At 37.9% G+C, this 144,179-nt stretch overlaps 3 protein-coding genes across 7 annotated transcripts in view; 2 read left to right on the top strand and 1 right to left on the bottom strand.

Moving 5' to 3' along the window:
* The first annotated feature begins 13,846 nt into the window (after positions 1 to 13,846).
* CALB1 (calbindin 1) lies at positions 13,847 to 37,102 on the top strand. The gene is made up of 11 exons (XM_045454305.1): positions 13,847 to 14,161; positions 14,694 to 14,770; positions 18,983 to 19,057; positions 28,038 to 28,121; positions 28,236 to 28,292; positions 31,493 to 31,570; positions 33,799 to 33,854; positions 33,938 to 33,977; positions 34,106 to 34,159; positions 35,010 to 35,081; positions 35,412 to 37,102. Exons 1-11 carry the CDS (start codon positions 14,083 to 14,085, stop codon positions 35,523 to 35,525), a joined length of 786 nt encoding a protein of 261 aa, XP_045310261.1. The 5' UTR covers positions 13,847 to 14,082; the 3' UTR covers positions 35,526 to 37,102.
* A 7,002-nt stretch (positions 37,103 to 44,104) lies between these two features.
* On the bottom strand, positions 44,105 to 83,865 carry DECR1 (2,4-dienoyl-CoA reductase 1). Its single transcript, XM_045454306.1, has 10 exons — positions 83,717 to 83,865; positions 71,721 to 71,923; positions 69,372 to 69,429; positions 69,160 to 69,246; positions 68,052 to 68,199; positions 52,537 to 52,636; positions 47,167 to 47,239; positions 44,884 to 45,030; positions 44,362 to 44,424; positions 44,105 to 44,261 (listed from the first exon to the last, which is right to left on the bottom strand). The coding sequence occupies exons 1-10, from the start codon at positions 83,765 to 83,767 to the stop codon at positions 44,202 to 44,204; spliced, it is 990 nt and encodes a 329-aa protein (XP_045310262.1). The 5' UTR covers positions 83,768 to 83,865; the 3' UTR covers positions 44,105 to 44,201.
* A 24,963-nt stretch (positions 83,866 to 108,828) lies between these two features.
* Positions 108,829 to 144,179, top strand: part of NBN (nibrin) — a 52,243-nt gene continuing 16,892 nt past the window's right edge. The window contains exons 1-12 of one of the 5 annotated variants that reach the window (XM_045454312.1): positions 109,091 to 109,899; positions 110,641 to 110,771; positions 112,307 to 112,455; positions 112,913 to 113,072; positions 115,590 to 115,693; positions 126,510 to 126,627; positions 127,636 to 127,829; positions 134,502 to 134,599; positions 137,452 to 137,578; positions 140,020 to 140,292; positions 142,216 to 142,660; positions 143,247 to 143,553. In XM_045454312.1, the coding sequence (XP_045310268.1) occupies positions 109,770 to 109,899; positions 110,641 to 110,771; positions 112,307 to 112,455; positions 112,913 to 113,072; positions 115,590 to 115,693; positions 126,510 to 126,627; positions 127,636 to 127,829; positions 134,502 to 134,599; positions 137,452 to 137,578; positions 140,020 to 140,292; positions 142,216 to 142,660; positions 143,247 to 143,255 (1,938 nt within the window). In that variant the 5' untranslated portion in view covers positions 109,091 to 109,769 and the 3' untranslated portion in view covers positions 143,256 to 143,553. Of the gene's footprint in view, positions 109,900 to 110,640; positions 110,772 to 112,306; positions 112,456 to 112,912; positions 113,073 to 115,589; positions 115,694 to 126,509; positions 126,628 to 127,635; positions 127,830 to 134,501; positions 134,600 to 137,451; positions 137,579 to 140,019; positions 140,293 to 142,215; positions 142,661 to 143,246; positions 143,554 to 144,179 lie in introns of those variants that run through there. The other 4 variants (XM_045454309.1, XM_045454308.1, XM_045454310.1 and 1 more) reach the window with 4 other exon arrangements.

Genomic DNA, 144,179 nt, shown 5'->3' on the forward strand with positions numbered 1-144,179 from the left:
TATACAATGAACTTTTCTCCATTTGAGTTTTCTGAATTGTGTTTGACAGTTAAAGCAAGACAGTTAACATTGTTTTAAGAATTACTAATTGAGGAACGCCTGTGTGGCCCAGTTGATTGAATGTCTGACTCTTGATTTGCTCTTAGGTCATGATCCTAAGGTCATGGGACCAAGCTCTGCGACAGGCTCTGTGCTGAGCATGGAGCCTGCTTAAGATTCTCTCTCTCCCCTGCTACCTTCTGCCACTCCCTCCCCCTCTTTGTGCATGCCCTAAAATGATTAAAAAACAAAAAAAAAACTAAAAAAATTACTAACTGAACTGAACATGTATATTTATTGAAAACCTGCACACACAAAAATCCGGTTTTTAAAAAAAATTCAAATTTAGGAAACAGCTTAACTTGAAAAACCTAAAATGTTGAAGTAAAAGGACTCTGACACCAGTAAAGTATGACATTTTACTTCGGTTGAGTCATAAATATTTAGAAAAGGAGTAAAGAACTAAACTTTAGCGATGGACAGTGTGGAGAAAATTTAGGGTTCAGAGGATGCTGAAAAATGGCAAGTGGCTGAGCTGAGCAGGACCGAAAAAGATACATAGGCTATACACCTGGCTCTGCAACTATTAACAGTAACCTGAGATTCAGTTTCCTGAACTCTGAAAGAGCTGTGCCCACCAATTTCAAAGATCCCTTCAAATTCTATGATTCTTAGTTTCATCCCCCCACAGAACTCAAAATGTCACATAGTAAAATAAGCTCCCGATTTTGTGAGTGTATAGGTACACAGTGGGGTTGGGAAGGTGAGGTCCAGTTAAAACCTACAAAAGTTTACTAATAAACTACTGATGAATTACAATAGCAAGTGAAACTGACTCCCTCTCTCTCTAAAGGCTCCATCCTAGTATCAGATCACCAATCAAGATTTAGTCTCTAGCTGCTGTGTGTTGGACAGAGTTGGCTTTTACTGGCTCTCAAGAGCCAACACTTAAATGTTGAGGAATCTTGAAAGGTAATGGTTAAACCAGTGGTAGCACGAAATTGGCTATAGTGGGAGTATTTACATTGCAGAAATGGACAAACAATATAAAACAGATCATTTTATCCATAGAGCAGCTTACCAGCCCACCACAAAACAGCAATTCTCATTCCATAGGTTTCAGATTTATTCATATTCTAGCCCCTGCATATGTTTCTGGCTTCATCTTTTACCATCAACATCTCTCCACTCACCCACGTTAAACCCTCTAAAGGTAATACTTAAAATGCGCCAGGCTGCAAGCACTCTATGCTCTCTCTCACCTCTATGCTTTTCTACATACTGTTCCTTCTGCCTAGAACACCCTCTACCATCACCAACACCACCATCCCCTTACATCCAGCACCATCACTAGGCCCCTTGTATTTACCTTCAATTCTACTCTTGCCTAGAAAACTCTTTCTTACGTTTATATACCATCTCCTCCAGGAATCTTTTTCTGCCTCAGCTGACTGAATTGGGTACCCTCTGCATCCTCTCATAGTACTTAACATTATCTTTTCATAACATATATTACATTGTGTTGAGATTCCTTGTTTACTTTTCTGTGTCTCTAACTTAAGAATAAAACCCTTGAAAATAGAGAGCTTCTGATTTGGCATTGCCTCCTCAGCTTCTACAGTGGAGGGCACATAATGATTGTCGAAAAATTGCTGTTGAATAAAACCTTTATTAACAAATTCCAGACCAGTATTTGCTTCTCAGCTTCATTATCTTCCAGAGAAAACACATTTCCAATTATATGAATAGGATAGATTACAAAATAGGATTTGCTTTATGGAAAATCATTTCTATTTTTTGAGGGGGGAGGGGCAGAGAGAGAGAGAGAGAGAGAGAGAATCCCAAGCAGGCTCTGCACGGTCAGCAGCATGGAGCCGATGTAAGACTCAATCTCATGAATCATGAGATCATGACCTGAGTCAAAATCAAGAGTCTGCCACTTAATCAACTGAGCCACCTAGGCACCTCTATGGAAAAATCATTTTAAATTCAACTTCATTAGCATAAATATATTTCATAAAGAGAAGAAAGGCTGTTTAACTACATATGCTTTCATACATATGCATGGATATATATACTTAGTGCCTACTTCTAGACAAAGTTCTGTCTACTCATCTTCAAATAATTTTTTTAACAATGCTCATCATCATTAACGTTATGACTATTGGTGCTTTAGTTAATTTGCATTTTCATGGCACCAAACACCATAGTGCTGAGAGTAGTATCTCTAAGTACATTCTAATTGCTTCTTATCTACCTATCAAGGTATTTGTTTAACTGATCATCACTGCTCTCCCTGGGCACATACATAATGTTTTAAGGGGAAAAAATTGTAACAGCATTTTCCTAGAGGAAATTAAGAGTATAGTGTAAAATCTCTCAGTCTGATTTAGCTCTTACTATACCAAAGCTCTATTATTCCAAGAAACAAACAAGAATTCAATTTTTAAATTTTCCCCCCTGCTAGAGAACATTCTTAATGTTCTGTTTCCAGTAGATACACTCACAAAGGCACTAGAATAAAATTTGTTTTGTGTAAGGTGGATCCTTTTTGTTTGCTTTTGTTTTGTTTCATTACCAATTCTCTTTTTTTACTCTCATTTTTGTGGAGACCTTAAAATACTCCTTTTTTTTTAATCTTCCATGAGAGCATTTTTCCCCAGGAGATTTCTTGATTTTGTGTCATGGTTAATTGGAAGGGGATATCCTCAAAGTCACTAAGACTGCGCTCAGCTTTAATAATCACAAAGTACCTCAGAAATATAAAGAGCTCTTACCATGATCAATTGCTCTCACCTTCATGGTTTGCTTCATGCTGGCATTGTTTGCAATGCAAAAGTCAAAATGTCATTTAAAACAGCACCTCTAGTTAATGAATTGTGACTCATGGATGGAAATTAACAATAACAATCTAATAATCATGCACCAATAAAATTGCCATGGAGTTTTGCTATCATAAAGGACATGGGAATGGTTTCTCCAGTCAGTTGTAATGGATTGGGATTAATGCATCTTAAGATAAGAATCTTGAATATAATTGAGCACTTTAATATGTTAACCTTAATAGATGTTTATTATAACTGCATTAATTGCTAACTACTTGATCTAGCCAGTACCCTACCAGGCTCTTTACCAATGGCTCCTTTTGAAATCTCACAATACCATACGTAGAATAGATATCATCATTTTTACATATTTTAGAACTACTCTTAACCAAGGTCACAAAATTAACCAGTAGCAAAATCAGGTTTTAAACTAGTCTTCCAACCACAAAGCCTATGCTTTTCCTATTATCCTATAGTTCCTAATAAGAAATATGTTATCACTTAGTGAATAGTAAAATAATAGTAAAAAGAGGTTGACTTTTTTTTAACTCACCATACACTGGAGAAAAAGAAAAAGTTGTCAGATGGGATAATAAAGCAAAACCCAAGAACATGCTGGCTAGAAGAACCATTCCTTAGATTCAAAAACTACAGATAGGTTGAAAGTTAATGTATAGAAAACACATATATAATATGCAACAGTAACCGTAAGAGTGGACTGACATATTAACATAAAATTAATTTGAAAATAAGAAATATTATGAGACGAAGAAGGAAATTTTATAATAATAAAATCATCAACATATCAGTAATACATGACAATCATAAGATTACGCATAAAAACAGATTGTCTAAATATATGAAGCAAAATCTGACAAAGTTAAAAGGAAAAAGGGATAACTGAACCATAGTTGAATATGTCAACAACCTACTCTCAATAATTGAAGGAACATCTACATAGAAATTCAACCAATATATAGAATATATGAACAACAATATCTACCAATTTGACCAAACTTATAATGCTAAAGCAGACCATTCAATGACTGTGAAATACACATTTTTTTCAAATGTATATGAAATATTATTTAGGAAAGTTCATCTGATGGGCCATAAAACAAGTCTCAATAGATATAAAAAACTGAATTTATGTAATATATATTTTATGTCCATAATAGATTTAAATTAGGTATCAAAAACAGAAAGAAACAAAATAAAGCTGACAATATTTGTAAATTAAACAATGCACTTCTAAATAATGCATGGCATAAAAGTATCAAAGATGAAATCTTAAAATATTTTGAATTGAATGAAAACAAAAGCACAACATATCAAAACCTTTGGGATGCACCTAAAGCAGTATTTAGAGGGATATCTATAGCTGCAAACACCAACACCTAATTAGAAAAAAATCTCAATGGGGCGCCTGGGTGGTGCAGTCGGTTAGGCGTCCGACTTCAGCCAGGTCACGATCTCGCGGTCCGTGGGTTCGAGCCCCGCGTCGGGCTCTGGGCTGATGGCTCAGAACCTGGAGCCTGTTTCCGATTCTGTGTCTCCCTCTCTCTCTGCCCCTCCCCCGTTCATGCTCTGTCTCTCTCTGTCCCAAAAAAAAATAAACGTTGAAAAAAAAATTTAAAAAAAAAAAAAAAGAAAAAGAAAAAATCTCAAGATAAACTTCTACCATAACAACTGGAAAAAGAAAATTAAACTCAAAGCAGGCGGGAAGAAAATCATAAAGATTAAATCAGGAACAAATGAACTAGAAAATGAAAACCAATAGAGAAATATCAATGAATTCCAGAGTTGGTCCCTTGAAAATATCAACTAAATTGGCCAACCCTTACCTAGAGTAATCTAGAAAATAAGGAGGAAAATGCACATTGCCAAAAACAAAGAATGAAAAGGGAACATTACTAGCATTACAACCTAAATTAAAAGCATTCTAATAAGATATTATGAACAATTTTATGCCAAGAAATTAAACAACTTAGATGAAATAGATAAATTCCTAGAAAGACACAAATCACAAAAAACATTATCAAGAAAGAGTCGAAAATATGAATAAACCTATAGTAAGTAATGAAGTTGAATTAGTAATGAAAAATATTCCCAAAATAAAATTTCAGTCTTAAAGGCTTGGGGCGCCTGGGTGGCGCAGTCGGTTAAGCGTCCGACTTCAGCCAGGTCACGATCTCGCGGTCCGTGAGTTCGAGCCCCGCGTCAGGCTCTGGGCTGATGGCTCGGAGCCTGGAGCCTGTTTCCGATTCTGTGTCTCCCTCTCTCTCTGCCCCTCCCCCATTCATGCTCTGTCTCTCTCTGTCCCAAAAAAACTAAATAAACGTTGCAAAAAAAAAAAGGCTTTATAGGTGAATTCTAGAAAATATTTATTTATTTTTACTTTTTTAGGTTTATTTATTTTGAGAGAGAGAGCAAGCACACCAGCAGGGGAGTGGCAGAAAGAGAGAGAGAGAGAGAGAGAGAATTCCAAGCAGGCTCTATGCTGTCACTAACCATGACATCTTACTGAATGTGAGATCGTGATCTGAACTGAAATTTACAGTCCAACGCTTAACCAGTTGAGCCACCCAGGTGTCCCTCTTTCAAATGTATAAATAAAAAATAATACCAATCCTTTACAAACCCTTTCAAAACAGAGGAGAGAATACTTCCCCAATCATCCTATAAGGCTAGAAGTACTCTGATACCTAAAGCAAATAAAGACATCATAAAAAAAGAAAACTACAGGGGTGCCTGGGTGGCTCAGTCGGTTGAGCACCCAACTCTTGGTTAGGCTTGGTTAGACTCATGATCATGCTCAGATCATAATCTCACAGTTCGTGGAATCGAGGCCCACATCAGGCTCCACACTGCTGACAGTGTGGAGTCTGCTTAGGATTCTCTCTTTCCCTCTCTCTCTCTCTCTGCCCCTCCCCTGCTCAAACTTTCTCTCTCTCTCAAAATAAATAAATAAACTTAAAAAAAAGAAAACAACAGACTGATATTGTTCATGAATATAGATGCAAAAATATTCACAAAAATATAAAGTATTAGTTTTTTAATTAACAAAATATTAGCAAACTGAATTGAACAATATAGTAAAAGATTATACAACATGACCAAGCTGATTTGACCCTCAGAATGTAAGGTTGATTTAACATCCAAAAAAAAATCAATTAACATAAATACCATATTAATAAACAAAGGACTAAGAACCATATTTGTGGTTTGTGTGTTTATGTGGGTCATCCCAATTGATGATCCAATTCATGATTTTTTCCCTTATAATTTTTTTTTTTATTGCAGTATAGTTGACACACAAGTTTACATTAGTTTCAGGTGGACAACATGGTGATTCCATAGCTTTATATATTATGCTCTGCTCATAATAAATGTAACTACCATCTGTCACTACATAATACTGTTACAATACTATTGACCATATTCCCTATGCTGTACCTTTCATGCCTATGACTTGTTCATTCCATAACTGGAAGATTGCTCCTGCCACTCCCCATTTTGCTCTTCCTCCTCCCCTCTGATAATCATCAGTTTGTTCTCCATATTTATGGATCTGTTCCTGATTTTTTTGTTTGCTTCTTCATTTGCTTTTTTTAGATTCCACATACAAGTGAAATCAAATGGTATATATGTCTTTCTCTGTCTAACTTATTTCACTTAGCATTATATTTCTAGGTCCATCCATGTTGTAGCATGGCAAGATCTCTTTCATATGGCTAAGTAATATTCTGTCACACACCCACACACCCACACACACCACATCTTCTTTATCCAATACCAATTCATGATTGTAAAAACTCATCATATAAGGAATAGAAATTAACTTTAACTGATAAGAGATATCTGTGAAAAAAAATCTATAGTTGATGTCATACTTGACGGAGAAATACTGAATGCTTTTCCCCAAAGAAAAGGAACAAGGCAAAAATGTCTGCTGTCACCAGATGTATTCAAATTGTTCTGGAGATTCTAAGGAGTGCAATGAGAGGGGAAGGCAAAGGTAAGGAGGAGTGGGAGAAGGAAGGGGAAAGGAGAGGGAAAAAGGGAGGAGATAGAGGAGGAGGAGAAGAAGGGGGAGGGGGCGAATGAGGAAGAACTGGAGGAGGAGGGAAGCACATATGCAAATACCCTAGAGAAAAAAAGACTCCCAAAGAACTAAAAATGATTTGGTACAGATGGGGCACACAATATAATAGAGCAAGTATACTGGAAATAAACTTATTCTAGAAGAAAATCAGACATCAGACATTGTTAATGACTTTGAAATTCTTGAACAGTACATACTCATTTCATTGATTAACTAGTTATCCATTTTCAATTTCCTAGGACATCTGTTAAATTCATTGCATGTATTGAGAACTTTCCACCTTGCATACTTTTAAATGTTACAAAGGTCTATTGGAGAAAAAAGTACAATTATAAATTCAAAGATATTAACATATAATAGCTTTCTTCTAGTCAGGTATTAATTCAGATTAAAATCAAGATGTGATAAATTTCCTGCCTGTTAGTAGCCAAATATAGTTTCTCAATATAGTTCCTTTTATCTGGGCCTTTTAAACCACTTTATAAATAACTGCTTAATCCAGTTGAGAGGCCAGGCAGAGAAGATAGAGAACAGTAAGCTACTCAAAGTTACTTTACAGACAGAAGCATTATCTCTTGGTGAGAGACCAGTAAAGAGCAACCCAGCAAGAGCTATACCTGTGGGGAGCTGCCCCAACAGAAAAATACTGGAGAAGGGAAAAGGCAAATTTCCCTTTCATCAAAAGAGTAACATAAGCAAAGATATACTCCAAATACATAGATTTTTGTGGCTGGGGAGTTGAGTGTTACAGGAATGGAATTGGAAATAAGGCTCAAAGTATACCGTATAGGTGTTTGGATTCTAGGCTGAGGGATTTAAGTTCTATGTTTCATGTAAATAGGTACACACTAAAATTGTCTGAAGGAAGTTAATAAATTTCATCAAGTTTGAAATACCATTGATTTAAGACACACGATTATCAGGTCTTAGCTTCCCAATTGTGGGATACTAGCAGACTAACAGAGATATTAATTAGCAGAGATATTAAAATGTGAAAAAATATTGAGTTTAGAATTGATGAAAGTTATCAACAGCAGAAGCCTGAAGACTTTAGATATTTAAAGAAAAACAAAAAACTTGATAAAATCTGTCTCCCGTGTTTTATATGTCTTTCTTTCAATAAATCAAGGGATTCTGTGTCCGAAGAAATGAAAATACTGTTAATGTAAATGAAAATATTTGTGACAGGGGCGCCTGGGTGGCTCAGTCGGTTAAGTGTCCGACTTCCACTCAGGTCACGATCTCGTGGTCCGTGAGTTCGAGCCCCGCGTCGGGCTCTGGGCTGGTGGCTCAGAGCCTGGAGCCTGCTTCCGATTCTGTGTCTCACTCTCTCTCTGCCCCTCCCCCATTCATGCTCTGTCTCTCTGTCTCAAAAATAAAAATAAAAAGGTTAAAAAAAAAGAAAAAAAAAAAAGAAAATATTTGTGACAATATTTACTAGTATTTGTAGCTCAAAAGGTTAAATCATGAGTTTAATGAAGCCACAGACTTCAGAATTATCCTAAGTAGACCAGTTAATCACTAAGAAAATCAGTTCTGCTGAAGGTCACAGCCAATACTCCTTACTAGATATCTATTTTGCAAATGCACACTATTCACAAAAACAACAGGCCAAGCAGAATCACAAAATTATAGGAGGGAAGAGTTGGGAGAGATGACAGGAGTTATAAAGTCAAATCCCCCAGGTACAAGTATTCCCTCAACAACCCTTTTCACAGCCTGCCATTCAGCCTTGCCCTCACATTCTTTCCTGCTAAACTGTAACGCCCCATCAAGACAGATACTCTGTCTTCTTCACCATTGTAGCATGATGAATCATATATTGATGTCAATAAATATGTCTGAACAGGGGTGCCTGGGTGGCTCAGTTGGTTAAGCATCTGACTTTGCCTCAGGTCATGATCTCACGGTTTGTGAGTTCAAGCCCTGTGTCAGGCTCTGTACTAACAGTTCAGAGCCTGAAGCCTCCATCGGATTGTGTGTCTCCCTCTCTCTCTGCCCCTCCCCCACTCAAACTCTGTCTCTCTCTCTTTCTCTCTCTCTCAAAAATAAACATTAAATTTTTTTTTCTTTTAAATAAATATGTCTGAACGAGTAAGTGCTCTTGTGGGGGAATTGTACAACCCATGCAGTGCCCATCTTTGTGGAAGAGCTCAACTCAAAAGAGAAGTCTGTTGAAACTGCATGAAAAGCCACCTCTGGTGCCTTTTGGTAAAGTCTGTCCCCTCTTCCTTATGTAAGACTTGCAAATACAGGCAATTTCGTCTCCAAGCCAAACTTTGCCATTTCATTCCACAATTTGCCACATATCATTGTTTCCAAGACTTTCTACTGTCCCCTATGTGAGCTACATTTTGTCACTTATTTTTCTAGAACCTGGGGCACCCAGAATGAAATATAATTCTTTCCCATTGTTGCCTACCTGATCCAAAGTACAGAATTTTCTGTGACTAAATCTATGCAAATCCTCCAGTCCTTAGGAAAATCATATCAAATAGCAAGATGATTCTGAGAAGGTGTCTTTCAGAGAACATAAGTAGGTAAAACCATGAGCACTCCCCTAGAAGTCTTAATTCATTTATTAAGGACACTTGTAGGAGGGGCTGGAATGCAAAGAAAGAGCGATGCACTATATTCCCCCTTGCAACTAGAGCCACACTAAAAGATTTCTGGGAGTTTTCTTTTCTGAATGGAAGCTAAATAAGCATTCATTAAACCTGGGAGGTTCTGAGTCTTCTAATCTGCATAGTGAATTGGATATGCAGTAGCCTGAATATGAATGGAGATGAGGTAATTCAGTAACATGAAATGGGAAATGCAGTTTAATTACCCTGGAGAATTTTTTTTGCAAATAAATTGCTTCTACTTTTATGACAATACTGGATCACGAACCCATTCACCTTAATGTTGGGCAATGAGGACTATAAAGCAAGTCATAAAAATGCTTTGTTAGCAATGCTGTTTTTAGAAACTCCAATCTTACAAAAAAAATCTTTCTTGCTACTAAAATCATTTGTAATTCAAAAATCCTAGAAATGAAAGGATTCCCATGCATTTTAGAAGATTCTTCCCACCTCAATTAAGGAGCCAAAGAATTTGGAAACAGTAGTGGAAAGTATTTCTCAAGTTACTTCAAATCTATATAGAACATACACTTCTTAACTGGAAACATAAAATCTAATTTAATCAAGAAGTGGCTGAAAATAGTCTGAAAAAAGATATTCTTTGAAGGTGAGAGTCTGGGACAATAGATCAATAATAGTCCAAAGGAAAAATATTGTCTATGGGATTATATTTCTGCTACTAAAAAAATTCTATATATAAAGACAGAGCACACCTGCATGCGAGAGGAGTTTTTATCCCTTAGAAAAACAGAAAGTAAATTTTAAAAATAGTGAATGCAAATTAAGGGAAATAATACCTATTTTTTTTACCCATTAGACTAACACAAAGTTTAAAAGCAGTAACATTTATAACTAGTGAGTATAAGTCCTCAGACTTGGTTCATTTGAGTAGGAGTTGCTACATACTGGGAGGAATGATCTCGAAGTGTGAATCAAAATTTGAAATATGCAGGGTGCCTGGGTGGCTCAGTTGGTGATTTTGATTTCTGCTCAGGTCATGAGATCAAGCCCGGTGTTGAGCTCCACACTAAGCATGGAGCCTGATTAAGAGTCTCCCTCTCCCCCTCTTTCACATCCCACATGCTCCTGCTCTCTCTATCTCTCTCCTAAAAAAAAACTAAATATTCATACTTCTTCAATAATGTTCCCTTTGGGGACTCTGTCCTGTTGCAATTACAAACACATGTATCTAAGATAAATGGATAAAGGTGTTTGTTGCGGCATTATTTGTCCTACTAAAAAAAAAAAAAAAAAAACAGAAATAATCTAAATGTCTATAATGATGGCTAATGAAAAAAATACTTATTAAAAAAAGTAGGAATTAGATGCTGATGTTAACATTAGAGGGATTTCCTTGAATTAATCATAAAATTTACAGAGTAATATACAGAATATAGCCCCTTTTCTGTGAAACCAAATAGTGTCAACAATAATAAACCCATGTGTGTGTATTGGCATGTTTGTATAAACACAGGGCATTTAATATGGATTACTTCAGGGTAGCGGCAGTACTAAATGGTGATTTAAAAGTGGGCTTTAGATCTCCATAATCTACATTAGTTCCCTTAAAAGCCACTGCACATGAACATAAAAACTAAAAAGTGTGCTTGCTATTTGAATACAGCTACAAGAAAGATACCCATTCCTTTCTTACCCTCCCACCATGAAATCACCACACCTAAACATTGCCACATGGAAATTCTAAAGTCATCATAACTTCAGAGAAATGAAATGGCAAAGAGATGGCTTTCTCATATACATCTTTTTTTTTAGCTTTTTGTTTTCACCGGTTTGTATTCCCACCAACAATGCAAAAGAGATCCTCTTTCTCCGCATCTTCGCCAACATCTGTTGTTGCCTGAGTTGTTAATGTTAACCATTCTGACAGGTGTGAGGTGGTATCTCATCGTGGTTTTGATTTGTATTTCCTTGATGATGAGTGATGTTGAGCCTTTTTTCATGTGTCGGTTGGCCATCTGGATGTCTTCATACATCTTTTTTTAAAGCCATGTAATATTTTAGCAAATTAAAATGAAAGTCTTAAAAAAAAAAGTTGTGGTGGAGCTATTTAAGAATTTATACTAGGCTGTGTGTGAGTGTATGTGTGTGCCCGTGGGCATGTCATGGGGGGTGAGAAGTGGGTTTCAGGAAGGAAATTAGATGTAATTAGTGAAAAGCATAGAAATGTTAGTTTTCTTTTCACTGTCTTAACTCATGTTCTTTTACTGCCTAATTGTCCTTTTTGTCTCAGAACTGTACCCAGACCCTAGACATTGTTAGTCTTAGGACCAGAAAGGGTCAGGGTGCCTCTTCAAATCATTCCATAGCAAATACTTTCTCACCCTCTTTTCAAAGTTTACCCTCTAGTATTTCCTTCCAAGTTCACATACCATATTTTTCATACAAAGACCCTGCCGCTAATACAGTGACAAACAGGACATTTGTTAGAATTCGTTTTCCAGGAGTTATGATGAGCTTGCACCAGCTAATTGGTCTTTCACTCCCATGACTGGTTCGCCTTATAACCAGAAGTGCCCATCATGGAACAAAGTTTTCTCTGTGCTTGTTATCTAAGAAAATTTAGATAAATTAAGCTTCAACTATCACAGGCAGAAAATCAAGGAGGCTTATGCAGACATTAACTGATGCATAATACTTCTATTATATTCATATGTACCGTAATCTGTGTGAATGTGACTGTATCCCTATAAGTCTAAGTTTCAGGAAGGCAGCCACTATGTCTTTTTATCTCATTACTTTCCAGTGTCTAGCAGAGTGCTTTATGTAATAAGAAGTATCAATAAATATTCTCTAGATGAATACAAATACAAACAACTAAACATTTAATGAATGTCTATTTACTCCACGAACAGTTATTTGCCTCTTGTGTAAAATAAGAATAATAGTATTGCTCTGCATAACAGTCTCAGTCACTAAAAGTGAAAATCAGGTAAGGTAACTGAAATTAAAATAATTTGTGTACTACAAAGTATTACAGAAGAGAGAACTTTATTGACAAGATTATTGAAAGAGACCAGCTTTCAAATGATGGGTCTCTGGGAAACGGATACACACAAAAAAATTCCATGAGTCTACTACTGGGTAGAGTCATAATCTGAGAAACAAATTTAAGGGTTCTCATAATTACAAGATTAAAAAATAGAGCTTGGTGAATTCACTTTAATTCACTTGAAGTCTATATTTGCTATATTTGGATTTTCTCTTGTTCTTTCATTTTGCTTTTCTACCATTATAAACCCCTTAAGATATACCTTCAGAGGACTTCAAGGTCTCAAAAGATTCAAAACTAAACACTTCAGAAGCATTTATGTAAATAATAAATTATCTACATTTGTTACATAACATGTATTCAGTTAGGTAGTTTTTTCCAACTCTGATGGTCACTTCCAGTTCCTGAAAAACTCTTCAACAAGGATTGCTTCGCATAGAGAGAAGAGGTATATGTGTTAAGGCCTCTGAATAGGGCCTTGGCCAGGTCACTAACTCACCTAAGTATGAACTTGGACCAGATTCTTGGTTGTTTTAAGTAACCCTTACTTTCTCTAACATTTGTATAACTTAAATCTATCACTTTCCAATTATAAGTCTACTTCAAGCTAAAAAAAACCCACATAATCCTACTGTATCATGTTGGCAAGTCTTGCTCATAAAAACCATTTTAAGAAACATGCCTATGATGACTCTCCAGCAAAAAAATAGGGTGGTTGATATTAAAAATTAATCGTACACATTAATCAAAGTAATTTAATACTTGCCAAGCTTTCACCTGATTTGTTTAAACAAATACTAAAATGTCTTGGAGAAATCTCTCTCCTCTCCTTCTCTCTCTCTCTCTCTCTCATTCACACACACACACACACACACACACACACACACACACACACCATTTATATGCTTGTATTCTTTATCAGCTTTCCTTTTGCATCTGAAAATCAAAACCCCTCTCTGTTATTTCACTGTAACATTCAGGAATAAAGATATTTTATGGATTAGGAGAATGTGGGGGCAAATGTGTCTGTTTCCAGCCTCCAGTCTCTGAGCTAAGGATCTCCCACCACCTGCTGCTTCCTACACTCCCAAACTCCTGCTCCAGCTAGCTTTTCTGGGAGGAGAGGAGAAAACTGGAAGGGAGGGGAAGAAGGTTTGTGTGAGCAAGAGGCGGGAATGAGGAATGGGAGGCAGGAGAAGGCGTGGCCCAGCTCGGGCCGTCAGGATAAATACTCAGAACTGGGTGCGGGGTGTTGAGAGAGAACTCCGGAGGAACGCCTGAGCCGAGCAGCACCGAGGACAGCTCCCGGCAGCGCCTGCCCCCGTCTTCCTCCGCAGCCCAGATCTCTTTCACACACACACTGAGGTTCTTGCTTACCCCATACTCGCACGGACACACACACACACTCACACGCACACACGCGCACACACACACACACACACACACACGCATACACGCAGACACATACTCGGCTGTACAATGGCAGAATCCCACCTGCAATCATCCCTGATCACAGCCTCACAGTTTTTCGAGATCTGGCTTCATTTCGACGCAGATGGTGATTATCTTCTCTTTTTAACTGTTTGAAGACCCCTTGTTCCTGCCCTTTTCCACCTTTCCCCTCCCCTAAGCCTCCTGATCCTATTATCCCTCGTTTCTTTACTTCTTCTCCCACCTCCCTAATCTTGTCTTTCCGTCTGGCTGCCAAACCATCAACTTGAAAGTTTATATATATTTTTTTCTGTTATCCCAAAACCTTAAACTTTTTTTCCTCTCCAAGAACGTTAATAGTAGAAAATGGGGGGAGGGGGAGGGGACGAGGAGGAAAAGTGAGAGAGCGAGAAGAGATTGGGGGACGCTGCACCCCAAAGTTTCTATGGCTACACTTAACATCTTTACCATCCTTCTTTGCCTTTAGTGGGTCTAAACTTTGACACTCAGAAGGCAGGGCTGCCGCCCTTTCAGGGTTAATCAGTGTAGAGGCAAGAGAGAGCCTTGCGGGTGGCCAGACAATAGCTGTCATGGAAATTGAAAGGGGATGAAACTCAGAATGAGATGTCTGATACCTGGGTGCCTCTTTGTCTTTGCAGGAAGTGGCTATCTGGAAGGAAAGGAGCTGCAGAACTTGATTCAGGAGCTCCAGCAAGCACGGAAGAAGGCTGGATTGGTAGGTTTAAGTTTGCAACGGAGGAAAAAGACCTTCAACCTTTGATATATAAATATTCTAGAGTTTTCATAATGAGCCACCGAGATCAAGTGGTTTCCAGGGAATGTAGACAGGGGGGATGTAGATTTATTGACTGAGAAAGGAGAGAAAAAGCGCCTTTCCCAATTGTGTAGGGGGGAAGATGAGATCAGGCTTAGGGGGTGGGGGGTGTTGGAGGGAGAGAAAAAGAAATCCCCTAAAGGGAAAAAAACAACAACAACAACAACAACAACAACAACAACAACAACCTTACATCTGAAATCAGAGCTTTTAAAATATAGACTCTATACTTGTACGTGCTTTAATAACGCTTAAAAGGAAAATGTGGGTGCATGAGCTCTTTTAGCAGATCACCACCTCTTCGATTGAGTTCTATTAGGTCATTTTTAACTTCTCCTTAACTCCGTGAGAGATGGGGGGTAAAAACACATTTCTGCCCCTTGGTGGTCAGGAAACAGATCTGCAGATTATGGATCTCTTTTTCTATTGCCACTTATTGTTGACGTGGTTGGACAGATAAGAAAATGTTCTGTCTTGACCTTTCTCACTGGGGGAAAGTTGAACAACTTGCAACCTAATAATGAGCAAGAATTTAACAAGAAAGGTATTGATTTGTGTTGAGAGGGAGAAACCCAAAAGTCAGAGATGTAACAAGTAAAACAATTTTAAGAATTTCATGTATTTTTAAAAAGCAAAGTTATATTCTGATGGGAAACAATTAATGGGGTCTTGAAAACAAGCTATATTTGTGATTTAAGCAATAGGTAATTAAGTAAATGACAGTTCTTACTAATTATGAATGACTTACTTTTGGGCATAAATTTACCTGTTAAGAAAAGATGTTGTCAGCATAAAACTAAAATATACCCAGCTTTAGAATACAGAGGAGATGATTATGCAGAGAAAAATAGGATAAGAATTTTACTAATGTACTGGAGTTTATGTAAGACTACATTTCCAAAGACTGTTGGATTTGGGCTAGTTAGATGTTAATGATCTTTGGCTTTTAACTACTGGTTAGAAAGAGATTTTACATTACAGATTAGATACATCTTTTATGTCTTTAGAGGAAAACATAGGTGTATGTGATTCTTTAGCAGATCAACACCTTAAGCACTGATATATATATATATATATATATATATATATATATATATGCCTATTTACATATCTTATAAATATATAAATAACTAATAGAATTACCTTTTTTTCCTATCTAAATTGAAAATTGTGTGATACACAGCTCTATACAACATATTCAAAAGACTAACAGAGGACTCTAAAATGTATTATAATGTATTGCAGAACTATCAATTGCTAAAGCATGAACCAAATCAACACTCTGGGAATTGTTTTACCCCAATTTAATATTATATGAACCTGAAAGTATAATAGAATGAGATCAAATAAAATAGAAAATGTTTTATATACTCTCTCCACACCCTCCCCTCCTTATATATATTACCACATATAGATTCCTGTAATATTATCACAGCTGTATATATCTTTGACTAATAAAGCAAAAACAATTCCTTCTCTCATTTAAAAATATATGTTTAAAATATCTGATTGGAAAATGTTACTAGCCATAAAATTTTGAATTAAAGCATTGTAAGATGCCCCAGCAGCTAAATGATTGTATTTTAATTTTTCTAGATATGATTTTAACATTGTGATTTATTTTCAATTTAGAAATTCAAATACTTAGAAACTATAGTTTTTCAGATGTTTCTTTTCCTCTTCTCATTTTAATATTTGCACTTTTTTGGTAAATAAATAACTTCATGCTGGAGTTCTAAAGATTTTAAAGTTTTTTCTACTGTCCAGTCTCTAATAGAATATTAGAAATTCTATATATTAGATATTAATCCAAACATAACAGACTTGAGCACAGGTACAAGATTATATCAAGTTGCTTAATATTTTGATTATTGCATTTTTTCTGGGTTATATATATATACAGGCTTTGCATAGTTAAAATCTAAATTGAGATCTAGGTTGAAAGGTTCACGTACTAGACAAATATTTCACTATACTATTGACCCCATTGTAGTAAACCTTTACATATTTCTTCTCTTTTTTTAGGACATAACAACCAACCTTAAAAACCAGGTTTCTTTTCATTTCTGGCCACAGAATAACAAATTTCATTGTATTAATAGACACATTGTTTGGTTTCTCAGATTAATAATGTGAAATTTTAAAAATTTCACTAATATTAACTATAAGTGAATATAACATTAATGAAATATAACAACCCAAAATATGTTGGAAAACTACATTTTATACTAAACACAGTATTTAGTCTTTAAATTTGCATTAATTTTTACAAAGCTTTATTTTATTGTCATCATCATTACATTTTGCACTGTTTAAAACATAGATTTTTGACATAGTTACAACCCAAGAAGTTCACAAACTAAATGCCAAGTCTGCTAATTGAGGCACCTGGGTGGCTCAATTGGTTAAGCGTCTAACTTCAGCTCAGGTCATGATCTCACAGTTCGTGGGTTTGAGCCCTGCATCAGGCTCTGTACTGACAGCTCAGAGCCTGGAGCCTGCTTTGGATTCTGTGTCTTCCTCTTTCTCTGCCCCTTCCCTGCTCATGCTCTGTCTCTCTCTCTCTCCTTCCACCCCCCCCACCCCGTCTCTCTCTCTCTCAAAAATAAATAAACATTAAAATAAAAAGTCTGCTAGATAAACTAGTGGTACTATACAATTTTAAGATTTAAAATCAAATGCTTTGGTTTTTGCTTAAGGTATGTACATAAAATATAACTGACAGTCCCATTGTTGTCAAGAGGTAAATGCTTTCATTTTCTTACAGTTGTTGCTGTAATAAAATTTAATAAATGCAAGTTACAATTAATCCACAGAAGAATTTTGTTTTAAAGACTACATTATAATTAAGTTGCTTGATTACTATTTACTACCTCAGTTCTACTAAAGATATTCACTTTAATTCAAAAAGGATTCTATAACAACTAATAGTAATAATATTTAGCCTAAATATAACTCTTAAACTGTATTAACCTATCTATCCCTAAAGCAAATTCATGTGATAGATAGTACCACCATTTTGTTAGTTATAACAAAAACTGAGACTTTAATATACTTTCCCAAGGACATAGAATAGGACATTAGTAAAGGCTGACCTATTTTAAATAGGCTTCAGTTAATGCAACAGGGCTATTTAAAATGGGCTATGTTGGAGACCCAAGGGTATAAATGCAACTTCCTGAATACTAGTTCTATATTCAGATCACTAGTTTACAGTTCACGGCCCTCTAATCTGTCAATATGTGAAGAGATTATGTAAGCAATAGATTAGAAAAAAATAATTCAAATGAGATCCAAGCATTCACTTTGTCACTATTAAACATGTGTTCTCATACTAAAATACATGGGAGAGAAAACATCTCAGAAAAAAATGGAAACAAAGAAACCCTGGAAAATGCTCCCTAAGTTATTCTTGGAGGCAAAGATCTAAAACATATAACCAATGGTTTATAATAAGGTCATTAGTATTGTCTGTCTCTAATGAAAGTACAAATTGGTCAAGTCATTTTTTTATCTGACTTATTTTTTTTATTTAATTTTTCAATTTATTTAATCAATAAATGCCACTTCTATGTTGGAAACACAGAAGACACTGGAAACGCTGAAGAGTGACAATGTGAGTCACTCTTCAACATTCACATTTTTTGCTTGTCCAAACTGAAAATACCTATTATTACTTTCCATGGATAAAACATGTTAAAATAAGGGAAATGTTATAGGGCAATTAGTTGGAGCAATATAAAAGAACGTTTCTTGAAGCAAGCAATGTTTAAAGTACATCAACAGTGATCATTATATTTGAATTCACTAACAGTTATGAACTGAATAAATCTGACTATATTTTCAAAGTATAGCATATTCTCAAAACTAGTAATAAAAGATAACTCAGTGATTGAATCAGAAGTGATCATCGTAACCCTTTCATTTGAAACCAGTAAATACTGTGTATCAGCTATGTCTTTAATTTTCATGAGAATAGTTAATTGGTATGCATAATTATAAATGGTTTCAATTCCAGGTGGTTTTTTTTTTTGCATATATCATTAACACCATCACAAGCATAATTGGTATTTTATTTAGATAAACTTCTCACCTACTTTTATATAATTTTAGGAGTTATCACCGGAGATGAAAACCTTTGTGGATCAATATGGGCAGAGAGAGGATGGAAAAATAGGAATTGTAGAGGTAAGAAACTTATGCATGTTTCGGATCTACTTTTAATAAGTGAGCTTATTGTAGTTGCGACCAACTCAAACATGATGTGGCAAGACCAATTTGGAGAGGGTTATTTTGCCTAAGTAACATGTTCTTTTCTGTTCAAAACTATGAAATAAAAAACGTCAGAAATGTGGGGCACCTGGGTGCCTCAGTTGATTAAGTGTCTGACTCTTGATTTTGGCTCAGGTCATGATCTCACAGTTGTGGGATCAAGCGCCACACTCAGCATGGAGCCCACTTGACATTCTCTCTCTCCCTCTCCCCCTTCCCCCCTTCCCCACTCATACTCTCTCTAAAATTTTTTAAAAAAAAAGTTTAAATGCTCACAAATGAAAGAGAACCTAGAGTTTGCCTAATCCAGAGCCTAAATTTAATACATTATGAAACCAAGACATGGAGAGGTGAAATGCTTTGCCTTCGGTCATGTGCATATTTGCTGGCATCGATACAGTTAGAAGCCCAGGTCCCAGACTTCTGTATGAGTACCTATGCCATTATGTTACCCTGTTTCACTTGGATAAAAAACCAAGTGCATTGTTTAATGGTATTTTTATTTAATAGTGTAGAATTTTCTATTAAAATATAAAGTGACATATTTGTAATCCCTATGACGATGGCAAAAGCTGCATCCTGGTTCCTGAAATTCTATTCTAGATTGGCAATTGACCTTAATAAAAACACAAGAGGTAAACAAAGTTAGTGAATATTTTATGATGTGTTATAGGTAAGGATTTCCCTTGAGTCTCTAAAAGTATAGCTGTGGGTGTCAAATCTTATCTTCTGACAATGACTATTTCTGTGGGGGACAAATATTTTTTATGAATCAGGGAAGCAAAACTTTGATTATGCCTCGATTCTTCCGCATTCTCAGATTTGTGCAAGAGCTGTTGCTTCACTTACTTGTACTTTTTGAAACTCTGGTGTCCCAGCTACTCTATCTCTACAACCTCTTAGAGAAATTGAGTGGACAGCTTTGTCCAGAAAAATTAATAAGGTCATATTTTAAAATATGCCATATCAAAAGTATAATAATATTATTATAATATTCTTAATAGATTACGTTGTGATGTACTCTGGTTGCCAACAACATGTAGTTATAATTTACCTTTGATTCAGAGAATTAACCTGGTTTTCAAATACTTGATCATATAGGACATCTTTCATGTCAATGTGAAATACTTATTTTCAAGCAGCTACTACAAATGGAGTTAAGGAAGGACATACTATTATTATCTTTGTAATTAAAATATTTCCCTGGAGTATACACATTCCCCTTTGCCTATGTGTAACTCATTACTATATAAATAGATAAATTAACAGTACTGGGACTTACAGATTGACATAGAGGCCAACTAATCAAGGTATGAAATCATTGAGGACAAGAAAATAACATTTAAATGAACATAAATGATATGAGGTAAATCTATTTAAAACTAGTTGGAAAATCTAAAATCAGTGAAATTATATATGTGCCTATCTCAGAGTTTGGTACACTTTATCATTCCAGTAGAGGAAGGGCCATCATTTTATATTTAACATATTTCACCTTGAAAGACTCCAATGGTTTCAGCTACTTATTTTACTTAATTTCTTCAGTTATAGTAAATTAAACAGTATTATAAAAAAGCATGGATCCAATTCACATGCATTTTATACTTTTTAAAGGACTAAAAGAATCTGTTTTGAATCCAGGTTTTACTATTTATGATACAATCACTTAAGATTATAATTTGAAGTCCTATTTGAATGAGTGTCCAGGGGTCACTAGCAGATGCATTGTCCTGGAGGTATGAGGAAAGAAATTTCTCTAGAAGTTTGAGATAAGAAACTGTTGTAGAAAGTAAAGGTTGCATGTGTGAGAAAAGATAGTTAACAGAAGAGGATAAAGTTAAGGAAGGCTGAAATAAAGAATTGAGGAACTTTTATAGCAGTCACAATAAAATTTACATTAGTATGACAATATACAATTTCTAAATAAATACATTCTCTCATTTGATCCTCACAACAAAATAAAGTAAGCCTAAATACAATATGAGGGTCTATTTTTATAGTTGGGGAACCTGAGACTTCAATAGAATTTGACTAATGTTAAGGAAAAAAAAAGAAATAAATGGGGGAACAGCCAGAACCCAGCCAATTTCTTCTAAACTGGTTGGCCTTTTTTTTTTAATTAATAAATGATCTGTGAATTTTCTGCATGAAAAGAAAATAGTTTCAATCATCAATAGGTTGATTTCTTATGGCAAGGCTTTATGTTTAGCCCAATTGAACAGGATGCACAAAGTATAGAGAAGTTACCAGACCAAAGCACTTGAAACATGATTTGGACAAAACTTTCAGATCAGCTGAAGCAGAATAAGAGAAAATTTTCTAATAAATTCTTATGTGTCTCACTTAACATTCCAGGACACAGAATTTTTTGCTGAATGGGACTCCTGGGAATAACTAGCCAAAAATCCTCATTTTAAGGATGAAGAAACTGAAATCCAGAAAGGTTAAATGATGTGTCTAAGGTCCCACTGGCAGGAAGGACAACACCTGCAGAGAAGCCTAGATTGGACTCGGATTTCAGAATTCTTTTCATTAATCTGAGTTATCAGCCATGGTGTAAGAAGAGGGGAGGAGTGGTAATTAGTTGAAAAGAAGAGAATTATAGAATGGAGAACAGAAAGAGTACTCAATGCAGGAGTTCATAGGCACGTTGATTCGGTCTAGGGTGGTTAAGTAGGAGTGAAGAGAGTAAAGAGAGGTTCTGAAAATCATTGGAAAAAAGAAGTTGAAAGTTGCAGATTACATGTAGAAAACCGGGATGGGAAGGGTAGGGAATGCCTGAATTTATAACATGCCCTCTAGTGTCACTAGGAAGTTGTATAAAATGGAGTTCATCTTTTCTTTTTTCAACTTGACGTATATCACTTGCTAAGAAATCCTATATATAATATGGGACACAAACACACAAATCTTGGCCGGGAAAGGGAAACTCCATGTTTTCCAAAATATGTGATAATCTACCTACTCATATCAAGATACTGTAACTTTGGTGTTCAAACGGAAAAAAAAGTAGATTTGCCTATATATTTAATAGGTGTATTCATGGGTTCATCAAAATCTAATCAAGGTAAGCCAAATGATATTCATGTGGTAGTCTGCTTTCCTGTTGGAAATGGGCTAAAGTGATTTGGCTTTAAGTGAAATATGTTGCTCAAAAGATCAGAAAATATAGTGATTAATTTTCAAAGTTCTGTCCTGAAGTGCACTGACCTTGCCAACAACATACTTTTGCTATCTAGAAATATTTAAAATGAAGGGTAATATATAGATATCTTTCCTCTGGACTTTTAAATTTCATGTCTTTAAATAGATTTTAAAATTCACACAAATATAAAGAGATTCCTAATACGAACTGAAAACAGCAGCACTGAAATTCTGAGAAAATTTAACAAATACCATGACAGTCAAAAAACTGTTCTAAATGTATTCAGACTAATAGCTCTATTTCAGAGAAGGCTGATTAAAATAATTAAAACAGGAAGGCTGAATGATTCAGCAGATAACGTGAGCACCAGAGAAGAAATTTCTAGTAAGCATAGATATTTCCCTTAGACAGATATCAAATATGTAAGCTTTTCACCTGATCCCTTGGGCAACATGTGAGAATCTACCACCCTCTCCAGTTTTATTCTATCTATTTGTCCAGGTCAGTACATCCACTGAAAAAAATAGATCTAAAAGCTATTTTAATCCTAAAACTGTAACAACCCTCCAAGGGAAGCAGACACTTCTGTAGACTTTCCCTCTTTTCTTCCACAGTGGGATTTGAGCATATGAGTTTAGCTCTAGTGAATGTAATTTTTCATGGCAGACTACTTTTCCACCTCAGAATTTGGGGAAATGGTGGACAATGAAATTAGATTAAAAACTTCCCTCTGGCTACATGTTTTTAAATGATTAGGAAAACGTTTTTGATTGAAGATTTTAATGGAGGGTGATGAAGGTTACAGACGAGGACCTAAAAGTGAAGAAAGTCAGACTATCTGATTTCAAACCTGGCTCAAACTATAAACTGTCTGATAGCAGTTCATTTATCCATTCTGCCTCTGTTTCCTTGTCTGTAAACAGGGATGGTATAGGAGGACCAACATCAAATTTGATAAAGCATGTCAAACAAATGGATCAACCCTGGCACACTGTAAAAGCTCAATAAATATATTTGCTAGAATATATTTAAAAAAAAAAAACTAAAAATCTACACCATTCTTCTGAATGCCAACCCTTTTTCCCACTTCTTATATAATTTTTCATATTCTGATTGTTAAACTCAACTTGTCTTAAATTTATATGAGATTATTTGCCTTCCAAATTTCCTGGAGTCACTTAATGGCCTAGGAAAAATACTTCTCTGGTTCCCAAATGAAAGAAGTGAATGCTTTGTTAATATGTGCTGAAGGAGGTTAACAAGTACCATGAATGTCTTCAAGAGTTAAGAATTATGCCTCATATGTGCTTTGACTTATTTAGCTCAGGCATTAGGTTTCTAGTAAAAATTGCCCTTCGTATGTGCTCTCCTTGCACCTAATACTTACCTTTATCACTATATCTACTTTTCTGAAATTGTAGGGAAAATGTTTGAAATTATCTGCCTCCCTATAAGGTTCTTACCAGCCGTGACTATGAATCCCCAGCATCCAGTGCAGTGCCTAATAGGTTCTGAATCACAGCTACATGAGCTATAGCAAGGACTTTCAACCTACTTCAAAATGTAAGGCAGGAGTTCTACATAATACCTAGGAATAAAAGAAAGATGTAAAAAAAAAAAAAACAAAAAAAAACCCTGTGACATGTTCAGATGTTCAGTTCTCTGGGAAGCAGATCTAAGTTGAAAATTAGCAGTTTAAGGAAGTTTATTCAGAAATGCTCTTGGGACCAATACCTATTGAAAGGAAATGAAAAGAACAGGACTGGGCAGAGAGAAGCTAGGGGCTGTGATACAGTCTCAACCGAGGCTTTAGCTGATGCTACAGTGGGCTCTAAAGCTGGGATGGCCACTCCCAAGTTGTGTGACAGGGCTGTGGTTTTTGTTTTGTTTTGTTTTTTTTATCTCCACGTGGATCACTCTTGGGACACTGTCTCCTTGGGAAGGCAGTTCTCTTCAGCCTAGATAATCTCCCAAAGTCACCCCCAAAGGCTCTCTCAAAGTAACACTGTCAGGACCTAAAGGGAGTTCTGGGTGGAATACCACAATATCCATCCCAATCTCTATCCATAATTCAGTAATAAGTTGTTTGAATTATCTCTAAAGGAAATCTCTATTTATATACAGCCTTTGCTGACAGTAGACCATAGTCAATTGCCTTCATTCATAAGTTTAGTAAGATATTTACTGAAATGTTTGCAGGTTCTAGGCAGAGAAACAGTAAATAAGACACAGACACTATCCTCATATATAGTCTGCGTTTATATCTAGGAGAGACAGGCAAACACACTTTTCCTTCCCAACTCTCAGTGACAAGTAACCAGTTCTCACAACTGAAGCTCTGAGGGTTTCTGGTCACAACTGTCTGCCTTCTATTCGTTCCCCTGCAATTATTCTTTGCTCTCTTTTCCAACCCACAACAGAGTTTTGAGAGTTCATAAAAAAGCAGGCAGGTAGCCCAAGAATTAAGAAATTAGCAAAAACCTTGGAACAGGCAGTACCGAATACTTGCACAGACCGCAGAGACTTAGCAAATCTGAGAATAAAGCAGCCTTACTTGACACCTTCAATAAAAGACCTCTCACACTTTGTAGATACGCTCTTAGACACCAGAGTTGGATAGCTACTGCACCCAGCTCTGAAATTTGAACATTGATGCACAGTGTGTTGATGGAAACATCAATAGCAGGACCATTACATTGTGAAACACACCTTTAAAAAAAGATGATTTCTTTGTGTTCACTATACCTACATCCTATTCACATTTATTCCGGTGTCAATCTGTTTTATAACTTTTTTAATGTTTACTTTTGAGAGAGAGAGAGAGAGAGAGAGAAAGAGAGAGAGAGAGAGAGAGAGAACAAGTAGGGGAGGGACAGAGAAAGAGGAAGACACAGAATCCAAAACAGACTCCAGGCTCTGAGCTGTCAGCACAGAGCCTGATGTAGGGTTCAAACCATGCACCTTAAGATCATGACCTGAGCCGAAGTCGGACTCTTAACTGATCGAGCTACCCAGGCTCACCTCATTGTGTCTCTTTTAATGGCTGCTTATAGTAATGTCTTATTATAATCATTTACATGTTTAAGACTCCTTTTTAATGTCTATAAAATGGGATGGCTCTATATTCAGTTTAACATTAATAGTTCAAACTAATAGATTGAATATGTCATATGTAGTTTCAATCTATATTTTTTTAAATAATGAAACCAAGTAGGACCAAAATGTCATGGCAAAAGAAACATACATTTATACTAGATATGGAGAACAATTTTTACCATCTCTATATTTGACATTCTAGAGACGTCTAAACTTAATGCAAGTTATATGAACTCTAATTTTCAAAACAAAGATGGTTAAAATTCTCCCTTATTTTACATTTTGTAATCGCTTGCTAGTTCACTCTTTTATTTTTTTCTGTTTTCATGAATATGGAGGATTTTAATAAGTGTAATTTTTTCAGAAAAATTATTTGTGTTCAAAATACTGAGTTATTGGGGCGCCTGGGTGGCGCAGTCGGTTAAGCGTCCGACTTCAGCCAGGTCACGATCTCGCAGTCCGTGAGTTCGAGCCCCGCGTCAGGCTCTGGGCTGACGGCTTAGAGCCTGGAGCCTGTTTCCGATTCTGTGTCTCCCTCTCTCTCTGCCCCTCCCCCGTTCATGCTCTGTCTCTCTCTGTCCCAAAAATAAATAAACGTTGAAAAAAAAATTTGAAAAAAAACAAAATACTGAGTTATTAAAATACAAACAATATAGAAAATTACAATGGAGATAGTAAAAACGAATACTATAAGTCATGTTAAGTAGGCATTTTTTTTTAAATTTTTTTTTCAACGTTTATTTATTTTTGGGACAGAGAGAGACAGAGCATGAACGGGGGAGGGGCAGAGAGAGAGGGAGACACAGAATCGGAAACAGGCTCCAGGCTCTGAGCTGTCAGCACAGAGCCCGACGCAGGGCTCGAACTCACGGACCGCGAGATCGTGACCCGGCTGAAGTCGGACACTTAACCGACTGCGCCACCCAGGTGCCCCTTAAGTAGGCATTTAAGTGAAATTATCAACCAATCCACAAGCATTTATGTCAGGCATAAAGCATGGCTGAGCACACACTGGGCATTCAGCAGATGAAGGCGAAGAGTGGCCTCTGCCCTCCTGAAATGGATGGTCCGACAACCTACAAAGTGGTATCTGACAAGTTACATACCAATAAATAGAAGAATTGCTATTTGCTATTTCCTATTCCCTAAATGAATGTTTATGTTAATATACAACTATACTAGTGACCTTTGTTTCAAAATAAGAAACGTTTTCTGAGTCATATTAATATTCTAGTAAGATATTTGGGTCTGTTCTTAGTTTCACTTCCATATGTAGTGTCTACAAACTGAATGGATCTGGTTTGAGGTATCATTTTAAAGACCCAAAAACAAGTGAAAGGACATATTATATGGGCATAAAAAAGCAGAGGTTACTTGCATATAAGTTGGAATGATATGTTTTCTATTAAATTTTATTTTTTAATACCCCTCAGTGGATGAAACTTTTTAAAGGAGGGGGTGGGGAGCTAGTCTTTCCTATAATTTAGTAGAAATTTTGGAGCTTATACTGAACTTAAGTTGATCCATACCACAGGTTCTTGGGCTAAAATCCAGGGATGAGCGTCCATGCCTGAATTTCAAGTGAATCATCAACTTCTGGAAATCAGATGAAATATAGTTTGTGTAGGTTCATTCTTTAGTGGTGAAGATGTAGTGATTCTACAAGATTCTCAAAGTCCTTTTGAACCCAGTACATTTAAGAGATGTTGGTTTCTACTTCAATTCCTTATTGTAGTGATGAGAGTACTAAGTTCCAGAGGTGGCTGAGGGAGTTGCTGAGGACCACAGCTAATTAGCAGCTGAGCCAAGAATAGAACCCATGCCTGCATTGAGGCCATCAATCCAGCTCCCACCCTCCCTGCATGCAATAGATAGATTACATTCATCTTAAAATGGGATCTGGAGCCCTTTTATCTTCCAAAAAAAAAAAAAAAAAAAAAGGAGGGGAGCAAGAGAACTGAAGTTATGAAATGAGATCTAAGGAGACAGGTCATAGTGTTGAAATGGAGATCATAAACCGGGGCCCTGGATTCCAACAGTGGGCACCCTCTTGGATGAAACCAACAGTGTAAGAACAGATTTTCCCTCTTTCTGTTTAGTTCCACTGTTCATCTTGAGTTGTCTTCCCACCTCTCTTTCCACTGCCTTACAAGTATCTTCAGTGTATCTTCCTCGCATCTCTAGGCTTTCTCCTCAGACCCGGGAATTCATTGTTTCCCTTTCTTCCTTTCCACTACATTCACATTTCTCATAGTTTCTTTCCTTCTACATGACATGTACGTCCCCACATTGACATGTATGTACCCCACATTATATGCACCCTGAGAGGAACAAGACTGCTCTGTGGCACAGAAGAGGTGAAGGCCGGGATGAATCTGCTCAGATGAGGAGTGGTCCAACCAGTCCTATCTGAGCTTTCTGGGCACACTCGGACCAGCCAGCCAGCCAGCCAGGCAAGGCCACCCAAGCATTGGAAAAGACACCCGCTCTGTGTAGGAACAAAGTATCAGCAAGGGAAGGTCATTCCTAACGTTTTTCCTCTCCCGGCTTTCTAAGCAATAACACTGCTTCGAATAAATATGTTCAAAAAGAACTAAGCAGGAAGTAATGACAGAGGCTTGCTTTCTTTACAACAACTTTTCACAACTTTTTCAGTTGGCTCACGTGTTACCGACAGAAGAGAACTTCCTGCTGCTCTTCCGATGCCAGCAGCTGAAGTCCTGTGAGGAATTCATGAAGGTAAAACAGAGCCCTGTCAATGAGGGAGGTCTTCAGAAAGCTACTTAATGCAGGAAAATGGTGGCTTTTTTTTTTTTAATGTGTTTGGTTTTCCTTATCCCAAATTACTTACAGACATGGAGAAAGTATGATACTGATCACAGTGGCTTCATAGAAACGGAGGAGCTTAAGGTAAGCAAATAAATACGTGTGCTAGGCTTTCTTTTTCCTTTTAAATACAGTTATGAACTCTGTAACATTTTAAAAAGCCTCCCATGAAAGCAACTAACTGTTGAGCAACGGCACACTTTCCCCCCACTCTTCCACATTGTTAATGAAGTACCAGATGAAACAAGAGACTTCAAGTACGTCTTCAGTTCTATTCAGCAATGCAAAAGAAATTAGCACTTTCTGTGGTGCAAATTGTTATACTAGATAGACAGATATAACAGGATACTAAGCCAAAGAAGACACTCCTTTTCATTGAAATTTGCCATTTTATTTTACGAATTAAACAACTAATATAAAGAGATTTCTCTCTCAAGAGAAAGAGGAACGAGTATTGGACACCTACTATATGTTATGCACATTCTTTTACCTAATCTCCACCTGAGTTCTGAAGTTAGTACTACGCTCCTGAGGAAAGAGATAAAGAGAAGTTTAGTGATGCGCTAAGGCGACACTGAATGAAGACACGGGGCTGCAGTGTTCAAACCCAGACTCCTCTGCCTCCAAGTTCCCTCGACATTCCATACCACCTTCTGCCTCTCAACAAGAACGACAGAGTCCTCGCACGATCCCACTTCCGAAAAGTTGCAACTTTGAAAGTGAATTTAGGAACTTACCTCTCACAAACGTACAGAGGAGCTGGTGGGGGAGGAAGAAGATACAAAGGAGAAGGCAAAGTGGTCTAGAAATCAAGTTATTCTGTCTGATTTTTCATCTTTCAAATGGGGGTAATAATACCTTCCTCTCAGATTTATCGTGAAGCTCAAGTAAAATTCTGTGCATGAAAGATTTTGTGACATTCACGAGGCACAATAAATTACATTATTCACGAACTCAGTAATTTACTAGTCTTTCAGAAGTATGGCAACATCTTTCTCTCATTTCCTCAAATCGTCTCCAAGACTTCTCAGTCCAGAAGACCCTATTTTGTCTATCTGCAGGAAATAGAATAACTAAAAGGGAGGCAAATTGATACTTACTGAGCACCTATGTGGTGCTCAGTACTATGTGGCTGGTAGAGTACTAGGCGCTTGAAATGAATTTTGACATTTAATCCTCACAGAAAACTTGCAAGGCAGGTATTATCATTCCCACCACGCAGAGAAGGTGAAATTTACAGAGATTGGATAATTTTTCAAAGTTACCTAGCTGCTTATGAAAAGAATCTAGACGATCTGACAATGTTAATGATGTTTTTTTCCCCCACAACACCACATACTTCCAAGCTTCAGGCATCAAGAGCTACCTCTCCTGTCGTCCTGTGTGGAGATAGGAATATCAAATACCATTTCCTCATCATGGTTTAACACGGTTTAGTCACATACGGTTTTTTTTTTAAGTTTTTTATTTTTGCTTATTCTGAGATAGGAGGAGGGGCAGAGAGAGAGAATTCCAAGCAGGTTCCACAAGGACAGCACAGAGCCTGACATGGGGCTCGAACTCACAAACTGTGAGACCATGACCTGAGCCAAAATCAAGAGACGCTTAACTGACTGAGCCACCCAGAGGCCCCATTCACATACAGTTTTAGAGATGGAACTAGGATGTTTGTACCACTGTAAAATTGCTAAAACACACTCAACAGCAGCTTCTTGGAAATATAAACATTTTAAATGTGAAAACAAGGTCTTTTACACAAACTTGCAACACAACAACCTAGAGCTCACAAGGTGACAGTTAAACTTGTGTTTTTATTCTACAGGACCAAAAAAATAATCGTTTTCAAGTTCATAATGAAAACCTTAGCTCATTTCCAATACTGACCTTCTTTGTTCTACATTTTATTCTCAGAAAGAGATTCTAAATAGAAGTCCTCCTCTCTGGGGAATTTTAAAGATAAGTTGGCATTCTTTTTTAATGGATCTTTCAAGAAAGCTAATTTTAAGATCCATAATAGAGTAAAACATCACTTGCTCTCAGACACGACTTTGAATCTCAGCGTCCCGAGGTTTCTCCCAGGCTATTTTTGTGACCACCATTTTAGTCTCTGATGAGGCTTTTTAACCCAATTAATCTCTGACAAAAGGCTCATAAGGCTCAAAAATAAAATTCACCCCCAATAGATAACTTTGAATTTTCCATGCTTCACTTTGGCTTTGAAGCGCAATGCTTGAAATGAAAATAAATTTAATCAAACAAAGAAAAAGGTCTCCTTTCTCAGAAAGAATGAAGTTAAATCAGCCCAGCAGAACTGGTACATTTGGGAAACAGAAAAACCACTACAGAACCAAAGATACCCAATCCTTCAATAATATCCAAGCATAGTATTTGCTCAGTTTTCCATAACTGCTTTAATTCATATTCTGAAAATAATAAAGAAGTTTCAAATGAACAGCACTAGACAAAATGATTATCATATGCCTGAGTGCTAACACTTTTATGTGGCTTTCATAAAGCTTTTTATTTCTTTTTTTTTTTTAAGTAAACTCAGTCCTAAACTCCCAACTGTCAAATTAATAATCATCTTTTTTCATCCTTCCCACAATAATCTCTATTTTAATATGATTCATATATCCTTCAAGGATTAGATAATATCATCTGTGGCCAGCTGTTTTAGTCTGAACAGCCAGCTGAAGCATTCTCTCCAAGGTGCTTGGGACAGCATCAAGCCTAAAAGTTAACTGACTGGCCCTTCAGTGAAACAAGCTTCCTAGTGGTCAAAAGCTGATGTGAAAATACAGCTTGCAAGGGAAGAAAATCCACTAGAAATTAGAGGTAGTTCTCCATCTGGCTCACTAAGAATTTTCACTCACGTCACAAAGGCATAGAGAGGGGACCTTGTGTTTCTTAGAAAATTCATACGTGCCTTTGTGAAGGTAACATTATGTAGAAATGCATCCATTGGGCTGGTTGGTGTACAAGCTTGTACTCAGATTCCTACGCAGTGCACAACCCAGATACTCATTTAACTGAAGTCACAAGAGCAGTGCAACACAGACTATAACACATAAGGCAGATATACCTGTCAAAGGCAGCGGCATCATTGGAATGCCACGTGAACCGTGTAGAATAATGTCCCTTCTAAGGTCTTCTCCTCGCCCAGTTCTACCCTCAAAAAGAGGCCTTCTTTGCATTCTTGGGATGTTCCATTTCAGGGCGGCCTGAAATGAAAGCAGACTGTAGGTTACTGATGACATTTATCTGAGCGTTCTTTGTCTTAACAGAACTTTCTAAAGGACCTGCTGGAAAAAGCAAACAAGACTGTTGATGATACAAAACTAGCTGAGTATACAGACCTGATGGTAAGACTGATCTTGGAGAGACTGTAGCCCAGGGCCTATGAAATATTACTATGTTCTTGTTAATTCCCAAGGCTATGGAGGATACATGAAATAAACCATGGTATGAGCATCACTTGCACACAGGTATCATTTCACTTGAAAAGTGAAATACTTCAGGATGTTTACACCTTGTGAGGCTGAGTGAGAGCTGTTATCATTGGCTTTAACATAAGTAATCAACACGAGTATTTCTTTTCTTGTGGAAGTGGGTAATTTTTATCTATAAAACATCATTTTTCTTACAAAGCCAGTGTAACTATATCACCAAACTTTGAGTGAGGCATTCCAAATGTACCCTGAGCCTGATGCTATGATAAATAGTATAACCAAGACCTCTTATAGAATATTGATAATAGAGCCAAGAAACTTGCTTTACACATAAGCCCTTAATGATTTAGGAATGAACACATTTATGAAGTTCTAGGTAGAATAATCCAGCCCATGAAGGTCATTAATTTCAAGTGGGTAGTTTCTTCATTTTGACTCACAGAATTAAGACTATGAAGAAAATTCTTTGCCAAATTGATAAAACTATGGACCACTATTTTGGAAACATTTTAATTAGTTTTTGAAATTCAGACAAATTTTTAAATTATCCATATCAGTACATATATGTGCTTTAAGTACTGGAAACGTATGGTAAATTCTTACAGGTTTAAAATAAAAACCCATAAAATATAAGTGTATATTATAAAAATTATGTTATATTAGGTTGATAAAGGGGTTAGACTTTTTAGTTACCCTGGAAAGTCAGCTTATAAAAGGTTTGATTATATTTGATGTAACGGAGGCTTACTTTCAGCCCATCCACCTATTTTGATGTAGGGAAAAGAAAAACACTAGAACTTTACTGTTGTCTTATTCACTATACGGTGAGACTATGGACTAAGACTAATCTTTAATTTCAAAACGATTAAAAAATTTCATTGCAAGGAAGTATCCTTTTCTATCTACTTGTCATAGCATTAGCATACAAATGTGTCACAGTGGACAGATCTGAATAACTTCTGGAAATGGACAATAACCTACATTTATCAGTTTTCTGTTTTGTGCCAGTCTTATGGGATGTCTATTTAAAGTAAAGACTCCTTCCAGGTGGAAATTTGAAGCAGTCTTTTAAAAACCACTCAGATGGGAGTTTCCCCCCTGTTGGATTGGCCTGGCGTATCTGATTCAATGTCCTAAACCAGTTCAAATCTGAGAGGCAAATTAATCAAGAACTAATTAAAATTTAAATATATATGTTGAGAAATATTCCCCTATGGACACTAAATTGTGTGATCAAGTCCAATGTCTTGGTAGACAGTTTGACAATATTAGGACTCATGGTCAATAGATTGTAAAATGTGTCAGTATCAGACCCTGAAAAAAAATCTGCCTCCTACAAGGCATGTTAAAACATCTGAAACCATAGACTCTTCTTTTTCTCCCTAAAGAGACTTCACTAAACCTATATCCATTATGACCCTGATAACATTCCTTTCTTTAAAAACAAAATAGTGTTGCTTTTTCACATGTGTAATGTGCAAACTTTATATATTTTAACACATTTCATCTATAATCTTTCCATGTAATATAGTACAGCAGTAGTTGCTACTTTCTAAAACATGAATGTTTCCTGAATAAGGGTAGGAGTGTATTTATATATCTGGACATGTCTTGGTGTATGATGTACATGTAAGTGCAATGAGGAGGTAGCTAGTATCCGAGGGTAAATAAAACAATTGAGAATGATGCAAAAACTCTATTCTCTAAGAATGTATTCATTCTTCTTCAATAGAAGTCTATTGCTTCTGTCTGTAAGCTTATGCTCTAAAAGAAGGAAACAAATATTTATTCTCGTATCATTCTTTGGAGAGTTTTAGGGTGTGCTATATATTGCCAGACACATTCTCTCTCACATCTTGATACATACACATACTTGCAAGAAAAATAAATGATGGTATTCTAGAATCTAGCTAAGATCACTATTGCTCTGTTTGACTATTCTACATTGTCCTGAGATACTCTGGCAATTGACCCAACTTACAGAACTAAAAATGTACTCAAAGCTTAATAAAAGCTAGTTTCTAGAATTTTGCTGCCTGTATAAGTAATTGATAACTCACAGTGCTTTACTCTTAATTTTCTTCTCCTTCCTGCAATAAATCATTCTTCAATGGCTACCACAATAATATTCTGTCTTTCAGCTGAAATTATTTGATTCGAATAATGATGGGAAGCTGGAATTAACTGAGATGGCCAGGTGAGTTTAGGAAATACATGGATATTATAATAAGTTGATCCCTGTCCGGAAAATCTCATCTATTAATATTTCTCTCTCAAAAGGTTACTACCAGTACAGGAGAATTTTCTTCTGAAATTTCAGGTATTTCTCTTTTCCCTACTGTAAATATTATTTTCCTTGGAAAGTTAGACTGTGGGAGATTTGCCAAGGGAAACACAATGAAATACAATAGTAGCATTTTAACCTTTTCTCTCTTCTCTGTCACCCAGGGAGTCAAAATGTGTGGGAAAGAGTTCAATAAAGCTTTTGAGTTATATGATCAGGTAAAAGTTCATTTTTATCTATAATTTGATTGTCTAGGAGAGTTTGGAAAATGCTCACTTCAGTGAAAAAAAAAATCTCTCAAACTAAAGGTCCATATTAAAAGTAACAGGAGCTATTAAAATTACTCAGCCAATTCATTCTTGTCACAGGAAATGTATTATGGTATGTCCCAATCAGACGAATCTTGATTCCAATCCCATGCTGTAATTTATCTATTTTGAGGCTTTAAATAAGACACCAAACTCCTCTGAACTTCAGTTTCCTCATTTGTAAACAGGAGATAATAATACCCACTTTACAGGGTGGAATGAGGAGTAAGTTAGTTGAAAACATCCAGCAAAATCCTCCCCACCATGTGATAGATGGTAACATCATGCACGTGAGGAAAGTTTGTCAGTAATGTCAATAGTTGATGCCCTTTATTTTCTTCTAATTTCTCTACTTCTGGACCAAATCTGACCTCTTGGGCTCTAGCATAGCTCTGCCACTACCTGCTGTGACATCAGGCTAGTCACATAGCCTCCCCAGGCCTCAGGGTCCTCATTCACATGAACGTTATTTATGACCACTTAATTACTTCAACAGGAGGTGATATTGTTAACATAAGATGAAATATTAAATCTGAAAGTGCTTTGAAAAGTTCAAAGCGTTTTATAAATGTAAGGTGTTGAATGAGAGGCAATTCACATGTATTTTGGACCTCGGGAGCAATTAAGCATCTTGAGGGTCGGACATGAAGACATTGGAATATCTGCCAGTGAGATTTCTGAGGATTTCGATTGTTTCTGTTTATTACATCCCCCGTTATTGCTCAGTTGGTTGTATACTGGTTTTTTTCTGCTCCCTCAGGACGGCAATGGGTACATAGATGAAAATGAACTGGATGCTCTACTGAAGGATCTGTGTGAGAAGAATAAACAGGTAATTTTGTTACCATGCCACTTACTTTTTAGGCAGACTATAAGGATCCATCCACCACACATCCATTTTTGGAAGTCTACTTTAAAGATTTATACAGCAGCAGCAGTAGAATTCAATTCTTAACCTGATTTGGCACTGGCCTAAATCATTGTAACTGTGATAAATATATTTTAAAACAACCTTGTGATTATTCACTTTAGTGTAAGATTTCAATCCAGCTCTTAATGGATTGATGTAGCAAGCAGTTTTCATCCTATGTTTTATCACTTGACAGTGGTTAATTAACTTCCATATTTAACTGGATAACAATGCCATCTATGTTCTATACAGGACCTGGATATTAATAATATTCCAACATACAAGAAGAGCATAATGGCTTTATCAGATGGAGGAAAGCTGTACCGAACGGATCTTGCTCTCATTCTCTGTGCTGGAGACAACTAGAGTTAATGACCATGACCACTTACTAGCGATACATTGTATCTAAAAAATAACTGTGCACTATAAGGGAGTAGGCTGTATTTTCTTTTGTATCTGTAAATTTAACTGCATATAGCTAATTACCCAGGATGTGTGGCACTTTCTTTTCAGCTTGTTTCTACACTGTTTGTAATGTACAGTTTTTGTAACTACATGATTGGAAAAGAACGTCTTAGGCTCAGGCCAGCCAATACACCCAACTGGGAACAAAAAATAACCGAACACATTCTTGCTGTCACAAATATAGTTGGACATGATTTCCCTAAAAATTCCACTAGGATTAATCTCTAAAATTCTAGTCTCTGATGTGTAAATGCACATTTGTCACTGAATAGGAGAATTATACCTAACAAGTTACCGCTTCAGACAATCATAGGTCTGTCCCACAAGATAGTCTTAAGCTGTATTTCCAATTATTAGGAGGAATGTGCTTTTGCATCTAAAACACCAAAATATCAATCAATAGTTAGTTATTTGTGGCTCTATGAGGTTAACAGTCTCACTAGACAAGACTTAGTTAATTAATCAACAACACGTCTACTGCTTGAACCCATACCAAGCTATTGGTTCAAGTTAATTTGATGACAAGGAAGAGTAGCACCAGATGAAACATAAATCTGTCTGATTCTACATCTGTATTTCCAACAAGCCTACTGTCAGAGAGTATGACCTTAATCCATTTTCTAAACTGTTTTCACGTGTTGCAAATTATAATTATTCTAGTCAACTGCTGTTTTTATGTCATATTGTGTGATCTCTGATTAAATCATATATGCCGAGTATCCTGGTGTCTACTTTGCATACTTCCTGGATTTTCTTTCCATGTAGGACTGTCCATTTCCACCAAGGGTATCTGCTGCCTCTGAAAATATTTTTTTCTAGCTATAACAACTCTATTTTTTACTACATAATTAACTTTTAATGTTAAATTCATAGCACCCTGATTGTTGAATGTTATATCATCAAAAATTTTGTGTATTCTGTGAATCCTATATATTTCATATTGAGATCAGCATTCAAAATAGTTCTATTTCTATCTGCAAATAGTTTCAAATGAGTTAAAAATAACATCTGAAGAGAAATACTAATGTAATCATTTATCATACTTAGCAAGGGAGATTCTAAAACATTCTTTTGACCTACATCCAAGTCAGTTTCATATATTTGTAGCTAGAATATCCTATACTGGTTACACCTGACATGTAATGGTTGGTGACTTCGGATTCTTTGATTGTGAAGCAGAGAGCTAAGAGTTATGTGTCCATGAAATTTACAAAGTTACCGCCAAAGAATTAATGGTTCTAGATCAGTTTAAATGTCCCTAATTCTATAAATTCAGCACTACTTTTCTCAATTCATAGAAATCACAACAAAATAAAAGTGAGGTATCTCTTTCCCTCAAGGATGAACAGAAAATAGATCTGTCAAAAAATAAAATTTATCAAAATGATGTATTAGATTGGCTTTGCTTCTAGTGTGTAAATGGAAGCACTGACCTTAGGTTGAATTTAACGACTAAGAATAAAGAGGAAAATAACTCATTGCTTGTATTTTTGCTTCTTCCTCAAAAAGTCAGTGGACATGTAACTGGTAATCAATCCAGGTGGAAATGTAGGATGCTCAAGTTATTATGGCCTAAGAAATCTAAATAAACGTAGATCTGCCTGCGTCAGTGAATCATTGTATGTCTTATGAAGAGAAGCCTCCAACAATAAGATTTACAAACAAAGAAATCTCAAAAAATCCAAATATTTGAAGTTTTTTGCCCAACTGACATAATCAAATAGTTCTTTGTGAAAGATTTTTTCCAAAGGAATAGGAATATACAGAATTTCTCACATTCATCTGTTCATGACAGATGAAAATAGCTGTTAATTACAAAGTATATACCAAAATGAGGGCAGGCTTGGCACTCTTACCATTGTAGCATTGAAAAAGAAAATAAGGGGTGCCTGGGTGGCTCAGTCGGTTAAGCATCAGACTTCAGCTCAGGTCATGATCTCACTGTTCGTGAGTTCGAGACCCACATCAGGCCCTGTGCTGACAGCTCAGAGCCTGGAGCCTGCTTTGGATTCTGTGTCTCCCTCTCTCTCTGCCCTTCCCCTACTCACGCTCTCTCTTTTCCTCTCTCTCAAAAATAAATACGTATAATTTTTTTAAAAGGAAAACAACAGCGATAAAAGTCTGATATCTGGGGTCACTTCCTAGAAAGCCCATAGGAATAATGGTCATGAATCTAGCACTTGGCCTATCATGGTGAACTTGAACTCCTGAGCTCCATCAGGGAAAGAAATTCTTACAGCTCAGCTAAATCAGTCACACTTCCAAGTGATGGGCCTGCCTCCTGGAGCAGAAAACAGAAGAGAGTAAAGGAATCTGACAGGGCAGATGTAAGGTAGCTTATGTACACCTACCTTAGATTACAAACAAAATTCATTCCAGGTACATTATCAACCCATGTGCAAAAGGTATACAGACGACGATGTGTTAGAATACCTTCCATCCCTCATGCATGGAAAGATTCCTTAACAACCAATTATGAAAAAACATTGAGTAATTGGACCCTATTAACCTTAAGAACTCTATTGCCCCCCCCTCAAAAAAAAAGTCACTGTTAAGAAAGTAAAAAAATCCAACATCAGAGTGTGAGAAGATATTTGGGTTGGCTCAAAACCTTGGGAGATTTCCAGGTGAAATCTGAAATTCTTCCCCATACACGGAGGGCAGGGAGAGACTGAAGAAAGAAACAGGATTCCAAATTATAGGTGGCAGAGTAATAAACAAGGGAACTTACTCAGGCTTGTCTTGAATAACCCCAGGACGGATAAATCTTCATACTCACCCACCGGAATCTTTTTTTTTTTTTTTAACGTTTATTCATTTTTGAGGGAGAAAGAGCACGAACAGAGAGTCCAGGTAGTTTCAACAACACATTGCTGACTCGAGGCTTCATGCTTGAAAACCGCTCCAGTCAAGAAACAGTGGGTGCATGGAACCAACATTCCAAGGGGATGAGAACCCTCTGATTGCCCAGGTGCAGCTCTCGGGTCAACCAGCGGTCACGTCCTCCCGATGACCTCCTCCAACAATTTGTAGCACATATAATTGACAAAGGTACTTATCCAGAGATATATAAACATTACTCCAAAAATTAATTTTAAAAGCATAACCCGGTAGAAAAAAATGTGTAAGAAAGTTGAACAGGCTTTACAAATAAAAAAGCTCTCTAAACAGCCAAAATAACTAAAAGTAATCAACTTTATTAGTAATGAGAAATGCAAATTAAAACAAATGAGATACTGCCACACACTTATCAGAAAGGTTAAAATTAAAGGGATGCTGAGGGGTGCTTTGCTGGCTCCGTCGGTTGAGCGTCCAGCTCTCGGTTCCGGTTCAGGGCATGATCTTGGGGTTTGTGAGGTCGAGCCCCGTGTCGGGGTCTGCTCTGACTCTGCGGAGGCTGCTTGGGATTCTCTCTCTCTGCCCCTCCCCCGATCGCACTCTTTTTCTCTCTCAAAATAAAGAAATAAACTTTAAAAAAAAAAAATAAAGAGATCTTAAATGCTAAGTGTTGGTGAGGGCGTGGCACAGTGGAAATTCTTACTGCCGGGTGGGAGGTTAAACTGGGATGATTTTGGAAAGCACTGTGGCAGTGTCTAGTGAGTGTGAACGTATACACGCCTTATATCCCAGCAATTTCACTGCTAGGTTTTATCAACCTAACAGAGAAAGGTCTGCGTTGTCACAAAAAGAATGCTTACAGTCGCGTCGTATTTGGCCTAACCCCAAACTAGAAACCCCAATGCCCACCAATAGCAGGACTAACATATGAATTGTGGGGTATTCATACCATTGTTATGTAGCAATGAGAATGCATAAAGAATTGAGACACAGATAAAAACCAGAAACAGGGTAATACAAGGCATAGGATTCTACTTTATATAAGCTTCAAAAGTAGCTTAGCTATGGTGGTAGAAGTCAAGAGAGTGACCTGTTTTACAGCAGGTTAAGTCATGATGAGAGACACAAGCAAGGCTTCGGGACTCCTGATGATGTTGTTTTTCACCTGGGTTGTGTTGACACACGTGTATTCATTTTGCGATAATTCGGTTTGTGTACCTTAAGAAATCATATATCAAACAAAAAGTTTCAAGAAATTAATGGTGCGTGAGCAGGGATTTAGAGAAGCACATTCCTAGGACAAAGGAGCAGCTAGTGCAAAGGTTGTAGGTCGAAGAAACCCTAGGAACAGAAGGAAAGCTGCTGTGGCAGAGCCTGGGTAGAGGGCAGAGTGTGAGGCAGAGCAGGCAAGATCTCCTCTGTCAGAATCAGTTGATTTTATGCTAAGTGCCATTTATCCTGTCTCCAAACACAAGGACTCTTTTACCTCACAGTTGAGAAATATAAGACTTTAAAAGAGGGGCGCCCGGGTAGCTCAGTCGGTTAAGCGTCTGACTTCGGCTCAGATCACGATCTCACAGTTCATGAGTTTGAGCCCCGCGCATGGTTCTGTGCTGACAGCTCAGAGCCTGGAGCCTGCTCCGGATTCTGTGTCTCCCTCTCTATCTACCCCTCACCTGCTCTGTCTCTCTCTCCCTCTCTCTCAAAAATAAACAAACATTAAAAAAAAAGAAGACTTTAGAAGAAAATTCAAGTTAAAGGGATTGAAGTTGAGAATGAATTCACGAAAGCCTAATAAATAGTTTTATGTTCAATGAACAATAAAATTGATCAAGAACAAAAAATTTTATAAGCTTTTTCCCCTTGAAGGCTTTTGCAATAGAACTGTAGGTCATAAAGACCCTGTTATTGCCTCTTGGTTTTAAATTAGGATCCCAAGAAATGGTCTAATTGGGAAGAAAACGACCTTGACTGATGGAGTGACCTTAGGCATATCATAACTTCCCTGAGTTCTCAGTTCCCTCAGATATAAAATGAAGGGGTTAAGAAGTATCTTCTAAGGTTTTCCGGCTCTAAAATTCTATTGTTCAAAGTCACTTAAATTCTTGCTGCTTTAGTTTTTTCCATAAGAACAATATGACAACTGTTATTCCATACGTGAGACGTTTCCTGAAGGTGTTTTCATATATTAATGATAAGATCGGTGATATTATTACCAACAATCCTTATTTTAATGTACTGAGTATTAACTCTTCCGTTAGTGTGTTGGAAGCAGGACCCTTTGAAAAGGTACTAAGTAGAGTGACAAACTAATAATTCTTTTTTTTTTTTTAATTTTTTTTTTCAACGTTTATTTATTTTTGGGACAGAGAGAGACAGAGCATGAACGGGGGAGGGGCAGAGAGAGAGGGAGACACAGAATCAGAAACAGGCTCCAGGCTCTGAGCCATCAGCCCAGAGCCTGACACGGGGCTCGAACTCCCGGACCGCGAGATCGTGACCTGGCTGAAGTCGGACGCTTAACCGACTGCGCCACCCAGGCACCCCACTAATAATTCTTAAGATGAAACATTGATGTGGTTACAGCCCCAAGGTGGTATGTCATTACATACAGTGACTACTCATCAATAATGTGTCTTGCAGGCTTCCTGAAAACGTTTCTTTCTAGCAAGAAATTTCAATGAATTGATAGCCTCGTAATCTCTCTTTTCTGACCTTCTCTTCCATGCTTGCAAGCTCTTCTTCCTCACTCATCATTTGCAATAGAATATAATAAAGAAGCAAACTCTAAGAGATGATTAATAGAAGAAAAATGTGTCTAAAAACTTGGACAAAACAAAGTTTTTATGATACCCAGTGAAGATACCAACAGGTAAAAAACAAACAGGACATTCAATCGTGTAGAAAAGTATTCAATATCACTAACAAATAAACACATACTTGAAGAGAAGCTTTATCCTTTACTTACGAAATGAGGAAATAGTTTGAAAATCAGACTACCCCATGTTGGCAGGTATTTGTAGAAACTGGCACAATCACACACAGCTCAGGGTGCTCTAAACCCATACAAATCTTAGGAATAACAATTTTAAAATGTGTATCCAGGGTCTTTAAAGGCTCCATAACCTTTGATTAATAATATGACTTCCAGAAATCTGTCAGGAGGAAAAAATTCCAAATTCTGAAAGGTTTTTCATGCACAAAGATGCTCATCATAGTTTTCTATACTATACTGGAAATAAAAATAACCAATTCTGAGAATAAAGAATCAAATCAAGTATGATATATATAAACCATGAAATACAAAAAAATCAGATTTGTTTAAAAAAACAGTATCTGATTTATCATACACTCTCAACTATTAAAAAAAAAAGAGGAAAGTTGAAAAAACACTGGAAAAAAACGATAGTTATGAAGTTATAAAAAATGTAAACACTGAATACTAATTTAAGCAAAATTAGAAATATGGTTTTCTTGGTAGATTTAGTGGAAGGAAAGAGTGTATATTACAGGAAAAAAAGTTTAAAAAGCTGAGGAGCTTACTATGGACTGTGGTAGTTCTCTTTCTGTGCAAATTATATAAACAAATTACTTCCATAAAATATAAAATTAAATTAAAAGGCAAAAGACCAAAAACAAATATACCAAAGTATTAACAGGTATTTTCTTTAGAAAGTTAGTTTTTTTTTTAATTTTTTTTTTTAATGTTTATTCATTTTTGAGACAATGCAAGAGACAGATTGCAAGCAGTGGAGGGGCGGACAAAGAGAGACACATAATCTGAGGCGGACTCCAGGCTCTGAGATGTCAGCCCAGAGCCCGACAGGGGCCGGAACTCACAAACCGTGAGATCATGACCCGAGCCAAAGTCTGACGCTTAACCGACTGAGCCACTCAGGCGCCCCTAGAGTTAGTTTTTAACGCTTCCTATTCATTTGTATTCTCATGTTTTCTATGATAAACAAGTCTTAAAAATGAAAGGGTCAAATGACAGGAGGGCCCACCATTCATTTGTTTATTTTACATTTTACAGTATTTTCTTTCACTTGATCCTCATAAGAACCCCGCCAAACAGGTATTATAATCCTGAACTTTATAACAAGGAAAAGAAGAAGTGATGAAACTTATACAAGTTCATTTATATAACTACTGGCACCTTTTTATTTTTTCCTACACCATAAGAGGTACTGATAATTTGAAAACAAAGATGTAGGCAGACAAGAGGAAAATGAGGGTTAGCATTAAAGGTAAAACGCAAACTGGGTACCTGCATTGCGAGAGCGTGAAGACATGTGACATCCTAAAAGGCCCAGTATAATTGAGAATGTCAAGGCCACTTATTCCAAAACTATAACATTACCCATTTATGTACACAATTTAATATAATTTATGTGCACAATTAACTGTGAATGTAGTAAGAGTGTCCATTCTTACTAGAATGTAGTAAGAGTGTAAGTGGGGCTTACAACATAGATATTCAAACAGGAACACTAGATTCCTTTGCAGATCTGTTCAGAGGAGGTATGATGGAAGTTGGTCCCCTCTCTTGGTAATTTGGGCAATGGGGATAGTCCAGTGAGCATGTTTATGAGAGATGCCTGTGACAGCCAAACAGACCTTTTTTTTAATATAAGCTCAAAATTATAGCTACATAGACTAGAGACTATGGCTTTATTACTTGATCCTCAGGATGACAAATTAGTCAAACCCAATATGAAATGAAATGAAATTACACACAAAAATATTTTATAAGCTTGTTCATCTTCTCTACCTAGAGAAATCTACTCTTCTTTTAAAGCTGAGATGGAATACTATTTCCTAGGTGTCACTTTCTCTAAACTCTAGAGTCAGAATGAATTACTTCCTCTTCCACACTTCAACACTGCTGGAATAGTAATTATCACAATGCATCAAAAATAATTATTTATAGGTCTCTCTATCCTGCTAGATAATATTTCAAGAAGGCAAGGCTGTAGATTGTTCATGTTGTATACTCAGTACCATATAAAATGCCAGGCTATAAAATAGGTCCCGGTAAAATTTTCTTTGTATTAATATTGAGCTATCTAAAGAAGATAATTCACAAGTCCAGTGAAAAGGAAATATAATGGAGGGGTGCCTGGGTGTCTCAGTTGGTTAAGCATCTGACTCTTGATTTCAGCTCAGGTCATGATCTCAGGGTCGTGAGATCAAGCCCCAGGTGGGGCTCCGTGCTGAGCGTGGAGCCTGCTTGGGACTGTCTCTCTTGCTCTCTCTCTGCCCCTCTTCCCGGAGCTAGCATGCATGCTCTCTCTTTCAAAAATAAACAAATAAACATTTAAAAAAAGGAAATATAATGAAAGGCAGAGTCCATTAAATCTACTGTATTCCCTCTACTTTCGTTTTTTTAGGCCCCATCCCCATAGGCATGGTTTAATATGTAACTCAAATGCTACTTTGACCATTAAGATTCTCCTGACTTTTTCAAGTTATAATATCTGTTTCCTTCTCTGCATTTCCAAGCATTTTACCTCCACCAAAGCCTTTACTCACTAGCCTTTTTTATTTTTAAAAAAACTTTTGAAGGGATAATTTCCCATCTTACAGATCTTTAAATATAAAATGTATACCTACAGCTGGCCCAGCACGATACACACCCAGGCTGTGTTTGTTCGTTAACAATTTATTAGACTTGAAAATATTCAAAAGATCATAGACTGTATCATTTCCACTGTAACCAAGATGAAGGCCAGAGTGATCTTAGGAGCCTTTTGTCTTCCTGATGAGTCCTTCTATTGTGTCCCACTGCTCCTTAGTGACCTAACACAAACAGAAAGCCAACTTAATGTGGTTCTTGCATATTTTTAAAGTTTAGTATCTTAGCTGCTAATATTATATTATATTCACAAAACGGCATTACCTTCCTCAGACTGTTGAATTCCCCTGAAATAAATGCTTCCTCTCCACCATCAAATCTAATGACCTGGAGGAAAAAAAAAAAAAAAAAAAGCAAAAATTCTGAAACTAATGCCTTTTAAAAAGGTTCTGAACCATCAGACATTCTCTCATCTTGATTGGATGGAACATCTCCTCGGCACTTTCAATCAAAGCCCAAATTCTGAAGACAAAAGTGATGATTAAACCTAATCTGGTTAACTCATTTTAGAATCCTTTTTCCCCCCATCTCCACAATTTCAAATTCTACCCGATATTAAAAATCATCTTAAAGGCATGTCTTCCAAGGTAATTTGCATTTAGTAAAATTAATTTATCCATGAAAAAATTCCATAGGCTAAACAATCTACATTAACATTTTATATTGTTTGCAGCTAAATAAATATTTTAAATCATATTTACATTCAATATTGTCAGGACTGGTTCCACAACATGCCTTTCCACCCCAAATCCACGTCCCCCAAAAGTTAAGAGAGACAATGCTTACTGCCCCATTAATCCAAGAAGCATAGTCACTACAAAGAAAAGCAGCAAGATTTGCAAGTTCTTCTGTAGTTCCCAGCCGACCACAGGGGATTCTGTCAATCATTTCTTTCTCAAATTCTCCAGTTGGGTCAAGACGGCTAAAGGCACCCTTAGATATTAAGAAAATAGTTAGGTCACGTTTTTTGTTAACGCAACTCCTTTCCTATCTAAGAAACAAGTTTGTAAGAAATGGAATATTACTATGGCAGCCTGTTCATATCTTAGGCCTTGTAAACAACAGAGGAGATTGCCAAATTCTTCCATATTCATTTTAGCTCAAAACAGGACATTTTATCTTATACTGACATAAAAAAAATTACCAGAAAATAGGACCTTTTTACCTTTGTTTTCTTCATCCATAAAATAAGGATACCTGTCATTAGCCACCTCACAAGACTGTTATAAGCATCAAAGGAGAAAAGGTATATGAAAGTACTCGGAAATACCTACAAGCCCAGTGTGCTGGACGTAGTAGTGATATTGTCATTTGATTTAGAAATCAGAAAAGTACCTCAAGTAGGAAACCTTTCAGGGGAAATTCCTTTTCTCCTTTCTTCTCAAAATAATTGGAAAGGAGGAAAACAAGTAGGGAGGAATACTAAATTCAAGTAGGTCTTAAAGAAAAAAAAAACAACCAAAAAACTAAATTTGCCAAACAATGTCTGCCTTCTGTTAATGATATGAAGGTGCGGACCAAGATGAAGTGCGTACGTGCGCGGATCAAAAAATAAATGCATAAAAGACTGGGTTTCTCTGTATCAATGCCTGGGAGCCGAAGTGACAGCTGTCTTCAACAAAACAGGTATGAGACAGAGCAAGCCCTCAGGAGGCTCCTTGGGGGGTCCTCCAGCTCTCCCTGCGCACGAATCAACCGGTGGAGACGAAGGGTAGCAACGGGCTACCTGGCTCTACCAGTGCTTGCTTCAGAGTTTCTAGCCTTCAATTTTCTTCTAAACTCTTTAAAGCTACACGCGTGTTATCTGTGTACAACTTACACCTCTACTGCTATGCTGCAAGCTCCTTGATCACAAGGACTTATACCTCTACTGCTACATTGTAAGCTCCTTGACAGCAAGGACTCTGTCACAAATGTTTTTGTATTTTCTCAGCACCTTTGTATACAGCAGACACTCAATATATGTTAAATAAGTAAATAAAATGCAGGTGATCTTTCCTAGTTAGTGAGGGCTTAAAAAGAAGCTCTGTGACGCCAGGGTTTTCTTCGGATAGTGCTCAGCACAGTGCTGCCCTGAATCACGTGTGTTAATATATGCTTTTGAGTTATTTTTCCATTAATTGTATTAGACTCTTTATTATTGAAGTGTCAAATAAGATAGCCAAGTTTCAGTCACTCAGGTAGTTCTCCTTTCCATTTCCCCCCCTTCAAGCTGCTAAAGAAACTAATACAGCCATTTCCTCGTTGACATTTAATACCCAGAACTACCTACAATCCAAAGGCTCCCTAGCATTATTTTCTAAAGTATTTATTGATACAACTAGAACAAGTGATCACACTTCACTGAGGCCTTCAGAGCTATATGCCAGTTAGTGTTGTGAATTCTTGCTTCACATGAAAACAGAAAGTGAGAGGGAAGTTATCTGGGGCAGTGTGAGAGAACACAGAACCTGTGGACATTCTGAGCAGCAACCGTAACAGCACTAGTGATCATTATAAGTTGCAGTAAGTATCTGTAATGATTATTAATTATAGGTGAAATGCACGCCATCAGAAAGATTTGTAGTCAGAGACATGGGAGTCAAATGGCATGCATAATTGAGTGTCTGAAAGTGAAAGGCAGAGACGTGAGCAAAGAAAACGCTACCTATCGCAAGAGCAGAGAACCTTCTAGAACATCTCTTAAAATAAAAATATACTTCCATTTCCAGGAACTAAAAAAAAAAAGGATGTCAATCAAAGAAAGAATCCTTAAAATACGGTGAAGATTAAGAAATATAGGGTAATAACAGATCACTGAAGCAAATCAGACAAAATACCAAAACCGATGGCACAAAAGATCCCAGAAGATTACGACACTGAAATAGATCTTATCAAGAAATTATATAGCTGCTGTATTCCTGTCCACCTCCTTACTTATAGTGGATAATGGCAAAACCCTCTTCTCTACCACTAGGGCTCCAAGCTCAGACATCTCTGACAAGTCCTGCACACAACAATCAGAATATTTCTACCAATATTTCATTCCTTAATCATTCACAATGAGATACTAGGCAAACTAAACCTTACTTTCGTTTTTATAGGCCCCGGTTGAATCACATTGAATCGTAGTCCATATCTACCCCATTCAGCTGCAAGAGACCTAAAAATTAAAAAAAACATAGATTCTGAAATATTACACTATATGCTAAAAATGCTAACAACCAAGACTCACTGCATGCTCACTACCTGCCAGGGACTACAACCCCGAAGTACGTACTATTATTATTCTCCATATTATAGACAAGGACACTGAGGCACAGAGAGGTTAAATCACTTGCTCTGGGTCACACAGCCAGTAAATCAACTTTAAGTGGTCTAGCTCCAGAATTTGTACCTTTAATCACTCTGTTTTAATATCTACTATTTATGTAGCAGGATTCTCACACAGAGTCCTGACGCCAAGGCTTTTCTTTCCAGGAAGCAACTTTATTTGTGCCAGCATCACTCAGTTGGGTTCATTTCTGAAGAACTGAGCCCCGAACACCACGTGGCATAGTTTTTTACATATTTTTTACTTCTTTGTCTCCCACATATGGTAACATACAGACATGTAGTCTGATTAAGTGTCCCATGTTACAAGGTCATGAAGGATGTTGTCATGTATGCGTATACAACCGGATTGCCTTGAGGTTTTTTTTTTTTTCTTTTTTCTTTTCTTTCCTTAGGGAGGGGACCCTACCACATTTACATTTTAGTGTCCTTCCATAATCACTATGCTCTACTACCCACCATTTACACTGCCAAACCAAGTCCAATATCAAAATACATTATTAGAGTAAGTATCACAATTTAGCATGAAGAGTGAGAGAATCATGCCCTCCCCCACATCTTCTGGAGTTCAGTCCTACATGTACAAAGTCCAAAATAGCTTGACTTATATATGGTCCATTGGATTACAATGTTTACAGCATCACAAGTGCTTTTAAGTAAGAGATGAATTACAAAGATATAAAATACTATCTATATCCATGTTTAATGAGGCTTTAATATAATTGTTGAACTGCACTCAAAAGGAAATAGGAACCTAACAAAATCTTACTAAATGGTATGACACAAAATATAACAATAATAGAAAACATGGAAACTTGAAGCAATCTGTTTTAAAACCCTACTTGATAGACAGGTCTTAACTTTTATTGCCTCATTTTAGGAATTTATATTCATATGTACATTTGTGTCTATATATAATTAATCTAGTTTTAAAAAATGACTTAGGGTAACCATTGAAAAATATATAAATAATGCAAATAAGGAAGATAAAATCATTTGAAGGAAAGAAATAGAAGAAGGAAGGCAGGAAAGAAGGAACGAAGATAAAAAAAGGATAAGGAAACACAAAGGAACCAAGAATGGAGCTAATACCTAAATGTTCTATGGCATTCCATATAATCACAATACGTGGGTCACAAATTTGCATCCATTCTTTCCATGACACTATGAAAAAATGAAACCTAATCAGTTACACACTTTGCAGTGCCCATAAGGAAAAAGCAAGCTAATATCTCAGGAAAAGCACAACTGTTCCTGATTAAAAAAAAAAAAAAAAAAAAAAGATCAGAAAAACATTTCTTTCAAGAAGACTTCTAAAATGAAAATTGTGTAATGTAATAATACAATACTGCGTACTTGCAATAGATACAAAGAGATAAGTCTTATGGAACTACAAGAAATCAATTAACATGACCCAACAAGATCAATTCAAAGGCCAAATCAGAGGGTGCCTGGGTGGCTCAGTTGGTTAAGCCTCTCACTCTTGATTTTGGCTCAGGTCATGATTTCATGGTTCCATTCATGAGACTGAGCCCTGAGACAGGTTCTGGGCTGATAGCGTATGGAGCCTGCTTAGGATTCTGTCTCTGCCTGTCTCTGCCCCTCCTATGTGTGCTCTCTCTGTCTCTCAAAATGAATAAATAAACATTAAAAAAAAAAAAAAACAACAACCCACAAACAGCAATTCAGCAAAATTCATTCTATTGGGGTGGGGGTGGGAGGGCAGGTGCTCCAAACACAGTCTGTTAATCTGTCTTAATCCATGGGTGCATTTTAGAGAATGGGTGGATTGCATCTCTTTGGGGCAAATCATACATAAAGATTGCTTCCCTGAGTGCCACTTTTGACAGAATTCATGACCATACCTACCCTTGGCATGTACTTGTAGTGCATCTGCTCCAAATTGCTAGGAAAGTAGTAACTTCATGTCCTAACAGAATTACCGAGCCAAGCAGAGTTTATGGCTTCCTGTGAAAAACTGAGCAACCTATTAAGGAAACATGCCTAGAGGAAAAGCCATCCAATCTCTGCTGAGAGGTGCAACAGATACACTTTTTCCAGTCCTAACTCTCATTAAACTAGTTTATATTCTGATAACATGATAAGAAATCCACCTCATTAGCTCATTTTGCGTGACAAGATGCTAAGCATAATATACTCATTATATGTTAGCCATTATTGTTGTTAAATCAACAGATGTTTATCGTGTCCTTACTGTGAGCTGATAACACTTTATTTATTTATTTTTTTTAATTTTTTTTTTTCAACGTTTATTTATTTTTGGGACAGAGAGAGACAGAGCATGAACGGGGGAAGGGCAGAGAGAGAGAGGGAGACACAGAATCGGAAACAGGCTCCAGGCTCTGAGCCATCAGCCCAGAGCCTGACGCTGGGCTCGAACTCCCGGACCGCGAGATCGTGACCTGGCTGAAGTCGGACGCTTAACCAACTGCGCCACCCAGGCGCCCCCTGATAACACTTTATAAGTGTTACTTACCCTCAAAGAAAGGCAGTCCCTGCTCTCAAGAGAGCAGTCTTATTCTCTCAAAAGAAGCCAGCTCAGTTATACCACAAAGTAGTTACTCTTCTGGGAATTATGTAAGGTGTGCCATGACTGCTTAAAGGAAGAAGTACTTCAGTCTACTGAGAGTGAGAAGGAAGGCTTCCTGGAGGAGGTGATATTTGAGTTAACACTTGAAGGAGTAGGAGTTTATGGTGAGAGGCAAGGGGGAGGAAAACAGGATGGGAGATACCAGAGCATAGGATGGAAAACAAAAGATAGCCCAGGCATGTGGGCCAGAATGAGTGAAGGACAAAGGCACAAACAACATGCAGTATTTGGGGACTTTTAAGGCCTTATTCAGTAGGACCATGTACCATAAAGTATGAGAAGAGAACTGATGGGAATGCAGGCTGGAGAGGAAGTACACATTTACTGAGTATCTATTTCATGCAATACGCTATGCAGTAATAAAACAAAACAAAACAAAAGAACAAGCAGCACGGAATCATAGACCTTAAAGGACATGAAACTGAAACTTCTAACAAGATCAAAGGTCCTAACAAGACAAAAATATTTTTTGAGAGAGCACACACACGTGATGGGGGTGGGGGGCACAGAGAGAGGGACAGAGAGAGAATCTTAAGCAGGCTCCATGCTCAGCACGGAGCCCGATGGAGGGCTCCATCTCCCGAATGAGTTCATGACCTGAGCCGAACGAAATCAAGAGAAGTTGGACACTTAACCGACTGAGCCACCCAGGCACCCAAGACAAATAGTGATACTGTACAAATGATGCCAAAATAGTCAAGTTCTAATTCCTTATTTTTAATACCATCTGACCTTAAAAAAAAGGTAATTATCTCTATTCACACTAAGACTCGACTTGTAAGTATAGTAATATGTCTTTGTATCTCAAATAAATATATGTTACTGATTTAAACGTTAAAAAGAATTTTGAGACTACTTGGGAAAGAGAATAATTGTGCAGTTCAGCCAGCAAGGAGCAAGAGCTACACATCAGACCTTGCCAAGAAATAAGTATATGGAGATGAATAAGGCTTCTCCCTCACAGAACTCACATTCTAGTGGGGAAGTCAGACAGCTTGGACAGGATGTTAAAAAGGAGTCTTGCGTGTCCTTCCCTGTGCCCCTCATTGGTACACTACCTTCGTTTTAGAATCTATAACAATGGGTGGCATTTATTTATTGGTGTGTTAGTCTTCTCACTAGACGAAAATAAAGTTTTAAGGGTGCACAGAGTAGAGAATAATTCATTCTGTTCTAAAGAAATGAGAGAAGGGGCGCCTGGGTGGCGCAGTCGGTTAAGCGTCCGACTTCAGCCAGGTCACGATCTCGCGGTCCGTGAGTTCGAGCCCCGCGTCGGGCTCTGGGCTGATGGCTCAGAGCCTGGAGCCTGTTTCCGATTCTGTGTCTCCCTCTCTCGCTGCCCCTCCCCCGTTCATGCTGTGTCTCTCTCTGTCCCAAAAATAAACAAACGTTGAAAAGAAATGAGAGAAAACATCACAGAGGGAGTAATATGATGACAGCCTTGAAAGTAGGGAAAATATCACAGCAAATTCCAACAGCAGCATAGCCCAAGCACAGAGAGATGAAAATGCACGGCATATTTAAGGAAATACAGAACAGTTCAATGGAAATTAAAACACAAGAAAAATGGCATAAGACTATACACTCAGGTGGGGGTGAGGACTATTCTATCACTATCGTATCATATCCCTGGTACCCAGCATAGTGTCAGGCACACAAAAGGCACAAAATAAATATTTATCCAATTAATCAGTGAATAAACAAAGGTCAGGGACCAGTTTATTTAGAATGCCATAGTGAGTTTTGGCTTTTAGTCTAAAGAGTCATGGAAAAATGATCTAAGATTTTAGCTAGGGAGTATCATAGGCATACCTGTATTTTTAGAGAGATGATTCTGGTGGGAATATGCATAAAAAATAAAGAGGGAAAAGACTGGTAGCAGAGAAACACATTAGAGGGCTATTACAGTAAGCCATGATGACAACTGACATTACCACAAAAACAGTGGCAAAGGTTGATGGGGAACAGATTCAAAGAGCTATCATATGCTGCTGAGAAAAGGCCACAAGATCTGGCAGTGGTGACTGGTTTATGTTAGTCCTATGAATCTTACACAGCAGGTACAATAAAGGGATGAAGGTGTGTTTAATAGAGATCAGAAATAGACTAAAGATAAAGGTATATGGGAGAACAAAAAGGCTGTACTCCTGTGCTATCTAATATGATAGCCACTAGCTACATGTAGCTATCTAATCTTAATTTTCATTTTAAAGTAATTAAAATTAAATAAAATTTAGGTTCTTAGTCACTGTAGCCACAATTCAAAGGTTCATATGTGGCTGTTGGATAGTGCCGAGTTATAAAACGCTTCCATTGCCGCAGAAAGTTCTATCGGGCAGTGCTGACCTTGACAAATAGGACTCATCCAAGAAACAGAAAGTATGTTTTCAAGTAAATCCAAATTAATCTTTGTTTACTTTTCTCTGGATGGAGACTAGAATGAAGAAATTTAGCTCCATGAACTACCAAAGTACACTGTTTATCTTCAGTGATGGGATTAACATAGGAGTACTCACTTGTTCATGGCCTCCACACCCGCTTTGGCAGAAGCACTTGGTACTACAAAACCCGACCCACTTTCAGCATAGATGGTTGTAATAGCAAGAAATGCTGCTCCTGAAATTGGAAAAGGACATAGTAATTAACAATATGGCCAAATCTACGCATGTCAGGAAAACATGGTTTATAAGAATGGGATCTGATTCAAGAGGATATAACAAAAATGTAGCATTTTGTAAAACTTCAGTAGCCCTAAATTAATGAAAGAGTAATCTCTAAAACTGCTACATCTTGCTAGTAATCTTGCTGTCCATCAAGGCAGCCTAGTCTGTGCTTACTCGACATTCTATACCGGGTGAGTCAATATCGAGGCCCAAACCTCAGAGGCATGGCCCTATATAACCCCCTGCATAGTCAGCTGGATGGGATTTCCACTAACCAAGCACCCACTTAAGTAAGAATGAATTAGAATCACAACTATATTAGCAGGGACTTCTGCTTCCAGCCACGATGGACTTGCCCTCCTCCTGTAAACGTCTGCATAACACATACAATTACATGATACAACTATTTTCAGATACCATACAGCAGGCAGGGAAAGACAGTGAGCCCTGAGAAAAGAAAAACACGTGAAATGAGCCCTAAGGCCACCCCAGATTTTTGTCTAAAGGTACGATACATATACTATATACTCTACGATGTAATATATACCACAAACATACAATACTACACACACACACACACACACACACACACACCGTACACATATACTATACGGACTGTGAGATAAGGAAGAGAAATACAAGTGAAATATGGCATTCTCACTGAGTTGAGGAGACAGAGATCAGAGTTTGGGGAGACTGAGGAAGCTGGAATTTGTGAGGAGAGATCCCCCAAGGAGAGAAGTATGCAGATAGAGAACTCTAGAAATCTGCACAGTGTCTCTTTGAGTCTTTGGTCAAACAGCAAGCTGTCTGTGTCTAGGAGGAGACTTCACGAGGCCAGGTGAAGGACAAGTGCCAGGGAGCTGGAAGCTGAACAAGTCCCAGACTTCACATTGGGCTGGGAGAGAAAGTTCAAAGTAGCCTCACTGAACATCCAGGACTTTCAGTGGAGAATTCAGAAAGGCCATGCCTTACTAGGAGTGTTAAATTAGCTCAAAAGTAAAGACTACCCTACACGGATGCAAATAAAGCTTAAAAATGAATACCGAAATGACCAAGCTGATCCACAAGTAACTGAACTGTTTGCTAAAATCAAATTCAACACATTTCAAAGGAAAATTTTAATAAACACACACACATTCAACAACATAACATTCATAGCATGCAGTCAAAAATCGCTACACAAGGGGGCGCCTGGGTGGCGCAGTCGGTTAAGCGTCCAACTTCAGCCAGGTCACGATCTCACGGTCCGTGAGTTCGAGCCCCGCGTCAGGCTCTGGGCTGATGGCTCAGAGCCTGGAGCCTGTTTCCGATTCTGTGTCTCCCTCTCTCTCTCTGACCCTCCCCCATTCATGCTCTGTCTCTCTCTGTCCCAAAAATAAATAAACGTTGAAAAAAAAAAAATCGCTACACAAAAAAGATACAAACATAACCAGGAGAAAAATCAGTTAATAGAGTCTCAGAAACGCTACAGAAGATAAAATTGGCAGACAAAGACCTTTAAAATAATATTATAAATATGCTAAAAGACTTCAAGGAAAATGAGTATAATAAAAAAATCAATAAAAATACAAAAATAAACCAAATAGGAATTCTAAAGCAAAAAAAAAAAAAAATACAATATCTGAAATGAAAAATTACATGAATGGGCTTATTTGTAGAAGAAAAGATCCACTGTCTTGAAGACATAGCATCAGCAATCAGTGAAAATGGAGGACAGTGAAAGGAAAATAGTTGGGAAGGGAAAAAAATAACCAGAGCTTCAGTGAGCTGTAGAACAGTATCTAGCATGCTAGCATATGTACAATTGGTGTCCCAGAAGGAAGGGGAAGAAAAGTCACTTGGAGAAATAAAGACTGAAAACTTTTCATATTTGGTAAAATCTATATCGATCCAGGGAGCTAAACAAATCCTAGGTAAAATGAATACAAAGAAAACCATACCAAGGCATATCATATCAGTCACTCAAAACCAGTGATAAAGAGAAAACCTTTTTTTTTCTTTAAGATTTTATTTTTAAGTAATCTCCATACCCAATGTGGAGCGCGAACTTACAACCCTGAGATCAAGAGTTGCATGCTCCACCTACTGAGCCAACCAGGTTCCCCAAAGAGAAAATCTTAATAGAACCAGAGGAAAGAGTAAAAAACATAAACAAGGGAACAGATATTAAAAATATTCACTAACAGTAGTACCTGGGTGGCTCAGTCAGTTATGCATCCAACTCTTCATTTTGGCTTAGGTCATGATCTCATGATAGTGAGACCAAGCCCCTGTGCTGGATGTGGAGCCTGCTTAAGATTCTCTCTGTCCCTCTCCCTCTGCCCCTTCCCTCCTCATGCTGGCATTCTCTCTCAAAAAAAACAAAAAACAAAAAACAAAACAAAACAAAACTATTCACTGACATCATCAGAAACAAAGTTAGCTCAGGTCATGATCTCACAGTCTATGAGTTCAAGCCCTGAGTCAGGCTCTGTGCTGACAGCTCAGAGCCTGGAGCCTGCTTCGGATTCTGTGTCTCCCTCTCTCTCTGCTCCTCCCCCATTCATGCTGTCTCTCTCCCTCTCTCTCTCTCAAAAAATGAGCATTAAAAATTTTTTTTAAAAAATGAAAGTGATATTTTCTGACAAAAAAATCTGAAAGAATTCAATGCCAGCAGACGCATACTAAAAGAAATATTGAAAAAGTTCTTCAAGCAAAATGAAAATGATACTAAATAGAAACTCAAATCTTCAGATGGAATGATGAATGTCAGAAACAGTAAATCAGTCAATATTTACAGTTTTTGTTTTCCAAATGTCTTTTGAAAATAACTGACAGTATAAAGCTGTATTAGAAAGTGACACAAAACATACAGTAATCAACAGTGCTTGGGACATAATACATTCTCCATAAATTGACTAAATGAATGAAAGTTTAAAATAATAATCTTTAGCTGCTAAGAAATCACTGATTTTCTATTTTTTTTAGCCACTAAACTAGATAATACTCCAAGTGTAATATATAGTGTACATATATATATATATCTTATAAAACAACATATGCTTTAAGAAATTTAAAGGACAATAAGTGTGAAAGACTACAATAAAAATAATTTGAAGAATATTCAGATAAGTTTTATTCCTCCTCCAAAAATATCTAGCTTCTCTTCCCCTCTGCATTTTCCAAAGTAGCAACAAAACTCAGCACATCCTGGACAATATGGGGGTGGAGAAGGGGGCAGGAGTACCATTTTGAGGACATGAGAAGATAGTCATTATGGTAACTCCTTTTGTATATCAAACTCAGCCTCTTTTAGTGCTGTGAAAATTATTTTCCTTCCAAAATCACTCTGTGCGAAAGGAAGGATGTCGAACATGCATGTACACAATCACACTACACTGACAACAGAGGCTAACCGCATCACTCTTACAGCAAAACCATAAAAGCTACTTTTGCTTATACAAAGCAAATGCTCCAGTAGAAAGTGCTCCAAGGGTGCCTAGGTGGTTCAGTTGGTCAAGCGTCCAACTTCGATTCAGGTCATGAGCTCATGGTCCAAGACCTGCATCAGGCTCTCTGCTGTCAGCACAGAGACCACTTCAGATCCTCTGTCTCCCTCTCTCTCTGTCCCTCCCCCACTCTCGCTCGCTCTCTCAAAATAAATAAACATTAAAAAAATATTTTAATTAAAAAAAGAAAGTGCTATAAGTTCTGATTCACATTAAACAAATGTTTATTACGGTGTGGGAGAAGAGGAATTAAGCCATTTTATATAAAAGATGTTGTCCTCTTCTTTCTCCTTTTAGGTTTTATTTTCTCAACCTAGAAGATCTGGGTCACCCACTGCCTGCAATGAGATGACAGTGCTTCTTTTAATTCTATGAGTGTAAAAAGGAGGTAAAATTTGGAAACTGTACTATTCCAATAGGGTTAATGCTGCACAGTGGAACAATACAGCAGGACTTTAAAGAATGAAAAATAGTGCTAAAAGGTCAAAATAAAGATTGTTAGAGGCACCTGGATGGCTCAGTTTGTTAAGCATATGACTTCGGCTCAGGTCATGATCTCGAGGTCTGTGAGTTCAAGCCCCGCCTCAGGCTCTGTGCTGACAGCTCAGAGCCTGGAGTGGGCTTTGATTCTGTGTCTCCCTCTCTCTCTGCCCCTGCTCTCTCTCTCTCTCTCTCTCTCTCTCTCTGTCTCAAAATTAAAGTAACATTCTAAAGATTGTTCATTAATCGTTGCTACCTATCAATCTTTTACCCTCATGCAAAAAAAAGTGCACCATTTTGAAACTGATAATATCCAGCTTTTTAATTACTAACTGTAACTTCAACTGACTTCCTAGCTACTCTGCCAATTTCACTGAAATTTGACTCCTGGCCTATACAAGGCCTATACAAGGATCTGTAGCCACATCTCAAACTCAACCTCTGTCATCATCTTGGTAGATTTCAAACACCAGGAGGACAAGATTAGAAATCTCACAGCTCTACGATCTCCTCATCCCCAACAAGCTTCCCTGCTACCCTGCCACAACCTGAGCTCTGCCATCACATGCCAAAATATTGCTACAGTACCTCCCTCACTCTCTGGATCCTGCCCTTCCAGCACTCTCACACCCTCATACTACATGTGTTCCTTAAGACCTCATTATAAATTCTGAGTGCTTTTCCTCTCATATTCCTTAGGCTTATAATTCACTCCCGTCTAACTTGCCACGTAGACAATTACTGAATTAATCACTTAATGCCTAGCTACCATGTTGTCTTAAGACCTCAATCCTCAACTCCTCAATACCAAGACTGCCTTCTCCACTCTTAGAAAGGACTGTTACACTGTTACAACTGTGAGTGAATGCCACTGGAAAGATACATCTGCAATTTCACCTGGCTCTCAACACTGCTCATCAGCTCTTTCATTATCCAGAGTAAGACCCTACACCTGTGTTTCTAATTCACAGCTCCAGGGACTAGACCATCCTTTCATTGGTTCTTGTTTCTTTCTCCTTTAACACTTCTCTTAACTGGGCTCTCCCCTCAATCATTAATCATGCTTCAATCTCCACTCAGAACGTATCTCTTCTTAAGATCCTTCAGTTAAACTTTACTAATCTCCAGAGGGTAAACTCCAAACCCCTTACCCTCATTTCTTGCCTCTCCAGGCATTATATGTTACACATATGTAACACTGAACTCCTTATACTTCCTAAACACACAATTGAGCTATTGTTTGTGGCTTTCCTCTTCCATTATTGCCAGCAATTAATTTTACTGACAATCATGGCAAAAAGAGAAAATACTGCACTGCTCTGCCTTTTTGATTAGGGCACAGAAGACCTCATCTCTTAGCCATTTTTCAATAGAAGCTCAGATTAAATTTAAATCTAAAAATCATCATTGCTCTAAAAGTTATTCAAAGGAGGATTATATAACTTAAAAAAACAGAATTACTCTTCTAAAAAAATATTATCTACTAAGTAAAGAATTATCTCAGTTGAACATTTAATATAAACACATTATTCACATAGATTGAAACTTGAAAGTTTAATTACAATAAGTAGTATCAGGACTCTGTTTTTTCTAGTCTACTTTAATTATCGGTCCTGGTCTCAACTTTAGGCATTTCATGGCACCCTTGTAACTGAGGTAGTAAACATACACTTATCTTGGTGGAACATAACGTTTTCTTTAATAGCTAACACTTAACTGAGCACTAGCCTGGGCCAGGCACTGTTCTTAACACTTTACACGCACTAGTTCATTTAAGCATCACAGCAATCCTAGGAAGGAGGGTCTATATTATCCCCAATTTACAGAAGAAAAGACTGAGGCACAGAAAAGTAACTTGCCCAAATTCACAGTACTATTAAGTGATGTAAGCAGGATGGGAACAGGCAGTGTGATTCTAGAGCCTACACCCTTAACCACTACTAAAACTGCCTAAGAAACTTCCAATTACATAGTTTAAAAGAAAAAAGATTCCCTTCAAAATTTCCAAATCACTGTACCTTTATATTATCTTCATAATACACCAAAGGAAGGTACATGGTTGCTACAAGAAATTTTAACAAATGAATTTGAGGGGCGCTTGGATGGCTCAGTCGGTTAAGCACCCAACTTCAGCTCAGGTCATGATCTCCCGGTTCACGAGTGCGAGCCCCATGTCGGTCTCTGTGCTGACAGCTCGGAGCCTGGAGCCTGCTTCGGATTGTGTCTCCCTCTCTCTCTGTCTCTCTCTCTCAAAAATAAATAAATTTTTAAAAAAAAATTTAAACAAATGAATTTGAAATGTTCCATCAAACTAGTGAGATAACTCTGGCAAAAAGTGATTTTTGAAAATGATACTGATGCTGTCCTAATAAATTCTGAATGATGAGTAGAAATGTACTTTTAAACATTCTTTAAATGCACCCAGTATTCTAAGGAAGGACTGGACACAATACACAGAAATGTGCCCATATGGTCCTAATATTCTTTAAAATCTAGACAGCATTTAACTTGCACTCATACTACTGAAAAATAAGAAGGCCACACTCTACTCCTGGTCTACTCTTCCTTGATTGTGCAACAAGGTGCACTTGCTTCCATACCAGTGATTTTGCCAAATGACTGGTCATCTTGTTTTATTCCAGTAGTAAAGCTGACAGACATAACCGAAAGAGCTGTTAAATATGCCCTCAATTCCTCTTGTTTTTGTGGCTCTCAGAAATGTTTCATATACAAAGCATCACCTTTCGTGCTTAGTGGTAAGTTAGGAACTCGTGGCGACAGGAATGGAGAATTGAGAATTTAAAGCATCTACCTCATATATAAAAAAGACTAATTCTGAGCCACCTGTAACTATAAAGGAATAAAATAGTACACACCTTACAGTCACTGCAACTATTAAATGAGCTAATAAATGTTTAGCATTTAGAACAAAATCTGATACAGAATAAACAATAAATGTTTGGTGTTTAAAAAAAGGGAAAGATGAAAGGCAAGAAGGAAGGAGGAAGAAGGAAGGGAGAGAGGAAGAAAATACGGCTAAAGTTAAAACATTTCCTTACAAATAATATTTTGCTTTTTGCTTGTTCCATATTCTAACACCTGTTGGGTATTCTACCTTTATTTAGTAATTATATAAGTGGCAGTGATGACTACAGAATTCTCAAATGGTCCTATGTGGAAGGAATTCTAGCTTCTTGGTATAAAGTAATCCATGTGACTCAATTACCAAAGTTAGTCCAAAATCAAGTACAATATCTGGGTAGGCTAACCTATAATAGGATTTAAGAAAAAATGTTTTATTTGAATAAAATCCAAACAAATATTTTTTAAATAATTTTTTAAAAATTTATTTACTTTTGAGACAGAGAGACAGAGACAGAGACAGAGAAAGAGACAGAATGCAAGTAGGGGAGGGGCAGAGAGCGAGGGAAATACAGAATCCCAAAGCTCCAGGCTCTAAGCTGTCAGCACAGAGCCCAACAAGGGGCTTGAACTCATGAGCTGTGAGATCATGACCCGAGCCAAAGTTGGACACTTAACTGACTGAGCCACTCAGGTGCCTCCAGACAAACACATTCTTAAAAGACAATAACGGGTACGTGGCCAATATTTTAACTTCAATGTCAAGTAATTTTTTAATGTTTTTAACGTTAAATATTTATTTTTGAGAGAGAGATAGAAAGAGAGCACACACACAAGAGGGGGAGGGCACAGAGAGAGAGAGGGAAACACAGAACCTGAAGCAGGCTCCAGGCTCCCAACATGGGCTCGAACCCACGAACCTGAGATCATGACCTGAGCTGAAATCGGACACTCAGCTGACAGAGCCACCAAGGTGCCCGAACAAGTAATTTAAAATTCTGATAAACAGCCAAAAATGACATTTATCAGGCTGTTTTGAACACTCATGTACTATGTTTTTGACAGTGGTACATGAAGGAGACATGTTTTGGACATAGCTTAAACATGATAATCAATTTCAAAAAGCAGGGCTATAGCCAACACGTCATCTGTTCACAAAAAACAGAGATGAGGACTGCCAGAGCAGGTGAAAAGAGGAAGCAACATTTGCATACAAATTGCCCTCAAATAATTGGCTGATCCCTAAACTGAAAAAGCACTGTAACAGCTCTAAGAACCTCAGTTAAAAGTAATAGCTGGAAGCTGAAAAAGTGAGCCTTAAAAAAATTTTAGTGAAACAAATCTACCAATATACAAATAGGATAATATATCATAACCAAGCAGGATTTAGATTCAGAATGCAATGCTGGTTTAAAAATTCAAAAATTATGGACTTCAAGCTGTATTACAAAGCTGTAATCATCACAACAGCATGGTACTGGCACAAGAACAGACACTCAGATCAATGGGACGGAATAGAGAACCCAGAAATGGACCCACAAACCTATGGCCAACTAATCTTTGATGAAGCAGGAAAGAATATCCAATGGAATAAAGACAGTCTCTTCAGCAAGTGGTGCTGGGAAAAATGGACAGTGACATGCAGAGATATGAACCTGGACCACTTTCTTACACCATACACAAAAATAAACTCAAAATGGATGAAAGACCTAAACGTAAGACAGGAAGCCATCAAAATCCTTGAGAAAGCAAGCAAAAACCTCTTTGACCTTGGCCACAGCAACTTCTTACTCAACACATCTCCGAAGGCAAGGGAAACAAAAGTAAAAATGAACTATTGGGACATCATCAAAATAAAAAGCTTCTTTCTGCACAGTGAAGGAAACAATCAGCAAAACTAAAAGGTAACCGACGGAATGGGAGAAGATATTTGCAAACCACATATCTGATAAAGGGTTAGTATCCAAAATCTATAAAGAACTTACCAACTTAACACCTAAAAAACAAATAATCCAGCGAAGAAATGGACAAAAGACATGAATAGGTACTTCTCCAGATAAGACATCCAGATGGCCAACTGACACATGAAAAAATGCTCAACATCACTCATCATCAGGGAAATACAAATCAAAACCACAATGAGATACCACCTCACAGCTGTCAGAATGGCTAACATTAACAACTCAGTCAACAGCAGATGTTGGTGAGGATGTGGAGAAAGAGGGTCTCTTTTGCACTGCTGGTGGGAATGCAAACTGGTGCAGCCACTCTGGAAAACAGTATGGAGGTTCCTCAAAAAGGTAAAAATAGAACTACCCGATGACCCAGCAATTGCACTACTAGGTATTTATCCAAGGGATACAGGTGTGCTGTTTCAAAGGGGCACATGCACCCCAATGTTTATAGCAGCACTATCGACAATAGCCAAAGTATGGAAAGAGCACAAATGTCCATCGATGGATGAATGGATGAAGAAGATGTGGTGTGTGTATATGTATATATATACATATACATACATACACATACATACATACAATGGAGTATTACTCGGCAATCAAAAAGAATGACATCTTGCCATTTGCAACTATGCAGATGGAACTGGAGGGTATTATGCTAAGTGAAATTGGTCACAGAAAGACAAATATCATATGACTTCGCTCATATGAGGACTTTAAAAGACAAAACAGATGAACATAAGGGAAGCGAAGCAAAAATAATATAAAAACAGGGAGGGGGACAAAACATGAGACTCTTAAATATGGAGAACAGAGGGTTGCTGGAGGGGTTGTGGGAGGGGGGATGGGCTAAATGGGTAAGGGGCATTAAGGAATCTACTCCTGAAATCATTGTTGCACTATATGATAACTAACTTGAATGTAAATTTAAAAAAAAAAAAAAATTAAGAAATTAATCAATGGAATTCACCATACTAACAGGTTTTTAAAGCTGGGCATGTCAATAAACATAGAAGATTTGACAAATGCCTATTCATGATTTAAAAAAAAAAAATCAGCAAACTAGATACAGAAGCAAATTTCCTCAACTGATAAGGAACACTTAGGGAAACCTACAGGTAAACTCATAATTAATGATGACTGAGTGATTTCCTCCTGATATCAAGATAAAATATTTACTTTCACCACTGCTATTCAACATTGTACTGGAGGTCCCAGCTGGTAAAATAAGGCAAGGAAACTAAATACAGATTAGAAAGGAAGGTATAAAGATTGACTTTTTTCACAAACAATTATCAATAGGGGCGCCTGGGTGGCTCAGTCAGTTAAGCATCTGACTTTAGCTCACGTCAGCTGTGATCTCACAGCTTGTGGGTGCAAGCCCCACGTTGGGCTCTGTGCTGACAGCTCAGAGACTGGAGCCTGATTCAGATTCTGTGTCTCCTTCTCTCTCTCTGCCCCTCCCCCACTCTCTCTCTCTCTCTCTCTCTCTCTAAAAATAAATAAACATTAAAATTTTTTTTTAAAAATTATCAAGAATATAGAAAATCCTAAGGAATCTACCAAAAAAGCTGTAAGAACTATTAATTAATTTTAGCAAGCTCACAGAAAAAAGGTCGATGTACAAAAACAAGTCCACCATATTTTTAAATACTAGAAGCAAACAATTATAAAATAAAATTTAGAAAACAATATCCTTTAACATAACACCAAAAATATAAAATTCTTTGGCAGAAATAAGACCTACACACTGAAAAGAGCAAAACATTGCTGACAGAGATTAAAGACCTAAACAAATAGAAAGATACTGCATGCAGACTGACTGAAAGATGATATTGTCAAAATATCACTTCTCCTCAATATAATCTATAAATCTATAATCTATAATGTATAAATCTGTAAATTTTGACTCCTGGTCAAAATTTGAGGAGACTCTTTCGTAAAAATTATTGAATTCTAAAATTTATATGAAAATGCTAAGGACATATAATAGTGAAAACAATTTTGAAAAAAGAATAAAGTTGGAGGACTCAAATACCTGATGTCAAATTAATATAAAGCTAATCTATATATATATATGCATACATTATAAAGCTAAGTAATCAAATAATGATAGATGTATCAACTGAACAGAATAGAGAGGTCAGAAATTGACCTACATTTATATCAACTGATTTTCCACCAAAGTACCAAAGTATTTCAATGAGGAAAGGATGGACAGATTTTTGCAAAAAATTAATCCTGACTGTTATCTCATACCACATGCAAATATTAACTCAAAATGGATCATGACCTAATTGTAACAGTGAAAATTATAAAAGTTCCAGAAGAAAACAATGGAGAAATTAATTGTGACCCTGGGTGAAGGAAAGATCTCTTAGATACAACTCAAAAAGCATGAGTCATAAAAGAAAAGTTTCATTAAACTGAACAACATCAAAATTAAAAACCTTTTATCTTCAGAAGACATTGTTAAGAACAAGACAGATCACAGACTGAGAAAAAAATATTTGCGAAGCACGTATCTAATAAAAGATTTATACTCAAAATATGTAAAATAACTTTTCAATCAATACTAAGACAAACACCTAATAAATAAACGGACAAAAGATTAGAACAGACACTTCATCAAAAAATATATGCAAAGACCACAGGAAAAGATGCACAACTTCATTAGTCACGAAATGTAAGTTAACACCACAAATGAGGGACAACTACAGAGGATGGCTAAAATGTAATATAACCAATCCAGTGTGGGCCAGAATGTGGCACAAATGCATATAAATTGCTGTTGGGAAAGCAACCTCCTAGAGCCAATTTGCAAAACAGTTGAGTGGACTTATCAAAATTTAGTTTCCTCTACTCATCAAAAGACACTGATAAGGAAATGAAAAGACAAATGACAGATTGGGAGAAAATATTCTAAAGACATACTATATCTGACAAAGTCCTCAGTCCAGATTAAACAAAGAATTTCTATAAATCAATAATGAAAAGACAAACAACCAAATAAAAATGTATTAAAAACTAAGATAGTGAGGAGTAAGTGGAAGATGGAAGAGGGAACCCTTGAGAGCAGTAAAAATGTTAGATGTCTTGCCTGGCGCGACGGTTACCTAAGTGCATAAGCTTATTAAAAGTTCAATTTGAACATAAAAAATCTGTGGGTCTCACTATATACAAATTTTACCTCAATTTTAACAAGCTAAAGTTAATACATTTGAGTTATGTTTTGCATTTATTTATTCTTTTTTAATAAGCTTATAATAGTCTTGATTTCATTCTATTTCCACACTGATATATAAAAGTACGTTGTAAATTAAATAGTGCCACAGTGGTATAAAGTATTATTAGTGTTACCTCAATAAAATACCTTTTACACGTCCTTAAATCACCTCTTTTGAGTTTCAGGAGGTATCTCTTGTTTCTAGTGATCTAGGGTTTCATGTAAAAATTCAGTATTTATCCTATCCATGTCCTTTGTGACTACATTTATTTAGTTTTTTTAGTATGAAATTTATTGTCAAATTGGTTTCCATACAACACCCAGTGCTCATCCCAACAGGTAGTCTCCTCAACTACATTTAAATAAAACCCTCTATTAGTGTCTTTTTTAGTCTCTCTTCATTGCAAGTTCTCTCAATTCTTTAATAAAATTAGGTATCCTTTTCCACACTGTTCACTAATTTTTACATTGATACGTGATACCTTAGAGATTAATGGATCTCAGCATAATATTTTCAATATTCTTCCCAATAAGGATCAGCTATGTATTTACCAACCTTTGTGGTTATAAGAGTACATTGGGCTAATGTTTTTAGGAGTTTCCTATATCTTTTCTTTTAATGTTTATTATTTATTTTTGAGAGACAGAGAGAGAGAGAGAGACAGAGACAGAGCACAAGTGGGGGAGGGAAAGAGAGAGAGGGAGACACAGAATCTGAAGCAGGCTCCAGGCTCTGAGCTGTCAGCACAGAGCCCAACATGGGGCTCGAACTCACGAACCGTGAGATAGGACCTGAGCTGAAGTCGGACGCTCAACCGTCCAGGTGGACGCTGAGCCACCTGGACACCCCAGGAGTTTCCTAAATCTTTTATTTGTTCATAATTATTAACTGTGCTTCAATGTTACTTAGAAACATACTTTAATAATGTCCTTCTAGTTCTAGCTTTTCTGTCTCTGCTAAGGTCACCTCTCTCGTGATCCTCAGTCATCTGCTATCCCCTCTCCAAGGGCATATGTCATCACCAATTCCTGCCAGCCAATGTCTGCCTTCAAGTTGCCTTCCCTTCTCTAGTCTGAGTTCCCTGGATATAGAACCTTAACTAATTTCCTAGATTCCAGACCACCTAACGTACTTCTGACCACAAATTACCAAAGACTGCCTGCCTTCTGAACTGACTTCCACTTTGACACACTTCAGACATCATCAGCACCTAAGTTCCTTGACTGTCGCTCCAATACCAGAATAGGCCCTGTGCACTGTACTCCACAGCCCAGTGGTACAAGTCCTTCAAACTCTGTCAGGTTATGGCATCAATAACTGACAGGAATCTTGGAAGAATAAAAACTGGCTTCCATCTTTTAAAAGTCTTAGCTCATATATTTTTAATGAAGCCCATAGAATTTTAATCCAATGTGATGAGTAAAAATAGATCATAGTCTGTTAAAATGAACGACAATAATGAGAAAAGAAGGGGAGTCAGACAAAAATCAAGAATCACAGAGATGGGCAGTGGAAGGAATAAAAGAGACAATGGAGCAGAGAAACACAAAGGTGAGAGAGACCGAGATGAAGAACGAAATAGGGAACCAAGAATGAAGAGCTGACAGAGACAGAGAAAGAAATAGAGAAATGAGTAAGAGATAAGGAGAAAAAAATCGGAGACAGGAGAGGCAAAAGGCACACAGGTCAAGGATCCTAGGACAGAGAAAGAAAAAGATCCAAAAAAAAAAAAAAAAAATCTTGGAAGCTCCAAATGGAACTGGAGTAAGTGACCTGAAGTTTCTATTTCAATGAGCTCAGGGACAAAAGATGGCAGTTGTACACATACAAAAACAGCCAGCACCTCTCCAGCATCCTTCTGTCTGTTCCTACATTTTTTCTCAAGCTGGCTTGAGAATTATCCACACTGTACAGAAGAAATGGAATCTAATGAGGCAAAGGCTTCCGAACCAGAAGGAACCTGGCCAACTCCATGCCTTCCCTTCTCCCCACAAGCCTCAAGGACTCTTCCCCCTTTTCCTTGTTCAGAATGCTCTCTACCCTAAGAAATACCCCTTTCAAGTCCCACCGCACCCTCCCCCCACCTTGTTCAGGGACAGAGTCTCATCCACCTCTGTCATTTGTGCATATAGTACAGGACCTGTTACACAAAAGTCATCAGTAAGTGTCCATTAAATGAACAAATATACTCTGATTCTAGGCATACAAGTATGTACACATGTTACACACATACATAAATTACACATATATTTACTACTTATATTTCATGAATAGAGTTTGTTCATAGTACTAAACAGAAATGTTCTAGTAACTTCCCTGCAGATCTATTTTCCCCAGTGTTCTCAACCACACCGATGTCATCATCATCCAAACTACTCACCCAGCACAAATTCTCTCATGTAATCAGTAAGGCCTATTGATTTTATCTGCTAAATGTCTCCTAATTTATCCCTCACGTCATGTGGCCACATACCAAAAGAAAAGACAAACCCTTCGGAATGGTCTCCCTAATTTTTTCCAGCCCCAACATTGTTGTCAGTATCCTTTCCAATCAAGTCCAAGACATAACTTGAAGGAGACACCTTCAAGAGAAATCTCTAAGAAAATAACTCCCATTTCCTTCACAAGTAACATCAAATTTTCTTTTTTTATTCTTTTTTTTTAAGTTTATTTATTTATTTTGAGAGAGACAGTGCAAGTGGGGGAAGGGCAGAGAGAGAGGGAGACAAGAGGATCCCAAGCAGGCTCCTCGCTGCCAGAGCAGAGCCCAATGTGGGCCTCGAACTCACAAAACCATGAGATCATGACCCGAGCCAAAACCAAGAGTCAGACACTTAACTGACTGAGCCCTCAGGTACCCCAACATCAAATTTTCTATTTCGATATTGAGAACTTTCCCAATTACACCCAATCCACATCCCCACTCATTTCCCACTATTCTGCCTCCTCATCTCTAACCACATCAAATTTCTCATCAATCCCTAAACGTCTGTTTATCAGGTCTCTTTCCTGGGACATTTTCATTTACTTGCCACCCTCCTTTCACCCCAACTTCTCCACATCAGGATCTTGGAAAATTCAGCTCAAATTGTGTCTTGTTCCTCAACCTGATAATCATCCTAGGGAGAGTTAGTCATTCCTATCTCTGGGTTTCCAACATACATGAAATGTATATTTATTACAGCTCATATCATAACATACAGTAATTATTTAGGTATCTTTCTGCTCCATTAGCCTATGAGTTGCACAGATACCAACAATGTCTTATTGACTTCTGTACATATCCCAGGACTTATCACAGAACCTGTGTGCAGTAGGGACTCAATCAATATATGAAGAATTAATAAACATACCTTTCTGTGCTTTAATTAGTTGCTTTCCAATTTCTAGAGTCACATAGGCAGTACCATTTAGAACTATGTCAGTTATGGTCTTCCAAGCATTAGGAGAGAGTCTTTCAGTGGGAGAAATAAAATTCCCTGCTGCATTGTTTATCACAATCTAATAAAGCAATAAGGCAAGTTATAGAAATTTTTAGATAAGGAAGAACATTTTCCCTCCAGAGTTTTTACTTCTAAAACATATTAATCCAAATACCATTAAGGTAAAATTGATAGTCTGCTATGAAATAAAACCACAAGATTTGGTTCAGTTTTACTTTTTTTGAGCCTGTAAAAATCTCCTGTGTTATTTACCACATTTCAGAATCCTATTCCCTGTCTCAAAGTTAGGGTAGAATCTATCATTAAGAAAACAAATACAGATTAAGCATGTCTACCACTTATCTACACCGTATTTCAAGGAATCTCAAAATGCCTTTTAATTTCTGGTGACATTTTGGCTTACTTTACCCAATGAAATTCTTGCTTGATAACATGTTTCTTCACTATCAGTAAAGATTCTACCTAGCTCTATTAGCAGACTCAATATTACTGGTCTGTCTGAAAATATCTTTAACTCAGAAGAGCGCTCTCTGAGACTACTGGAGGAAATTGCTTCTTTCCCATATGTGAAGCAAACAACAACCAAATACTCATACACAACTCGGGTCTTAAAAGGAAAAACCTGGAGTATTTTATTGATTTCTTTACTTGTATTATTCTCCTCTACTGATGGAGATAATCAAAAGTTATTAGGAAAAACAAAGAGCATGAATCATTTAAACTAGATATTGTGTTGTTGGATAATTGCTCTTATTTCATAATCTTATTAAATAAAGTGAAATCAAGTTTGTTCTATATGACTGTAAATGCATTTTTTAAGTATTTCTGAAAGGAAATGGTATAGCAGTTCACCTAAACTGTTCCCTGCTCTGAGCAGAGCTGGCTCTTCCCTTAAGAAAGAAAATAGCTTCTCAACACAGCACTTGCTCACGTACATATTTTATTTCCTGAGTGCATCCTTAGTACTCTTGTGGGCGTTATCAACATCCTGTTCTGGCCTCATCAACACTGAACTTACGTCAGGATGTCCCGCAACTTTGATCAGTTCTGATACAGTGTTTTGCACCATTTCAGGATCCCTCACATCACACTGAACTGCATGAACCTGAAAAATAACACAGAGAAAAAAGGAATCCAACAATTTCCAGACTTCTTAAACCAAAAGCATGAAAAAGTTACTTAAGCATGTTTTATTTCTAAATCCAAATTAAATAACTCTTTTTAATGTACCTTATTTCCAGTCTGAGAAGAAATTTGTTCTGCCGTATCTTTCAAAACATCAATCTTTCTAGAAATAAAAATATGGTACTTTGCATGAATTCTGAAATGACTTCATATTATATTTTTCTTTTTAATTCCATAAACTGAATTCCATAAATTAAAAACAAAGAGAATCTATAGCTTAAACACATGCACTTTTGACAAAATACAAAAGCTGTATCTATAAACAAATCAGTTTGAATGAATTTACTTTCCACAAGTTAATTTAGTATAATTTTTGTATACTTGATACTCAATTATTGAATTATTTACTTTTAAACTAGTTGCTTTATATCCACTCATAGTTTAAAATTATTTCCTTAATACAAAAATGCTGATTCAAAGGGGTACATGCACCCTAACATTTATAGCAGCATTATCAACAATAGCCAAATTATGGAAAGAGCCCAAATGTCAAATGTCCACCGACTAATGAATGGATAAGGAAGATGCGGTGTGTGTGTGTGTATATGTGTGTGTGTGTGTGTGTGTGTACACACACAAAATGGACAATGGAATATTACCCAGGCATCAAAAAGAATGAAATCTTGCCATCTGCAACAATGTGGATAGAGCTAGAGAAAATTATGCTAAGTGAAATAAGTGAATCAGAGAAAGACAAATACCACGTGATATCACTCATGTGTGAAATTTAAAAACCCAAACAGATAAACACAGAGAATGGGGGAAAAAAAAAGAGAGAGGCAAATAAAAGACTCTTAACAATAATAGAGAACCAATAGAGGGTTGTTGGAGGGGAGGTGGGCAGGGGGATGGGCTAGCTGGGTGATGGATATTAAGAAGGGCCCTCGTGATGAGCATTGGTGTTATACGTAAGTGATGAATCACTAAATTCTACTCTTGAAACCAATATTATACTAACTAAAATTTAAATAAAAACTTAAAACATGAAAAAAAATAAGTAAATAAATTTTCTTAATTACAATAATTTCTGTTCCCTTGCCCAAGCCTGCTTTAGAAAGAAAACACATTTATGATATAATGTAAGCTTATATTATACTATATGAAATCTGTTATGTATAAAATTTATGTTAGTAGATTTTAGACCAAATTTATGGATATAAAAGCATTATATGCATTTAGTTTCATACTCTCGAAAGAAACATGAAAAATAAACCATAAGCATAAATTATGTAGTGTTACAAAGAAAATAAGATTTTAATACTTGCAAAAAAGTTACAATATAAAAAAATGTTCTGGCCAATTTGCATGAAAGGAAACATCTGAAAGAAATTCCTTTGGCCCTTTGTAAATTACATTGTGACTTGCCATTCAGATTATTATTCAGCCTATCTAAAAATTATACACTATTCAATATAGGAGGAAGGTGTCGATTTTTTGACCAGTCTTTAAAGTTCTACACTTACATAGGCATAGAGTCCTAAAAATAGTCACATAGTTATAGGGCCTAAATAAGAAATTCCATCTACATGGCCTTATCCTTCCCACATTTATCACAAGAGATGTTTTGAAATATCTACCCATCTTATAGAAAATGGAAGGATTATATCCATTACCCAGGTAAGGCTAACTAGCCTTTGAAGCAGTAACTATAATCACTCTCACTGAAAAAAAAAAAAAAAAAAAGCAGCCTCAATACAGTAGTTTTTAACTTATCCATTATCAATCATTACGGATCTTCCTCAAGTTAATGATGTGGTTACACCCAATAAACCCACCATAAATTCAAAACACCATAAGTTGAAAATGCATTTAATACACCTAACCTACTGCACACCATAGCTTAACCTAGCCTACCTTAAACGCATTAGCCTATACTTAGGCAAAATCACCTGATGCAAAGCCTGTTTTATCATAAAGTGTTGAATATCTCACAGAAACTTACTGAATACTGTACTGAAAGTGAAAAACAGAAGGTTTATCTGGGCACAAGATGGTCAGAAGTGTATCGGTTATTTACCCTCATGACTGAGTGGCTGACTGAGAGCTACAATTCACTGCCAGCATCATCAGAGTATCTCGCCATATATTATTAGCCTGGGAAAGGTTCCAAATTCAAAACTTCAAGTACAGTTTCTACTGAATGTGTATTACTTTCACACCATTGTAAAGTCGAAAAATCCTAAACTGAACCAATGCAAATCAGGATCCCATCTGCATTTCTATCATTACAAGTATAACTGATTTTTCCAAGGAGATTTACTTAAATAATCTAAAGGATATTCACAGAAAATGATGATGAAAATCAAAAAACTCTGGCATATAGTGTTTTCAATACTGTGGCACAGAAATGTTTTATACTAGACTCTTGCCAGGCAACTGGGGAGCATGACTTACCGGCTGGCTATCACACACTGAGCACCTAGGCTGGACAGAAGAGCTGTCATTCCTTTACCAAGGCCAGTACCTCCCCCGGTAATAAACGCCACTTTTCCTTGAAAACTATCAGGTGGTAGTATCGGTTTTCGAAGGGGCGGGAAGAATTTAGACTGAAACGCTTCAAGGTTTTGATACAATATTTTTGTTCCATAACTGAAAAACTGAAAGGGAAAAAAGATTAATTGAAATTTTCACACGTGCATTTCCACAAAATAGATGAGTTCAAAAAACTTACTCTTGAATTCACTATTAATCAAACTCTTGGATTAACAAACTCACTGTAAACGTACTAGTACTGTATTTAACCAATTATTACTTTTTTCCCCACTGGAATGTTAAGTAACACAGTGGAATGGGTAAAAGCATGGGCTTTGGACAAAGACCACATAGGACATATTTTCTCTTTAGTTGTATAAACTTCAGCAAGTGATTTAAGCTCTTTGTGCCTCAGTTTCTTCCATAAATGAAGACAATAAAAGAACCTTACTCTTGAGACATTGTAAGCATTACATGAATTAACATAAGTAAAATACCTAGAACATTGTTTAGCATATACTAAATGTTCTATAAATGCTAGCATTATTATTTACAGGGGTTTTGCTTAAATTTATATAAAAAGAACTGACATAAAGCATATTCATCTTTCAATAAGAATAACTTGGATAAAAATCACATTCCATCTTTGAATCACTGAAGAAAATTATTACAAGTCCTTATAAGTTTATTAAATCAAATATCTCATCCCATGTTGTCTTCTGGATAATAAATTTAGAACAGATAATTATTTGTTATATTTAAAATAGGGAAAAAATTAAAACATTTTACACTGAAAACATTTGCATTGCCCTATCTTATGCCTTACAACTTACATTCCCACATTACTTGTGAAAATCACTGCCATTTTCTAGCATTTAATTATAAAAATAAACTTTAAGTGTTGAACATAATAACAATAAGGAGCTAATTTCATTAAGTGCTTATCATGTGTCAAGACTCGGTATCTTCACCAGCCCATGAAACAGGTATTATTTTAACCTCACTGTGCTGTGGAGGTGTGTGTGTGGGGGGGGGTGGGGAGAGTTATGTTAAATATATTTTAAATATATTGCCCAAGTCCCAGAACCAAGATTCAAATGTGGTCTGATAGGCTCCAAAGCCCTCCCTCATCATTACCTTGTATATTTCCTCTCTCTACTCACTGAACTCCTACAGAGCTTAATGATCACACCAAAAAGGCATGTGATGTTCTCCATCAGGTCATGGTTGCAAGACTACAACTCCAAAATGTATCATTTCCTGCTAGAATATTCCTATAAGCTAAGTGAGCTGCTATCAGTTGGTCTCGGGTATCTAGAAATTTCTCCTAAGGAAATAATTGGAAATGTGGTCAATGATTTAGGATAAGGCTGTTTATCAACTGGAAATTACACAAGAAAATGCTTATGATATGATGTTACGTGAAAAAAGAAGTATACAATACGTTAACTGTAAATAAAAATATATGCTTGGGAAAAAGACTAATGAAATAACAGTAAGTAGTAGATTCACCATTAATCATGTGCCAAGGTCTACTAAAGACTTTAAATGCATTATCTCACAACAATCCTATAAGGTAAATTCTATTGCTATCCTCAATTTATAGATGAAAAAGGTGAAACACAGGAAGGTCAAGTAACAAACTTTTTTTTAAATTTTTTTTTAATTTTTTATTTATTTTTGAGACAGAGAGAGACAGAGCATGAGCAGGGGAAGGACAGAAAGAGAGGGAGACAAAGAATCCGAAGCAGGCTCCAGGCTCCAAGCTGTCAGTACAGACCCCGACGCGGGGCTCGAACTCACGGACCGCGAGATCATGACCTGAGCCGAAGTCGGATGCTCAACCGACTGAGCCACCCAGGCGCCCCAGTAACTAACTTTTCAAGACAAATAATAAGTAGAAAAGACTTGATTCAAATCCAAGATGTGTCTGACTTCAGAGTCCACCCATATCTTCCTTACACAATTACTATCTCTAGGTGATGAGATTATGGATGATTATTTTTGCCTTTTGTTGGGTTTTAGCATTTTTATCTTTTCAATATGTATGACTTGCTTTTACAATCAGGAAAAACATGTTACTGAAAGACAAAATCTGAAAGCATGTATAAAATAATTGGTGAAGATAAATTTGTAAATCTGATTATGCTCCAGGCTGGTCATTGTACATCCTTTGGCTTCAGGTTGACAAAGCATTTTCTTTTTGTATCCTCTGCCAAAGCAGAATAATCCAAGCAACCTACAATAATCTTTCTCTACATAAATAGCAGTTTTACCTAAGGCTGCCACCGCCTCCGAGAATATTACATTAAGATGATAGAACAGGAAATTTGCACAAGTAGCTTAGGGAGTCTGTCATTACTCACTAATGATGAAAAAACTGTGTTCCAATTTTCCAAAGACTCTAAAATGAATTTTTATTTATTTAGTGTTGCTTTGTACAGGGAATGTGATGTGGTGCTTTACAAAAGATAAATTATGCAAAATATTTGCATATAAACTTTTTTTACTTATCCTAAAACATTGTCTCAACCTCCCAAATGGTAGAAGAATGTACAGGTAAAAATAATCAGGTTGATTAACAGTTCCTAATAAGTGTCTATAACCTATTAGGTTACTACTTAGCACAGGCTTACCTGTTGTATTTTATTTGATCTAATCAACACTGATCTTTCCCACCAAACCAAAAGTGAAGACATTGATATGCTATTTTAATTCACATTACCTTCTAATAATTCATAGCATATATGCTGTTGAATATTAAATTCAAGCCATCTATTTGTCTACAAACAACTTGTTCATTTCAACATTAAGACCCATTGAGGTGAACAGACCTCATAGAATCTTGTTGTATTCAGTCTCCTATTTCTACAAAGAATTCTGAGCAACCTGAAATAGCATTTTGGCTATTTCTTTTTGTTTTTTTTTTTAATTGTTTTACTATTTATTTATTTTTGAGAGACAGAGTGTGGGGGGGGGGAGGGGCAGAGAGAAAGGGAAACAGAATCTGAAGCAGGCTCCAGGCTCCGAGCTATCCACAAAGAGCTCGATGCCAGGCTCAAACTCATAAACCGTGCCATCATGACCTGAGCCGAAGTCGGATGCTTAACCAACTGAGCCACCCAGGTGCCCTTGCCATTTCTTTTTGAGTCATAAAAAGTAGATTCAAAATAGACTTTTAAGTTTTCAAATCTTGCTCTGTGCTTTTTCTAGAAATCAGTTGTCTTTTGAAAATAGAAATAATACCTTGCATGTCAAGATTGAGTTCTCTGGATATCTTTAAAACCTAAAATTCTTACAACCCTCTCTCATCTTCCATTTTGGCAAACAAATTCACTTTTAGAATTAGAAGTTCTACAATCTCCCAGAAAAAGAAAATCAGTTATCATCTGCCTCCATATGCACGACTCCCCCACATCATATAAACAATATCTATCTCCTTCATGTGGTCCTAAACAATACCATCTAAACTCATGAAAAGTGATTGTACTTTTAATCCTCAGAATGGCAATTCTTTAAGAGCCTTGACTGTCTTCTCCCCGGAGGATGAGGACTGTATAGCAATGAGATTTATTCTTAAATTACCTAAGTATTTTGGCTAGTCTCAAATGTCTAGAATAAACACCTACAATAAAGGCAGATTGGTGATCCTAGGCCAGATGTTTTATTAGGCCTGCCCAATGTTTTAAAATAATTTTTAAGTTCATTTATTTTTTAAGAGAGAGAGAGACAGAGTGTGAGTGGGGGAGGGGCAGAGAGAGGGAGACAGAATCCAAAGCAAAGCGGGCTCCAGGCTCTGAGCTGTCAGCATACAGCCCTACATGGGGTTCGAACTCATGAACCATTGAGATCATGACCTGAGCTGAAGTTGGACACTTAACCAACTGAGCCACCCAGGCACCCCCAATGTCTTAAAACTTTTGAGCCAATATTTAGATACTGAGTGAATTCAGATAAAAATCAGAAGCTCTACTGACACTGAGGTTCAGCTTCCAATAAGGCTGAGTTAATGCCCACTTGAGACAAGACCTAAGCTCTGCCCAATCCTCACTCACACAGGCAAAGTAAACTCTTTTCAGTGGGCAATCACTGTCATTTATAGAGCCTCTCAGAACTTGAGGCATTTGAATGCATGACTCCTAATCTAGATAAAACCCAAGAAACTAATACAAAATAGAAAAGGGGAAAATGGTTTTTCTTTTTTCTTGTTCTTTTTTGTACCACAGAAAAGTTTCTGAAGTTTCATATAAAACAATTTTCTGTAAAAGTAATTGTTTAATGATCGAGGTACACTATTAAGAAAATCCAGTTCCAAATCTGTAAAAATCCTATAATAACAGACACTCACACAGAAGTTGTGGGCTAAAGGTCATATTTAAATAGCTCTTAGCTTAGTTATCTCACTATCATTGTCACCATTACTAATTGACAGGGCTCCCACATTAAAATCGCATACCTCAAAAGTACAGACGTCCTCTAGAGTTGAAAATACAAAAATTAAACTCTTTACTGGCATTCGAGCTGGACAATACAGCCTCAACCTACCTTCGTAGCCCTACTTATCAGTTTCACCACTTAGAGGTTTATTCTATGCTCACCAACCCCTCAGCATTCCTGAAACTTGCCAAGAACTTTCACCTTCCAGTCTTTGCTCGGTCTTTGCTGATTTCTCACTTGCCTAAACTAGCCACTTTCTTTCTCAATCAGCCTTCAAAACCAAGCCAAAGTGTCAAAAACTGTTGACACTTTTAAACATGTGTGTCTGTTAAAAATGGGCCAAATGAATCCCTCCCTCCATCAGGATCTTAGTCTTTCTTAGCCTTCCGCACCAGACTGTGAGCACCCAGGAAGACAGAACAGTCTCCATTCATAACTATAATAGGGTGTCTTGTTTTTTTAAGGAATAATTTTTTTTAAGTTTATTTGAGAGAGAGAGAGAAAGGGAGGGCATCAGCAGGAGAGGGGCAGCGAGAGAGAGAGAGAGAGAGAGAGAGAGAGAAAGGGAGAGGGAGAGAGAGAGGGAGAGAGAGGGAGAGGGAGAGAGAGAAGGAGAGAGAGGGACAGAGTGAGGGGAGAGGGGCAAAGACAATCCCAAGCAGGCTCTGCTGTGTCAGGGCAGAGCCCTACTTGATGCAGGGCTCCATCTCAGGAACCATGAGTTCATGTCCGGAGCTGAAACCAAGAGTCAGACACTTAACCAACTGAGCCAGCCAGCCTCCCCTTTATAATAGGATTTCTAACACCAGTTGGGCATTCAGTAAATGCTTGTTTTATTTTCTGTAATGCTGATCAGCCAGGGTCCGATGCCATCCAAAGTACATGAGAGAAGACAAGTAGAATCTTATGCAGCTATGGATACAAGCCAGGTCTCTGCCGCGTGTTTCATTAAGTTGCAATAGTCACTTCCAAAGACTCTAAATTATGCCACGTTAAATATTAATCCAAATCTATTGATGTATGAGTATGAACAGATCATTTGCAAATAGAAAAACTGGGCAAAGACCTTAAAAGATAGCCCACATGCAAAAAATATATACAACCATACTTTCAACCAAGTGATGTAATTAGACAAAGAAGGTATCATTTTTCTCACAAAAAATTGGGAATACTAAAAAATATCTGATTAAAGTCACTCTTACAATCTGTTGAAATGAATTGGGCCAACTTCTTTGGAGGCCAATTTGGCAACACATATCAAAATGTTGACTAAACTACACATATCCTTTGACCCAGCAACTCAACATTTAGGAATTAATCCAACAGATAAACTCACTCTTTCGGGTGGGAGGAAGAAGCTATGTTCAAAGAAAGGCACTAAGATCAAAATGAACTTAACAGTTCTATTTACAATCACATCAAAAAGAATAAAACGCTTACTAATAAATTTAATAAAAGTACAAGATTTATAAATTAAAAACTTTATACACCATTAAGAAATTAAAGAGGACCTAAATAAATAAGACATCCTGTGTTCATGGATTGAAAAACTTAATTTTGTTAAGATGGCAGTACTCCCCAAATTGATCTACAGATTCAATGCGATTCCTATCAAAACATCAGGTGGCTTTTTGCACAAATTGACAAGCATATCTCAAAATTCACTCTTAGGGACTCAGAAATACAGGGCACTCAGATGAGCCAAACAAACATATTTACTAAAGCACTGTTTGCAATCAAAAAAGACCAAAAAACAATCTATCTGCATTTCCAAAGGGATGCTCAATTAATTAGGGCACATCCATATAACACAATACTGTGTATCTTTTAATAGAATATATTCTATTCTAATAACAATATGTTGTTATTCAATCGCTCAACAAATTTATTGAGTACCAACAACGTGAGGCATCATGTGTTAAGGGAAAAATCCAAGGTAGGGAAATATATATAAAATGCTCTCATTTGTGTGGTTTCTTTTAATGAAAATATCTCCATATATATGTTGATACATAAACAAAAATTGTTGGAAGGATCCACAAGAAACTATTCATAGCATTAATCTCTTGGAGAGGGACTGTTTGTACGGTCATTGCATCCTTTTGTACTGTTGAGTGTTTGGTATGTTCATAAATTAATTTTTGATTAGAAATAGTTAACACAATATCAGATCATATGTGCAAGGACACAATATAAAAAGGGTATAGAGGAAAACAAAGTGTCAGCAAGAAGAACACTGGCATACGATCAGTGCTATTTAAAGTGTAAATAGTTAAGTGTCCGACTCTCGATTTCGTCTCAGGTCATGATCTCACAGTTCCTGTATCGGGCTCTGCGCTGACAGCACGGAGCCTGCTTGGGACTCTCTCTCTCCCTCTCTGTCTGCCCCATCCCTTGCTCATGCTCTCTCCCTCTCTCAAAATAAATAAACATGAAAAAAAATTTTTTTAATAAAGTGTACTGTATATTCCACACTGAAGTGTGAGTTATAAAGACAATGAAACATCACCCTAATTTTTTTTTTTTTTTTTTTTTTTTGGATTTTCTAAGTACAACATGAGGTACTGCTGATTTAGGTCAACACGAATATTTTTTTTAAAAACAAATTGATCCTGACCCAAATTCACAGGAAAAGAGCTCTGCAGACTGGGCCTTGACTGTCACATTAAGATGTCAGCTTGGTAAAGACCTGACAATCTTATTTTTCAAAGGATGACTTTGAAAAATGCATAATTCTGCATTTCCAACACAACTCAATAGTCTGTGTAGACAGTTAAACCTCCAGTAACTACTTCCCAGTCTATTTTGTCCAGTCGCTAGAAGGCACGTATCTGTGCCTTGCCTGCATTATTTTCAATGTCCAGACCACTGCCACTTAAGCACAGTGGACATGGCTCTTAGCCGGAAACATCTGGAAATACAAGAGGAGGCTGGGCAGGATGCTCTACTTGATGCTCCTGTACAAACAGATAGTCCTGCAGAATGAAGAATTGTCCCACCCACTAATCCAAAACCAACCCTACAAACCATAAAAGAATTGAAGAACCCAAACTCTACCCACACCCATGGCTTGCCACAGGCCATGCTACTCTCAAGCTCTGTGCGTGTGTGGATTGCTTGCGTACCTCTCCTTCTCCTTAACTGAAAGCAGAGCACTGCACAGAGGCTCTTCTAAGCAACTGCAGAACACAGATCTCGTTGCCACAGCAACTTGAAGGTAAGGCTGAGCAAATATAAAGGAAAGTTAGCTGGACTCCTAGCTGCAGTGGCTAGGCTGAATTATGTAGTTGTTGCCAGTAGCAAGACAGAAATTACATTTTTAAGTAACGATACATCTCATAGCAATGAACATGAGTCCTTGAAAAAGTAGCTGCTGTGTGCTCCAGGGTGTGCTTCCCACTTTTATTACAGTTCTTACCTGTTGGCAGTTAGATGTGGACCAAACAGATGCTTCACCAATACCACACAATAAAGGGAGATGAAATCAAGGAGATAAATGAGCCGGCAATTTGATATTTTCAACTGGGATCTTCACTCTGGCTAACCTCTCATTGAGTAATCTCACTGATCCCCATCACATTAGCCAAAACTAACATGACTACCTGACTTCTTTCTTTCTTTCCTTCTTGCTTGCTTGCTTGCTTTCTTTCTTTCCTTTCTTTCTTTCTCTCTCTCTCTTCTTTCTTTTCTTTCTTTCTTTCTTTTGAGAGAGAAAGTTCCAGTGCACAAGCAGGAAAGGGGCCGAGGGAGAGGGAGAGAGAAAATCTTATGCAGGCTCCAAGCCCAGCACAGAGCCTAACATGGGGCTTCATCTTACGACAGTGATATCATGACCCGAGCCAAAATCAAGAGTCAGATGCTTAACCAACTTAGCCACCCACACATCCTGGCAATCTCTTTTGGGGACAAAAAATAGAACCTCAACTCTTCAAAAGGTTTTTTATATGGGAATTTGCTTATATGAAAAAAATATACTAGAGATAAACATGATGTTATGAGCTGGTATAGACTTAACTCATTTACTTATATTTAGCAAGTTTCTATGGAGCATCTCCTATGCCCTAGGCACTGTTCTAGGAAATGTTAACACAGCAGTGAACAAAAACAGATACAATACTCTACCTTGAGAGATTATTTTTTGGAGGGAGGAGGATAAGTAAATTAAATAATATATATAGTATATTATAAGCTGATACATACTATGGGAAAAAATAAGGCATAGAATAGGGGTGGAGATCTCACTGAGGTGAATTTGAGCAAAGACCTAAAAAAGGTGAGGAAATGAGTGCCACAGTTCTTTCAGGCAGTAGCAAGAGTTAGATCCTAAAGATCCTAAAGTTATTGCTCTTGATAAAAACAAAAGGAAAGGGGGACACCTGGGTGGCTCAGTCTCAATCATCTGACTCTTGATTGTGGCTGAGGTCATGATTTCGCAGTTCGTGGGTTCGAGCCCCACATCGGGCTCCTTGCTGGTGGTGTGGAGCCTGCTTACGATTCTCTCTTTCTCTCTCTCCGCCCCTACCCCACTGGCTCTTCTCTAAAATTAACAAATATACTTTAAAAAAAATTTTTTTAAACACAACAAAAAGAAAGGAAGCTTGGCAGTGTGCATCTTAGAGATCTAAGAATTAATCTACAAAAGGAAGAATGGTAAAATTAAAAAAAAAAATGTTTCACATGGGGCGCCTGGGTGGCGCAGTCGGTTGAGTGTCCGACTTCAGCCAGGTCACGATCTCGCGGTCCGTGGGTTTGAGCCCCGCGTCGGGCTCTGGGCTGATGGCTCAGAGCCTGGAGCCTGTTTCCGATTCTGTGTCTCCCTCTCTCTCTGCCCCTCCCCCGTTCATGCTCTGTCGCTCTCTGTCCCAAAAATAAATAAACGTTGAAAAAAAAAAAAATTAAAAAAAAAAAAAGTTTCACAAAGTAAACTTAGCCTTACTATCTGAGATGAATTCTGATATTTCCTATTCTATTTCAATTTATTTTTCTTAAACTCACCTTGTTCCACAAAACTGATTTCAATGTCCAGTCGTGATTATCTCTTAGCTTGAAAAATATACATGAAACTTAATGATGTACACATAGCTTTTCAACCAACTACCTCTAAAGAATGCCTAACACTTAACAGGCACTTAATGAGCATTTCCTGATAAACAGCTGAATATGTGAATGCTTTCCAGGGTAGAACTGAAATCAGCATGAGAGCAAAGGTCATTTTTAAAAAAATTTTTCCAACCCAGGGCCAGGCACAGAGCCAGTTCTCAGTAATTGTTTGTACTTAGGCCTACTAGTTAAACAGAACAATTTAATGTAACACTTCATAAATAGAACTCAACAAATGAAACTTTTCTCTTTGTTCTTGGTAACAAAACTACTCAAATTAGGTTTTAATTGTAACAACTAGTATTTGCTAACAAAAATCTGATGTTCCCTGGAACAACCCACTTCATAGATGTAAAGTCTCTTCTCCTAGGAATTTAAGCCCAAGCCTGTGTGTGCCAAGAAAACAAACCACACCAAAACAGGCTTCTCTTGGCCCTGAGCCCCAATCCTCAAAACTTCTATTTTTCTTAAGCAAAAGAAATTCAAAATTGTCAGATTACAATTACTTTTCAAATGAGTTCATTGTCTAAGGGTGTCAGAAGAGCTGGGATACAGTCTGTGTGACCTTATTACTACAGGCTTAATGATTTGTGGGGGAAAAAAAATCTCTGGGGACTCTTCTGCCTCACAGAGTTGTAGGAAGAGAAAGTTCTTTGAGAAGAGTCCAGAAAACACAAGCTTCTTTTACAACGATCTGTATCCAAAACCTCTAAAGGAAAACAGTATCAACAAAACTTTGGTGTTGAACAAGTATCACTTTTTAAAAGAAAAGTTCTCTTACTTGAGAGATTTAGCATACTATTATTTCCTTGTGTTCACATTTGAAGCTACTGTCTCTCCTTTAAAAAAAAAAAAAAAAAAAAATTAAAGGGGCTCCTGGGTGGCTCAGTCGGTTGGGCATCCGACTTCGACTTAGGTCATGATCTCACCGTTCCAGAGTTCAGGCCCTGCATCAGGCTCTGTACTGACAGCTCACAGCCTGGAGTCCCCTTCAGATTTTATGTCTCCCTCTCTGTCTCTGCCTTGCCCCTGCTTGTGCTCTCTCTTTCAAAAAAAAAAAAAAAAAAAAAAAAATATATATATATATATATATATATATACACACATATATATTTTTTAGTGTTTAATAAACAAACAAATAAATAAAATTAAAAAAACTACTATGGCTGCCCATTCTATTTGATTTGAAAGGGTTTTTTTCACAACTGCAAAATAGTTTTTCAACCTAGCTAAGGAAATTGAACTTTTTGGTTTAATTTATTAAGATTTTTGAATTTGGTTGTGGAAGAGGCTGTCTTGGATACTACTGTTTGCTTTTTTTTTTTTTTTTTAATGTTTATTTATTTATTTTGAGAGAGAGAATGAGCAGGAAGGGACACTAAGAGAGGGAGACAGAGAATCCCAAGCAGGCTTTGCAGCTGCCAGTACACAGCCTGAGACAAGCTCGAACTCACCATGGCTCAAACTCACAAACCTGAGATCATGATCTGAGCCAAAACCAAGAGTCCGAGACTACCAACTGAGGCACCCACGCACCCCCACTATTGCTTTGTTTTCGTCTTCCTTTCTCCTTATCCTCTCTGTCTTCACTTTCATCCCCGCCCCCCCCCCGCCCCCGTGCCTGTTTATTTATTTTGAGAGAGAGAGAGAGAGAGAGAGAGAGAGAGAGAGAGAAAGAAAGAATCCCAAGCAGGCTCCCTGCTGTCAGTGTGGAGCCCAATGCAGGGCTGGAACCCAGGAGTCTTGACATCATGACCTGAGCCCAAGTCAGACATAACTGACTGAGCCACCCAGGCGCCCCTTCACTCTCATTTTCTATTTGGACTTTGAGTCCAACGGATATACATAAGTTGACAAACCAGCAAACAAGTTGTCTTTCCCAAAGCATGGTGGAGATATAGGTAAAAGCCAGCCTTAGATGCTTCTCTCCCAGCTTTACCTCTGGGAAATGGAGTCTAGATAGCTGGGGGTTTCTCCCTTTTCATAAAAAGCTTTATGTGAATATGCTTGTATTAATGTTTAATTTGCACAACACATGAATGGCTCTTCCTCTTAAATCAAGGTCTCTTATAAGGCCAATGCCCCTTCTGGGCCCCCCCACCCCCACCCAGTCCCTCTCCCTCCGCAAAGGGCCAGCGTGTGCAATGTCTCCAGTCTTTGCACATATTTCCACACAACTTTGAAACTTCTTACGGACATGAAAACTTTGAGAATCACAGCATGACCCTCACACACTTTCTCAGACAGCAAATGTGGCTTTGACCCCTCTTAACTCCAACCCCGCCTCCCGGCTCCCACTGCTCCCGCGTTTCTCCGCGGCCCGGAACCCCCTGTCCTCGCTCCGCGCATGCCGGGTCCGGATCTTCGCTCCGTCGTCTTACCCTCCGAGGACCTTGGCCCCGAGTAAGGAAAACTCGGCCTAGCATCGCCATCTTGGACCTTCCGGATTGGGACTGGCGGGAGCGGGGCACCGGGTCGAACGGGGTGAGGGGACGGGGGCGGGGCGGACCGGAGCGGGGAGGAGGGGGTGGGGTCGGGGCGGGGCCAAACGGGGGGCGGGGCGGACCGAAAAGGGGAGGAGGAGGGGCGGTGTCCGGACCGGGGCGGGCGGGAGCGGGGCCGGGGATGGGGCGTACCAGAGTGGGAGGAGGAGGGGGCGGGGCGGGGCCGGCAGGGGCCAGGTCGGACGCAGCAGGAAGGAGGAGGGGGCGGAGCGGGGGGACGAGTGGGCGGGACCGGGCTGGCACAGGACGAGACAGGCGGGAGCTGGGAGGAGGAGGGGAGAAGGGGGAGAAGGGGGAGGAGGATGGGAAGGGAGCGGAGCCAGAGTGGTCGGAACCTGGCTGGCAGGGATCGCGGTGGGCGGGAGCCGGAAGCTGCAAGCGGGCAGATGGAATGGGGGGGGGGGAGGGGCGGCATGGCGGTCCACGGGGTAGGGGCGGGGCTAGCAGGGGGAGGGGAGGGGCCGGTCGTGCCTTGATGGCTGCTACCCTGGCGCCCCTGGACCCCGGGTCTAATACCTGGTTGGTGTGGCGCTGAATCATACATCATCAGGGTAGTAATATCTACCTTGTAGCAGGATTCTTGCACACAGAGTCCTGACACTGAGGCCTTTGTTTCTAGAAAACAACTTTGTTCCTGCTAGCACCACTCAGTTGGGTTCGTACAGGAAGAACTGAGCCCTGAATGCCACGTGGTATAGTTTTTTATATATTTTTTACTCCTTTGTCTCCCATATATGGTAACACAAACATGCAGTCTGATTAAGTTGTCTCACGTTATGAGGTCCTGAGGGATGTTGTCAGGAACCAGTGTAGACTGGAGACAGACCACACAACCAGGGGAGCCAAGCAAGGTACAAGGTACGATTAAGCAACCTCCCAGAATTAGGTGGATAATTTTATGAGAGTTTTGAATCCCCCCAAAATTGAAAAACATCTTCCAAATAACTCCCTAGGATTTTAACTGTTCCAGGGCTGGACGGGAACAAGAGCAATTCTTTTTGTTTGATTTGTGATCTCCTCTATGACTTTTTTTTTCATTACTTATCTGTAGGCAGCAGTTATTTAGGTTAAACTTTACAAATCTCTCTCAGAAGCAAGCAGGTAATCTAATGCCAAGTGATTTTGATAGGTAGCATTGTGTGTTTGGGTTTGCTGCTTGGCTAGTAAATTAAGAGCTCTGGGAGTTTTATTGGTTACAATTTTTGTAACTGCTTTTAGTCTGATTATGCAGTTTAGCTTGTAAGTAGGAGTGCGGTAGCCCCAGGACCCATCCTCTGCCCAGGTGGTAAGGCCATAATATTGGATTATACGCTTGGGAGGCCATTTATCATCTTTTTAATTGCCAATTTGTAAGGCATGCCACTTTTTTTTGAGTCTCTCTGTCCCCATACATTTGGACTCCCAAATGTTTCCTTCTGGCAAGTGGGAGCAGGAAGAAAGTTGGACAAATAGTTTCCAGCACATACGACCCTGACCAGATTGAGGGAAGTACTATATAGGCTCTCCTTCCACATATCTAGTATAGTCCACCTGGGTCCTGCCATTTGATGGCTTCGTTGACACTGTCCCAGGCCTCTCAGAGATGAGAGAAGTTAGACAGGGTGTGGGGATCTGGCTCAAGGTGATCTGAGGTCCCCCACCATTGGGTTTTCCGGGCAGCTGAGTTATAAAATCTTTGGCCTAGGCATGTTAAGTTTTTAATAAAGATGACGATGAACTTTTTCCCCACCAGGCAAGACAGTTTTTCCCAATAATTGTGCTTTTGGGGAGCCAATGCCCAGTAGTGGTACTGGGGTATCTTGTTTTACTGTAAGGTTTGTGGGGATCTAATTTTCTAGTCTCTTACAGCCATTGTTTCCCCATGTTGGTACCAACGAAGTATCCTATACCCAAAAGGAAGGTGAGTGCTGACAGAAACCTCTCACCACATTTTCAGCCGGCCAGGGCAGCCTCTGCCAATCCTATGGCAAAGAGTAGAGCAAGAATCACAATAATAGTGAGAAACAAGGTGTGACAGTGCATCACAGTAAGGAAACAGATATAGAAAGCAAGGACAGTCTTTTGTTTCACCGGACTGTCAATTCCTCAAGCTTCTGCCATGCACAGATAGTCAGCTTCCTGAGTGACTAAACCAGGGTTGTAGTCTCTTGGAGCCTCTGGAGTTGCAGATTGCTTTTTCCATATGGTTAGCTTGCATGGCATTGATGGATTAAGAATGCACTCCAAGTTTCGAGAGTAGTAGTAGTGAACCCAGGGACCCACTCTGCTGTAGTGAATCCAGGGACCCACTTCGGCTACCTTTACTGCAGTAGGGGTGGACAAAATGACACTGAACGGGCCCTCCAGAGGGGTTTTAGGGGTTGGACATTTCACTCCTTTAGCCATATCGCATCTCCTGGTTTAAAGGGGTGAGCGTCTGTGGTCAGACTCACAGGTAATCGCTCCCTGACCCAGTGGTGTAAAATGGTTAGGGTAGAACCAAGGGGCCCACATCTGTTGCCTTAGGGTTAGATTGCCTATCTCATTTAGATCCCCCCCTTATGCTCTTGATAATGGGGGGGCACCATAAAGGGTTTTTATTAAGGGGAGAACCCCATCTGTTGCTTTAGCCTCCCACCTGCAGCTCCAGTCTGCCTCCCTGGAGGTCCCTTCTCTCTCTCTGCCTAATGTTAACACCTTCCCTATTTCTTTCTCCCCTGGAATAGGGCCTGTAACTGCTGTTGGGGAACAGGATAATGACCTTTCTGGCTTCTTCAAGCTGATAAGGGACAGTGTAGGGGTACACCAATTAAAGTCAACCCAAGGGTCAGTCCAGTGGCCCACAGTATGGTTTTACAGGAAGACTGGCAGACATAAGGCAACATAAAAGCAGACACAAGGAGAAAAACACAAAATAAAGATTCTACTGACCAACAAGATGGCTTCTTAAGATGGCATCTACAGTTTCCAAACCTGTCAATCTAGGAGAGACCCTGACTTTGTAAACAACATATATCAGGGAATCTCTCATAACCCAGGTGATGGAGGAGCAGAAATAGTAAGTAACCAATAGTGGCTCTATTTCCAAGAGTTTGGCCCTAACTTAATTTTTAAAAAATGTTCAAGCATCTAATGCTTGTGAGGTGTTATTTAGAGTTTTGCTGAGTATAAGCAGACAGTCTGCTTTATTTTGAGGTGTAAAACTTTTCCAAGAGCCAGGAGTTCTGCTAGAGAAAGAGGCAAGGCATCCATTTACCATTATTAATTTGTAAATTTTTAGGTAAGCCAAACCTGGGTATTATTTTATAAAGCAAAACTTTTATTACTTTCTGTGCCTTTTCTGTCTTGTAGGAGAAGGCCTTTACTCAATTAGTAACAGTATCAATCCATACCAACAGATGGTGGAATTCCTTTGACCTTGGCAGATGAGTGAAACCTAATCGTTAGTCTTTCCTGGATAGTCTCCAGTTCCTGGATTGCCTGGGAGAGCAAGTTTGTGGTTGAAAGGATTGTTTTTAAGACATACCTTGGGGTGCCTGGGTGGCTCAGTTGGTTAAGTGTCCAACTTCAGCTCAGGTCATGATCTCATGATTCTTGAGTTCAAGCCCCGTGTCAGGCTCTGTGCTCAGATCCTGGAACCCGTTTCAGATTCTGTGTCTCCCTCTCTCTCTGCCCCTCCCCTGTTCATGCTCTGTCTCTCTCTGCCTCAAAAATAAATAAACATTAAAAAAAAATTTTTTTTAATTAAAAAAAAAAAAAAAAGACATACCTCACAGGCTGATACTACTTGCAGACCTTTTAGCTCTGTGAGCTTGGTAATAGTAATTGCCCTGCTCTGTTTGTAACCATTCCAAGGGCTGGAGACAGTGTCAAGGAGTCAGACCCCAGTTTATTTTTCTGGGAGACTAGCTGGGATTGAGTTTCCTTTAATAATTGATACAGCAGGCAAGTTATTTTCCTGAACCCTGGTACCTACAGCCTATAATATTCAGTAATTTTCCAAAACTCATACAATTGTTTATTCGTTCTGGAGTTAGTAGTACTATAGTCTCTAATTTAGTTATAATGTCCTTTCCTAGCAAGAGAGTAAGGCTCTCCGGTATTATCAAGAATGAATGAGAAAAAAATTAGTTTTTCCCATATGTATCCCAGGGACTGAGAGAAAAATTTAGTTATAAGTTTTCTGGAGATGCCTCTAATCATCATGCTGCTTTTGGATAGTTGGCCTGGAGTGGAAAAGAGGACAGAAAAAGCTCTGGTGTTAAGAAGGAAATCAACCAGTTTTCCTTCTATATTTAGAGTTACCTGAGGCTCTGAGTTTCTGATAAACAGTTGGTTTAGGGGAGCCACCGTGAAGAGCCCCAGGACCTGGTTAGTCCCTTATCTCAGCTCTCACAGATAGAGGTCCCTGAGGGCACTCAGATCTCTAGGGATTGTCTCCACATAAGGGGCATGGCTTATGAGGTTTTCATTTTGATTGTCCCCTCTGAGGACTTTTTCATTTTAGTGCTCAGAACGGTCATAAAAATGGCACTTGGTTCCAGGACCTTGAGAAGTCTAGTCTGACATAGTATGTCAGGCCACAACAAGGCCTCAGGTTTTTGTTTTTTTGTTTTTTTTTTAATTATTATTCTTATTCTCCCCTTGATCTTGGTTGTAATATACCCAACTGGCAGCTCATAAGAGCTCCTCCAGGGTCCTTTCCTAACCAACAGCAAGTTTTTGCAGTTTTCCTCAAATATCTGGGGCCAAGTGAGTGACAAATTTGACTTTTAGAATTGTCTCAGCCTCAGGTGGGTTAGGGGAGAGAGCCATATATTTAATAAGAGCCTCCCTTAATCTTTCCAGGAAGGCCACCAGGATTTTATTTTGTGTCTGTAAAATAGTGGCTAATTTAGCATAATTTAAAGGTTTAACTTAGACCTCCTGACAATATATAAAATTTTTTAAAGATTTTTTTTTTTTTACAAACTTTTTACAACTTTTCCTTTGCTTTTAGATTTTGATGTCTTTTTTTTTTTTTTTTTTTCAAACAACCAGCCTCATTTAGGACAAATTTACTCTTTTTTAAATATATATCTACTCTTTTATATGTAGAGTTGTGTTTTGTTTTTTGTTTGCTTGTTTCTTTTTATTAGTCTTAACTATATTTAGCAGCATTTTAACTCTTAGAAACTTTAGTCTCCGGTGAAAACTAAGTAGTAAACAATTGTGAACTGTTACATTAGAATTTCTTAGATGGCAAACTTATGAATCAGTTAAGCACAAAGCATGTTTTTCAACAGATCCAAATATCCTTGGTTTTTCTGCAACAAGTCAAAAGCACAGACCTACATCTAGTAATTAGTGTTTTAGCCTCTTGTTAAATATCCAATGAATTTAATCCCAACTTATCTTGCAAGCAAAAATTTTAACATTTTACCAAAGACTTTGAAAGCTATCTTAACAATTACCCAGGAAAACTATGAGACAGACCAAGTTAACCATTACTTTAAGTCATCTTTTTGCTAACAAATTGGAAGAGAGGTAACATGAGCTTATTTGACCTTCAGCAAATCTAGGTAGAATAAAAGTTTTTTTTTTTTATGTTGAAAAACATTGTCTATCTTGAGCCAACAGAGTTAAATTAGCTTAAACACTGAATATGTTTTACTTGGATCCATTTAAGACAATTTGTTCCCCATGGTTAATTTTTACCTAGAGCATTGGTGGGGAAATCTGAAATGGGTGGTCTCTGCTCCATGACCTCTAGGGTGGCAGGAGGAGCTGATGGTGCCTGAGGCATTGAGGAGCCAGTTATGTAGGCCGTACCCCAGGTAGTACAGAAACAGGAAGGGGGGAAGGGCAGGCAGAAGAGGCAAGGTGCCAGCAAAAGGCAGAGAAAGAATTCCCAGTTTTAAATCTTGTCAGCTCAGACAGAGGAGTAGACGCCAGGTTTGTTTTGTTTTTTCCACTAGTGGAATTAGGCAGTCCACGTCAGTCTGGAGAAGACAAGGAATTTCCTTGAAACAAAAGGAGTTTTGGCAGCTGCTTGGGAATATTCCTTAAAGTCCCCGTTCTGAGGTAGAATAACCAGAGACAGTCGGCTCTAATTATCATAGTCATTGATCCAGGAAATAAATGACAGGCAAGTTGCCACACATAGTCACACAGTGACTCCAACCTGCTGCCCAGCGCCCAGGGCCTTAGAGTTGCAACTTTGTTCCTCATCCCTTGTGGAACTGCTAGGGCCACTCTGGGAGGTGATCAGGCTCCTTTTCTGCCTCTTAGGGGCAGGTCTGCCAAAACAAACCCAGGTTCTTACTAGTCTGATAGGCGGCACTCCCTGAGCTGGTTCCTGAGCCTCACAGGTTCCGTTGGTGCACACAAGGTCCTTGCCCTGGTGGTCCAAGAGGGCTAGTCTCCTGTGGATCAAGTGGTCTGCTGGTGCCAGGCGAGGCCCACCTCTCCTGGCACTCCGAGGTTTATATCCCTGCAGCCATAGAGGCGGCAAATGCACTGTCTCTGAATCCCGGACGAACCCCCAAGTAATGTAGCAGGATTCCCACACAGAGAGTTGTGACACCGAGGCTTTTCTTTCCAGGAAGCAACTTTATTCCTGCCGGCACCACTCAGGTCATTCGTGCCCGAAGAACTGAGCACCACTTGGTGTAGTTTTGTATATATTTAAACATTAAAAAATAATAATAATTTAAAACTCAGCCTCCCTTGTCCAGGGGCAAAGCACCTGAAATCTAACAAAAGCAGCAGCTTCCAGGCAGCTGTGACTTTCTGCAGGACACACTGCCCCCTATCGCTGAGAGGCAGCTTGGCTCTGCCGGTCGGACGTTTTGCTTTTCTTGCAAAAGGAGTAATACACACGTTAAAAGAAAGGCATATCTTTAGTTCATCATTCTCCATCTTAATATAATGTACCTCTTGACACAATGCATGAACTCAGATCACACTTCTTTCCTCATTTCTAAAATGTGAATTTTCATACCTAGCTTAAGATTATTGTGAAGATTGAAAGAGGATGGATGTGAAGCCCCAAGCTGAGACTGATCGTAGGTGACATTGAGAGTTCACAAAGTAGTGAGAAAGAAAAACAAAAAGCAGCCTGAACATTCAGAACCTGACCTGTCACTCACGTGTAGTCCATACTAATCTCCTTTTGGATATAAACTATCTCACAGAATACAAACTGCACAAGTTTGCTCCAAGATCAGAAAGTGAGACAAAGTGAGCTGACTTCATAATTTTGTCTATGCACAAAAACAAGATCATGGTTGTTACCCACAAAACATCTAACAACCTGTCTCTTGGCTCTAATGAGTGACTGTTTCCTTACCAAGTACAACTTTTATCTCATTCTAGTATCCCCTAACTCTAGATAAAACTTACTGAGATTGTCCTTCTTAGAATTGCCCTTGCTTTCTGACAGCATCCAACCTAGAGTGAACCCACCACTTCCTTAGAACATCTCCCAAATTATCCAACAAAAGTCCAAATCCGGGGCGCCTGGGTGGCGCAGTTGGTTAAGCGTCTGACTTCAGCCAGGTCACGATCTCGCGGTCTGTGAGTTCGAGCCCCGCGTCAGGCTCTGGGCTGATGGCTCAGAGCCTGGAGCCTGTTTCCGAGATTCTGTGTCTCCCTCTCTCTCTGCCCCTCCCCCGTTCATGCTCTGTCTCTCTCTGTCCCAAAAATGAATAAACGTTGAAAAAAAAAAAAAAAAAGTCCAAATCCTATAATAGATTCTTTTGAACACCCTTTTACTAAGACACCCCATGGTTTCCCATGGTGTGTGTCCTCCCTTGATGCAAAATAATGAATCCTATCAGTTCAACTGTAGGTGTGTCCCTAGTGGACTCTGGCTGGAGGGTATTGACATTGCCTTTACTATATTAACTCATTGTCTTATTTTGGGTTCCCTATAAGCAGATTATGGAACAAGGATCCAGTGCAAGTTACTCATTTGGGAATTACCAGTAGAGAAGAGAGGCAGGTGATACAAGGTTATCCAGCTAGCTAACACTGTGGACAACTAGAGCCAATGCCACAGAGGAAACTCAGAGAAAACATGCTGCTATGGACTGACTATTCATAGTCTGAAAGCCTAACCCCCAAGGCAATGGTATTAGGAGGTGGGGCCTTTGGGAAGTGACTAGATGAGGGCACTTATAAAAGAGACCTCAGAGAGCTAGCTCGTCCCTTACGACATATGAAGGTGCAATGAGAAGCCAGCAGTTTGCAACCCAGAAGGAGGCTCTCATCAGAACCTGACCATTCTAGCATCAGACTTCCCACTTCTGCAGCTGCAAGCAGTAAATTTCTGCTGATTATGAGCCACCCAGTCTATGATATTTTGTTATAGCAGCCCAAAGACTAACACACGTCTCAGAGAAATCTCACCTAGAAGTGAGGGAGCTGGGGTATTTACACACCACTCCTTTTTAAAAAGCTGAGGGCTGCTGGGGGTTAGATGTTGATTCTCCAGCCCTTTTGTCCTGTGGGCTTAGCATCGGGGCTTCAGAGAAGGACCTCAAGAGAAGAAATGCAGACACTGTAGTTGGTGGTAGATGGTACCTTGAAGTGGTAAGGCCCCAGGGTCTACCAGTGGGATGCCCCATTGTCAACCCACCCTCATCTAATTCTCACGACCCTGTAAGGTTTGCTTTATCCTTTCCCTTATGTCCCAGAGGCATATAATGGAGTGGTTGAGGAACTTGACTCAAGCTCCACAGCCTTGGAGAGGCAGAGCTGGGATGTGATTGTAGCTGTCCAGACCTAGAGCCTGTGCTCTTTCCCAGTACATTCTTTTTCCTGTGACAAAGTACCATCAACTTCACTGTAACAAAAGTCTGACTTCACTTGTTGATGCTCAGTTTTCAGCCTCACCCCCACCCCTTCCCTTGTGTCTTGGGTCAGCTGGGCAAGCTGACAAGAAAGCACAAACACACCCGCCTTTGGCACTGCAGCAAGCCCCTTGTCATCTGTGGGCATCCTCATTCTAACCCCTAACCAGCCCCTAACAACTCTAAAAACCCCCAAGCCACTCTTTTTTCCTTACCGTATTAATTCTCGGGGGCTGCCATAGTAAAGCATCACAGCCTGGGTGGTTTAAACAACAGAAATTCATTTTTTCACAATTCTGGAGGCTGGAAATCTGATATCAAAATGTCACTGAGGTTGGTTTCTTCTGAAATCTCTCTCCTTGGCTCATAGCTTGTGTCTTCTTCCACTGTCTTCACATGCTCTTCTTTCTTTACATTTCTACGACCAAATGTCTCCTCCTTATGAGGACACCAGTCATTCACTGGATTAGGGCTCACCAGAATGACCTCATTTTAACCTTATTATTTCTTTAAAGCCATATCTCAAAAATGGGTGATTTGACCGATTAGTCAAATTCTAAGGTACTGGGGGTTAGGATGCCAAAATATGAATTTGAAGGGGACACAATTCAGCCCATAATACTTGCTCTCTCAAACCATTTTTAGATTAGCTCAGGAGGACTTCTCTGTCCTCCCAACCAATCTCACTACATAAATAATAAAGCTTTTTGTATTCTCATGATGGTGGTGGTGGTGGTGGTGGTGTGTGTGTGTGTTTGGCATCATCAGTCTTGATACCCAAACCAAATTTTGGGTGGAGTCCATCTTGTTTCCACAGAGATAATACAACATTAGGGTCTTAAAATGATATATATTTATTATGTCACTGTTTCTATGGGTCAGAAGTCCAGATATGGTCCTAGACAGTCCTAGACAAACTCTATGACTATCCAGGTATGCTTAGGCTCTCAAAAGACTGCAATAAAGTTGTCCACGAGGCCAAGTTTTCATCTGGAGGCTAAATTGGAGAAGAATCTGCCTCCAAGGTCATTCAGGTTGTCGGCAGAATTAATTTCTTTGTGCCCATATGACTGAGGCCCCCAGCTTTTGCTGCCCATTGGCTGGAGGCCACCCTCAGTTTCTAAAGGTCACTTGTAATTCTTTTCTATATGAGCTTCTCCAATGTGACTGCTTATTACATCTAGCTAGCAAGGAGAATCTCTCATCTCAGGAAGGACCCAGTCCCTCTTTTAAGGATAACCACCTGATCAAGTGTGGCATACTGAGAATAATTATAATCTTTGATTAACTAAAAACCAACTGATTTAGAACCTTACTTATATGTGCAAAATCCCTTCACCTTTGCCATATTCTGTTGGCTAGAACCAAGTCACAGATCTGATCCATAATCAAGGGGAGGAGATTATACCTGGTGTGAATACCGGGTAGTAGGGATTATGGGTACCTCTTAGAATTCTGCCTACCATAACCACTATGCTATCCATAGGAAGGAAAGGAGGTTGCAGATGTTTCAGGTAGGCCCACACTCTACCACTAGTCAGAAGAGAATAGCTATAAAATACACTTAGGCAGGCTAGGCACTGGGCACTCAGCTTAAGTGTTGGGGCATCAAGCTTGGTACACCTTGGCAGAGGCTTGGGCTTCAAGAGAACAAGTCAGCTAGGGGAAAATAGAACCACTGTGGTCTGAAAACCAGAGAGGTCTCCTCAAAGGCCTGTGTCAAACCTGGGGCGCTTCTCATGATCTTGAGAGGGAAAGAGAAAGCAGGGCCCAAAGACAAATAAAAGTAGGAATGAAAAGACTTATTTTAACCACCAATGTTGTGGTATCTTACTCTTGCAAATTTTACTGAAAAATAAATGGCCCGGTGTGATGAAAGGACTGTGCACTTAAGGGGCCCTGAGTTTTACCAGCTTCTGGTAAAGCCACCTCTGCCCTTGCTACACATTTTCACAGAGTTCAGGTTTTTCCTTTTGTAGCTCTTAATATAATTGTGGTTGTGTCTCTCTTTTATACAGTAGGGTGTGGGGGGAGTCTTTTTTTTTTTTTTTACACATCCTTCTATCCCCCACATCTAGCAAATGTTTGGTACATAGTGACCCTTCCGCACAGATTTGTTGAATGAATAAGCACTGAGGCTGTTGCCATCTTCTAAAGGCAGTACCATAAATATAATTTGGACAACTTGTAGCACTGATAGGCACTACTAAGGCATAGACTGGGGGCATGTAAAAAAGCAGTCACTCCAAATGCCCTGAGTTATTTCACTTAGGCAGGAGCCATGGGGTTTGACTTCAATGCCCGAGGATATATTACTCCTGAAGGCTAGTATTTCTTAATTGTTTTGTGTTCAGACTGTGCTCAGCACCCTACATGTCTAGTAGTCCTCATAAGCATTTGTGAAGTTTATACTATTATTATCCTCATTTGGAAACTGAGGCAAAGAACAATTAGGCAAACTGCCCAGCTATTAACTAACAGTGATGGAGTCTGAGCCCAGCCCGGGGCCAGCTCTCTGCCAGTGCATTGTCACTGTGCTAGTGAGGTGTAGACATGGGAGTCAGACTGTTGGGGCTCAAGCAGAGCTATATGGCTCACTAGATAAGTCAAGTTTAGGCAGTCAAGAACTTTTTTCGGTTTCATTTCCTTATCTGTGAAGTGCAGATATTAAGAGTGCTAACTTGAAAAGGTTTTACTCAGGTTTAAATAATATATTTAAAGCACTTGCAACAGGGCATGATACATAGAGAACAGTAAACGCTCATTATGATCATGTACTTAGACGCTGAGCAGTAGGTAGCCCAGAGTTAAGGGAAACCCCTGAAATCACTATATAATGTGTTTTTATTTTTCTCATGGAACCACAGGCTATGACTATTTAGCAAGTTCAACAAGATTATTATCCAGAAGATAAACTACCCCAGGGAAGAAGAAAAAAAAAGGGAAAAGCCTACAAAATGCCTTGTTCTTGTGTTGTCTAGAAATTGCAATCATTGTTGTTTCATATTTTTGTTAGAGAGTTCTATAGACACCTAACATGAAGTGTCCAAAATAAGTAAACAAAGTTGTGTTTGGATGAAATCAAAGCTCACAGCTTCTGTCCCTGGGGAAGAGATTGAAGAAGGTGATCAGTTTCCATCAGTTTGACAATTTAAGTGGTGTATGTTCTCAACCCCCCTCGGAGCTTTAGTGGTGGAATGGGAACCCAGCCCCCTTATGCAGAGGCGGGGAGAGACTGAAGAAAGAGACAGCCCTCTCCATGTTGGTAGGTGGCAATTTTAATAATAGCAAAGGAACTTACATATGAGGCTCGTCTTGAGCAGCAAGATGAATCGATCCCTGCACCCGCCCTCCAAATCTTAAAAGCTTATAAAAAGGCCCTAAGTGGGCTCAGTCATGCATACTGTGCAGGTGTTTTCAACATCACATCACCATCTCAAGGCTGTGTCCTTGGAGTAGCCTCTGGGAGCAGGAAAGACAAGTTGAACCCACATTCCAAGGGCAGGAGCAGGGGTGAAGTGCCTTTGAAGTGCCCTGGTCCATCTCACGGGTCAACTGGTGGTCACATCTTTTTTGATCTAACAAGTGGGAATATGAATTAATATGAAGACAATTCTCGGTTGAAAATAGGGGAAATGACTCCCCTTTTTTTGGAGCATTTACTTTAGAAAACTTGTCATTGTAAATTCTTCCGTGGCCTCTGAAATGTATGTAGATCCTTTTTAAAAGGTTAAATAAAACTCTGCTACCTTTACAACCCAGTAATCTCTCTCAAGGACCAGGGGGCCATCTCTTTGAAATGTAACAATCAAGAAAGATAGACCCCATTTCCTAGTTCAACCTGTAAAACTATCTCCTGTCATAAAGATATGAGTTTGTCAGGGCACCTGGGTGGCTCAGTCAGTTAAGCATCAGGCTTCTGCCCAGGTCATCTTGTAGTTGGTGAGTTTGAGCCCCACTTTGGGCTCTGTGCTGACATCTCAGAGCCTGGAGCCTACTTCAGATTCTGTGTCTCCCTTTCTCTCTGCCCCTCCCCCACTCATGCTCTCTCTCAAAAATAAATAAACTTTAAAAAAAAGATACGAGTTTGTCTTCTGGATAAAGGCAATTAGCTAACAAAATGGTTACTCTAATTGCCAGGTGAACCTAAGATGAGCTATGTGTGACAAATGAGGCTGTCAAGTCCTCTTATTCAAGGACTAGGCATTGTTTATCTGGAGAACATGTTATGGAATGAGTTTTATCTGCTTGCCTATATAAAAGGGTGAGATTTCTCTCAGTGATCTTTTGAGCAGATTGTCTGGAATTCTGGCTTATGCTTATTCGATTAAAACAGTTCCCTTTCCCTTCTACATTTGTGGAAAGGGGTTCTGGTATGCCAGAAGATTCTGTTTTAACTATGTTTCCCCAATGGCAATGAACTTCAAACCCCTTAGTGCCCAGCCCTAACATCACATAGTTACACTGGCCTCAGGCCTCACTGCCAGGGAAATAAAAAAATATGTCTTCCAGAAAAGGCCAGAGAGTTGTTTAGCATTGTCTGGGAGATGGCATGAGAAATCCTTTGACCGATTTGTTTCACTACTGAACAATTGGAAGAAAGCCCACCTAAAAGGGGAATTCTTGACTACTTTAGGTGGGAGGTTCTGGCCATGGGATCAGTAACATCCTTAAAGGTAGAAGTATGATTCTGAGAAAAAGAAACAACAATTGAAAATGCTCCCACCTCCATTTTCGATCCAGCATTCATTCACTCCTGGCTGCATAGTATGGGGATTGCCAAACGGTAGCGTGAACTGAAAAGAAAAGCCGACCTCAAAATAGGTTAGTAAATGCTTGATTCATCATCTTACTGAGGACGATAGTCCAGTATTTCACATTGCTCTGAAAGAACTGCTCCAAAGCATGTCAGTTTCCAGGGCATTATATATTAAAAGGTTAAAGGGTAGTGGTATCTGTAAGCAGTTCCCCAAGGTCTGCCCGTCACAAGATATAATTTGATCAGTTGTGAAAAACAATGTTTATTAATTTCCACATAGACATGTTGAAGACCCTCAGCTCATCTTAATACATTCATTATGTTTCTATCATGTCTGATAAAAAATACTGCGTGCATGCCTCCACTTATCTGGTTTACTGGTTCTTCTTGTTTTTCATTTCTTCTTGAGGTCACTTGAAAGGGTCACAGGAGGCTGACATCATTCACCTACTGCAGTGTTAGTGCACAGGAGTGCTCAGAGGACTTGGTCCAGGCTGCTGTTGCAGGGATCTAAAGAGATTGCACAGAGGGGCGCCTGGGTGGCTCAGTCGGTTAAGCGTCTGACTTCAGCTCAGGTCATGATCTCACACTTTGTGGGTTCGAGCTCTGCATCGGGCTCTGTGCTGACAGCTTAGAGCCTGGAGCCTGCTTTTAATTCTGTGTCTCCCTCTTTCTCTGTCCGCCCGCCCCCCCCCCCCGCGTGCTCTCTCTCTCTCCTTCAAAAATAAATAAAAACATTAAGAAAAAATCTTCAAAGAGATTGCACTGAGAAGCACAAGATCTGCTTATCTTGTTTGTGTCCTGACTCCACTACAGATTGGCTTTCAGCTACCGGGCAAGTAAACTTTTACCAGCTTTATTTTCCTCATCATAAAACTGGGGTGTTGGTGTAAATTATCTCTAAAATCACTTCTGTTCTAGTTTTAGTAGTTCTAAAAATCTGTGATTTTACAAATAAATTAGATTTGGCAGAGTTATTATAGACCACCTGGTGAGGTACTAAGAAGGTCATTGTGAAATGCTATTAAGACTTTTAAAAAGCTGGTAGATAATATTCTTCCTTCAGAATATTAGCTCTTATGCTTCTCTGGTGCTTGAGTACCTCATCTAATTTTACACATTTTAGGTGAATATTAAACTTCATATTTTCAAAGTGGTTAGCAATCTCAATTAGCTTCTTGAATGACCTCTGGAAGGGAGGTTTGCCCATGATCCCAAACAAAGGCTTATTTGTTCTTGTGCCATAGAGGCAAGTCTTACACTTTGCAATTTGGGGGTCTGACGTCCTTTTATCTTCCAATTAAAAAAAATAAATTATACAGGGTGACTGCGTGGCTCAGTCGGTAAAGTGTCCGACTTTGGCTCAGGTCATGATCTCACAGTCTGTGAGTTCGAGCCCCACATTGGGCTCTGTGCTGACAGCTCGGAGCCTGGAGCCTGCTTTGGATTCTGTATCTCCCTCTCTCTCTGCCCCTCCCCCACTCACGCTCGGTGTCTCTCTCTCTCTCTCAAAAATAAATAAACATAAATAAATAAATAAATAAATAATAGTTAAACAGCCAATTTAATTCAACTAATCCACTGATGTTTGGGTAACTCTACTAATAATTCACAGACTAACTTGATATACACTGTATACTCCCATATAAAGATAAAACAAGACACAGAAGTAAAATTTTTTATTCTAGTAAAATATACAATAGAATTATTGCAGTAAAATAATTCTAGCAAAATGAAATTAGGGTTGAGCTATAAAAATAGAACTAACTTGTTCCTTACTCTCAGATAATCTTCATAATAAAAAAGATACACTTTGGGTCAACACTGGTTCTCCACATGCTTCTCATTTCCCCAAACTGCACCTGCTTTCGCAGTTCAACATAAATATTGGAAACAAGTGTAAAAAAGTTTCGATGAGTAGTTCAATTTAATAAACAGTTACATCAGGTATCCATCACTATGGTAAATATTAGATATACAAAATGATTTAGATAGTAGGGACCCAAATATGATTTAGATGCAGCCCCTACCCTTAAGGAACTAGAAAGGAAGGAAAGGAACCCAATATTTGTTTGATACCCATGATGTATAGTGTAGTATCTCATTTAATACTAACAACAATATTGCAAAGTAGATATAATTTAAGCCCACCTATATGTAAAGGGAGACTAAGCTACCTTTATTGGTACTTTTGTGTTATCCTGAGACAATGAAATCCTAGCCCTGTTAAACCTATGCTTTAGCTTAAATTAGAAGTTGATGACCAAGTTAATGAAATTTTAGAGGATGACAAGATTGACTTTTTAAAAAAAAATTTTTTTTAACATTTATTTATTTTTGAGAGACAGCACAATCAGGGGAGGAACAGAGTGAGAGGGAGACACAGGATCTGAAGGAGGCTCCAGGCTCTGAGCTGTCAGCACAGAACAGAGCCCGACGCAGGGTTGGAACTCACAAACTGTGAGATCATGACCTGAGCTGAAGCCGGACACTTTACCGACAGAGCCACCCAGGTGCCCCAGATTGTCTTTTATTTATCTTTTTTTTCCCCAAGTTTTTATTTAAATTCCAGTTAGCTAACATACAGCTATGTCATTATTAGTTTCATGTGTAGAATTTAGTGATTCATCACTTCCATACATCACCCAGTGCTCATCACAGCAAGTGCCTTCCTTAATCCCCATCACCTACTTAGCCCATCCCCCTACCCATCTCGTCTCTGGTAGCCATCAGTTTGCTTTCTAGAGTTGAGTCTGTTTCTTGATTTACCTCTCTTTTTCCTCCCGTATTCATTTATTTTGTTTCTTAAAGTCCACATATGAGTGAAATTATATGGTATTTGCCTTCTTGGATTTATTCAGCTTAGCATAATACACTCTAGTTCCATCCATATCATTGCAAATGGCAAGATTTCATTCTTTGTTATGGATGAGTAATTCCATTGTGTGTGTGTATATATATATATATATATATATATATATATATATATATTCCATTGTGTGTATATATATATGTGGTATATATATATTCCACATATATATATACTACATGTTGCTTATCATTCATCAGTCAAGGGACATTTGGGCTCTTTCCATAATTTGGCTATTGTTGATATGCTGCTATAAACATCAAGGTACATGTGCCCCTTCGAATCAGTTTTTTTGTGTTCTGTGGATAAATACCTAGTAGTGCAATTGCTGGGTTTTAGTGTAGTTTTATTTTTAACTTTCTGAGGACCCTTCATACTGTTTTCCCAGGTGGCTGCACCAGTTTGCATTCTCACCAAAAGTAAGAGGGTCCCCTTTCTCCACATCCTCGCCAACACCTATTGTTTTCTGTTGTCCATTTTAGCCATTCTGACAGGTGTGAAGTGATATCTTATCATAGTTTTGATTTGCATTTCCCTGATGCTGAGTGATGTTGAGCATCTTTTCATGTATCTGTTGCCATCTGTATGTCTTCTTTGGAAAAATGTCTATTCATTCTTCTGCCATTTTTTAACTGGATTATTTGATTTTTGGGTGTTGAGTTTTATAAGCTCTTTATATATTTTGGATACTAACCCTTTCTCAGATATGTCATTTGCAAGTATCATCTCCCATTCCATAGGTTGCTTTTTAGTTTTGTTGATTGTTTCTTTTGCTGTGCAGAAGTTTTTATTTTGATGAAGTCCTAGCAGTTTATTTTTGATTTTGTTTCTCCTACCTCAGGAGACATATCTGGTAAGAAGTTGCTATGGCTGAGGTCAAAGAGGTTGCTGCCTGTGTTCTCCTCTAGGATTTTAATGGTTTCCTGTGTCACACTTCGGTCTTTCATCTGTTTTGAATTTATTTTTCAGTATGGTGTAAGAATGTAGTCCAGCTTCATTCTTTTTTTTTTTTAATTGTTTTTCAACGTTTTTATTTATTTTTGGGACAGAGAGAGACAGAGCATGAACGGGGGAGGGGCAGAGAGAGAGGGAGACACAGAATCGGAAACAGGCTCCAGGCTCTGAGCCATCAGCCCAGAGCCTGACGCAGGGCTCGAACTCACGGACCGCGAGATCGTGACCTGAGCTGAAGTCAGACGCTTAACCGACTGCGCCACCCAGGCGCCCCGAGCTTCATTCTTTTGCATGTTGCTGTCCAGTTCTCCCAGCACCATTTGTTGAAGAGACTTTTTTCATCAGGTATTCTCTTCTGCTCTTTTGAAGATTAACTGTCCGTATAGTTGTGGGTTCATTTCTAGGTTTTCTGTTCTGTTACATTGATCTATGCGCAAGATGATCTTTTAAATGTTTTTAAGATAAGGTGAAGGAAACAGAGAGAAATTGAAACTACGAAGGAGAAGGAGGTAACTGATAACACAAAGCCTTGGGAGAAATGAGAGGAGACAGGTTTAAATTGAGCACAAATGGAAGAATTGATCTCAAACTGAAGGGTCAAATCATACCTGGAAACCAGAGATAAGGTAAGGATGAAGTGTAAGTATAGATTTTAAAAGAAAAGAAGTGTAGAGGCATCTGGATGGCTGAGTCAGTTAAGCATCCAACTTCAGCTCAGGTCATGATCTCACAGTTCACAGTTCAAGCCCCGCATCAGGCTCTGACAACTAAGAGCCTGGAGCATGTTTCAGATTCTGTATCTCCCTCTCTGTCTGCCCCTCCCCTACTCATCCTCTCTCTCTCTCTCTCTCTCTCTCAAAAACAAATAAAAAATTTTTTAAAAATAAAAAAAGAAAAGAAGTTTGTCGGGGTGCCTGGGTGGCTCAGTCAGTTGAGTGTCCAACTTCCATTCAGGTCATCATCTTGGAGTTGACGAGTTCGAGGCCCACATCCGGCTCTGTGCTGACAGCTCAGAGCCTGGAGCCTGCTTTGGATTCTGTGTCTCCCTCTTTCTCTACCCCTCCCCCACTCATATTCTGTCTCTCTCTGTCTCAAAAATAAATAAACATTTAAAAAAAGAAAAGAAAAGAAGTTTATCTTATGATAGGGATAAAAGCAGAGTTCGGTAGAAATGGTAAATAAATCCTTATAAAAATTTTCTCTGTAAGATGTGAAACACTATTTTTGGAAGGAGGACAGGAGATGGTCATATCTGAGGAGACTGGCGAAGGTATAGAACAGTTGTTCAGGGTTTCAGAGAATGGAGGTTTTTTTTTTTAATGTTTATTTTGAGAGAGAGAGAGAGAGAGAGAGAGAGAATCCCAAGCAGGCTCCATGCTGTCAGTGCAGAGCCAGACTTGGGGTTCAATCTCACTACCATGAGATCACAACCTGAGCCGAAATCAAGAGTCAGATGCTAAACCGACTGAGCCACCCAGGTGCCTCAAGAATGGATTTTTTTTTTTTTAAAGCAAGAGGTGGAACTAATGAGTCTTGTTCTATAATTCAACTGATATTAGAGCTTGTGAATTTTCATTGGTTTCACATTTTCAAAGATAGGCAGATTTAATCCAGAAGCTTCAGTATAGAAGGTGGTTGTATAATTGGCTCATGATTGGGGTTTGTTAAGGCTCCTAGACAAGTGAGCTACAGAGACTCTGAGAATGAAAGTAGTGCTGAGAGCTGCTCCCAGTATTGAAAGCAGAGCTGTGAGTAAAAGTAGTTCAAGCTACGATCCTGGTAACCAGCCTTACCAGGATATGATGGAGGATAAAAGGAGTCTGATCACCTGGGTAAAGTGGAGGGATCAAGTGCCGAGAAACCTGGATGAAGCTGAAAGCAGGTGTAATGGAGTGAGCGTATAAGAAACCTAGAAGGCCAGGCAGCTTGTCAGAAAGTAGCATGTTAAAGATGGGGAAGGTCCTGGTGATGAAATGATCTAAGGGGTGGCCCCTGAAGAAGTTCTGTGTGGGGAGTAGAGGTGAAAGTCCTAGGATTTGAGAAAGTCAGAGAAATGGGTAGAATGAGTTTTCCATTTGTGTCTTACAGTTACTTGAAAATATTGGCAAGAGTTGGGATGGAGCAGAAAACTCTCCTGTAGGTGGCGATGTCCTCAACGAATACGGACAAGTGACGTGGGTATACCTCCAATAGGAAACAGTAACAGAATTTATAAAGAGTGTGTATTCCCACAAAATGATTCGGACCTAGGAGAGATTTTGCAGGGCAGGGAAGAGTAATACACTAAAATGGAAAGTGAAGGTGTAGGTTTAGGTGGAAATAGTAATCCTCCTGGCCAATAAATATGGTGGAGAGCCTACTGGTCAGTAAATATGGAAGAGGCTTTGGAGCAATTATCCCAGAACCAGTTGAGAAAAACTGATCTAGGGTGAGAGCTCTGTTTCACTTAAGGCAGGACATAGAGGAGAGTTTTCATGAAGACTTAAAAGGTCTAGCAGTCTTCGCTTACAGCAGAACAGGAGGTGACAGCAGATGCCAGCAAGCTACACAAAGCAGGGGGCCTGGAATAGTAAGCAGACCAATCTGCTACCAATTTAAACTCTATTTGCATTGTCTCCCCCTTTAAAATTTTTCTTAAGCTCTAGGGGCACCTGGGTGGCTCAGTAGGTTGAGCATCGGACTCTTGATTTCAGCTCAGGTCATGAGCTCACGGTCATGGGATGGAGCCCCAAGTAGGTCTTGATGCTGGGGCTGGAGCCTGCCTCAGATTCTCTCCCTGCCCCCACCAAAATAAAAAAATAAATGAATGAATTAAACATTTTTTAAAAACAAAAAAGAGGGGCGCCTGGGTTGCTTAGTTGGTTGAGTGTCCGACTTTAGCTCAGGTCGTGATCTCACCATCTGTGGGTTCGAGCCCTGCATTGGGCTCTGTGCGGACAGCACAGAGCCTGGAGCCTGCTTCAGATTCTGTGTCTCCCTCTCTCTCTGACCCTCCCCCACTCATGCTCTGTCTCTCTCCTTCTCTCAAAAATGCATAAATGTTAAAAAAAACTTTTTTTTAAATACAAAAAAGATTTAAAAAAATAAAAAAAATTTCTAAGCTCTGATCATCAGTCTTGTGCAGTTGCCAAGCGACAGATAAATTTTCCTTTATCGCTATAACATTGCCCCGTGACCCCTCCTGGCAATCAGAAAATAAATAGAGCTAAGTTATAGTGTAACCCAGCGGGGGAAGGACATGGCCTGATAAGAGAAGATGTGACTTTACAGTAAAGGAGCTGCAAGGCCATCAACGTGTCAGTGGGAGCAAGGAGAGTATCTTTGGGACTATATTCTGAGGATCCTGAACAAGGGGCAAATGGAAAATAAATTTGGATAAGGGAGAGTTTATCGATTTGGGAGCACTCACCAGGAAGAGACAAATGAATGCCCTGGAAAGGACCCTGGAAAATACGACTGTCATAGTTCCATGATGGCTCTTAGAGGCTTGAAGAAAGTGGTGGCCCACACTGAGAGAAGTAGAAATAGAATTGTCATGGCAGATGGTGGAAGCAGGGAGCAAAATGCTCAGAAAAGTGGCATGCTAGCGCGGTTATGCACGTAAAGCTGGAAACTCCACCAGATGACAAAGTTCTGATTCAAATTCTCCATTTATGAAAGTGACTAGGAATTATCTGGTGAGAGGGGTACCAGCCTCACTGGTGGGCTCTCCTCCATACCTCATGGCTGATGATGAAAGATGCTGTTACCAAAATAGGTTCAAAGATAGCAACAAAGATAATTGAATCTTGAAACAATAGAGGCCAGGTAGCAGCATCAGAAGGGTGCAACTGTCTTACCGCGTGGCAAGAATGGAGTGGCAGCCAGAGGTCTTGACCTACAGAGAGCTCTGAAGATGATTAACAGAACATGGCACCCCTCAGGGGAAAGACAGAAGCTAGCCAATGAAAGCATACTCAATGAAAACGAAAAGTCAGGGATGGATGAACACAAGGCTGAGAGCGGCAGCCTCTATAAAAAGGTTCAGTCTCTTCCCCTGTTTCTTGACTTGAACCAGTTTATCATTCCAGATCCTAGTGGTTGAAGGAGAGCTAGGAACACCAAGAGGGAGGACCCTGTAACACCACAGTGAGAATATACAGTGATGCACCCATGCCCCCAGCAATTCTTCTCCAAAGAGACCTACGGCCATTCCCTTGGGAAACCATACACTGAAGAAAAGACAATGCCTAAATATTTTGAAGACTGTTGGGCACAATTATTGATACCTAGGAACCCTGAATATTATTATGACCTTCAATTAGAGTAGAGGTATACAGGAGCCAGGTAATGAATGGAGTTTTTGCCCAGATCTGGCATACAGCAGGTCCACTGAGCACATGGACCAATGTGGTGGTTGTTTCCCCACTCCTAAACGTATAGTTGGAAAGGACATATTTGGTAGTTAGTATAACACCCACATTGGTTCTTGGTCTATGGGATAAGGGTTATGAAAGTGTGAAAGGCCACAAGGAGCCTTTGAAATTGCACAGCCAATATATTAAATAAAAACAATACAGGAGAATGGTAGATATTAATGCCACTTTTGGTTCCCATCATATCCATTTAATTCACCATTCATGTGCCTCCAGAGACCCAACAGCTCCTGGAGAATAAATAATAGACTACTGCAATTGAACTCCAAGTCATAACTACAATTAGAGCTGCTCTACCGCATGTGGTATCTTCACAAGAACAGAGCAACATGACCTCAGGGAACTGGCTTGAAGTGGTTGATATGATGAATGTGTTCTTTTCCAACCTTATCAGAAAGTAAGATTAGAAGGTGTTTGCATTCACTTAGAAAAAATAATAGAAAATATTTATAGTCTTCCCCCAGGGCTATGTTGTCTTTTCTACCCTCTGTCATAATATAGTCCTAAGAGACTTGAAATGTTTGGATATCTCACAAAACACAACACTGGTCTACCGCATTGATGGTATTATGCTAATCAAGTTAGATTGATAAAAATTGGAGGCCTTGGTGAAACATGTTTACTCCAGAAGAATAAGAAGAAAAACCCTACGAATTGTTGGGGATCCACCAAATCAGTAAAATTTAAGAATTATGGGTTCCAGAGAATACTTTTTTGTGTCCTGTTTAAGAAATATCTGCCATGGGGTGCCTGGGTGGCTCAGTCAGTTAAGTGTCCGACTTTGGCTCAGGTCACAGCTCATGAGTTCAGGGCCCGCATCAGGCTCAGTGCTGACAGCTCAGAGCCTGGAGACTGTTTTAGATTCTGTGTCTCCCTCTCTCTCTCTGCCCCTCCCCCCCCCTCAAAAATACATAAAAACATTTAAAAAATTAAAAAAAGAAATATTTGTCTATTTCTCAGTCATGTTTTCTTATAAAAATATTTACTATTTTACTTTCATATTTAGACTTATGATCCATCTGGAATTGATTTTTTTGTATTTTGTTGGTAAGGAAGGTGGTCAGCCTTCATTTCTTCTGTAGTGTTAATAAATATCCCCAAGTTCTTTTATTGAACCCCTCCCTCTGAAAAAACAACTTCCTACGTTGCTCTGCAGTATCACCTTTGAAAAGTCAAATTACCTTTCATGTGTGCATCTTTTTTTTTTTTTTAATTTTTTTTTTCAACGTTTATTTATTTTTGGGACAGAGAGAGAGACAGAGCATGAACGGGGGAGGGGCAGAGAGAGAGGGAGACACAGAATCGGAAACAGGCTCCAGGCTCTGAGCCATCAGCCCAGAGCCCGACGCGGGGCTCGAACTCACGGACCGCAAGATCGTGACCTGGCTGAAGTCGGACGCTTAACCGACTGCGCCACCCAGGCGCCCCTGTGTGCATCTTTTTTAGGTCTCTCTCTCTCTCGACCATTTGCCTATTTTCTATCTTTGTGCCAATAGAACACTGATTTAATAACTATAACCTTTTAATAGGTCTTAATATCTGGCAGTGAAAGTACTCCCATTTTTGTTTGTTTGTTTTTTTTTTGAAATTACCTTGGATATTCTCTGCCTCTGAATTTCCATATGTATTTTAGAATCTGCTTATCAATTTCCTTTCAAACAATCTTCTGGAACATTACTGAAATTGCTTTGAATCTACAGATAAGTTTTAGGAGAAATGACATTTTAATCCATAAATATGGATATAGCTGCATTTATTTAGTATTTATTTTAATTTCTGTCAATGTTTTGCAGCCAGTAATGTTTTGTATCACATCTTTTTATAGATTTATTACTAGGTATTTGATGACTTTGGGTACTATTATGATTGTATATTTTATGTGTCATTTTCTATTTATTCTCTGGAATACAATTAAATTTTGTATATAGTCATTGTATCCAGTGACCTTATTAAATTCACTTATTAATTTAAGTTGCTGATAGATTCTTTTAGATTTTAACTGTATATAGTTATATGTATATAGTCATATGTCTTATGAATGACAGTGTAATTTCTTATCTATATGCCTTTTATTTTTCTCCTTTATTGCATTGGCTGGAGCATCCAATAACAAGTTAAAAACAAGTGGTAATAGCAAATATGTCCTTGTTTCATTGCTTACATCAGGGGGAAACATTCAATGATTTAAGTATAACATAAGCTATAGTTTTTCATAGATGCCCTTTATCAGATCAAGGATGTTCCCTCTATTCCTATTTTTCTGAGAGTCTTTATCATGAGCAAATGCTTAATTTTATCAAATTCTTTTTTCCACAACTACCAAGATGATCATATGAGTTTTCTTTTTTTTCCCCCCAGTTATTCTGATGAGTTATATTGGACTTTCCCCCAAATACCCATCCTTCCATTTCTGGAATAAGCCCCACTAAGTCATGATTATCCTTTTTATATACCACCTGATTAAATTTGCTAATTTTGTGTTTATGATTTTTGCATCTATGTTTATAATGGAGATTGATAAACCAGCCTCTTAAAGTAACATTTTTTTTCCTTCTCATTACAAATGCTTTAGAAAACCAGAAATTATATGATCCCAAGCGTGCTTTAGGATGTTTATCTTGTAGTGTACAGGATATAGAATGGATTTATGCAGGAGATAGGTGGTGAAGAATTAGGGTGCTACTGGAGTATTAAGAGAAGAGCTTGGACCAGTTTGGTTCAAGTAGAAATGAAAAGGAAGCATAGACTCCCCAGTGTTTAGCTCCTGATTAGATGGAAGGGTAATGTTGTGAAGTAGAGAAGTTAGGAGAAGTTGATTAAGGCTTGGATAAGAGCAAAAATAATGAGTTGACGCGGGGTAAAATCTTTATCTTCATTATAATTATCATCATCGTTTGGATCCATACAAAGGAATGACTGCAACCTAAGAAATCGCAAATGCATGAAATTACATGATTGGTTACTATGTCAAGGTTGCTTTGTAGCTAATTTTTAAAATTATTTCCATTCACAATCACAAAAGGTTAGATAATCTTACTTACAATGGGATCCATACTTCGTAACCTAATACAGCACATTTCGATACAGATTGCGCTGTTCAATCCCTTCACCACCAGGTGGCGACTAGCAGCCCACGTCGCACTCCTGGTTATCCCTCCTCTTCCTAGGCGGACCGGCTCCCGGGAGCGCGCACGTCCAGGAGTCCACGCCGATTGCGGGAGCTGTGGCCGCGCACGTCGGTCAGCAGCTGTTACGCTTCCGCACGTCGTCCATCCCCCCGAGAAGACCCGGACCCATGTGGAAGCTGGTCCCAGTGGCGGGCCCGGCCCGAGGTAAGGGCGGAAGGGAGATTCCCCCGGCACTGTTTTCCCGGGAGCAGTTGCCGTGGGGAGAGGGGCCCCGAGGAGTGATGCTTCCGGTTCTTCTTGGCCTTCTCCCCGCCTTCCGGCGCCGCCTTAGTTCCCGCCCCGGGAGGCTGCAGAAGCGGGGTGTGGGGATCGCGGTGTCTTCCCGGGCAGCGCGGTGCTTTTGAACGCGGCTTTTGCGTGCGCGGTGGAGGGGCCGTGGGGCTCAGGGGCTGTCAGTGGCGTTGGCGTCCCTCACCCGGCCTACCGTCTAGTGGTCGGGGGTTGGGACCGGCTCTGACCCGGCTTGCAGGCCCTGCCGAATTGAGCCTTGGCCGGCCACTTGTTGCGTTCTCTAGTGTTTCGAGCTTTTGGCGAAACACGAGAATGAAGTTAACTCAGGCTAGACCGCGTGATGGCAACAGATGACTTTGTCTCGAGCGCATTGTTCAATCTTGCGAAAAACCGGCCATGACTCGGATAAGTGGCAACCACAGGAAAGCGTAATTTCAGTTTTGTTTTAGAGCCCTTTTTGTCATCAGAACTGAAAAAGTAGGGTTTTTTTTCTGCCGTGTATTTTCAGCCATGGCAGGTGGTTATGTCCCGTTAATTGGTTGCCTGGTGTGTTCGAGTCCTTGTTAAGCGGCTGTAGCCTACGATTAGGTGTCGCCCTTAGGCAACATTATGATGGGCCAAAGACCTACCTCAGTTTACTGACAGTGTGTGAAGAAGGCCAAAACGAATGGTTAGGAAAGTAAGTACTATAAAGACTAAAGATGAAGGCATCACCGTGGACTTGGAGCCGTGCTGAGGTAGAACGTAAGCTGTTGGTGGGCGAGTACGATTCAGTTGCTTTCCAGGAACAGCCGTGCCCTGTGGCTGGCTCTCAGAGTTCTTGTAGCCAAGGTAGGTAGCAGTACAAAAATGCCTCTATCGTCATTGGCCAGCATTCTTGACTTTTAGGCGAGTTTATCCGCCCTAATTACCCTACCACTCCGGTGATGGACTCCTGGGTTCCCATACAAAAACTCTACTAGCTTCCAACAAAATGCTTTTGCAACCCATAATTTGTGATTGCAACATTAACAAAACAAAACAAAACTAATAACATTTTCCCGCTTGTTTGAAATGCTATCTTTAACGTAAAAACAAAATTCCCCCCAAATACACACTTAAATCAGGGCTGAATTTTGCATTGATCTATGTTGTTTCTTCCTGATACCATACATTTTAATTACTATAGCTTTATGACATAGCTTACCATCTGGTAGGGGAGGTTCTGTAATATTCATATTTTTCTTGACAGTTTTTACATTTATTTCCCAGTGCATTTTTGAATCTATTTATCAGGTTCCAGACGTAGTATTGTGATTTTTGTTGGGCAATGAATGAAATGTGTAAGTTAATTTGGGCAAGCATTGACATTGTTCAATATTGTTTTTTCTTTAGAAAATTCTAGTTTTCCATTTATCTAATCTTTTGCATTCTTCAGTGAGACTTTACCAGAAAACCCAAGTTTGATTTATATAAAGTTGATTATTAACATTTAAATAGTAAAATAAGAATATTGAAGTATTTGCCTGCATATATATGTGTATCTGGATGTGTGTCTATACATTTACTTTTTTTTTTTTTTTTTTTTAATAGAACCATTCAGACTGTTGACTGGTGTTGAATACGTTGTTGGAAGGAAAAACTGTGGCATTCTAATTGAAGGTGATCAGTCAATCAGTCGTAATCATGCTGTGTTAGCTGCTAACTTTTCAGTAACCATGCCGGTATGTTACTAATTTTATTTCACTAGTTTATATAGTAAGGGAGTTGAAATTACAGGATTACTTTGGTGGGTATGTGAGAGAGTTTGTAGGATTTTTAATTTCATAAAGGTGTTCTTTAAATGTTAAATACTTAACATTTTGGTAGTCGTACAAATGATACTCGTTTAGTTTGATATATGAAGTTTCTGTTCCCATGTTTTACTCTGTTGTAGTAATTTAGAAAGTCAAAGGAAGTAGAACACATTTATACTTACTTGAACATTATGTGTTTACTGTGTGTCCATCAATGTGCGAAGCCTGGCAGTGAAGCAGTGACAAACTGTCACACTCCTGCTTTATTTAACATTTTTTGGGGGGGGGGGGGAGCGCCTGGGTGGCTCAGTCGGTTAAGCACCCGACTTCGGCTCAGGTCACGATCTCACGGTCCGTGAGTTCGAGCCCCGCATCGGGCTCTGTGCTGACAGCTCAGAGCCTGGAGCCTGCTTCGGATTCTGTGTCTCCCTCTCTGCTCCTCCCCCGTTCATGCTCTGTCTCTCTCTCTCTCTCAAAAATAAATAAACATTTAAAAAAAAAAATTTTTTTTTTAAATGTTTGTTTTTGAAAGAGACAGAATGAGAACTAGTCGGGGAGGGACAGAGAAAGGAGACCCAGAATCCAAAGCAGGCTCCAGGGTCCACAGGTCTCAAACTCACAAACCACGAGATCTGAGCCACAGTCAGAACTCCTGTTTTATTTAAAGAGTTTGTAAGCCATGTGAAGATAGGCATTTCCCATATAATGTAGGTTTTCACAGTGGGAATTGGTTTGTTTTATTAGGAAAAACAGCTGTTGCTTATGTCCCATAGCTCCTTTGAATGGCTTTCAGTTTGTTTTGGTTGGTTAGTTGTTTTAATTACAACTCTGGGTGTTGAAAGTAACACATATAAATATATACATATATATATATGCGCTCATAATGCTGGTGATAATAAGAAGAAAAGCCATTATCTTGAGCAAAGACTATCTATCAAATGCTGGATCTGTTCAGTAATATTTAGGTTTTGTGTCTGTATTCTTTTAGGTATAGAAGATTATTGTTAAAATTCCTAAAGGGAAAATAAAATTGTTACTGCAGGTTAGAGACTCTACCCTTTTCTCATTGGACCATTTTTTACTACGTTATTTTGATAATGTAAAAAAAAAAAAAAAAAAAACCCTTAGGAACGAAGCTGTGAAACAGACTATACAAAAACAAGGAATTGTCAAATGTGTGAAATTCAGGGGTCAGAAAAATCTCCACTGCCTTACAAAAATGCATGTTCTAAGAGGGGTGATCCTGGAATTAAGACATTTGCCATTAATTTCTAGCTGAGTGATGATTCTATGCAGGTAACCAAAACAATAACTATTGCCTAATGTGTTAGGAAGTTAGCCATCTATCAATTACCTATTCAAAAGTTACCAGCTTTTTATTTTGAAACCTTTCCCCCCTGAGAATTGTATTTACTGAGTGGTAAAAGACTTTAAATTAGGTATTGATTTTTTTTTTCCCCCAGAGTCAAACAGATGAAACTCCTATATTGACAATAAAAGATAATTCTAAGTATGGTACCTTTGTTAATGAGGAAAAAATGCAGAATGGCTTTTCCCAAGCTTTGAAGACCGGGGACAGAGTTACTTTTGGAGTGTTTGAAAGTAAATTCAGGTAAGGATTTTTTTAATTGATACTAAAAATGGATGGCTTTGCTTTGCACTACTCAAATTTTAAAGGACACGTTATTTATAGATAATAAATTGAAAACCGTCTAATTTAGTTCCTTCTTAGCATGTTAGTGAACTTTGCATCATGTGTGGTTAGTGCTCTTTGCCAATCATAGGGAGTGCCAAGGGTGAATAAGAGTGTGATTGGTCTCCGAGGACCTTAATGGGAGCTACGTTTGTTTGATTCCACATCAATGAAAGCATAATGTTAACTTTGATCATTGTTTTTCCTAAGTGCAACTTAAGACTTAGGAAGTGATAATTTAATAAATTAGGAAGTTTAATAACACGTAAAAGTTAAAATAACAGAATGTGACATGAGCTTAAAGTTTACAGTACTATAAGTTGCCCTCTCTGGAGCTATGATAATACAACTATATGTAACTTATTCTCATTTACAGAGTAGAATATGAGGCTTTGGTTGCATGCTCTTCTTGTTTAGATGCTTCTGGGAAAACTGCTTTAAATCAAGCTATATTGCAACTTGGAGGACTTACTGTAAACAATTGGACAGAAGAATGTACTCATCTTGTCATGATATCAGTCAAAGTTACCATTAAAGTAGGTTGAATGCCTTGTTATTATGTTAAAATAAGTTCTTGAATTTAAGCTTACTCTCCCACTATACACAAGCCATTTACTTTACAATTATCAGGGCTGTTAGTTGTGGATTTATATATGTTAATCCATGCGTTTGTATACCATATAGGCTAGAATGACTTTTCAGGTAACTTGTTTATTATTTGAGACAAGCAAAAGCACATAAAATTATATTTCAGGTTTTGATTTAGCATTTTAAAAATGACTTATGGTATACTTTTCACCAATAAGTTTATAGTTGATATCTTCAGTCTAAAAGCAAAGTGATGGAAATCAACTGCCAGTCTCCGAAGTTAGCATCTCTAGTCTCTTCTATCAGATTGTCTTCCTCCAGCTCATCTCATGGTCTCATGCTCTCTTACTTAGTTTCTATTTTCTATAATGCCCTAATCACAGACTTTCTACGTTCTTACCAGTTAATATTATCTTCACAATCTAGAGACATGTATGTAGGTACACACCATTAGAAGGTGCCGACTCTTCATTAAAGCAGTGATATATTTTGGTGTGTTTTCAGATTTTGCATCTTCATCAGATTTGGTCGTATCCAAAGCTAATTGAAGAATGACATTGGGAGGTGATTTGTCTCCTTTTAAACAGGTTGACTATAGATAATGTGAGATTGTTTTAGGTTAGTATCTACAGTGAAAAGCAAAAAATATTTAGATTCCTTTATTAGATGCAAAAATCCATTAATATTTAATGTAATTAGAATATATGTATTTTAGCTAAACAGGTATCATAGAGAAAGACTTGCTGCTTAGATTGAACCTCAGGTTAAACTTTTATGTTGGTGGGGTTATCTCTGATCAAGGATCATTCCATATTTGCAAGTTTATGAAATAGATTTATAAATTCAGAGTGATTAACCAATTTATGCTAGTAAATCAAAATGTCCATTTATTAGCTTACCGTAAGGATGCACCTTTATAGTGACCACGTATTTATGTGTGGACTTCCCTTGAAGGTATTAAGGTACCTGAGAAGTGAAACTTAGGTAGTCATGCACTCACTTGGTGGTTATGAAATAAGAGCAAAGGCAGTTGGAAGGTCTTGAGAGAGATTTACTGAGTCTGTGACAGACCTGGAACTAGCATTCATTCACCAGAGTACACACTATTCCAGTGAGTGGGATACTAATGGCAGCGGTTATTAGAGAGTCACTGGATATACACCATCATTGACTTGTAGAGCAGTCCTTTTTCAAATATTTTTGATCAGTCATGTGCCAAAAAAGAAAACCTAGTTATTGTATTCTTTTTGGGGTAAATTATCCAAAAGTACAAGTTACCTTATATTTTTAAAATCATTAAATGTCAGAACCCAAAGGAAACTTAAGGAACATTCAGTTCAATTTTTATTTTCTGAAGAAGAAACTAAGGCGTGACCAATTAAATCCTTTGCCCAGGATCACATGTATTGGAGCTTACTCAGTCCAGTGTTGAGTTGCACATCACTGCTTCCTGCCAGAAGTCAGTTATTTCACTCACATTTGAGGTTGGTGTATTCAGATTTCATTCTTGAGAGACACCCTAAGCTGCTTGCTCATATTTAAGTACTACCTCTTGTTATTAGAAACATATTTAGAAAATTTTCAGTTGTTTTATTTCCTAAAGTTATGATGAATCTTGATTTTTATATTCAGTGGTATTTTCTAATCTTTTTCAAGTTTTGATATATTTGATGTTGATAGTTTAGTTCACTTGCTATTTGCGGTTTCTCCACCCCCACCCTCCCTGATCTCTGTATATTTTGAGCTTTTATCCCTCCCCAAACTGTTACTCTTTTATTTACTTTCTCAAAAATACTTGAATCCATAGTTACAATCTGTTCAAAAGGCATTTTTTTTTAGGCAGAAAAGGTCTTAAAACTCATGTTTATCTCTAGGGTACTTGATAGACTTAGTCCTACGATCTACTTTTTAATATTTTAATGTCTTTTAAATTGGAATACATTTTAAAATTGATTTATATCTTATGTTCTGCCTTCCCTAAAGCAGGTTTTTTTTTTTTTTAAATTTTTTTTAATGTTTATTTTTAGAGAGGGAGAAAGAGCGCAAGCAGGGGAGGGGCAGAGAGAAGGGAGACACAGAATCCGAAGCAGGCTCCTGGCTCTGAGCTGTCAGCACAGAGCCCGATGCAGGGCCCAAACTCAAAAACCATGAGATCATGACCTGAGCCGAAGTTGGATGCTTAACCAACTGAGCCACCCAGGCACCCCCTCCCCAAAGCAGTTTTTAAATTAATACTGTAATTGGTGGCTTCTTAAAATCAAATCATTCTATAGAGATTTGTATTACTAAAACTAAGTTAGTGGCCAAATATTGATTTGAATTTTATAGATTGTGGCTCCTTTATAAATTCAGAGAGATGAAAGGGAAAACATAATAGAACAGCCCCTTTGTAGTTTCTTAAAAAAAAAAAAAAAGAAAAGCTAGAACATGGGTATATGTATTCACATATGTTTTCTTCTTTTCAGACAATATGTGCACTCATTTGTGGACGTCCGATTGTAAAGCCAGAATATTTTACTGAATTTCTTAAAGCAGTTAAGGCCAATAAACAGCCTCCACAAATTGAAAGGTATATCCTATGTATATATTTTTAACTTATACTAGTTTATTAAAGGGTATGAAAAGGATGCTAACCAACAGCCAGATGAAGACATGCACAGGGCAAGGTATGGGGAAAGGGCAAGGAGCTTGCACGCCCTCTCCAGGTGCACCACCCTCCCTGTACCTTCATGTGTTCACCAACCTGGAAATTCCTGTATTGTGCATTTTAAATGTAATATGATGTACAAAATGTGATAGCACTGATTTTATGTAGTCTTAACATAAATTATAAAACATATAAATGTAAAACATAAAAACTCTTAAAGACTGTTTCAGGATATAGTGTTCAATTTTACAAAGTTTTTTTTGTTAGTATGTAAAGAACGGTTTGTTGTCTTCAATCTCAGTGAGTGAAACAAATGTGACATATATGCCAGTATTTTATTTTTTAATTTAATTTTTTTTTAATTTACATCCAAATTAGTTAGCCTATAGTGCAACAATGATTTCAGGAGTAGATTCCTTAATGCCCCTTACCCATTTAGCCCATCTCCTCCTCCCACACCCCCTCCAGTAACCCTCTGTTCTCCATATTTATGAGTCTCTTATGCTTTGCCCCCCTCCCTGTTTTTATATTATTTTTGTTTCCCTTATGTTAATCTGTTTTGTCCCTTAAAGTCCTCATATGAGTGAATTCATATGAGTTTTGTCTTTCTCTGACTAATTTCACTTAGCATAATACTCTCCAGTTCCATCCACGTAGTTGCAAATGGCAAGATGTCTTTCTTTTTGATTGACGAGTAATAGTCCATTGTATATATATACCACATCTTCTTTATGCATTCATCCATCAGTGGACATTTGGGCTCTTTCCATACTTTGGCTATTGTTGAGAGTGCTGCTATAAACATGGGGGTGCATGTGTCCCTTTGAAACAGCACACCTGTATCCCTTGGATAAATACCTAGTAGTGCAGTTGCTGGGTCATAGGATCGTTCTATTTTTAGTTTTTTGAGGAACCTCCATACTGTTTTCCAGAGTGGCTGCACCAGCTTGCATTCCCATATATGCCAGTATTTAAACAAAATAGTTGAAGGACAGCAAATGGCACAGAGGTACAGTCCAGAGGCCACATGTTCCAGTGCCTGGCATCATGCATGCAGGACCCCTGGAACTGTGTGGTGCAGCAATGTCATTCTGTGGAGTCACATAGTCCTGGGCTAGACTATTAATAGCACTGTGGCCTTGGTAATGAGCTTATTTCTTCTGAGCATCAGTTACCTCCTTTGAAAAATGAGGTTAATATTTGTCCTGTATTTAAGTATTTAGGAGTGGTATTATTTTAAGTAATAGAGTATACAGAGTCTGAGGATGTTGCCTGGCACCATGATAGGTGCTTGTTAAAAGAAATGTTCCTAATTGCAATAATATCTGGTAGGATCCGTAGTAACTTTTATGATGATGATGATGCTGGTGATGATGATTTTAGATAACTGCTAAATTTGTGAACCACCCGACTAAAGGATCTATCTACCGTTATATTGTATTTCTGATGCTTTGAAGTAATATAAAGCTACAGTTGAGGAGGAAGATGTTTGGATTTTTATTTTCAGATTGCATGGTTGAATTGCTGGTGACTGTAAAAATGAGTAGGTGTTTTTAGTCAACCTAGCACATGAACATGCTTGGTTAAAATATGTCTCTAGATTATAGCGTTTAGATATAATAGGTATACTTTATAAACTCATCTGAATCTCTATAGGATAACTTTGAGTATTTGAGGCTTTAAAAATCTGAAATGTTATGCAAGTTAAGAATTGTATTAGTATTTGTAAAATATCGTTACATAAACTATTTTGCCCAACACAGGTTGTGTGTGTGTGTGTGTGTGTGTGTGTGTGTTTTAGGGATTATTTATACCTGATAATATGTGTCTGCTTTATTTTTTTTATGTATCTGCTTTTAAGAGTAACTGAAAGACATTTCTCCTTGTTTTTATTTTTCCCTTGGGAGGTTTCATTTATATTGAGGTTAACTGATAATGTATTGTTTTTGGACTCTAGAAAGAGGTCCTTAGGTATTAAAATAGATGATTCTAAAACCTTTTTTGAATCCTAGACCCCTCTGAGAGCAACAAAACACTAGTCTTTCCTCTAGAAACTTCACTTACATACTACCAACTTGCAAAGTATTTCAACAGAATCACATTTTTTCCCTGAAGCCTGTTTGTGATCCTCCCTAGGGAACCCAATAAATCCTATAAGTAATGATCTTTGTTACAGATAATAAACAATTATTAATTCTGTATTACTTGGGATTGGAGGGGTCTGATAGGTTTCTACTACTGATAATACATGTTTTATGGTCTTGAAGTTTTTAGGTTTAGTCATTGATTTCTACTTATTGTTCAGACTCACTTAGGTGTGTTTAACCTGGATCTGTTTTTGAATTTAGGTTCGTCATAATTTTTTCTGGCTTTAATTTGTGACTGTATTAACTTAGATGATTATAATAAAACTTCTCAACCATAAGGTTATTCAGTAATTTCTAATTCATTGTTAACCATGAAAAGCATTTACATTAGCCATGTTTGATAATGGCAACTGATCAAATTTTAATATTATTTTAAAATATGTAGTTTTTTGCCTTACTAGATTTGTGTACCTATTGGGATCCATTCTGATATCCTTGTTGAAGTCTTATTTGACTATATATTCAACTATCAAATAGAAAAAGGATTAAATTTAAATATTAAATAGGATGGGTTACAAAAGGTTTATGAAATTGTGGTGGCTCTTTAATAAAACGTAACTACCTCTTAGTTCTGAAACAGCATTATCACTGGATTTAAAATAAGAGGTATAGTTTTGGGGTATCTGAGTGGCTCATTTGGTTAAGCATCTGACTTTCCGTCTTGGCTCAGGTCATGATCTCATGGTTTGTGAGTTTGAGACCTACATTGGGCTCTGCACTGACAGCACAGAACTTGCTTTGGGATTCTCTTTCTCTCCCTCTCTTTGCCCCTGCCCCACTTCCTCCCTCCCTCCTTCCCTCTCTCTTTCTAAATAAATAAACTTTGAAAAAAAATTGAATAAGAAGTATATTTTTAACCTAACAAAAAGTACAATTCTATTTAGTGCGGTTATGTCTTCATCTTGGCACTGTTACTTACTCAGGGTAAGACAGAGTTTAAGCTTCATGTACCTGACATGATTTGTGAGATCTTACTTGCCTGTATTGTCATCAAAATACCAATGCTGATGAAGTCATTTTTAGAAGACTCCATTTAAAAGTACTGAATTTTGATTATTTATACTTTATTAAAGGAAGCTTATTAAAATATTGTATATTTTGTGAATGTTAAGAAATGACCCCTTAGAAAAGAGAAGGAGTTACCTTTTGTTTTAATTTTTAGTCTCTCATATTGTGGACTGCCCTCTCAGTTACTATATTTCAAATAACAAGCATTGTGTTTGGGAAAACACTGTTGGGAGAAGATTAATATATGCATTCATATGCAACTTGCTGAATGTGCCAAGAATACAAGGCCCTGACCACCCTCTATACCCAGGCCATTTCTCATGGTTTGCAGTGAGAAGCCTTGAGGGAAGAAGTAATGTCTCTCCAGGCACAAAGAACAGGTCTCCTTAGAGCTTGCTGTGAAACTCAGTGGATTCTTAAGTTCAGTGTTCCTCTCTCCTGTAACACAACCTACTGTTTGTGCCTTTTATACTGTACCCACAGGACTGGTCTGAGAGGAGATATGCTACAAATACGCTGAGGCTTGCTGCTCACTTTGTCTCTGACCCAGCAGTCTTGTGTCTTCTGCCCACATCCAAGAAACAGGAACAGGCTGTTGGCTTGTAATCAAATATCAGACCCAAGAAACATGTTAGTCTGAAACAGTCTTAGTTTAGGAAGTTTATGGAGTTGACTGTATGTAATCAATCAAAATTCAAGGCAAAGAAATTTAACATATAGCAGAAATTTTTTACTGGCGATAAAACCTCACATTTACAAGTTGTGTATGTCAGTGTAATTCAAGCCTTTTAAAGATCACCAAAAGAAAGCTGTATAGTAAGTTCTTACACAAATCATGAACATATGCCAATGGGACTAATGAAATAAAGAGCCATCCAGATGTTGGGCAAATGAACATTGTGGCTTGAGATACAGTATCTTTGGCCAGAATTGTATGTGAATTGAGAAAAATTCTGTATTTGGATAATCTTGAGACAAAAATGAAGATGATGTGCTTTGAGTTAGATGAAATTTATTGAAGATGATGTAAAGAATTTAAAAAGTCATAAAATGTACATAGGGAAAGTCAGGATTTCTAGATTAATACTTTATAGAATTTGTGAATTATATGTAGTAGTTACTATATAATAAAACATAACTATTTGTAGCTCTTGAAGCTTCTATAGAAGTGGGCCAAATTGTTTTAATTTTTTCGTTATAGAAAATAGAGATTAGATTATATTTGTGGTAACCTAGTATTCAGAGACCTTGATTTTTCCCAAGTTAATTTATTCTTTTCCAAAGTTTTTACTAGCTATCAAATCACTGTAGTCTCAGAAATGCTTTAAAACTTCTAGAATGTATTGCTTCAGAAATACTGATTTTTAGTAGTGATTTCTCACTTTATGTTTGTTTTAATTTTTTTAGTGTTTATTTATTTTTGAGGGACAGAGACAGTGCAAGTGGGAGAGGGGCAGAGAGCGAGAGGGAGACACAGAACCGAAGCAGGCTCCAGCCTCTGAGCAGTCAGCACAGAGCCCGTTGCGGGGCTCAAACTCACGAACTGAGATCATGACCTGAACTGAAGCCGATGCTTAACGGACTGAGCCACACAGCCACCCCAAGTTTTCTCACATTTATTATTAGTTTCCTTTCTTGTTCTCATCCATACACTATTAAAGAGAAAAAGACTTGTCTAGGTATGTAAAGTTCAGAACATAGTGTATTATTTATCACTATATTATCAATTGTTTCTATACATCATATGCATACATATATACGTATTGTACATGACTGCAACATTTGGTTAGATTCTTCACAATACAGTGATGTATTTTTTTTTAAGATCAGTCTTACTGAGTGGCTCTAATTTACCAGTGTTTTTAAAAGAAAACTAAAATACATTTTTTCAGTACCAGAATTTTTTAGTTTTTTATTAACGTTTATTTTTGAGAGAGAGAGTACAGGTGAGGGAGGGGCAGAGATGGGAGGGACACAGAATCCAAAGCAGTCTCTGCCATCAGCACAGAGCCCGACACAGGTTTGAACCTACAAACCATGAGACCATGAACTGGGCCATAGTCAGATACCCAACTGACCAAGTCACCCAGGCACCCCTTCAGTTCCAGAAATTTAATTTTATTTTATTTTATTTTATTTTATTTTATTTTATTTTATTTTATCTTATTTTATTTTTATTTTTATTTTATTATTTTTTTAAATTTTATTTTTAAATTGACATCCAAGTTAGTTAGCATATAGTGCAACAATGATTTCAGGAGAAGATTCCTTAGTGCCCCTTACCCATTTAGCCCATTCCCCCTCCTCCCACAACCCCTCCAGCAACCCTCAGTTTGTTCTCCATATTTAAGAGTCTTTTATGTTTTTGTCCAGTCCCAGAATTTTAATGGTCAAATTTATATATTGAGGAAATTGAGGGATGTTTATACTTTTAATTTATTAGATGAGTTTTTAATTTATATTTTGTACTATCAGTTTATTTATTAACAAATATTTCTGAATGCCTACCATGAATTAAGCAAGATAGACCTGAGGATGTAGTGATGAGCCAAAAAGCATTACAGTTTGTCTTTATGGCACTTGGTAGAAGAGCCAGATATTGAAAAATGACACACATTAAAGTTAGGACTCTGGTAGTGCCATCAAGGAAAACAAAGGGTGTATCACGCTCCCGTCTTTAGGAGCCTGGCTCAAGGTTTAACAAATGTTCACTTCTTTTTTGTTCGTTTAATGTTTACTTTTGAGAGAGATAGAGCGTGAGCAGAGGAGGGGCAGTGAGAGAGGGAGAGAAAGAATCCCAAGCAGGCTCCACCCTGTCAGCGCAGAACCCCACAGGAGGCTCGAACTCATAACTGTGAGATCATGACCTGAGCCAAAACCAAGAGTTGGATACTTAACAGACTGAGCCACCCAGGTGCTCCAACAAATGTTCACTCTTTATTGAACTAAACTACAGTTAACTGATCTTTGGATACAATAAACCACTATTTGTGGCAGAATTAAGAAAGTATGAATAACACAATGGTGTAGGTAGATCATTTAAAAATCATTTTATGTCATTGGAAAGCAGTAAGACTCACATCTCTTTAGTCATATGTATGTGTTGAACGTACGTACCATTTTTGCCTGGGTATGGCTCCATCTTCCAGTTAACATTATTGTGTACACTAATTTCGTAAACTAGCCCTTGTGTGTAAGTGAAGTGTTAATTGCCTTTCACGCTGAAAGAAGAGTGAAATATGGAAGAATTCTTGTTAAAAAGGAGAGGATAAAAGGCATATTAAAAATTTATCTTAGGGGCGCCTGGGGCTCAATCGGTTAAGCTTCTGACTCTTGGTCTCAGCTCAGGTCTTAATCTCAGGGTCTGATTTCAAGCCTCGTGTTGGGCTTCATGCCCTTTTTTTTAAAAAAAAAAAAAAAAGAAAGAAAGAAAAAGAAAAATTTAACACTTAAAATTGTTTTCACTGTTCTCTGTGTAACTTTAAAAGTAAATAAAGGGGTGCCTGGGTGGCTCAGTCGGTTAAGCAGCCGACTTCGGCTCAGGTCATGATCTCGCGGTCCATGAGTTCAAGCCCTGCGTCGGGCTCTGTGCTGACAGCTCAGAGCCTGGAGCCTGTTTCAGATTCTGTGTCTCCCTCTCTCTGACCCTCCCCCATTCATGCTCTGTCTCTCTCTGTCTCAAAAATAAATCAACGTTAAAAAAAAAAAAAAAGTAAATAGAATTTTAAAGTCACTTATCTAGAAAAATCAGAGTAATGCAGTGGATTGCATTTCATCCTGTTGGCTAAGTCAGCTGTTGCCCGCAGATAGCTCATTTGAGATTGCAAGTTCTAGGAATCATAATTTTAGAACATCTGTTGTAGCAGGTTGAAACATGTACATTTGTGGTTTCAATCAGTTATCAGAGTTTTTAAAAAATTGTTTAATCATGACTTAGCTGACTTTGTGAAATATGTATGTGGCCAAGGAAGACTTTAAGGGAAGAAAAAATATGTAAAGAAATTAGTTCTAAAATGTGGGATGGTGAGGGGCACCTGGGTGGTTCAGCAGTTAAGCATCTGACTCAGCCCAAGTCATAATCTCACAGTTCATGAGTATGAGCCCTGTATTGGGCTCTGTGCTGTCAGCTTAGACCCCGGAGCCTGCTCGTGATTCTGTCTCTCCCTCTCTCTGCCCTTCCTCTGCTCATACTCTCTCAAAAATAAACATTCAAAAAAAATTTTTTTTAATGTGGGATGGTGATCCTCATGACCAAAATATTTTTACTACATTGACTGTTTGCTCTCTGCAGATGGTTAATTCTTGATTTTTTAGTGACTAATTGTCCAGGTTGTGAATTACCCCCGTCCTGCATTGTCTCCTCATCATCACCATGCTGTGTTAGTAAATTATTTTTATTTAAGGTTTTATTTTTATTTAGAACACTTTTAGGTTCATAGCAAAATTGAGAGGAAGGTACAGAGGTTTCCCATGTACCTCTCATTTCTACACATGAATTGCCTGCCCCATTAAGGGTATTCTCCATCAAAGTGGCACATGTGTTAAAGTTGACAAGCCTACATTGACACATCATAATCACCCATAGTTCATAGTTGGTGTTGTATATGTGGTGGGTTTTGATAAATGTGTAATGACACGTATTCATCATTATATTATTGTAGTATTTACATTGCCCTGAAAACCCTCATTGTTCCCACTCCCCCAGCTTCCAGCCACCACTGATCTTTTACTATCTCTGCCTTTTACAGAATGTCATATATAGTTGGAATGATACAGTAGGTAGCCTTTTTAGAATGGCTTTTTTCACTTAGTAATATGCGTCGAAAGTTTGACCATGTCTTTTCATAGCTAGATTGCTCATTTCTGTTTAGTGCTGAATAATACTCCATTGTTTGAATGTACTACAGTTATTCATCCATTCATCTACTGAAGCACATCTTGGTTGCTTCCAAGTTATGGCAATTAAGAATGTAGCTGCTGTCGGGGCACCTGGGTGGCTCATTTGGTTAAGTGTCCAACTCCTGGTTTCGGCTCAGGTCACAATCTCATGGTTTGTAAGTTTAAGCTCCACATTGGGATCTGTGCTGACAGTGCAGAGCCTGTTTGGGATTCTCTCTCTGTTCTCTGCCCCTACCCAACTTGTGTGCTCTCGCGCTCTCTCTCAAAATAAGTGAACTTAAAAAAAAGGAATAAAGCTGCTGTTGACATCCATGTGTGGGTTTTTGTATGGGCATAAGTTTTCAGCTCTTTTGGATAAATACGAGGGAGTGTGATTGCTGCATTGTACAGTAAGGATGGGTTTAGTTTTTGTCAGAAAGTACCAAACTGTCTTTCAAAGTGACTTTGCCATTTTACATTCCCACCAGCAATGAATTAAAGTTCCTGTCATGCCATGTTCTCGTGAGCTTCTGGTGGTGTCTGTGTTCTGGATTTTGGCCATTCTCTTACGTGTGTAGCAGTATCTCGTTCTGATTTGCATTTCCCTGATAACATGATGTTGAGCATCTCATGATTATTTGCTATCTGTATTTCTTTGGTGAGGTAGCTGTTAAGATTTTGGCCCATTTGTTAATCAGGTTGTTTTCTTACTATTGAGCTTTTGAGAGTTCTTTGTATATATTGTCTAACATTCTTTTATCAAATGTGTCTTATGCAAATATTTTCTCCCAGTCGCTGGTTTGTCATCCATTTTCTTGACATCGCCTTTCACAGAGCAGAAAATTTAAATTTTAATGAAGTCTAGCTTACCAGATATTTCATTCATAGATCATGTTTGATGTTGTATCTAAAAAGTCATTGCCATAACCAAGGCCATCTGTATTTTCTCCTATGTTATCTTCTAGGAGTTTTATTTTTATATTTAGGTCTATGATTCATTTTGAGTTAATTTTTGTGAAGACTGCAGGGCCTGAGTCTAGATTTGTTTTTTTGTTTTTTGGTTTTTTTGGGTTTTTTTTTTTTTTTTTTTGCATGTGAATGTCCAGTAGTATCATCATTGTTGAAAACACTGATCTCGGGACTCCTAAGTGGCTCGGTCAGTTAAGCATCCAACTTCAGCTCAGGTCATGATCTTGGGGGTTCATGAGTTCAAGCTCCGCATCGGGCTCTGTGCTGACAGCTCAGAGCCTGGAGCCTGCTTCAGATTCCGTGTCTCCCTCTCTCTCTCTCTGCCCCTCCCATGCTCATTCTCTCTCTCTCTCTCTCTTAAAAAAACAAAAAACAAAAAACAAAACAAAAAAAACCTTTAAAAAAAAAAAAAAAAGGAAAGACTGAACTCCTGTATTGTCTTTGTTCCTTTGTCAAAGATCGGTTGAGTATATTTATGTGAGTTTGTTTCTGGGCTCTCTAGTCTCTTTTGTCTATTTTGTCATTATACCAGACTGTCTTGATTACTGTAATTTTATAATCATGAATTTGGGTAGTATTCGTACTTTGTTCTTCCTTAATATTGTGTTGGGCCTTCTGGATCTTTTGCCTCTCCATGTAAATTTTAGAATCAGCTTGTGAGTATCCACAAAGTAACTTGCTGGAAATTTTATTGGGATTATGTTTAATCTATAGATCAAGTCGGGAAGAACTAATATCTTGACAATATTGAGTCTTCTTATTCATGAATATTAGTAATTAGTAATTTTTACTTGAAAGTGGATAAGCTGAAAGGCTGGTCCATTATGAATTGTTGTAGCAAAAATTTGATTATGTAGAAAGTTGGAACTGTGGAAGGCTTAAGAATTATCTGTTGATTTTGCTTCTGTATTTCCTTCTTTTCCCCCATTTTCATGGATGATTAAGGTGTTCTTACAGCATTATGTTAAAGAGCTAAAAGATTGTGTTTTTTAATCTCACTTTGGAAGTTTTATTTAAACTGACAAAAATAACTTTTAAAATTTCCTGAGCGTCTCCAATGGACCTGTAATAAAACACAATAGTAGTTCACAGAATTAGATGTGAACATTAACACACATTGTTTCCCAGGAAACCCGAGATGCCAATAGAATTTGATCTTTATGGACATTGTCTTTTTTTTTTTTTTTTTTTTAATTTTTTTTTTCAACGTTTATTTATTTTTGGGACAGAGAGAGACAGAGCATGAACGGGGGAGGGGCAGAGAGAGAGGGAGACACAGAATCGGAAACAGGCTCCAGGCTCTGAGCCATCAGCCCAGAGCCCGACACGGGGCTCAAACTCACGGACCGCAAGATCGTGACCTGTCTGAAGTCGGACGCTTAACCGACTGCGCCACCCAGGCGCCCCTGACATTGTCTTTTTCAACCTTTTGTAATTCACATAACTTGTTTGATTCATGTTTATTAAATTGTATTTTATGATTATCTACCCTTGGATTATATTATTTCAGAAAATAGAGAACAGTTCTGCTATTTTATGTGGCATGTGTCACAATTTTTCTAGATGCTTTTTGCCTTTTTGTCCCAGATAAAACTTAAAAAAAAAAAAAGTTTTTTCATGGTGTTACGGAAATTAAACCTTTCTAGTGTCTAGATAGCTACTCTGCTTACAAATGTAACAGTACACATACAGAATAGTATATAATTAGAATATTCTTTAAATTTTTTTTTTTACAGCTTTTACCCACCTATTGATGAACCAGTTATTGGAAATAAAAACATTGATCTGTCAGGACGACAGGAGAGAAAGCAAATCTTCAAAGGGAAAACATTTGTATTTCTAAATGCCAAACAGGTAATGGGCTAAATTTTCCTAAAGAAGATGTTATAAACTAGGATAAATTAATAACGTTAACAGTAGTAAATGCTTTTTTTTTGAGATTTTTTATAGAAGCACGAAGTGAAATAAACTGCCCAGACACCAGAACTTTCCCATTGCTGATGTATATGATTATGGTATTTCTTGACATATATTAATTGGATAATTAAGACTATGTTAATATATAAGTGGGGGAGTAGGGACAGAAAACTGATTTAAGTCCTTACTTGGTCAGTTAGTAAACAGCTGTTGAATGTCTTACATGTGCCAAAATGGGCATTCAAGGAGTTTAAGTTGTAGGCGCAAAAATGCAGGCAAACCCACAGAGCACTGTGAATTATGATAAAGAAGTGCAAACAGCATAACAGTTCCACAGCTGAAGAGATACCTGGTGAACTAGGGATTTTCTGAGTAGAAGCTCAGATTGTCTTCTCAAAAAATAGAATCAATTGTACTTTTATGTTATTTCCCTAATAGAGATGAATGGATAAAGAAGATGTGTGTACATACATGTACACATACCTACATATGTGTGTGTGTGTATGTATGTGTATGTGTATATACACATTACTAAGCTGTAAAACAAAGAATGAAATCTTGCCATTTGCAACAACACGGATGGGTCTAGAGTATAATGCCAAACAAAATAAGTCAGAGAAAGACAAATACAATATCATTTCATTCGTATGTGAAGTTTAAGAAACAAAACAAATGAGCAAATGAAAAAGACAAACCAAGGAACAGATTCTTAACTATAGAGCACAAACTGATGGTCACTAGAGGGGAGGAGGTGGGGGTGAAATAGGTGATAGAGGACTAAGGAGTACACTTGTCATGACGAGCACTGGGCGATGTGTGGATCACTATGTTGTACACCTGAAACTGATATAATGCTGTTCACTATACTAGAATTAAAATAAATTTAAAAAAAGAATGTACTCAACAAATTGGGGCTATTTCATTACTTTTTGTTTCCATTTTTAGCATAAAAAGTTAAGTTCAGCAGTTATTTTTGGAGGAGGAGATGCTAGGTTGATAACAGAAGAAAATGAAGAAGAAGATAGTTTCTTTTCAGCTCCTGGAATTTGTGTTGTTGATGTAGGAGTAACAAATTCACAAACTCTAATTCCTGACTCTCAGAAAACATGGATTCACTCAATTATGGATATGCTCCAAAGGTACAGAATGATTCTTTATTTAAAAAAAAAAGCAATTTTATCTATAACTGAAAATTTATTGTAACTTAGTATGCTAGAAATAGAATATCTTTATAACACAAATGTAAGGTTTTTTTCCTGAAATTGCTTAGAACTGAAATGTATTTGTTCTTTGGTCAGTGCATATAAAAATCTTAAGTCCTGTCATATAGGCTACCATGCAAAAGCAAGAAAAAATGCTATATATTCAATAATAGGATTTGTAGTGGGGAGAGAGGGTGCGAAAGAGATAAAGGGTTTTTTTTCTTAAACTTTTTATTGATATTAATGATCTTAGCATTGTTGAAGCTTAAAAGTATTGTAAAAATGTCAGGCTTGGCAATCTGCTGACCAAATTTCTATTCACCTACCAAAAAGTAGTTACGACGTAGGGTATTTAATATATCTAAAAAGTCCATAGCTATTCCCTACAATACTCATTTTTCCTGTCCCAATAGTCCTTCTAACCATGGAGATTGCTTTTATTTATATGTTTGCTGAAACAAAAGTTAATATTTCAGTCATCTGTCCCATAAATATTTTATTTAATGGAGATGTAGTAACTGCTACAAAAAGAAAATACTTGCATAAAAACGGTGATATCTTGCTACTACATCCAGAATTTACTATTGTTCTCATATGTTTTAGGCACTGGGAATATAGTGGTAAACAAGGTGGCTGTGGTCCCTGCCACCATTGGAGCTTACTGTCTAGAGGGAAAGACAGATTAAGACGAGTAACCAGATAATTACAAATGTGTATAAAGGAAGTGGAATAACAAGGCAAGGGGAAGAAGTTTATTTTAAATAGCATAAAGAAGAGAAGGCCTCTTTTAGACAATACTTTACCTATGACCAGTCTTTGAAAGCCAGGCAAAACAGCAGTAGTGAAAGCTATGCTTACAGAATACTGTATAGCAGATCCTGTCCTAAGAGTTTTAACGTATATAAAGACATTTAATCCTCACACAACTCTGTGTATTATTTACTGTTATGGTACCCATTGTATAGATAAGACAAAAGGGGTAGAACACAGGGAGTGAGCAAGAGCCGGGATGTGAACCCAGGCAGCCTGGATACAGAGTCCATGCTCTTCACCATTACATCTCACTGCTTCTCAGCATGTACCGTGACCCCGAGGTAAGAAAGTAGCTAGAGTACAAAGTTGATCAGAGGCTGGTGCCTTCATCATACGGTGACATTTGGCCCCATTACAATTTGGTTTTGGAGGGAAGGCAGTTTTATAATTTGAGAAAGACCGACACTTAAGGTAACATGTGTCCACTTAGTCCAAGCCACTGATAGTCATTGAACGTGCAGTTAGATCAGGCAGGTGGCCAGTAAAGCCAGCTATTAACTGAATTTCAGACAACAAGGCAACACTGGGATTGGCTACTGCCATAGTTATATTGATTAGTTGTAAAAAGTGGGTATTGGACATCAGTGGTTAAAATTAAATACCTTGTGAAGAAAATTTCAAAGTCTAAGGGAAATGATTTTTGTCCTTGCTAAGGTATATTCCCAGTGTCTTAGCTCAAATTTGGGAACTCTTCCTGTTACTAATTTAATTATCTTCTCTTTATCCTTTCCTCCTCTTTACCTTTTCCTCTCTTCACCTGTTGCACAGTTTTGCACAAAATTGGATGAGTCATTATCCTTGGTTCATGATACACTGTCATCATGGAATCATAACTGATACACCTTAATTTTGTTCACTAGTTAAGTAGTTATTTATTTTTTTATTTTTTAATGTTTATTTTTGAGAGAGAGTAGAAGACACAGAATCCAAAGTAGGCTCCAGGCTCTGAGTGGTCAGTACAGAGCCCGACACAGGGCTCAAACCCACAAACCGCGAGATTATGACCTGAGCTGAAGTCAAGAAACTTAACCGACTGAACCACCCAGGCACCCCAGTAGTATTTTAAATTACATAATAAATATTTGAGAATCTGCTCTGCAAAATACAAGCTAGGTACTTGAAAATAATCTACCTCTAAAATAGGATACTCCTAGCCCACTGTCCCCCCTACGTGGGATAACTATCTTCCTGAATCCTTTGCTTATCATTTTATATACAGTTTTATTGTTTTTTAATATATTCCTAAAATATGTGTATGTATGTTTTAGTTGATTTAACTTGATAAGCTGGTCCTCATACTGCATGTAATCTTTGGGGATTTTTTTCACTTGATACATTGCTAATAAGAATTCATCCATTTTGTTGCATGTTGCCATAATTTGTTTTGATGGTAAAATGTTTCATTGTGCGAATAGACCACAGTTCATTCATTTATTCCACATTGAAAAATACCTTATTTCTGGTTTTTATTATTGTAAACATTGCTATTAAGATCATTTTTTATATTTCCTGGTTGTCCTTAATGCAAGATTTTCTTTGGAGAATATTCTTAGGGTTAGGACTGCTGGGTCATGGGTTATGTGAACACTCAACCTCTGGAGGTGGTATCAAACTCTTTTCCGCTTTATACTTCCACCCACAGTATATAAAAGATCAAGTAGATGCACATTGTTTTCAACACTTGATATTTTTAGACTTACCATTTTTGTTAACTGAATGGATGTATATTCATGTCTTATGATTTTGATTTCTATTTTTCTCATCACCAGTGAGAAACATTTCTTTCTAATGTTTATTGGACATGTCTTTCCTGTTCTGAAATAGCTGTTCATGTGTTTGACCTCATTTTCTATTGGTGTAATTGTTTTATTTTTTTAAATATGGATTTTTCAGCTGTGTGTGTGTATAAATGTGTTTTAGTTTTATACAATTTTATCACATTTGTAGGTTCATATATTCACCACCTTAGTCAAGACACAGAACAGTTCCATCACCACAGGGATCCCTCCTGTTGTTTTTTATAGCCACACCCACTTCCCTCCCTCCCTTCCTCTCTCCGTCCTCACTTCCCACTCCATGTTCCCAAATCTGGGCAAACCACTAACTTATTCTCCACTACTAAAATTTTGTCTTTTAAAAGAATGTTGTATAAGTGAAATCATATAGCATATACTCCTTACGACTGGGTTTCTTAGTTAGCATAATTCCTTGGAGATTCACCTGAGTTATGCGTATCAGTCATTCATCCTTTTTTCTTGCTCATTAATGTTAAGTATAAATATATGTATATACTATGGTTTGTTGAGTCATTCTATTGAAGGACATCTGCATTTTTCCAGTTTTTGTCAAAAATGAAACCTCTATAACCGTACATGTACAAGCTTCTTTTGAATATAAGTTTTTATTTCTTTGGGATAAATGCCAAGAGTGCAATTCCTGGATCATGTGGTAATTGCATATTTGTATGCTCTTCTTTTTTATTTGTATAAGTTCTATATATTTCTCAATAGTATTCCTTTTTTCACTTGTATGTATTGCACAATCTTTTACCACTTTGTCATTAGCGTTTTACTGGTGATACATGAAATCCCTTAATTTTAATATACTAAAAATTAACATTAAATAACCTTTTCTTTCTTAGTGCTTTTTGTATTTTTTTTTTTTTTTTTTTATAAATTTTTTTTTTTCAACATTTATTTATTTTTGGGACAGAGAGAGACAGAGCATGAACGGGGGAGGGGCAGAGAGAGAGGGAGACACAGAATCGGAAACAGGCTCCAGGCTCTGAGCCATCAGCCCAGAGCCCGACGCGGGGCTCGAACTCACGGACCGCGAGATCGTGACCTGGCTGAAGTCGGACGCTTAACCGACTGCGCCACCCAGGCGCCCCAGTGCTTTTTGTATTTTAAGAAATCTTTCTAGGGGTGCCTGGGTGGCTCAGTCAGTTAAGCGTCTGACTTCACCTCAGGTCATGATGTCACAGTTTTTGAGTTCGAGCCCCGCATCAGGTTCTGTGCTGACAGCCTGGAGCCTGCTTCAGATTCTGTGTCTTCCTCTCTCTCTGTCCCTTCCCCACTTGTGCTCTGTCTCTGTCTCTCAAAAATAAATAAATGTAAAAAAAAAAAACAACTTAAATCTTTCTGTTCTTAGATTAAAAAGATATTCGCCTATGCTTTTTACTAATTTGTTGCTAGTGTTTTGATATTTTGTTTTTGAAATTTATTTTTAATCTATCTGGAATTGATTCTGTTTTATACCAAAGTTCCATACATGCATAGGGATGCTTTTGGCTTTATTCCATTGGTCAGTATGTCTGTTCTTGTACCAACACCACATTTACTACATTGTTTTAATTACTATAACATCCATTAAGTCCTCATAATCTACTATGGTAAATCTTTCTGCTCTTCTTTAGAATCATCCTGCCCATTCTTTGCTCTGTATTTTTCCATATACATTTTGAGTCATCTTCAAAAACCTTGCTGGGATTTTGATTAGGAATGCCATTGAATTTACAAATCAATTTGGGGAGAATTAACAATTTTTATAATTTCCCTATAGACATCATGAGTACCTTTTATTAGATTTATTCCTCGGTACTACGTATTTTTTGGTAGTTATTATATGTCTGGTAAGTAGAACATAAATATGTTATTTCTAATTACATTTTCTAATATAAATTCAGTAGTCATTTAGATATTACTCATATCCTGTTATCTTTGTTAGCCTCCCCTTTATTTCTAATGTATTTGTGGTCCTTTTTTTTTTTTTTTTGTAAAAATCCTCATCTATAAGTAAAGTTTTTGTCCTTTTTTTTAGAGCCTTATGCCTCTGATACTTCTCTCCTTTTCTATCTTTCTCTGTTCATACCTACTGGAACCTCTAGAGTAGTGTTGAATTAGTGTTAGTAGCCACATTTTCTCACTATTGACTTTAAAAGGATTGTGTTTCCCCATTTAGGATGACGTAGTATCTGTATAGCATTTTTTTTTAATTTTTTTTTTTAACGTTTATTTATTTTTGAGACAGAGAGAGACAGAGCATGAATGGGGGAGGGGCAGAGAGAGAGGGAGACACAGAATCGGAAACAGCCTCCAGGCTCTGAGCCATCAGCCCAGAGCCCAACGTGGGCCCGAACTCACGGACCGCGAGATCGTGACCTGAGCCGAAGTCGGATGCTCAACCGACTGAGCCACCCAGGCGCCCCCTGTATAGCATTTTTAATTATATGTTAAAAATGTTTTTATTTTATGGAGCTAAACTTTATAACTAATTTACATAATTTACAGTTTCAAAAAAGGGTAATAAAATATCAATTTTGAATTACCTGAATTATAAATAGATATGTGATCACTTGATTATAATACTTTATTTTTTAAATATTTTTAAAATTTTTTTGAATGTTTTTTTATTTTTGAGGGAGAGAGACTCAGAGTGTGAGCTGGGAAGGGTCAGAGAGAGCGGGAGACACAGAATCCGAAGCAGGCTCCAGGCTCTGAGCTGTCACCACAGAGCCTGATGCGGGGCTCGAACTCACAAACGGTGAGCCAAAGTTGGGCACTCAACTAACTGAGCCACCCAGGAGCCCCATAAAATTTTTTTGTTTTCAAAAAATGGTTTTATTATTTTGAGAAAGAGAGCGTGTGCACACAGAGGAGGGGCAGAGAGAGAATCCTAAGCAGGCTCCACACTGTCAGCACAGAGCCCAGCACAGAACTCAGTCTCACGAACCATGACATCATGACCTGAGCCGAAATCAAGAGTCAGATGCTTAACTGACTGAGCCACCCAGATGCCCCTATTCTGCTTTAAAAATATATTTTAATATGGTATTGTCATAATTGCACATACGGTTGAATTTTATTTACATAAACCTAGGACGTAAACAAAATGTTTAGCATTTAAAAAAGACTTTTTAAACTACAACCACTTAAAACATCTTTACAATAAGCATTTACAGGAGTTTTATAGTTCTTAAAGTCTGAGGTAGAGTTTCTATATGGTAGTTATTGTTTCATTCACAGAAAACAGAAGGTACGTACCGTTCACTGTATGATTCTTTAATAAGTTTGCTTAATACATGTAAATTTGGTAAAATGATTTTATTTACTAAACTTTAAATTATAAAACATGTATAGATCAGCTTATGATAATTCTTTGTAGTTTTCTCTCTCCTTCCCTGTCTACCGTCTTCTGTCTCTCAAGTTTTATCTTTGGATCCTAGTATTAGGTTTGCTTATAAAAATTTCTTTTAGGGGCTCCCGGGTGGCTCAGTCAGTTGAGTGACCAACTTCGGCTCAGGTCGTGATCTTGCAGTTTGTGAGTTCAAGCCCCGCATCGGGCTCTATGCTGACAGAGCCTGGAGCCTGCTTTGGATTCTTGTCTCCCTGTCCTCTTTGTGCTCTGTCTCTCTCTCTGTCTCTCTCAAAAATAAATAAATGTTAAAAATTAAAGAATAATTTATTGCCTCATCGGGGCATTACTGTTTTTTATTTGTTTTTGTTTTGTTTTTAATTCTAAAAATTACAGAATTTCAGAACTGGAAGTCTCTATATCCTTTATTCTAGGTCTTTATTTCCAGATGAAATAACCGAGTTACTAAAAGGTGGTGGGCTTGCCCAGTGTAGCATTGCCCCAATTTAGTAGGCCAGTACTCAGTGTATTTGAAATTCTCTCCATACTGTAAAATTGTGATACCTCTTTAAGGAAGGAATAAAAAGATTCAACTTGATACCACTTTAATAAGAGTTGTTAGTTTCAGTATACTATCATACTTAATCTGTTTTATTTTCACAGGCAGGGTCTTAGACCTATTCCTGAAGCAGAAATTGGATTGGCAGTCATTTTCATGACTACAGAGAATTACTGTGATCCTCACAGCCAGCCAAGTACAGGTAATTAAAGCATTATTTTCTTGATTCTATAACATCTTTATTCATAACTTGATGATAGACTGTATGCATATTACTCTGTACTTGTCCATTTCACCATCTTTTAACACTCCTCTATCCGTTTATTTATTTGATAAATATTTGTAGCTGCCGTGTACTGGGCACTGTTTCTAAGTGCTGAGGATACAGTGGTGAATGAAGTAAAACAAGATACCTGTTCTTGTGAACTTTATATTCTAAAGGTCAAGATTCAGTTAATAAACAAACACATTGGACCGGTTCATGTAAGGCCAAGCATAAAGAGAAAGCTAAAACAAGACCTGAAATTTTCTCTCTGTAACTTCTACTCACGAGGTCTGCTGCCATTCCTTCTCAACATCCAGTGCCCCATTTGAACCTTCTGTTGTCTGATTTTCCTGAGGGCTGTTGTAATTGCACCAATGATGGTCCTGTCTCCATAGTCCCCTCTACAGTTAACATTTCACTTTGCCAATAGAATCAGCTTACCTTTTCTTAAAACCTTTTACTAGCTCATTATTTATGAAGTAAAACCCTGAGCCCTTCATCAAGAGTTCTGAGCCCTCAGCAGTTTAGCTGATAAAGCCTTTCTCCCATCCTCATCTTTTTAAAAATACATCTCCCTACAGTATATATGTGTCATATTATTTATAGTTTCCACACTCCTTGATCTTGCTCATCATGGTCCCTGTTCTAGAATGTCAATACTGCTCTTCAAAATTTGATTCATTCCGCAAATGCTTACCTACTTCATGAAGTTTTTCTAAGTTGTTTTGTCTCCCATAACTCTCCAAATCAGAATTATTGTGTCTTCTGTACCCCGGTAACTTTTTTGCATTCCAGTTAGTGTTTCTTCTTACTTTGAAATGTAACCAGTTTCCATGCCTCTTTCAGGCACTAGATTAATTAACTGTTACTAATTTTGGATTCCCTGACAACACCACGCATAGTACTTGTTTGTACTAGGTATGAATGTTTCCTTAATTGAACTAAATTGTTGGTACACAGGATTATCTTTGCCAGTGTGGAGCAACAAAGTTTTATCATCCACTGTTGGAAATGTGTTATGGCCAAAAGGGCCTTAGAGATCATCTAATCTGTCTTTCTTTCAAAAGGTAAGAGAGCTCTCAAGGCTGAGAAAAGACAAGGTTCCGTAAATACTTCATGTTCAGCCCAATCCTAAAGTTTGGGTGTGTTGAACACTTAGACTAGTACCTTTTCTATTGTATCATTTCATATAGAAACAGGGTCATAAGGAGTAAAAATCAACATTACAATCAGTAGTATTACTTCTTGCAAATACACATAGGTGGGTCTGTATAGATTCCAAGTCCTAGACATCTGACTTATAAACAATTTTACACCATAACCCGTTGTGGGGGAATAGACAAAATCATGTATCTTTCCCTTTCTCCCCTCCTTACTTTCTTCCTTCCATATTTTTTCATTTATTAATTCAGATATTTATTGAATATTTGTAATATACCTATAATCTAATCACTTGGAATAAAGAGGTGAGCCAATCAGATTCCTTCCTATATAGTATTTTTAGCAAGGAGAACATTATAAATCTTTTGTTGACAAACATCACTTATTTGGGATCTTTACATTCTACTTACAGTTTCTTATAGTAATAATGTAAGTATTTGTAATTATTATTTTTTACAAACTTAAGTGCACGCTGACATGAATTCTAAGGATATGTGTGTTTAAGGAGATGCCAGTGAGCTTCTAAGGAGGTCATATAAGGAAAGTGACAAGTTATTTATATACCTGAATTTGGAATCAGCAATAAACATTTATTTAGCACATCCTATGTCATGAGGACCTAACAAGTGATAATTTAACTTAGTAGATGTCAACTTTTTAAAGTTTTCTGTTAATAATTTAATTCCATTAACTTATTTATTTATATGTACCGTGTCTGAAACGTTGCTCAGGTACCAAAGATTTAGATATGCACAACAGCCAGTTCCTACTCTCGAGATTTCAAGTCTAATAAGGGAAAGTAACAAGTAAACAAGCGTAATATAAAGTGATGATAACAGCTAATACAGTACTTCCATAGTATTTGCTGTTTCCACGCATTTTTTTAAGTGCTCTCCATGTATCAATTCATTGTGCCTCAAAACAAAATGATCCAGATTTAATGAATGAGGAAACTAAGGCATAGAGAGGTTGAATAATTTAATGCAGGTCGTGTAGCTGATGGTAAGTGTGCAAAAAGTTAACAGTGTGATGTAAAGGGTGGTATGGGAGCTGAAATGAAGGATACCTAATTCAGTGTGGGAGGTTCAGAAAAGTATGCTGGAAGAGTGGCACTTGAATTAAGTTGTTGTTCTAATTAATGAAAAGATGAAGTAATCATTATGGTTTTCTGGAGTGACCACAAAATTTGTGCCTAAAACTATTTATGTCTTTTTTTTCAGATAGTATTCCTTCAGAAAGTGAAACTCGCTTTAATTTTGATTTTTGTAGACCAAGTAGCGTCGATATTCTTTCTGTGGAGAAGAAATGCAATTTTTTGGCCTACTGACTTAAAGCATAATTTGAATTATAATTTGTTGGTTTTATTTTTATTTAAGATTATAATACTTCATGAAGGATTTGATGTAGCTTTAAAATGATTTGATGCAGATAAGCCCATTACAAATGCCAACAGGCTGCTTTTAGGCTATTTCGTTAAGTATTTGTTGGCTCCACTGACTGAAGATAACTGTGTTCTATGTTACCAACTTACTTCCCTCGGCATGGAACAGTCTAACCATTTTAAGTGACAAAATGTTCATCTTGTGTCTAGCAGTTATGATTCTTCCTTTTGCTTGTGTGATTTACAGCATTGAAGATGACTCCAGGGCCAAGCTTTTCCCAAGGCTTGTCTGTCAATGAAAAACTAATGCTAAGTGCCCCAGTGAACACTACGACATATGTAGCTGATACGGAATCAGAGCAAGCAGATACATGGTAAAGCTTCATTGTTAACATACACTTAATTCTATCAGTGAGTTAATAGTATATTTAAGAAGTAAAGTCAGTGCCATTATCAGATTAGTCTTTGGAGATAAAGTATGGGAGAATGGGATGTCATGTTTTAGGGCAAGATTGGTGAACTTTCTATAAAGGACCAGAGAGTAAATATTTTTGGCTTTGTGGGTCATTGATCTCTGTCACATCTATTTAGCTTTGCCATTGTAGCATGAAAACAGCCTTGGACAACATGTAAATGAATGTGTGTGGTTGTGTTCCAATAAAATTTAATTTACAAAAATAAGTGGCAGGCCAGATTTGGTCCATAAGCCATAGATTGCTAACCACTGTCTTACAAAATTTTTTTGTTGTTGTTTCTTAGAAATGTACATGGAGGACCAAAAAGAATTATGTACTTTTTTTGTGACTGGTGAAATAACTTTGAAATAAATGTGTACTGTATAATGTTGCCTTTATCTGAATATTACAACTTTGGAGATACTTTTTTTTTTTTTTTTTATGTTTGTTTTTGAGAGAGACAGAGTGTGAGTGGGGAAGGGGCAGAGAGAGAGAAGGAGATGCAGAATCTGAAACAGGCTCCAGGCTATGAGCTGTCAGCACAGAGCCCGATGTGGGGCTCGAACTCGGGAACAGCAAGATCATGACCTAGGCTGAAGTCGGACACTTAACCGACTGAGCCACCCAGCCGCCCCTTGGAGATCCTTTCTATGTTTCTACCTGGCTATCTAAACAATTAATATTTGTTTGTGAAGATAGTTTTCTAGTAGTTCTCTATTTGAAGAGGCGTTTTTTGTTCTTTGGGGTTTTTTTTGAGCAAGGGCAACATATATATTCTTCGGTATTTTTCATTTAAGATAGTATATTTTAAATAATCCATAATAAACTATTCATATTGAAAGATATTTGTGATATCATTATATTAGATCATATTTAAAATTTTAATATATCCTTTTGTTATATTGAGGTCAGATATAACTTTAGAAATTTTTTTTAATGTTTGTTTAGTTGTTTTTTTTTTTAATTTTTTTTTTTTTCAACCTTTATTTATTTTTGGGACAGAGAGAGACAGAGCATGAACAGGGGAGGGGCAGAGAGAGAGGGAGACACAGAATCGGAAACAGGCTCCAGGCTCTGAGCCATCAGCCCAGAGCCTGACGCGGGGCTCGAACTCACGGACCGCGAGATCGTGACCTGGCTGAAGTCGGACGCTTAACCGACCGCGCCACCCAGGCGCCCCTAATGTTTGTTTAGTTTTGAGAGAGAGAGCGCAAGCATGGGAGGGGCAGAGAGGGAGACACAGAATCTGAAATTGGCTCCAGGCTCTGAGCTGTCAGCACAGAGCCCCACATGGGGCTCGAACCCACGAACCATGAGGTCATGACCTGGGCCGAAGTTGGATGCTTAACCGACTGAGCCACCCAGGCGCCCCATATGTAACTTGCTTTTTTTTTTTTTTTTTTTTTTTTAAACGTTTATTCATTCTTGAGAGACAGAGCATAAGCAGGGGAGGAGCAGAGAGAGAGAGAGGGACAGAATCCGAAGCAGACTCCAGGCTGTCAGGACAGAGCCCAACGCAGGGCTTGAACCCATGAACCATGAGATCATGACCTGAGCCGAAGTCGGACACTTAACCGACTGAGCCACCCAGGTGCCCCAGCCTAGATGTAACTTTTTAAAGAGAAACTATTAATGTTTTGAAAGTCATCTGTATGACCACTTTAGTTTTTTGTGAAATAAGAATATTTGTGTGTGTGTGTGAAATAAGAGTATTAAAGGCAGTATATGTTTAACCATACATTGTAGAACCACGTGTGTGTTTTCAGTATTTTTCTGGGAGAGAATAGAGTTCTATTCTAGGGACTACCATCTGGCTGGAATATAACCATTATTAGTTCATCTATATTCTTGCCATCTGGGTAGAATATAGCCATATCAGTTCATGTGAATCTAAATTTATCTAATTTAGTTCTAAAGGGGATCTAAATATCTCCTTATAGATGATGCTGGAATTGTAGGAGATTGTTCTTTTTCTGATTTTCCTTTTTTTAATTAATTTTTTTGCATGAAAATAATTCTGAAATTTTAAAGTAATAATTACCTAGGATATCACCTAGTTTAATTTTTAATAGAATACTAGGGTGATACTCACGTGTGTATGGTAGTTTTTTATAATAGAGTATGCCGGACATTGTGTGCTGTAAGGAATGAAGAAGAGAAAGCTATCATTTGTCTTTAGGGAGCTTTGATGAAAAAGGAGTGACTTTCTTGAGGTAGTGAAATATATTCATTTAATTATTGTCTAAAGATAATTATGTTCTAAAGCTGTATCACATTAGTACTATTTAGAGGACTTTGTTTCTAGATAAAAATTGCTGTAAATCCACTTGTTTACCTTGCATTCTTTTGTTTTGCTACAGCATGGATTTGAGTGAAAGACCTAAAGAAATCAAAATCTCCAGAGTGGAACAGAAATTCAGAATGTCTTCACAAGAAATATCTGCTGCGAAGGAACCCCACAAAATAAGCTCTAATGATAATAATACAGTATCAAATACTCTGGTTAGGATGAAAATCCCAACCTATCAGCTTTCACCAAATAAATTCTCAGGTGTAAATAAAAGTAGAGATCGGGCTTCTCAGCAGCAGACCAACTCCATCAAAAACTACTTTCAGCCGTCTACCAAAAAACGGTATATTTTAAAATAATGCCTCTGTGTCTCTGAAAAATATTAATATCTGTTATATGATTATAGAATGGCATTTAGTCTGTGTTCTGCTTGAAAATGCTTCTGTGGAAAACTGACTCTTTGACCTCATGCCCTTTCAGAAATGTCCAGATCTCCTCCTTCACTAAGGTCATTGTAGATAGATTCTTTTTTCCTAGATAGCTTAGCTTACCTGTTATTTCATTTTACCACGCTTCTTTTGAAGAAGAGCTTTCCCACACCTCATTCTTTCAACTTCTCTTACCTCCTCTAAGACCATGCTCTCAGTTTTTCAGTTTCCAGTGCCTTTAATTATTCTAGGTCCTTCTCTTTTCAAAAGCTGTCTGTCCCTTTTGTTTTTTGAAACCTTCCCTTGACTTGGTTCTTTCCTCTAGCAAATGCCTTTTGTCTTTCACCATCACTATTAAACTTCTCAAAAAAAGATATTACTGTTCCTGCTCCCATTGCTGTATGAAATAATTTTTAACCAGCAATATTTCATCTTGACATGATGTCCTTGAAAAGTAACCATTGACGCAGTTGCTAGCTCTAGTGGCCTTTGGTATACTCAACTCTTGAATCTTTATTCTCCTTACAGTGTCTTCTCGGAAGTAGTAGTAGCTTCTGGTTGTTGTGCTTCTCTGCCCCCTTTGAGGACTTGTTTCTTTTTTCATACTACTGCTTTTTATGTGTTGTATGTGGTACGTTCAGAGTTTCATGACTTTATTACAGATGATCAATATATTTGGCCTTAACCTTTAAACCTCACTTCTGCTTTCCCACAGGAATTTTCTACTATTTTCCCAAATAATTCACCTTAATCTTTTCTCCTCTGTCATCGATTATGTATTTTTTCTATTAGTAGTTCACTTTGTCAAAATCTTTGACTCTATTCTACCCCCCCAAAACAGTATTGTAATTCTTGTTTTCATTGTTTCCTAAATTCCTCCCTTTTCATCTGTTTGTATTGCCAGCTCTCTGATTTAAACTCTACCTAAATTATTACAGAAACCTCTTGATAAATCTGTCCAGTACCCTGATACTGTATTTGTGTTATTAAAATATCACCTTGATTATTCCAAATTAGCATGAATTCAGTAAACTTTTGGGAAGCAGAGATCCACATTTTTATGTTCCCTGTGGATGTTAGAAGTACAGTATATAAATGAATAAACTATTCAGTACTTAAACAGTATTGTATAGAAAACTCTTATAGTCACTTTTTAAAAAAAAATTTAATGTTTATTTTTGAGAGAGAGAGAAAGAGACAGAGAGCACTAAGTTAGGGAGGGGAAGAGAGAGGGAGACACAGAATTCAAAGCAGGCTTCAGGATCCAAGCTGTCAGCACAGAGTTCAATGCAGGGCTCGACCCATGAACTGTGAGATCATGACCTGAGCCGAAGTCGGACGCTTGACCAACTGAGCCACCCAGGCGCCCCATGTATTCACATATTACTTGCAGTGTATAGTCTGTATTGTATTGTGGATAGAGCTACTCTGACTTATTACCTTGAATTGGCTCTCATTAACCCATCAGTTTTATTTCCAAGGTAATTTTTCCCTGCCTGCAAGTTCCCTACATTATAAAGTAAGCTGTTGTTTCCCGGCAACAAATCTTCTGTATTTTTAAATCTTCCTACCTTTTCCTCTCCATTGATTTATTAGCTACTGCTGCCTTAGCAGAGAAGATAGACTTCTCCCTATTGTTTTAGCCGTTGGGTTGGCAGTCCTATGAAAGCAGTAGTCTATATGAATTATGTACTTTTTTCAGATGTCCTTTTTTTTTTTATTCCCAGTAATATTAATAAAATCAAGAATATTGTGCATTAAATGGGAGGAAGTGAATATTGCCAGATATTAGCTGCGTTCATTTTTTTTGTTTTCTTCTCTCCTTTTTTAAATCTAAGGGAAAGAGATGAAGAAAATCAAGAAATTTTTTCACCCAAATCAGCAAGAATAGAAATGTCTTGTTCTCTGTTAGAACAGACACAACCTGCTCCACCCTCAGTATGGAAAAATAAGGAACAGTCTCTATCTCAGAGTGAGCTTCTGGAAAAGAAACCAGATAACTTACTTACAGATACAGATTTAAAATCCACTGTGAAAAGTTCTGCCAATGAATCTCTTTCTACAGACAAACTAAGATCAGAAAAAAGAAAAGAAATTGATGATTTAGCCATTGAAGATGAAATATTGGAAGAGTTACTCAACACAAAATCAGAGTTAGAAATTGGAGTGAAAGTTCAAAAACAAGAGGAAGATGTCAATATTAGGAAAAGGCCAAGATTGGATATAGAAACAAATGGCACTTTTAATTATGATGAAGCAATACCAGAAAGTAACAGAATATCTGTAAGTAACCTTTTTTAATGAGAAGTATCACAGACAGAAACTTAGAAGATTAAAAAGAAATTTAAGACAGTAGAAGCATCCACTGTTTCCTTGAAAAAGTTCCTGTGTTCAGCACCCAGTATTAAGTGTAAGGATTTGTTGGTGGATAAGGTAAATGTTAAAAATAGTGTTTCTTTGACAGTATATAATAAATGACAACAAACTGTTGTTCATGATTAATATAGTTCCAGGCTGTATTATTACTATACTATTATATGAGACCTTTGGCACTGATGGTAAGTATAGGAGATGCCTTAATAGAGCAAGCAGACATACAAAAATGAAGAAAGTTAGTAAAACAAACTATGAAATAAATTGTTAGATAAATCAGGTATAACATCAGTAGGAATTTTTATTTTCATTTTGGTCTTTAATATCCTATTTTCATGAATGTCAATAACTTGTCTTACCACTTTGATCTAAGAAAAGTCTTCAGATTATTTTGTATTTTATGCCTAAGTTGCCCGCTTCTGTAGAATAGTTAGGTCATTAGGTGAGAGCATGGACCTGATGAAGTAAAAATATAATATTCTAATCTTTCATTTAGGTTGATTAGCTCTACTCTTGTACATGGTTGTGGTCACTCCCCTCCTGTAAATGGCTACTGCATAAGGACAGGACTGAGTAAAAGGATAAAGATTAAGTGGTTGGAAGGTATAATGATTTAATAAGTATTTGTTAACCTAGTGTGTATCAAGCACTGTAAATCTATAACTACTGTTGAGAAAACAAAGTAGGTGTCCTGTTTAGCCTATATATTGGCATCTTCCTATGAGAGAAAATCCTTATTATTTGTTAGTTTATTTTGAGTGAATCTTAAATGCCTTTCTGTGGACCAGATGCATCAGAATGAGCTGGTGAGCTTTTTTTTTTTTTTTGAACTTTATTTTTAGAGAAATAGGGTGCATGTGAGCAGGGGAGGGGCAGAGAGAGTGGTGACGGGCAGGGGGAGAGAGAGAGAGAAAGAGAATCCCAAGCAGGCTCCATGCCATCAGTGCAGAGTAGAGCCCAACCCAGGGCTGGAACTCACAAACCACGAGATCATGACCTGAGCCAAAATCAAGAGTCGGACGCTTAACCAACTGAGCCACTTAGGCACCCCAGCTGGTGAGCTTTTTTAAAAATATGGATACCCAGACCAAAATCCCCAAAGATTCTGATACATCCAGTTTTCTTCCCAGAAAATGCTCCCTCATTTTTAGTTCAGAATTCCTTTTGCTGTCTTTAAAAATTCTAAAATCAGTGGCTTAAATAAGATAGGGTTCTTTTGTTCCTATAAAAGAAGCCCAGGGGGACAAAACATAAGAGATTCTTTTTTTTTTTTTTTTTTTAACGTTTATTTATTTTTGAGACAGAGCATGAACGGGGGAGGGTCAGAGAGAGAGGGAGACACAGAATCGGAAGCAGGCTCCAGGCTCTGAGCCATCAGCCCAGAGCCCAACGCAGGGCTCGAACTCACGGACCGTGAGATCGTGACCTG

The sequence above is a fragment of the Leopardus geoffroyi genome, chromosome C3 (genome assembly GCF_018350155.1).
Source record: "Leopardus geoffroyi isolate Oge1 chromosome C3, O.geoffroyi_Oge1_pat1.0, whole genome shotgun sequence".
Classification (NCBI taxonomy): domain Eukaryota; kingdom Metazoa; phylum Chordata; class Mammalia; order Carnivora; family Felidae; genus Leopardus; species Leopardus geoffroyi.

What these genes read in the sequence shown, in the direction of transcription:
- CALB1 (XM_045454305.1), top strand. Translation starts at nt 14,083, where the DNA reads ATGGCAGAATCCCACCTGCAATCATCCCTGATCACAGCCTCACAGTTT. An exon ending in CACGGAAGAAGGCTGGATTG is followed by an intron (nt 14,771 to 18,982) that starts GTAGGTTTAAGT and finishes ATATAATTTTAG; the next exon opens with GAGTTATCACCGGAGATGAA. An exon ending in CCTGTGAGGAATTCATGAAG is followed by an intron (nt 28,122 to 28,235) that starts GTAAAACAGAGC and finishes AATTACTTACAG; the next exon opens with ACATGGAGAAAGTATGATAC.
- DECR1 (XM_045454306.1), bottom strand. Translation starts at nt 83,767, where the DNA reads ATGGCGATGCTAGGCCGAGTTTTCCTTACTCGGGGCCAAGGTCCTCGG. An exon ending in CTTCTCAGACTGGAAATAAG is followed by an intron (nt 69,247 to 69,371) that starts GTACATTAAAAA and finishes GTTATTTTTCAG; the next exon opens with GTTCATGCAGTTCAGTGTGA. An exon ending in ACTAATTAAAGCACAGAAAG is followed by an intron (nt 52,637 to 68,051) that starts GTATGTTTATTA and finishes TTCCAATTTCAG; the next exon opens with GAGCAGCATTTCTTGCTATT.